Here is a 144,179-nt window from a genome sequence, read left to right as displayed (position 1 = left end):
AAAGATCCCTTGCTATTAATGCAAAAATGTACAGGGTTTCCTGTCTAAGATTATATGTAAAAATTACCAAATGGTTGACATTCAATAGCCGATGATTACCAAATGGTTGACATTCAATAGCCGATGATTACCAAATGGTTGACATTCAATAGCCGATGATTACCAAATGGTTGACATTCAGTAGCCGATGATTACCAAATGGTTGACATTCAATAGCCGATGATTAACAAATCAGTGTGCTCTAGAGGTGTCGCTGAACAAAGCAAACTTTAACTCTGACTATAATTCAAAATTACCAATTGTTTGACATCGTTCTAGCCAGTGCACCACGACAGCTATCCTGTCTGTGAGATGGTGCATATAAAAGACCCCTTGCTACTAATGTAAAAATGTAGCGGGTTTCCTCTAAGATTATATGTCAAAAAACCCAAATGATTGACATCCAATAGCTGATGATTAACAAATCAATGTGCTCTAAAGATGTCGTTATACAAAATAAACTTTAACTCTGACTATATTTAAAAATGACCAAATGTTTGACATCCAATAGCGGATGATTATTAAATCAATGTGCTCTAATGGTGTCGTTAAACATTTTTTTTTTAACCCTTAGTTGACGTATATATTTCTGTGCCCCGTTCCACGAAGCAATCTTAGCCCTAAAATCACCTTAAGTGCATAGCTACCTAATGCGTTTAAGGTGATCTTAGCGCTAAGATCGCTTTGTGGAACGGGGCCCTGGTCACTGGCAGTGTGACCTTGCAGTAGATAGTCAATCATGCCCTCTCTAGTTGTCATGAAAACTGATGTCATGACCTTGCTAATGGAGTCCACCTGCTTTAAAAACTAATTTTGGCGAGAGTCATCCAACATGTTTCCACTACTTAAGTTTCGACTCCGGCTTAAAGTTATGCACATGAATGCCTTATTATACTGAGGCCGTTTGGTCTGGTGTGTCAGCCTTCTGGGTATCCGTCTTGCTGGTAGTTTTCTCGTGCGCAGTGAATCAGTTAAGATCAGTCTGGAAAGAATCAAAGCAGATCCCAAAAGTGTACAAGCTATAGCAATATGCCGCATAGTTATTAAGGAAGGAAGGAAATGTTTTATTTAACGACACTCAATACACATTTTATTTATACGGTTATATGGCGTGAGATATATGATTAAGGATCACACAGATATTGAGAGAGGAAAACCGCTGTCGCCACTTCACAGGGTACTCTTTTCGATTAGCAGCAAGGGATCTTTTATATGCACCATCCCACAGACAGGATAGAACATACCACGGCCTTTGTTACACCAGTTGTGAAGCACTGGCTGGAACGAAAAATAGCCCAATGGGTCCACCGATGGGGATCGATCCTAGACCAACCGCTCATCAAGCGAACGCATTCCCACTGGCGTAGTTATAACTACGCAGCAGACCACCTCAGTTTGAGTTTTAGATGTGGAATCTTTAGAATCTTTCCTTAACGAAAACAAGAGAGCCTCAAGTGTTATCATAAAACAAAGAATCCCTTTTTTAACCCATGTTTCCGTGAGAGCCTGTTAAAGATGATTTATGTAACTGGAACATAAATGAACAAATTAATAACTGGAGTAAAAAACCCAAAAAAAACCCACCCAAAAACCACACACATACACACATACACGTTATACAGACAGCAGACAGATAGACAGCTTATCTACCTGTCTGTATATAGGCCTATTCAAGTTCAGTTCTTTATTGCTTTAATTCCACACACAAATATATATATATATATATATATATATATATATATATATATATATATATATATATATGAATCGCCTAGCAGGTAGCGCCATACGGTAACTCCTGATATTATCTCACACATTAAATATGGTGACCTCTCGTTTAACGTAACAGCCATCAACACGTGAGAAATAATGAGTGAGCGCAGTGGAGACGTCAGGTAGAGATACACTACACATATCACCAAGACAAATATCCCTGTCAGATCCACCTTCTCGCAAAGGTAGACAATGAGAGCGCTGTTGTTCGGCGTAGCCACTTGAAACCTTAGCGTCTTCACCTGGAGGGACGCGCTGTCACATGGTGTGGACGAAAATGAACAATGTTTATTTTATAATAAGTTTGCTTTTGTTCACCTGTGGTCTAGCCGAGGAAAGTTTAAAGAATTTAACGATTTCTGGTAAGTAGAGTTCAAGAATGTATACTTACGTATATCTTAAGTCTAATTATCTGCTGTTTTTGTTTTCTTTGATTATTTTTATCTAACTGCCCGCATGTTTCTTCTTTGATTATTTTTATTATTTAAAAATGATTATTACTTTTTTAAAAACAAAAACTATACTCTATTACAATGTCTAGTACATATACATAGCCATGTATTTTGTGCATTTCATGTTTCGACGGGTTATAAAAGAGTACATCTTTTTCATTGAAAACAAATATACAAATGACAGATACTATAACTTATTGTAATTACCATTGTATATAATTTTAAATATTTTAGCCTATATAATTTCATTCTGTTTGCGTAACGTGTATAATGTTCGTTCCTGTATGCATCAACTCGCCGATGTATTCCTCTATGCATATGAATCAGAATATCTGACTAATCTGGTTAAATAAAAACAAAGGAATAACGGTTTTGTTGTGTTTTGTTCCACATTCAACAGATGGCACTATATAACAGTAGACAAACAGTATCAGTTGTACCTATATAGCGAGGGCATGGGACGGTTGCCCCCCCCCCTCCACCCCCACCCCCGAAAAATACAAAAAGGGTTTTTTGTTTGGTTTAAAAGTGCCAAATATTTCTAGGCTAGAGTAAACCCTATATTATGGTTCCATCCCCCCGAGTTATGTTAGGCCAAGTACCGCCCTGCATATTAAATAAAAAAGAGTCTTATTTACTTGCAGAATTCGAGAGACCAGGCGCTGAATCCGTGTTAGTATTACAAAACCCCTCTATAACCGTTTGACTGACATGCCTGACGTATATTCGCCGTGTACGGCAATGTGACACGAAACACAGGCCCATCAATCACAGTCGGAGGAGGTCACAGCCGAAATGTGGTGCGACGGACTTAATAAATCAGTCACGCGCCTCCGGTTCACGACGACATTTTCTGCTACAGTTACAGTTTGTTTTGTTTAACGACACCACTAGAGCACATTGATTTATTAATCATCGGCTATAGGAAAAGAAAGTTTGCTTCGTTTAACGACGCCACTAGAGCACATTGATTTATTAATCATCGGCTATTGGATGTCAGATATTTGGTAATTTTTACATATAGTCTTAGAATGGAAACCCGCAACATTTTTTCATTAATAGCAAGGGATCTTTTATATTATGCACCATCCCACAGACAGGATAGCACATACCAAGGCCTTTGATATACCTAGAACAAGAAACAGACCAATGGGCCCACCGAGGTTTTTTGCTACAGTGCATAGCAGTTACTATTTGACGTTTTAAATTAAGAAAAATAGTAAAATAGTAAATTAATCCCGACAAGACTTTGTAGTGCATTTCTGAGGGTATATACAAACGCTAGTGAAGGGGGTGTGGGGGTGGGTGGGGGGGGGGTGGAAGTCGAACATCCCTCCTGTTGCATGCAAATGGTGTTTTAAAATATATTTTATGGGGAACATGACCGAACCCCCTAAAAACGTTTCTCGCCACAGTCTAGCCACTCCCTCACCCTCAGCACAATTTCTTGCACATGGGCCTGATACTGTGTTTTATTTGTGTGAGGTTTTTTTTTTAAACATTTAGTTAATAATTCAAAAGTCATTTAATTTCGCAATAATGCAAATGTGACAGAGCGACCTATAAAAAAATTCCATACATATATTACGTTCGTAGATCTATTCATAACTCTTTATAGCGAATGCTCTGAAATTTTGCTGAATGTTCCTGTACCAACGAAACAGCACTAAACCGTAACTATCATTTTACCCTTTCCTTTGTTGAAATGGTAAATAGTAATATGACTTCCCCCCAAAAAGATATAATTTACGGAAGATGACATGCATTGCAAAGCCGGATCTAGGGGGCAGGGGCCCGCCCCGCCCCTATATTTTGCGATAGTTATAATTTTATTATATATTAATTTTCATTTTTTTACTATCCCCCTCCAAACCTCCTCCAAAGTTTCCTAAATGGATTTTCTGGATCCGCCACTGCATTGTTACAAGGAAACAAAGCAAATCAGTAATGAATAAATAAATGTAATTATCTGCGATAATATAATTCAGGTACAAGCATGGTGCCTATGGCATGCAGCTCAACACATTGGGCTGCCTGTTCAGGAGATAGTAATCAGCATTAAAGTTTTTAATAATCAAGAGCACGTATATAGCAGGATATCAGTGGAGTAATTGCCTTTCATAACATATCATGATATCAGGGGTGTAATTGCCTTGTTTAATATTAGAATACCAGAATATCAATTTAAAAATACCTTCTTCATCATCACCACCCCAAATTCAAAACAAAATAAAACAAATAACTGAGGCGGTCCAAACCCAGCCCACATGGAACTCTCTCTCTCTCTCTCTCTCTCTCTCTCTCTCTCTCTCTCTCTCTCTCTCTCTCTCTCTCTCTCTCTCTCTCTCTCTCTCTCTCTCTCTCTTAATCTCTCTCACTGCTTGTACGTCATGTTTATCCCAACTAGGCCCCTATGTTTCTTCCTACTTTAAACAATAAAACTGTTTTTTACAACATACTTTGTTCTCAAACTACACCATTGTTTTATTTTCATGTTATTCTCAGCAAGTGTTTACAAAAAACGCATTAGCTAGATGTTTGTGCGTGGTTATTAAGGAACATGCCTACAGGCTAGTCAGAGAAAGTTGACAGCCGGATTTACATGTTGATCAGCGAGGCGAAACAAACACATTACACACCACCCGGAAACATGCCTTATAAATCCTTTATTCTTGTACACTGCATGTACTTTATTGCATGTTGTTATGAATATAGTGAAGAGAAAACAATACACGTAATATATGTGTTTTGATTAGTTTTTTCTTGGGAACAACAGAAGGATGTAAGCTTGTGAATATATGGTCATAGTATAAAACCTTTTTCTTTTTTTTCAATCTTGCTTCATTTGATTGGCGAGTTTAGTGTCAAGGCTATAGCTCATTTCATGATTATGTCTTCTTCTTTTTTTTTTTTTTTTTTTTTTTTTTTTTTTTTTTTTTTTAGATATTCTAACCCGTTCTTTGAGAACATCACTCGTCATTTGTAATATCACACGGCAAAAACACATATGTATGCTATCATTTTAGACATACGATTGGCCTCTCCTATATATATGACCCGGTCAACACAGCTATATCATCCATTGAAATAAACACGATCGACATTTATTGCTCTGTGACGTATAAGTTAGGCGCGTGTGCAGAGGAGGGTTTTGGGTTCGACCCTCCAACCTTAACCCCGCTCACGCAAATTTTCTCTTTTTTTAAAATACATTTTCCAGTTGCGCATGTATGCACCCTCTATAAACTTCGCTCGCCAGTTTAGTTAACCTAAAGCCAGTTGCTTTGTGATGCATAAGTTATCTGCATGTGCAACAATCGTAAAATGTAATACGTTTTAGTTGAAAAAAGACGTTTAAAGTTTTGAGGATATGTAACAAATATTTTCTATTAGAACTTTGGGGCTTTTTTTCAGTATATGTAAGAAATATAATACAATATTCGTATCCGTTGGATACCATTTATCTTACAACTCGTTTAAAACCGTATCAACTCTTGCTATTACTCGTACCTTTTGATAGAACCTGTAAGATGGGTTGTATCTATCGGCCACTCGTGAAGTATTCTCTATAATTATATCTTTCTTCAATTTGAGTTAAGGAAGGTATTAATACTCTCGCATCCTATGCTATATATATATATATATATATATATATATATATATATATATATATATATATATATATATATAATATATATATATAAATAGAAGAGTATACTATTTTGTTTTTAACATATAGCTGTGTTGATATATCAATTACTATATAGACCAAATGTTAAAAACAAAATAGTATACTCTTCTATATCATTGTATAACAGTTAAAAATGCCAAACTTTTCTTTCATTTGGTCCCCCTTCGAAAACACCTTTTTTCTGGACCTTCTTTGCTGATGTGTTGCAGGCGTGTGTGCAGACATTTGAGCAGGGAGGGGATTGTTAGGTCGTGGAGAGCGATATTCATAAGGGGTCGAGTCATCCTCTCTTGGAAACTATATTGGAAAAAAAAGAGAAGGTAGGGGTTCGACACAAAAACATCCTCACCCCCACCCCTGCACACGCGTCTGTAACCATTCCTTTTTTTTTTTTAACCTTGTTTCAGAAGTCGATGACCATCCATATCTGCGGCTAGTCGGCGGCACCAACACCTCTGGACGCGTGGAGATATTTCATTTCGGCAAATGGGGGACGGTGTGCGACGATCGATGGGGAAACAGCGACGCCAAAGTCGTCTGCCGAATGCTGGGTTTACCCTTGTGAGTCTCATTCATGACGGTTAAAAAACAATTGTTTTGTTTAACGATACTACCAGAGCACATTGCCTCATCAATTATTGGTCATTTGATGTCAAACAAATGACAATTCTGACACAATATTGGAGGAAACCCGCTACAGTTTGTTTATTAGTAGCAAGGATCTTTTATTTATACTTTCTCAGAAATAGGACAGCACATGCCAGTCGCGGGGCAATAGTTGAAACGGGGGTGGGGGTGGGGGAGAGAAACAATCGGATAATAGGTCTACCGAGGGTGAATGCTCAACCGGCTGAGATAGATCCTTCCAATTCACGACGGTGTATGGCACTAGCAGACGCGTTTTTAACTTGATAAACTGTTTGACTAATGCCTGATGCCCAAATTGGTATATCTAAGGTTTTATATTGGAGGGAGGGCAATCAAACAAACCTTTTCCTTAGTAAGTCCTTGTAGGACTGTAAAACAAGCCAATAAATAAGGTGAATGATGTGACGGGTCAGGGCCATGGCCCCCATGCCCTCATTTCTTCTCACTCACGTACGTACACACGCACACGTGCAAGAACAACCCTTATCTGGCTAATATATAAATTGTGCCAGTTAACATATGCTATGTACCAACTTTTGAAGAAAAAAGAAAAAGATGAGATAGTACATTTTGATTCTAGTATGGATATTAAATTATATAAAATGTTTTTAAAAATCCATAAAATATGTCACTATGATTTTATTATTTATTGTTGTCTTGCCGTCTGATACATTTTAAACATGAAATATCAAGCAATAGCCAGACACCTGGACGAGTCGTATCTGCTTTTAATAGCGCATGGACATACAATATAAACAAAAAATATTATTTGTAAATATATTTGCTTGTTACATCTTAAACATGAAGTATATAAACGACCATTCCTGAGTATGCTTGCATTGTAAGATAATATATATATATATAGATATATAGAGATATATAATAGAGTTACTATTTTGGTTTTTAACAAGATGGCCCTATAGAGTAAATTGATATATAATATAAATAATATCTCTATCTATTATATATATATATATATATGTCTATGTAGGTATGTCTTAAGAATGCTGACGTGAATGTTTTAATCCAACTGGCTCAGGAAATTTTAAACACTAAAAACTGTTTTTTACACATACTTTGTTCTCAAACACACCATTGTTTTATTTTCATGTTATTCTCAGCAATTGTTTACAAAAACCGCATAGCTAGATGTTTGTGCGTGGTTATTAAGGAACATGCCTACAGGCTATCACTGTTTTTCCAGCCGGATTTAAATTGTTGATTTGCTAGGCTAAACAAACACATTACACACCACCCGGAAACATGCCTTATAAATCCTATTATTCTTTTTACACTGCAACTTTATTGCATGTTGTTTATGAGTGAGAGAAAACATATACACGTAATAATGTGTTTTGAATTAGTTTTTTCTTGGGACAACAGAAGATGTAAGCTTTGTTAATATATGGTCATAGTATAAAACCTTTTTCTTCCTTTTTTTTCAATCTTGCTTCATTTGATTGGCGAGTTTAGTGTCAAGGCTATAGCTCATTTCGATGATATGTCTCTGTCTTTCTTTTTTTTTTTTTTTTTCTTTTTTTTTTTCTTTTTTTTTTAGATATTCTAACGGACGTTCGTTGAGAACATCACTCGTCCATTTGTATCACACGCACAAACATCATATGTATCTATCATTTTAGACTACGCTTGGCCTCTCCTATATATATGAACCCGGTCAACACAGCTATTCATCCCATTGAAATAAAAAACGAATCGACATTATTGCTCTTTGACGTATAAGGTTGGCTGTGCAATAGGGTTTTGGGTTCGACCCTATCAACCTTAACCCGCTCACGCAAATTTTTCCCTCTTTTTTTTTTAAAATACCCTTTTCCAGTTGCTCACCCTCTATAAACTTATGCTCGCCAGTTTATTAACCTAAGCCAGTTGCTTTGTGATTGGCATACGTTCTGCAATGTGCAACAATCGTAAAATGTAAATAACGTTTTAGTTGAAAAAGGACGTTTAAAGGTTTTGAGGTATTACCAAATTTTTTTCTATTAGAACTTTGGGGCTTTTGTTCTGTAATATGTACGATAATACAATATTCGGATCCGTTGGCCATTTATCTCAACGTTTAAAAACCGTATCAACTCTTGTATTACTCCGTACCTTTTGATAGAACCTGTAAGATGGGTGATCTATCGAACTAAGTATTCTCCTATAATTTGTATCTTTCTTCAATTTGAGTTAGGAAGGTATTATATACTATCGCATCCTATGCTATATATATATATATATATATATTATATATATATATGCTAGGCCATATCTATATATAATCCTCTAACAAAATAGAATAGTATACTCTTTTTTTTTTTAACATATAGCTGTGTTGATAATCAATTACTATATAGACCAAATGTTAAAACAAAATAGTATACTCTTCTATATCATTGTATAACAGTGTAAAAATGCCAAACTTTCATTTGGTCCCCCTTCGAAACACCTTTTTTTCTGGATCTTCTTTGCTGATGTGTTGCAGGCGTGTGTGCAGACATTTTAGCAGGAAGGGGATTGTTAGACCGTGGTGAGCGATATTCATAAGGGGTCGAGTCATCCTCTCTTGGAAACTATATTGGAAAAAAAAAGAGTAGGTAGGGGTTCGACACAAAAACATCCTCACCCCCACCCCCGCACACGCGCCTGTAACCATTTCTTTCTTTTTTTTAAACCTTGTTTCAGAAGTCGATGACCATCCATATCTGCGGCTAGTCGGCGGCACCAACACCTCTGGACGCGTGGAGATATTTCATTTCGGCAAATGGGGGACGGTGTGCGACGATCGATGGGGAAACAGCGACGCCAAAGTCGTCTGCCGAATGCTGGGTTTACCCTTGTGAGTCTCATTCATGACGGTTAAAAAACAATTGTTTTGTTTAACGATACTACCAGAGCACATTGCCTCATCAATTATTGGTCATTTGATGTCAAACAAATGACAATTCTGACACAATATTGGAGGAAACCCGCTACAGTTTGTTTATTAGTAGCAAGGATCTTTTATTTATACTTTCTCAGAAATAGGACAGCACATGCCAGTCGCGGGGCAATGGTTGAAACGGGGGTGGGGGTGGGGGAGAGAAACAATCGGATAATAGGTCTACCGAGGGTGAATGCTCAACCGGCTGAGATAGATCCTTCCAATTCACGACGGTGTATGGCACTAGCAAACACGTTTTTAACTTGATAAACTGTTTGACTAATGCCTGATGCCCAAATTGGTATATCTAAGGTTTTATATTGGAGGGAGGGCAATCAAACAAACCTTTTCCTTAGTAAGTCCTTTTAGGACTGTAAAACAAGCCAATAAATAAGGTGAATGATGTGACGGGTCAGGGCCATGGCCCCCATGCCCTCATTTCTTCTCACTCACGTACGTACACACGCACACATGTAAGAACAACCCTTATCTGGCTAATATATAAATTGTGCCAGTTAACATATGCTATGTACCAACTTTTGAAGAAAAAAGAAAAAGATGAGATAGTACATTTTGATTCTAGTATGGATATTAAATTATGTAAAATGCTTTTAAAAATCCATAAAATATGTCACTATGATTTTATTATTTATTGTTGTCTTGCCGTCTGATACATTTTAAACATGAAATATCAAGCAATAGCCAGACACCTGGACGAGTCGTATCTGCTTTTAATAGCGCATGGACATACAATATAAAACAAAAAATATTATTTGTAAATATTATTTGCTTGTTACATCTTAAACATGAAGTATGTTAAACGGACATTCCTGAGTATGCTGCATTGTAAGATGTTTCCGACTAATAAAATATTTCTACAATATTTAAACTTACATATTAAATATATTTTTTTGCTTAGAATATCAATGTGTTTCTGGTCGTCTTAATATTTGTAAGAAGCCCAAACTGGATTTTGTCTTCATATAATTTCGTACGTACAAAAAAACAATATTTTAGGAAATAAAATAAATTTAGCCTAGTATAAATATTAAAACGATCATTAACACTTTTAATATATAGCTACTAATATTTTACGCAGAAAAATATATGTGATATATCATTACAACCGTTAAAAAGTCTCTGTTAGTCGATAACATCTTAAAAATTGCAGCAAACTCAGGAATGTCCCTTTAACACTGGGTAATTGTAAACCGTCAAAATAGCTCAAAACAAGCGATACATATTGCTCGAAAGGAATCTGCTGTATTATCAATTATAAACATGTATTTGGCAGCGAAGGCGCGGAACCAAGGAATGGAGCACATTTCGGACCTGGTTTCTACCCCATTATTCTCGATGAGGTCAAGTGCAATGGCGACGAATTAAACATCACACAGTGCAAACATTCGGGATGGGGTATACACAATTGTCGGCATGGTGAAGATGCTGGGGTCACGTGCAAGTCAGGTATTTAAAATAAAAAGTTGGATCGTAGCCATATTTAATTATTTGCCTAATCGCTCCTTTAATTAGAGTTAATGTCTGTTGACGTTATTAAATAATGGAATTTAATAAGCAGTGACAAATGTACATAATGGCTTCTGTTTGTAATAAAATGTCCAACTATTAGTATATTTTCTTAGAAATGAACATATTTGCGCATGCACGCACGCATTTTCCTTCATAATTTTATAATTGTTCCTTTTATTTGACAAACCACTGATATTAATCCCATAATGTTTTGTACTTTTGACTATACTTATGTAATAATGATTTTAAGAATTGTTTTATATGTTATGCATATAATAATGATTTTTAACATGGACATTTTAGCAATGTTTATAATAATGATTTTTGAAATGGTTATATTAGTAATATATAAAATAATGATTTTTTTAAAAACTGGTTATATTAGTAATGTAAATAATAATAATTTTTTAAAATGGTTATACTAGTAATGTTTATAATAATGATTTTAAAAATGGTTTTATTAGTGATGTATATAATAATGATATAATGATTTAAAAAAAAGTTATATTAGTAATGTATATAATAATGATTTTAAAAATTGTTTAGTTTAGTAATGTATATAATAATGATTTTAAAATGGTTATATCAGTAATGTATATAATAATAATTTTTAAAATGGTTATATTAGTAATGTATATAATAATGATTCTTGTTTTTAATGGTTATATTAGTAATGTATATAATAATGTATTTTTTTAAATAGTTATATTAGTAATGTATATAATAATGATTTTTTTAAAATGGTTATATCAGTAATGTATATAATAATGATTTTAAAAAAGTTATATTAGTCATGTTTAATTTTCACCCCCAGCGAGTGACGGCAACATCACGATACGTCTGGTCGGTGGGCCCGACAACACGTCAGGACGGCTGGAGGTGTTTCACAACGGCGAGTGGGGCAACGTGTGCGACGACGGCTGGGACACACGGGAGGCGCAGGTCATCTGCAGAATGATGGGATTGCCGTCGTATGTATTTCAAACAGACATAAATTGCCAGTGACTCAAAATGTAATTAAACCATGCGAGATTATCCAGCATCACCATCTTCATTACTGGCGAAAGGCCCGTAGGAACGATATTTGAAGTGTGGGGGGGGGGTGGGGGGTGGGGGGGGGGGTGGGAAGAGAGTTTAGTGGGAGGGGCACAAGCCAGATTTTTATGTTCATTTATTAGTGTATAGATTAGGACCAAAAATGTACATTTTCAACCTCAAGTGGTGGGGGCACAGGCTCCCCACCCCTTCCCTCGGTACATGCGAACCTTTGAATAGGTCTGTAACATCACTACCATCATCACCAACAACACCATCTTTATCACCAACATCATCATCATCATCATCATCATCATCATTGTCTTATTCAGTATTTTATTATCATCGCTGTCATTATTATCATCATCATGGTTGCTTAGACTTAGATACGGTTTTAAAGTGCTCGTATACCTCTATGGTTTCGAACACGCCTACCCCGAGTCCGGCCTCCGATAAGATCGGTGGTCTGACTCGGGGCAGGAAAAACCTAACTACTATAACAATTTTGAAATTTTGAAATATAATGCCAAAATAATAAATAAAAATATACCAAGATTAATAATTTTTGACTGCGTCCTTAATACACCGGCCTCGGTGGCGTCGTGGCAGGCCATCGGTCTACAGGCTGGTAGGTACTGGGTTCGGATCCCAGTCGAGGCATGGGATTTTTAATCCAGATACCGACTCCAAACCTTGAGTGAGTGCTCCGCAAGGCTCAATGGGTAGGTGTAAACCACTTGCACCGACCAGTGATCCATAACTGGTTCAACAAAGGCCATGGTTTGTGCTATCCTGCCTGTGGGAAGCGCAAATAAAAGATCCCTTGCTGCTAATCGGAAGAGTAGCCCATGTAGTGGCGACAGCGGGTTTCCTCTCAAAATCTGTGTGGTCCTTAACCATATGTCTGACGCCATATAACCGTAAATAAAATGTGTTGAGTGCGTCGTTAAATAAATCATTTCTTTCTTTCTTTGCGTCCTTAATACATATATAACCCTATTCTATAATTTTTTATTTTTTTTTTAATTTGACGCAATTTTAGATGGGGAAGTCTAAAAATATATAATTTACCTATATAATAAAATTATTTAGTCCCCAGAGGTAAGGAGGAAGGGTAGAGGGGTAAGCCCGACCCACAGAAAAGTTATATTAAGTTTAATATTAATTATCATGGTTGCACTGGCGTAATCAGGAGGCATGGAAACCATGTCCCACAACACGACTCGTAGACAGTGTAGATGTCCCCGCACACACAAAATCCTGGCTACGTCACAGGCATCGTTGTCCTTATCATTAATAGCACTGTATACTGTTGCAGCAACATTAGTAATATCATTATAATCATTATTATTTATGAAATCGTCATCAGCATTAATTGTATAATTATAACATCAATATGATGGCATGGTTAATGAATATCATCGTAATCATCACCATCATCGTCATTATCATCATAATAATAATAATCATCATCATCATCATCATCATAATTATGATACATGTATATGTATACAGTATTTATACTGCCTTGTGTTTGTGTCCATTCATAGCTGTTGCAGATTTTTTTCCAAAGCAAAAAGCACAGTCGACGTTCTGAAAGTGTTATTCATTATTTTGATAGATTGATTTTATTATCCCAAACAACTTTATTGACATTCTTGTGAACAGAATTGATGTAACTCCGAGATACGAAACGCGACACTGCATATCTAGCTGTACATAGTATGCCCTAGGAAAGGGAAATTAATATTTGTTTAACGACATCTCAGCATGTATCTATTTGGTTTCGTATATACAGCTATTTCGACGTTGGGGGAAGAGAGAGAGAGAGAGAGAGAGAGAGAGAGAGAGAGAGAGAGAGAGAGAGAGAGAGAGAGAGAGAGAGAGAGAGAGAGAGAAAGGGAGAGTGGCGAGGAGAGAGAGACACAAAGAGAGAGAGAGACACAGAAAGACAAAGAGAGAGACAGACAGAGAGACAGAAAGAAAGGACGACACACACACACACATAGAGAGAGAGAGAGAGAGAGAGAGAGAGAGAGAGAGAGAGAGAGAGAGAGAGAGAGAGAACGAGACAGAGACATAGAGAGAGAGAAAGAAAGAAAGAAAGAAAGAACGACAGAGAGACAGAGAGAGAGAGAGACAGAAAGAAAGAAAGAACGACAGAGAGAGAGAGAGAGAGAGAGAGAGAGAGAGAGAGAGAGAGAGAGAGAGAGAGAGAGACAGAGAGACAGAGAGAGACCTATGGTGATAGTTGCTTCTCATCATTTCAGAAGTGGATCCGAGTCGAAGAAGCAGGCGTATTTCGGGAAGGGCAACCAGACGATCATCCTGGACGACATCAAGTGTAACGGCACGGAGACCAGTCTGGCGCAGTGTCGACACTCCGGCTGGGGCAGCCACGACTGCACTCATAGTGAAGACGTCGGCGTCATCTGTAGACCAGGTTAGCTAAACTTTGTTTTGTTTAACGACACCTCTAGAGCACATTCATTTATTAATGATCAGCTACTGGATGTCAATATATGACGGTTTGACATACATGTTTGACATACATGTATAGTCTTAGAGAGAAACCAGCTACATTATTCCATTAGTAGCAAAGTTAAAGTTTGTTTTTGTTTAACGATACCACTAAAGCACTTTGATTTATTAATCATCGGCTACTGGATGTAAAACATTTCTTAATTTTGACATATAGTCTTAGACAGGAAAACTGTACATTACTAGTAGCAAGAAATCTTTTTAAATGCACTATCCCACAGAGAGGATAGCACTTACCATGGTATTTGATATACCGGTCGTAGTGCACTGGCTGGGACTAGACCAGGTTAGACACATACATAATGTCTACTGGCCCGTAGGAATGTTATGTGAAGTGGGCCCATTTCATTAACCCATTCCTTACGTTGTTCTAGTTAATAGTTATAGTTCGTAAATGGGTGTCCTGTTGCTTGTAATATAAAGGAAAGAAAGAAAGAAAGAAATGTTTTATTTAACGACGCACTCAACACATTTTATTTACGGTTATATTGGCGTCAGACATATGGTTAAGGACCACACAGATTTTGAGAGGAAACCCGCTGTCGCCACTACATGGGCTACTCTTTCCGATTAGCAGCAAGGAAGCTTTTATTTGCGCTTCCCACAGGCAGGATAGTAATATAAAGGATGTCTTGCCGTTAATTCGATGGTGTGACAAAGAGTTACTATTACCAATTTCGACATGCAGTAGACGAAGTGTCATTAATTAAGAACCAAAACCAACGAAACCGGTAGTTGATCAAAAATCGTATTTTTTAAGTGCAACAGACTTCAAAAATGACCAGCAAGCATACTGATGGAGAGTCTGTAGTTGCAACAACGAAACAAGGTTAACCAATGAAATGAGAAAATAATACATGTTTTATTTTAAAAGTGCCCCTTTTCCAGCTGCAGAAATTCTTACATTCCTGTACTCTGGTTTTTTTTGTACCACCCCCCCCCCCCCCCCCCCCCCCCCACCCCCCCCCCCCCCCCCCCCCCTACACACACCCTCACCTAGTTATTTCAGGCTAGGTACATATTATATTTATCCCAAACCATTTCAACCAGGCTGCCAGCTGAACTTCTGTATACATATTTGTCTTGTATAAAACGCTGTCTTGCAGACGGGATGAGCAACATATCGGTACGACTGGTGAATGGCCTACTGAATTCTGGTCGGGTGGAAGTCTTCTACAACGGCTCCTGGGGCACCGTCTGTGACGACAGCTGGGACACTGCCGCAGCAAAAGTCGTCTGCAGGATGCTCGGTCTTCCATAGTCAGTTGCTCTTTATTAGTAAATATTCTATTTCAATCTAAAATACGATTATAATCTTCCATTATATTACGATTTCCAGTAGGCCCAAATACCTCCATCCTTAATAACAGAATCATCATCTTTATGATCCGCATCACCATTATTATTATTAGCAGCAGTAGTAATAGTAGTAGTAGTAACAGCAGTATCAGTGGTAGTAGAAGTAGCTTCAGTATAAACTGTAGACGTAGTAGCAGCATCAGCAGTCGTGGTAGTCGTAGTCGTAGTAGTATAGTAGTAGAAGCAGCAACAGCAGCAGCAATAGCAGTAGTAAAGATATTATAAGGTATAACATGCTACGACAAAGTCACTTTATGTATGCATTTGATAATACATATACAGTGCTAATTAACTTCCTGTATCTCTCCAACGCAGTGAAGCGGCCGAGGCCCAGTCAGAGGCTCACTTTAACGACGAAAGTCTTCCCATCGTTCTGGACGACGTCCACTGCTATGGGTGGGAAACAGGTTTGAGTGACTGCGGCCATTCTGGATGGGGAGTCCACAACTGCAAACACAATGAGGATGCCAGTGTTATCTGTCAGTCAGGTATTATTATATCTGACGTGTTAACACGAAGTAAAATAACTCGTTTGCGATGGTTTACAGGTGTTTCAAACTCTGTAGTTTATTAAATTATATTCCCTTGTTTTGTTAGTCATATCCTTCGTTGGAGTTATACTAATCAAATACATTTTGTCTGCACGTGTTTGTGTGAATATGTTTGTACAAGTATTTTGTTTTGTTTTGTTTTGTTTTTGTTTGTTTGTTAGTTAGTTAGTTTTGTTTTTGTTTTGTTTTTGTTGTTTTGTTTTGTAGGTTTGTTTTACTGATTTGTTTTGGGGTTGTTGTTGTTGTTGTTTGGTTTTTTTTTTTTTTTTGGGGGGGGGGGGTTGTTTTCGCTTTTTGTCTTTTTTTGTTTTGTTTTGGTTTTTTTGCTTTGTTTTGTGTGTTTTGGAGGTGGGGTTTTTTAGCTTTTGTTTTGTTTGTTTTGGTATTTGTCTTTGTTTTTGTTTTTTGTTTTTTGTTTTCTTGTTTAATTTAATTTAATTTAATTTAATTTAATTTAATTTTTTATATTCATATTTTCTATGTGTATCCAGGTACCTGTATATACTTTAGGCTTTGATGAAAAATATGTATGTGTGTCATAATTTCTAATTTCGTGACCGTGTTACTTGTAGAAAGAACCTACAACCTCACTGTTCGTCTGGTGGGTGACAGTAAAGAGTACGGGCGGGTGGAGGTCTACCACGACGGCCAGTGGGGCACGATCTGTGACGACGAGTGGGACACACGAGATGCACGGGTCGTCTGCAAGATGCTGGGATTGCCACAGTTAGTAGTTTGCTTGTTTCTATACCATAGTTGTGAATATACAGTGTAGCAGTTGGTATAATATGGTTGTGAATATACAGTATAGCAGTTGGTATAATATGGAATATGGTTGTGTTTGTATACCGTGGTTGTGTTTGTATTCTAATCAGGTGGTTTTGGTGATAGTCTGTGGATGCTTTAAAGTGACACTGGTCAACGCTGTATGACAAAAGGGATGACTTCAACTTGCCAATAGATAATTTTACCTGTATCTTGATCAATATACCTTCTGATCCAGCTTTTGGTGTCTACATATCAACACTTTTAAGATACTTTAGGTCATGTTCTTTGTATGCATATTTCAAACAACGGCATGTCATTCTAGCACAGTTGTTCCATCATGGTTATGATGTCCAGGGACTCATGAGGACATTCAAAATGTTTTATGGTAGACATTTGGAGGCTATATCTACTAAATACGATGCACCACTGACCAAATTGATGGCTGATGCTATTCCATATTTTTTCATCTGTTTGGTTAAACTATTGGACATTCATTTGTTCATTGTTTTAGATGAAGTGATACTTGATAGCTGTGGTAGCAGTACTTATAACGGGTGCCACCGTTGAGGCAGGATATGCGCATCTTTTGCGAACACCTGATGACATCATTGTTTTGATAGTGATTCATGAGTGCATAACTCTTTAATTTCTGGCAGTGCTAGGATTAAAACTGTGATAAAGGATCTTCTCGGGAGTGGCTGTCCTCCTATATACGAGGCACTAGATACAGATTCATGGAATCAACCACTATTTTGTAATATAACGTGTTTGTAGTTTTATGTTTGTATGATGTATTTGCATAAAGTTTTATTGTGTTTAGGGTTTTGTGTTTATATTTAAATGTGGGTTTCTTTTTTTTCTTTTTTTTTGTTATTGTTGTTTTTTTGTAGTATGTTTTTATAGTTTTTATGTTTGTATATGTGGGTTTTTTTTAATAATGTGTTACAAATAGTTTTTATATTTGTATAGTGTGTTTATAGGTTTTATGTTTGTATAATTATTGTTTGTGGTGTTTGTATAGTGTTTTTGTTTAGTTTATATAATGTGTTTATAGTTTCATGTTTATACATTGTGTTTGTACCGGTATAAAGTGTCTGTATTTATAGTGTGTGATTCTATTTTGACAGTGAAGGGGCCCAGCCACGCCGTAAAGCTTACTTCGGTGTAGGGAACAAGAAGATCCTTCTTGACGACATGGGGTGTAATGGCACGGAGACGTCGCTGTTGTCGTGTCGCCACTCCGGCTGGGGCATCCACGATTGCGACAGCCACGAAGATGCTGGGGTTATATGCGAATCAGGTGACACATTTAGTATTGATCTATCAAATTGACAAAGCTGGTTTCTTCTGAACAAGAATTATAAAGAAGCTGGTATTAATAAGTATAATTTGTGTGCTCCTCATATTTTACATATTTTTGTGTAGTGCTGTATCACTAATAATCAAAATATCCTGCTGGGCATGCCTCCGGACCCTTTAGTGTCTTGTATGCTCGTTCGTTCCAAGTATTCATCCCCCCCCCCCCACACACACACACACATTCACACACAAATCCTAGCTATACATTGATGTAAAAAAAAAAAAAAAAAAAAAAGAGGAAAAAGGATCTTCAAGTGTTTTTCTCCATTTTGGTTTTAGGCTTAAACGAGACGCTACAGGTGCGGTTAGTGAATGGGACAAAAACTTCGGGCCGTGTTGAAATATTTCACAACGGGACGTGGGGAACTGTTTGTGACGATGACTGGGACAACAGGGCAGCACAGGTGGTGTGCAGAATGCTGGGCTTACCAACGTATGTTTGAAAACTCGCTAAAATTTAACAAAGTTGCATAACGGTCATTTCATAAAAGAATCTCCTTTTGTCTCGTTCGGAATACAACGTTTAAGAGCAAATGTTTAAGGATTCAACTAATTTCTAGTACTTGGCCTAGTAATAATCACTAAATTAAACAAGCTTGAATGATTGTTTTAGTTTTAATATTATTTGTAAGGAGCTTCATATAAATATGAAATGGCCCATAAAGGAAATGTTCTATTGTAACAAACACAATGTAGTAGTTTTTGTGTGCATACGCGCGCGCGCGTGAGTGTGTACATATACACCTTCACCACTTCCCATTTATTTGTGAGTCATTATTATTAAATCATTAAAGTACAAAGAGGATAAAAAAAAATAGAGATACTTATTAGTAATTACATATTTAATGAAATGTTTTATTATAAAAAGTGCTTTAATTAAAACAATCTGAGTATAAGTTTACAAGATATTATATTTGTGAACAGTACAGGCGCGCAGGCAGCCAGTGGCACTAAGTTTGGGTTTGGGGACGACAGTACGCCTATTCTGGTGAATTACGTCAACTGCTATGGGGACGAGACTAACCTGGACCAGTGTGGACACGGAGGGTGGGGAACACACGACTGTCTGCACGAAGAGGACGCTGGGGTGGTCTGTCAAAAGGGTAAGATTTAGTTTAAATATATTCCTCACAAAAAGGTTAAATAACAACCAAAGAAGCATGAAACTGATGTATCACTTGCAAATATTCTTAATGATTTGATGTGATATTAAACGTTCACCATTCAGTAAACACAACCATACGTGATATTGGTCGTACTACGAGTTGTATTAGAGTAATCGTCTCTTCAAATAAATTCCCATAGAAATTCACGTGCAAAATACAATGTTCGTGGATACCATGCATGTTTTTGCAAACAACACGCTTGAATTAGCTTTATAAAGTGGAAGCCGACGTGGTCTAAACGTCTTTAGCAATGGTTAGGTGTCATTTAACGCCCATTGAAGTGGTACAAGCCATTGGAATGCTTCAAGGAGGGATGTCACAGACTGCAGCTACCAACCTGTACAAGGTCCATAGCAATGCAATTTCCATGACCTTTGCAAGGTTTCAACAGACTGACCTATTCATAGAGCGACCTTGTCCTGGTCGTTCAGGGTTAATAACCTTTTGTGAAGACTGATATCTGGCATAAGTAGCAAGAAAAAAAACCCAATTCTACCGAACGAACTTTCCAACATGATTTATCAAGAGTACATATTAATCAAATATCCAGTCAGACGGCTAGGAACAGACTTTCAAGATTGTGACCATCACTCCAGAAGACCACTACAAGGCGAGACACTCCCACTCCCGAGCAGAAAAACGTCCGCTAGATTGGTTTATGCGCTTCATGGTAAACCGAATGACCACGTCGGGAACCAATAAAATAGTTCGCGAACGTTAGAGAAACGTTCGCTGGTTGAACATGGGGCAGATGTGAATGCAGCGAGCAAAGCAGCACATCAACTGGAAGGTAACCGTTGGCGACGTATTCTTTTTCCAGACGAGTCACAATTCTATATGAACTTTAATGATGGACGACGTAGAGTGTCGAGAGAAGATGGAGAATGTTTCGCAAATCGTACCACTACCGAACACGAACGTTTATGGTGGTGGTAGCATTATGGTTTTAGCTGTAATTTAGGCATTGATATCTACAGGCATTTTTCCAGAGTGGTGGGGGAAGCAAGACACGTTGACAAATAATAACAATAGGAATCTGGACTATACATACACAGCGAAAGGAAGCGAACATTTTTGTTTGGGTTGATTTTTAGCGGGTTGGGAGGCATGTTCTCTCGGAAATGTTTTAAAACTAGATGTAAAAGTCATTTTTATATATGATGATAAATGCAATACTTTTAAAAACAATTTCACGATGTACAACATTTACTATACATGTGTATAGGCCTACGCTTCAAATATATGCACCGCAGTCATGCACCAAATTGTCAGATCAAATGAAATATTTACATACAAAGAGCAATGAAATAAAAAATGTTACTATTACAATTGCAAACATCATGAATACAAACAATCGTTAGCTGAATTGGTTTGACTTCCTTGGTAAAGTGTTCAGTGACATCCTATTTGGAAAGGCTGATGTTCTAAAATGCAATTTCCTACATTTGACAAGTAAAGTTCATATGGTAAATTTTGGTAAATGCCAATATTTTAAATATGTCACGCTAACATATTTTGACTGATGAATGTATACGGCAAACAAATTTCAGGTGCAGATCCAGGGGTGGGTGGGGTAGGAACCAGTTTTAAAATGCCTTTTTTTTTGGTCATTAAACTGAAGCATGATTTTTATGTTTAAACTGTTAGCAGACTGCAGATTTATAAAATTTTCTTCTTCGACCCGATAGAGTCCACTGAGAATTTGACTGTTCGTTTGGTGAACGGGACGACGACGTCCGGAAGAGTGGAGGTGTTGCACAACGGAGAATGGGGGACAGTCTGCGATGATAAGTGGGACACACGGGAAGCACGTGTAATCTGTAGGATGCTGGGATTGCCCTTGTTAGTATTGACCTCATATTTACTGATTTTGGTGATTTCGTATGTCAGACATACAATCTGTTTATTTAATTACTATATATGTAAAATGGATAACGTACGTTTTGCTAAACTTGTAAATGCAATGCTCAAACGTATAGTCTGGATTCAAACTGCATTTTAATGGATATGACACTAAAGCCAATGTGAGACTAAACTTGTCTTTAAAATCTTAAATTCTCAACTGTAATAAGGTGTAAAAATGTGTTTCCGGGAAAACAACCCTACCTACAAAACATAACCGATTTATTCCCTAGTGTATTTTTTTTTTTTTTGGAGGGGGGGGGGGGGGGGTGATTTTATTATATTTATGTAGATGAAAAAAAGAGAATATATATATATATATATATATATATATATATATATATACATTGTATATACAAATAACAAAGATTAAGAAGGAAAATTATTGTTCAAGATATGTTTTAAATTTATTGAAATGAATTTATATCTTGGAACCAGCCTCGGTGGCGTAGTGGTTAGGCCATCGGTCTACAGGCTGGTAGGTACTGGGTTCGGATCCCAGTCGAGGCATGGGATTTTTAATCCAGATACCGACTCCAAACCCTGAGTGAGTGCTCCGCAAGGCTCAATGTGTAGGTGTCAACCACTTGCACCGACCAGTGATCCATAACTGGTTCAACAAAGGCCAGGGTTTGTGCTATCATGCCTGTGGGAAGCGCAAATAAAAGATCCCTTGCTGCCCTTCGTAAAAGAGTAGCCTATGTGGCGACAGCGGGTTTCCTCTCAAAATCTGTGTGGTCCTTAACCATATGTCTGACGCCATATAACCGTAAATAAAATGTGTTGAGTGCGTCGTTAAATAAAACATTTCTTTCTTTATATCTTGGAGTTAGACATATGTTGTAATAGATATTCGATTGCTGTTGGAACCGATATTATAATCCGATATTATAAACCGATATTATAATGTGCAAACGTCACTAACCCAAACGTATTTCAGCGAGGGTGCGGAACCAAAACACAAGGCTTATTTCGGCCAGGGAAACAACTCCGTACACCTGGACGACGTCGAGTGTTACGGTGCGGAGGAGTCCCTTGTGCAGTGTAACCACGCGGGCTGGCAACACCATGACTGTGAACACGACGAGGACGCTGGGGTGTTGTGCCTGCCAGGTATTTAAATTTCTATTTTACCTGCTCATTAACAACAGGTTTTAAACGCTGCTCTCGTGTTTTTATGTTTTGTTTTCTCCTGATGATGTCAACATTTAGTTGACGAAACGTTGAAACGTTGTACCTTGTAGTTTTAAACAGACTTATTCTTATCATTAACAACAGGGGCCATATTGCAGTTAAATTTGTATCTCTGCACAAGACAAAAGTCAACGCGACGTTTTGACAATGTCTTGATTGTTCATATGTAAATGGTATATATATATATATATATATATATATATATATATATATATATATATATATATATATATATATAAACGTTTTTGTGATACTCAAATCAGTTAGGCCCCTATCACTGTATTTTAATGCATAGCCTTTCATTTTTCAAAATACGATAATAATTATGACATCAGACCAAAAGCTGCTCTATTACAACTGAGCTGCGATTCTCTACCCTTGAGGAAGACGGCTATATTAGTATGTGCATTTTCTCTTTCATTACAGCAGAGGTGGATCAAGGGGCCAAAGTTCGTCTGCTGAACAAAGGCAACTACTCTGGAAGAGTGGAGATCAAATACAATGGAACGTGGGGTACAGTTTGCGATGACTCATGGGACACTAAAGATGCCAAAGTCATCTGCCGAATGCTTAACTTACCATAGTACGATCTATTGCATTTTATTATTTAAGTAGCGTACGTTAATATGGTCTAGTCATTTTCGTCACATGCTGCACAGTGTAACGTGTTGTAGATGTTACCGTCACGCATTGGCCGCAGAGCCGGTGTATCCTAGTAGCACATGTAGCACGTGCTACAGGTCCCGCACTTCAGGGGAGGGAGGGGGGGGGGGGGGGCGGTGATGTGTACTTTTATTTCCCCCAAGAGGGTTGCAAAATATATATCCTGGGAAGGCGGTCCCGCTGTTATTTGTGCTACAGGCCCCGCGGATCCTTAAACCGGATCTAGTTGGGCGCTAAAAATTAGCAACGTTTCGTGTAGAAAATTAGACTAATTGCCACTTACACTAAACCTAAGAAAATTACGAAATTATGGCTTTTTAAAGCCTTATATAGTTTTCTTTTTCTACAGTTATTGATTAAACAGCTATCAGAAAAATATTTTCTCAGTGCTCAGCTGGAGATAAGCTTTTATTCTGACATACAGTAAAGTGGATGGGCATAGAATAGTTTGTTGCAGAACCAAAAACACACTCTCTAAACTGTTTTGGGGTTTTCAGTACCAGTAATAAACCAGACTCTTACTGGATCCAGAGTTTAAAGGGACATTCCTGAGTTTGCTGCATTGTAAGATGTTTCCAACTAATAAAATATTTCTACGATTAAACTTACATATTAAACATATTTTCTTGTTTAGAATATCAGTGTCTGTATATTCAATGTGTTTCTGGTTGTCTTAATATTTGTAAGAAGCCCAAACTGGATTTAGGAAATAAAATGAAATTTAACCTAGTACAAATATTAGAACGATCAGAAACACGTTTAAAATACAGCTACTAATATTTTTTTGCAGAATTACAATCGTTAAAAAGTCTCTGTTAGTCGATAACATCATTACAATTGCAGCAAAGTCAGGAATGTCCCTTTAATCGTTGAATATGACAAACCTTAATTGATATGACCATGATGACATAATTACTTGGCGATTGCGATAATCACCAATAATTTAATGTAAATACTGCGTTTCGTAGACTTTTGTGCTGCTACACATTAACAACTTTTGCATGGATGGATAATGACATTTTGCAGCGAAGGCGCAGAAGCAAGAAGCCAGGCTCATTTTGGTGAAGGTGTTGATCTCATCTATCTAGACAACGTCGACTGCTATGGCTGGGAACCCACTATTGCCATGTGTGGCCATTCTGGCTGGGGAACACACAACTGCAAACACAGAGAAGATGCAGGCGTCATTTGTGGTGAAAGTAAGTCTACCATGCACGGCGGAGCAGTGTGTGTGTGTGTGTGTGTGTGTGTGTGTGAGAGAGAGAGAGAGAGAGAGAGAGAGAGAGAGAGAGAGAGAGAGAGAGAGAGAGAGAGAGGAATACAATAATTTTTAATCAAAATATTATTGGTAGTAAATCTTAAAGCATAGATGAATTTTACTTGTGGAATGCAGGAAATTGCATTTCAGGACATCTAGTTTTCACAATTTTACGGAGGAGAGTACCCCTCGAACCACCTAGAAACTTTGCTTTGCGCCCTTGATCTGTTAGCCCCCCCCCCCCCCCCCCCCGTTCCTGTCTACCGACTACGGGAATTTCATCATTTCGTAATTATACACCTATTATAGAATCAGAAGCATGTATGGTTACTACATGCATTTAGAGGGTTATTTCATTTCACTGAATAAAATGAGAAAATGAGGATTTGTCGCAATATTCTGCTGTTTGAGCAAATTGGAACCTTTTATTATTTTGTTGAAAGTTCAATTATTAAGAGATATTACTTATAATCTTTGTTCACATTATTTGTGCTTTGTGTATTTTGTGCTCGATGTTTGAAAGATTATCATTGTTGTTTCACTTTAATAGTTTTATATAAGTTTAATATAACATCAAATCGTTTGTCGTGTTGTCCATGGCTATAATATACAAGTGTGTGTATGGTGGGGGGGGGGGGGGGGGGGGGGTAGCGGGATTTAGCTCAGTCGGTTAAGTGCTCGCTTGAGGTGCTTGTTTCGCAGGATCGAACCACCTCGGTGGCTCCATTCAACTGATTTGGGGTTTTTTTTCGCCCCAACCTGTACACCACAACTGGTCAAAGGCCGTGATATTGGTTTTCCTGTCTGTGAGAAAATGCATATAAAAGATCCCTTGCTGCATTAGACAAAATTAAGCGGGTTTCCTCTAATGGCTATTTATCAGTATTACAAAATGTTTGACATCCAATAGCCAATGATTAATTAATCAATGTGCTCTAGTGGTGTCGTTAAACAAAACAAACTTTTTTTTATAATATGCAATTAGACTGTGACTGTTGCCATGTATATTTTCCGAAAGAAAGTGGTGAAAACGTGACCGTGCGTCTGGTCGGAGGGACGAACTCGTCTGGCAGGGTGGAGGTCTTCAGACACAATGTATGGGGCACAGTCTGTGACGACAGGTGGGACTCCAAGGATGCACGAGTTGTCTGCAGAATGCTTGGATTACCTTTGTAAGCGAACGTCTTCGTATAATATTTAGCGTCTGTATATTGTTTGACATATTTGAGAACAGTCTAAGGCTGGAAGATGTCAATATATATATATATATATATATATATATATATATATATATATATATATATATATATATATATATAAAACTTAGTATATTTATTGCAAGTAAATGATATCATGTAAGACTTAAACTAACTGATTATATACATAGTGCTCTTTAATGTATTTATTTTAACATCACTGTGACACTCTCAGCTTCTTCCTACAGGTCCCTCCAGGTCCTCACTACACGTCCCTCCAGCTCCTAACTACACGCCCCTCCAGCACCTCACTACACGTCCCTCCAGCTCCTACTACACGCCCCTCCAGCTCCTACTACATGCCCCTCAGCTCCTAACTACACGCCCCTCCAGCACCTCATTACACGTCCCTCCAGCTCCTACCACACGACCCTCCAGCTCCTAACCTCACGCCCCTTCAGGTCCTAACTACACGCCCCTCCAGCTCCTAACTACACACCCCTCCAGGTCCTCACTAAACGTCCCTCCAGTTCCTAAGTACACGTCCCTCCAGCTACTAACTACACATCCCTCCGGGTCCTCACTACACGTCCCTCCAGGTCCTCACTACACGCCCCTCCAGCTCCTAACTACACGTCTCTCCAGGTCCTAACTACACGCCCCTCCAGCTCCTAACTACACGTCCCTCCAGCTCCTCACTACACGTCCCTCCAGCACCTCACATCACTGTGGCCCTCTCAGCTTCTTCCTACAGGTCCCTACAGGTCCTCACTACACGTCCCTCCAGCTACTAACTACACATCCCTCCGGGTCCTCACTACACGTCCCTCCAGGTCCTCACTACACGCCCCTCCAGCTCCTAACTACACGTCTCTCCAGGTCCTAACTACACGCCCCTCCAGCTCCTAACTACACGTCCCTCCAGCTCCTCACTACACGTCCCTCCAGCACCTCACATCACTGTGGCCCTCTCAGCTTCTTCCTACAGGTCCCTACAGGTCCTCACTACACGTCCCTCCAGCTCCTAACTACACGTCCCTTCAGCTCCTAACTACACGCCCCTCCAGCTCCTGACTACACGTCCCTCCAGCTCCTCACCACGCCCCTCCAGCTCCTGACTACACGTCCCTCCAGCTCCTCACCACGCCCCTCCAGCTCCTAACTACATGTCCCTCCAACTCCTCACTACACGCCCCTCCAGCTCCTCACTACACGTCCATCCAGGCCCTCACTACACGCCTCTCCAAGTCCTCACTACACACCCCTCCAGGTCCTCACTACATGTCACTCCAGCTCCTCACAACACGCCCCTCCAGGTTCTCACTACACGCCCCTCTCGCTCATTCAGTCACTTTCCTAAGAGTAGTTGTTTTTCATTGACAAAGGAGTGGGATCTAGCTCAGTGGACCCATTTTCTGACTGTTTTTTGTCTACTATCCCAGCCAGTGCCACACAACTGGTATATCAAAGGCCATGGTATATGGTGTCCTGTCAGTAGTAAAGTACATATAAACGATCTCTTGCTGCTAATGGAAAAAGTTAACAGGATTTCTTTCATGACTACGTGCCAGAATTACCAAATGTTTGACATCCAATGGCCGATGATTAATTAAATCAGTATGTTCTATGGCGTCGTTGAACAAAACCAACTGTTTAACATCATCATTAAAGAAGTGCATTTATGTTCCCTTTTGCACGTTTCTCACCAAGGAGAGGGATGTAGCTGGCTGGTGGAACGTTCACATAAGCTACAGTGGGTCGTAGGATCGAGCCGCCTGGGTAGACCAATTCATATGTTCTTGTCTAACGGTTGATCCACGTCTGTTACGTTTAATGTTACATTATGAATAGTCTGTAAAAAAGTGCCCATATGCAAGCGGGTTTCTTATCTCAAAATAAAACTATACTATAAAAGTGATTTTAATACAGAAACCTGATTGTTAAAGGTAAATATTTTTTAAATTGAGTATTATTATTATTATTTTTTTTATCAAGAGTTTCTTTTTAATTTAACAGCGAAGGTGCCGAACCAAGACGTCGGGCGCATTACGGGCGCGGTAAAGTTCCGATCACGTTAGACAGCGTGGACTGTGAGGGAACCGAGACGAATCTCGGCATGTGTCGTCACATGGGCTGGGGTAACCATGACTGTCACCACGGAGAGGATGCCGGCGTTTTCTGCAAAGGAGGTACTGGTCACTAAGCCTTGAAAACATGACAATCCTGTTTAACAGTTTGCTATAAATCACAAAAGCTATCCTGTTTAACAACAGTTTGCTATAAATAACAGAAGCTATCCTGTTTAACAACAGTTTGCTATAAATAACAGAAGCGCCGCCTGTTAGAGGCGACGCAGTACGATACGAGAGCCTCGTACGATAATAGCAACCGATGGTAAAGTTTGTTTTATTTAACGACGCCTCTAGAGCACATTGATTTTTATCTTATCGTCGGCTATTGGACGTTAAACATATGGTCATTCTGACATATTTCTTTTAGAGGAAACCCGCTGCCGCCACATAGGCTACTCTTTCCGATAAGCAGCAAGGGGTCTTTTATATGCACTTTCCCGCAGACAGGACAGCACATACCACGGCCTTTGATGCACCTGTTGTGGACCACTGGTTGCAACCGATGGAATCATAATGTTTTGTCACAATCGGCAATTTTCGTGATACGTACTCGTGTCGTGTGGCGTCGCCTTAAGAGTGGAAACCGGTTTTCGGTCGCAAGTCGTATCTGATTTATAAACTGAATCAGAAACTCGAGATATTAAAAGGCTTCTTGGAAAGAGAGTAACAAATCGTTCGGGGTTTTTTTTTTGTGTCCTTTGAATTTGGAAAGAATAACTAGATTATCGGATGTTATTTACAAGTCTTAATGCGCATCATGTAATACATGCCTAGTTATGAACGCGTAGTCCTATATGGCACCACATTTGCTGAGTTACCGAGGCATCTATTAAACCTTTTCATCACAAGGTTTCTGCACTGTATTATTCATTTTGCTGAGGTTGTCTGGTCAAAACTGGCAGAGTTGAAAGGGTTAAGAAGCTGTCTTGTCATCCTTATCTACATTATGCGGGGTGTTTTAATGTCACGGTAAAATGGTAAGGACTAGATTTTGCTTCTAGTTCATTTCTTTGCCATATTCAACAAAATAATAATTCTTTTCTGTAAAACATTTCACTGATTTGTAACTACAATAATGTACTATTTCTTTGCATTATTCCAACGTAACTGTAATTACTACCTTCATACAATAGTATATTCATTTTATAGCATAAAAGTAAAATTAAGTATTTCAAATACTAATCGTATGGTGAAATTACATCTTCTCTTTCTCACTTTCAGAAAATGGTAACCGAACTGTTCGAGTGCGGCTGGCAAATGGTACGTCATCTTCCGGCCGCGTAGAAATACAGTACCAGGGAGAGTGGGGTACTGTGTGTGACGACGAATGGGGAAGAAATGATGCAAAGGTCGTTTGCAGGATGCTGGGATTACCCGTGTAAGTAGTTCCACTTTAACGAGATTGCATAATACAAGGATGTGACGGAACATGCTCTTAATTCTGTTTTCGCATGTGGCGATATTAATTGTTTTAGAAGGCCGTGTGCAGTTCCAAATTGCACTTAGCCAGTGGGCAACTTGTTACGTAATACTTCTGCGCGACGGTCCTCGATCGGTACGCCTAATACACACCCAGAGCAGGTGTGGAGGCCATGTGGCTAGTAGTTACGTAATATCTCCGGTAGTGCGGTTTATGGCCAGGGGATTGCTCGCGGAATGGCGACAGCCAGTCTGACGATCAGAGAAAATATACCGACTCTGGGAGAGGTGGAATATCAGATGATAGGGGGAGGACCGCCTTGTACCCCCAGGCGATTTTCTGATTTTATAATAAATAGCTAGGGTTTAGAGATATCTGGGAGAACGAGGAAGGCTCCAGGGGATCACGGACGTCGTCCACTGAACGATCTATATTAGTTCAGACGGGACTTTGGTAAATATGTATTTTCTGCTCTGTGTATAACCTTGATGTGATTGATGTGACTTTAAATATCTTAATACTGTATTATACCAATATTCTTTAGACAGTGTCTTCGGTCATCTGACGAAGTAAATCGTAGACTTTTTGTTCTAACATTATACGAGTATTTGGTAATATAAAGATTAGCCAGTCATCCTAGAAGACCTAGGTAAACTGTAGGTTATTGTCTTTATTGTGATAGGTACCAGTATTAATTCTGTGTTACAAGGTTACTGAATGAGTAGTTAGGGTTAATTAAAAATTAACCAGTTAGGAATAGTGTTGTAATTCCTTTATTAATTAAGTTCCCCTAGAAGCGTTTCTCAATTATCACACGTGTGGGTGTTGTGTCACGGTGAAGTGATTAGCATATTGTGTAAACTAGACACCTAGAGATTAACTAATTAAGTGATCAGTTCTGGGTTGTTATTATTGTTGTTATTAATTAACTACTGCGGCTGTACATTTGTCAGCGTAGGTTAATACAGATTCCAAAGTGTATTGTGTTTTTGTTGTGTTTTCTAGTGAACTAAACGTGCTATAATAATATATACTTTATATAAGATCGTATCTCTGATCATACCTAGACGAGCCAACGCGGGTATATAACTGCCTGTTACAGAGAGATCTAATAGATATACAGTTAGGAGAGATATTTGGATAATCGTGTTTTATTCATTTACGGGTATTATAGAATCCCCGTGACAAAGGAAAATTCATATATATGTTTTAGAATACCGTGGTACCAATGGTGCGAGCTACTCTCGGCCTACTAAAATCCAAACCTATACGTAGTTCCCTACCTTTTATTCTTTAGAACGACTATCAAAATTGCGCCAAACAATTTCCCATTCCCCATTCCCACCAATGGTGCACAACAATGGAGTTGAAAGGAAGAGGAGGCAACAATGGGATCACACTGCATTTGCCTGCACCTGGAATAATGGAGGATACCAAATTTCCCTTAAGATTCTTGATAGATTGTTTTCTCAGCTTGTCTGATATGGTTAATGTTATTTGATAATGTGTTTTTAAAAGAAAAACCTCCAGAATAAAAACTATTCCATCGGATTGCTATGAATTTGTGTTCAATTTCTAAAAATATGTAGGTCTCTCTCTCTCTCTCTCTCTCTCTCTCTTTCTCTCTCTCTCTCTCTTACTTTTCTAGAAAAGAGTCTTGTACATATAAAACATATAGATACAACGTAAATAAAATTACTGTTGATTTGTGTTATCACCTTGTTCTGCAATTCTGTTTGTTGGGTAAGGGTATGGAGAATTTTGGCATGCTTCCATCAGAAAACTGTTCAAGCATGACTGTCTTGGGCACAACCTCAGACTTAGCTAGAGCGTTCTGCCCATGATAAGAGTGTTGTTTGTGCTATTTAAACAAGTACTGAAGGTGTTGAACATTCCACGATAATCATAATCTGTTTTATTATTTGTTTTGACACACTAATCATACTCTTTCCTCATTTACACAGCGATGGGGCGATTGCCAAATCACGCGCCTTCTTTGGTCGAGGAAGGGTGCCAGTTCTAATGGACGGGGTTAACTGTGATGGTTCCGAGGTCAACATCGCTGACTGCAACCACGCCGGCTGGGGACTACACAATTGCCAACACGAAGAAGACGCCAGCGTTATTTGTGCTACGAGTATGCAAATTAACTTGTCTTACCTCTATTACGGATGCACAGCAATGTTTGTTATAATATTATAAATATTAGACATTTATGATATTTTCAAATTGGTTTTCCATGTAGATTCCATCAGTTTTGAAGGAAAAGGTAAATTTATGCACAAAAAAGGTGTGATGTCCATACATCACAATCAAAGTAGCATATTGAGGATCGTGTGGGATGATATGAAGTGCTGTGTTCATGTTAAAATGTTAAAAAGAGCATTTTATTCATTGTAAAAACTATTGACTCAAATGAAATTAAAACAATAATTGCTTGATTATTTGAAATCATTTTAATAACTGACAAAAGGTAGCCCGTCACTATTTAAGTACAAAACAAAACCGAATACAAATACAAAAACAAATAACAAAACAACAAAACAACCCCCAAACACACAAATTCAACATGGACAAGCATTTAAACTTCATCTTCTATTATTACAGGTACAAATGAACGTCCAAAAATTAGGAAATCTTCAACAACAGTGCCTACGCCGATCACTGCAACCACGGAAGCTACAATTACCATCGTTACGACGCCAAGACCAACCACCACGACGTCTACTACTACACAATCACCTAAAAACACGTCATCTTCGAATGCAGCACCGTCTGCCCATCACCGTAATCAATCCGCCACCTCCCCGCATTTCCCATACAGCAGCTCAAACACAACGCACATGATGCCAGTCCTACAAAATGGCGGACCAAGTCTCGACCTAAACGACGTTATCATTGGCGTGTCTGTACCGATAACATTTTTACTGCTGATCATTGTGATAATGAGTGTGGTTATCTGGCGACTGTGGCGCCAGCGAAAGTTTGGACTTTTCACAAATGGAATTAGCGAACGAGGTGACAATAACAACACAGCGATGACAAACCCAATGTACGATTTGACTGTAACGTCAGGCTGTGCAAACCCTGGCGCAGATATTTACAGTACTGTTGATGAATCAACAGATATAGGATTCTGCAACCCAGTGTATACCAACGAGAACGAGAGTTCCACGGACCCCGTTTAGGATTTAATATTCTATTCAGCTTGTTTAACCTTTTTAATGTCCAAACGTTACTTTTTTTAATGGTAAAAGTTAAATATGAGAATGTAAAATATATTCAAATTCTGTGCATTTTTTAAATGCAAAATTATTTGAATTTAGAATTATGATGAAAAACTGCTTTTATAGGGTTATCAGTGAAAACCCTTTAAGACTCAAATTAAAACAAATATAATAATGCTAAATTTATAGAATACGTTCTAATTTAAACTAATTGCACTGGTGTTATGTTTTTGAAAGTGGAGTTTGGTGATAATGTAAATTTATATATAATACCAAAGATACATGTTTTAAAAAGTTGTTTCCTGTCAACGACCTGTTAAAAATTAGCGGTAATGGTAATAAACCTTTTTTTCTTTTTAATAGTTTTAGACGTTCTGTAGACGAACACAAAGTGTTTTTACTTTAGTATTTTAACATATTAAACGTCATAGGCGTACGAGTTCCCATTTTTGTAGGGGGCAGGCTGGCTTTTGTCCGAATTTGAATAACAACATTTAATCATATTAGCATCACTACCAAACAGTTTATATAGCAAACGAATCACTGCGCATTTTTACATGAACTACAACTAATTTTGATGACAGAATGATGGAAATACATGGTAAAAAGGTTAGCGCATATTGCCCAAATATCTCTAACATTTTTGCCCAAAGCTGAGGTTTTTCTCCAGCACTAGTGGGCAGTTGCCCCCACACACACACCCGCCCCGTCTCGTACGCTTATGCTAAACGTCTATATTACTTTATCGATTTTAAAGATATAAAAAAAATACACGTCTGTTTTCAGAGGCTCAGATAGGCCAAGGCTCATTCTAGCTATTACAGCCTTTGGCTATATAATGTTCCACGTGCCACCCTTCTCCAATTGGCTCTGACGATGATCATGTAGTGAAGCATTTTATATCCTCTTTCGACTGGAATATTTTAAAGCTTCAGAATTGTTTATGGTAGACATTCAAAGCAAACACCATGTCATGATATAATGAATCACCAACTAAGATTATGTCAGATGTAATACGTTATTGTCAACGTTTGTGTGTTATGTATCCATCAACAAACCTGGACCGCCACAGGCACGGCGGAAATAGGTAGACATGGGGGGGGGGGGGGATTACTGAGATTGAGGGTACAAAGCAACATTTCTAGGGGTTTCGGGGATATGTTCCTCCGTAAAAGTTTGAAAACTTGCTGTCTTGAAATGCAATTTCCTGCATTGTACAAGTACAATTCATCTCTACTTTAAGATTTACTACCAGTAATATTTTTTATTCAGAATTAATGGCTAGAGCCCCTAGTCCTCCTGTTCCATCGTGCCTGCTCTAAGAGTGTTTATATGATTGAACACACGGGTTAGCAGCATACTGCAAGCTTCATTTTATACTGATTATATATGCACGGTCAACTACAATTAAAGTCCGACTGTTGTACTGAAATTTCTTTCAAATGTTTCGGTGACCTTTCACCTAATACACTGAAGGAAACAGGATCTTGAATATCCATTTGAATGTCATGTTGTGGTATCCCCTCCCACCCCCACCCCCCACCGCTTTATTTTGTGTTTCTGCGGAAAGCCACCGTCTGATCTGCTATACAAGTACCGTTAGTTAGTTACGTAAAATTATAAATAGTGTATAGAAAATTGGCTTTAAAATTAGATCAGCATAAGGAATAATACTCCCCGAAATGTGCCACTGAAATGGGCTGTATATTTTGTATTAAATGCGAGGGTCGTGTCAAAACGACGGATTGCCTGCTCATCTGGAGATGTTCGACTAGGTGCAGGACAGCTGGCGTCGTGACAGCCCTGGTGTCGCAGATCGTTTACTCTCACAGTCGCGGGGACTTCTCTCTTCCATTTTGTTCTGAAAGTCCAAACACTGATATTGTAATTGGCGAACAGTTTAAAACTTATATAAATACATAATTCTGAAATGTAATGAACAGTGGTTACTGATGTCCATCTCTGCTAGCGGTAACCTACCCCCCTCCCCTACACCCCCCCTCTCCCCCCTTTTTTCTGTTTATCTTTCCCTCTGACTGATTTCTCTTTTTGTACACACACGCAGAGAGAGAGAGAGAGAGAGAGAGAGAGAGAGAGAGAGAGGGGGGGGGGGGGGGGGGAGAGGCACGGTGAAGGAAGAGGTTGATAGTAAATCTTAAAGCAGAGATGAATTTTATTTCTAGAAAGAAAGAAATGTTTAATTTAACGACGCACTCAACACATTTTATTTACGGTTATATGGCGTCAGACATATGGTTAAGGAAAGGAAACCCGCTGTCGCCACTACATGGGCTACTCTTTCCGATTAGCAGCAAGGGATCTTTTATTTGCTCTTCCCACAGGCAGGATAGCACAAACCATGGCCTTTGTTGAACCACTTATGGATCACTGGTCGGTGCAAGTGATTTACACCTACCCATTGAGCCTTGCGGAGCACTCACTCGGGTTTTAAGTCGGTATCTGGATTTAAAATCCCATGCCTCGACTGGGATCTGAACCCAGTACCTACCAGCCTGTAGACCGATGGCCTAACCACGACGCCACCGAGGCCGGTTTTATTTCTAGAATGCAGGAAACTGCATTTCATGACATGACATTCTACTTGCTTCCGCCGTGCCTAGAGAGAGAGAGAGAGAGAGAGAGAGAGAGAGAGAGAGAGAGAGAGAGAGAGAGAGAGAGAGAGAGATCGTCCAACTGGTTGCGTTTAATTTTTATACACACACTACACGCCAGTTTCCATGTCCTGCTGGTATCAAATAGTCGTTTTTGGTGTTTATTAATAAGTGCTAAATTGGATGATCAACAGCAAATCAATCAGTTTTCACGGGTGAATACATAAAATACGAAATTTTATTTTACAGAATGGGTAAATAATAGAATTTGAAAGAAAATTAATTTCGACGTGAGCATGCTAGAAACATCCAATAATGTCTCTTAGAACAAATGCATATGAAAAATAGAAATCACTTTCATAGCTGTCTTTCATGGGATAGCGCTGTCCAATAAGGCTATATACCCAAGGGGTAAAAGATAAAGAACTATTCGGTGATCTCCCATACCTTCTGTTCTGGTACCAAGTCTTTACTTGGGTGTCATTCAGGTGAAGGGCTCGTGCAAGGTGGCACCTCTCAGATACGCTGAGGTACTTCTGACATCTGAATCTCTGTTCTAGAAACTCCAGCTGCACACTCGTGAACGCCGTGCGTCGTCTGCGTGCAGATCGTCCAACTGGGTCTCCACCGGGGCGAACTGGTGCGCATGCGTAATCGTTTGACAAAACGGAAGTGATGTTTTTGTCTTTTGGCGTGCCTTTGTCTGAAAGTACAGAATAAAAGCACGTCTGTTTGAAATCAGATCTCGTGCTTATAAAACTTCAGTCTAGACTCAAGACTGTAGTAAAGTATTCAGACTCTTTGTATGGGCAAGTGTTTACTGAGTCTAGACTTAATGAATTAAAGGTTTAAAAAGCACTGGGCCATGGAGGTTTTTTGTTAGTGGATGTGAACAAAGCCAACGTTATCGTGCGACCAGAGACCTTTCGCTTGTAAACAGAACACGTCCTGCCAGAAGCCTATAACTCATCATTTCGAAATGACTATTCGCGATTACCTAGACATGAAATATGGCACTGATTCATGTCAGATACACTGGTGAAGAAATCCAGGTCTTAAATCAGTGTATAAGTAAGATCGGATATATTGAGTAAATAACCACTAAAGTGTTGTGTTCTCCATTCCTGAAATAAACATTTGTTAGTTGGGTGTTTTGTGTGTTTATAAAAGTTACTGTTTTAACGAGTCTGGGTCCTACTCGGGGTTGGATCTAGGAAATATTTTTCGGGGACGGGGAGACTAACGAACAAAGGACACATGGACTAACTTGTTAAATGGGCATCTCAGTGGAAAACAATAATAATTAATGAGGTTAAAAAATGGAGCACTTGAATAATTTACAGGGGGACGAGTCCCCGAGTCTCCCCCGCCCTTGGACCTACCTCTGCTTAACTAGCCCAATATATATATATATATATATATATATGAGGCAATAAATAAAAGAACCAGCTAGGGCAGTGATATATAATGTATTCTCCAGCCGTATAAAATGAAATTATTGATACTTGCACTAGGTACGGTCCTGTTGGTACTTAAGTTAAAACCTGTTTTTAGAACGCACATTGGTTAATTGCAGAGACGGATTCGAGGAGGGATGCAGGGGGACCTCCCTTAATATATTCAAGTGTCTTTTATTCGGGTGTTGTTTTGGGGTTGTTCTTTTTTTAATATTCATTGGTGCCCCTCACTTTTCTTTCCTTAGTCTCCGCCAATCTGATTAATATCGTCTCTACTGGTATACCACAAGTAATAGTTATATACCAGTGGAGCAGTTTTTAATCAGATTGCCTTCCCGCATAAAAATCTTAAACATATTTTCTGGATCCGCCCCTGAATTAATAATTGGCTCTTGGACTTAAAAACATTTGGTAATTCTGACACGCAATCTTCAGAGGGAAAAAATGTGTTTTTTTAACTATATCACTAGAGCACATTGATTTATTAATCATCGGCTATTGGAAATAAAACATTTTGTAAATTTGACATATAGTCTTAGAGAGGAAACTCACTACATTTTTCCATGTTTTTATATGCACTCTTTTCCTACAAACATGATGTATGAAGTGGCTTCATCAATTTACAATAGCGTTAATTTATATAAATATATTTAATTATTAACAAAGTTACCTGTTTTGAAGAAGAAATTTGTCACGCCAGTGCTATTCACATCAATTTCCGTATGTTGAGCTTTCAGACAAATCTCTTTAGTATGTTCATATATCCAGGTCTCACTATTTCTAGTTATAGCATTCACAGTATCTTCGTTCTCTTGCATTTCATATTTACCTGTTTTGCGAGGTATTTTGACTCCAGCATTGGTACTGAAAACGGTAGTATCTGCGCTTAGTATATTTTCAATGAGAAAAGGACACTTGTTTTTCTTCATATTTCTGTATGGTTAAACGTATACCAGTGAAGACGTACACATCTGGCCTGAACACTGTACACATTTGAAGCTGCTACAATAATCATCACTGGTTATTCAAAATCCAAATCTGTTCACAATTATATAGGTTTAACTATGACTATCCAACATTCCGTCATTTTAAATTCAGTTCTTGGTTGTCGGTGTTTTTTCAAATAATATTTTCTTCTTTTTTTAAAACTGTGTAGTCACTTTCTTAAATTATTTCTCGACAAATGCTCCAAAAACCATTTCTAGTTTTTGCATAATCTAGGCTATTATTAAACATGGCTTGATATACATTTATCTGGCCTGATCTGTAATGACTACAACAAGACGTAGTCTTCAGTCTTAGTGTATGGTCTTCAGTTAAGCTTAAGAAAATACAATGATGTCCAATGACCATCGGCCGTCTCGGAAAAACAAAGATGACTCGCCAACAAGCTAACTTTATATTAACTATGGTGATTGCATTTGAGACTGGTTATCTTCAAAATGATGTTTCCAGATCAATGGACAAGGGGATAACTGCTTCGATATTTCCGTTTAGAAATAATTATACAGATTTTTGTCATAAGCTGAACAATTTCCAACAGAATGGTAAATAAGTGGCCGCGCGCAACGTTTGATACTAGTAATTGTATATTATTAGAATATAAATGAACATAGGTTTGGTAGATGCTTTTAAAATCGACGATTAATATATATATATATATATACACACGTAAAATTCCCTTTTACTAGCATAGTTTAATGGTACTCTTTTATGTACCTGAAGAAAATCCTACACCGTTGTTTCGATTTTTATGTTTGTATTGTCACCCCAAGTCGTTATATTTGGCAAACTTTTGCCGTTGTCCACCGCATGGTAAACAACTTTTGTTAAATCAAGAAGAAAAAGTTTAGTTTAACCACACCACTAGAGCACATTGATTAATTAATCATCGGCTACTGGATGTCAAACATTTGGTAATTCTGACACAGTCATCAGAGGACATCTGCTACATTTGCTCTAATGCAGCAAGGGATCTTTTATAATGCACTTTCCAAAAGACAGGAAAGCACATACCACGGTATTTCACCAGTTGTGGTGCACTGGCTGGAACGAGTAAAAACCAAATCAGTTGAATGGATCCACCGAGGTGGTTCGATCCTGCGACGCTTGCACCTCAAACGAGCACTCAACCGACTGAGCTAAATCAAGTCAAATCATATAGATTAACGTGCGCGTTCAAAGTCAGCTAGCGAACGCCTATCTTGGGCGCAGGTTCTGGCGTATGCCAACCCTTCTGTTGGAAGACGGTAAGAACTTTGGGGAGACAAAAGAGGGGACCAGCACTCTCAAACCGACAAGAGTAAGGGAGCACGGGCAGCCAGATCCGGGAACTAGAAGAGCTTTTATTATGAAGCTCTATTGAAAATAGGCTTCGAGTGTCCAGTGATCCCAGGCGTGTGTGCAGGGGGTGGGTTTCGGGGACGATCCCCACCATGCTCGAGCAAATTTTCTCTCTTTTTTCTCCAATACATTTTTCGGTTGAACATGTCTCGACCCCCTATAAACTTCGCTCGCCAAGGCTAGACCCCACCCCGATAAACGTTCTACACACGCGCCTGGATTCAGTCTACCAACATCTTAAATAATGTCCCAGATCTCGCAAAATTGCTAATGGGAAACAAATGACGGGAACATTTAGAACATAAGTTGTTTATCATAGCACGTAATTGTTTTTTTCACAGCTGATTTGCACACTTATTGGTCATACTAAAAGTAAGAGCTTGTGTCTGATGTCGTTAAAAATCGCGACAATGTCAGACAGTGTTTATTAAAGAGACAGTCTGAATTTGCTGCAATTGTCAAGATGTTTCCTTCTAACATATATAGCCTTTTTTAGACTTCAACCTAATGTTTATAGTGTCTTAAAGTTTATTATTTTGTAATATATATTTTGTTCGAACATACTAAATTGTTGTGAGGGGAAATCTACTTTGAGCTACGATATTCTTTAGGAAGGAAGGAAGGAAATGTTTTATATAACGACATGTTATTTACGGTTATATGGCCTCAGACATATGGTTAAGGACCACACAGATATTGAGAGAGGAAACCTGCTGTCGCCATTTCATGGGCTATTCTTTTCGATTAGCAGCAAGAGATATTTTATATGCACCATCCCACAGACAGGGTAGCACATACCACGGCCTTTGTTATGTCAGTCGTGGTGCACTGGTTGGAACGAGAAATAGCCCAATGGCTCACCGACGGGGGGGGGGGGGGGGGGGATCGATCCCGGATAAACTTTAGGAAGACCAAAAGCATATGGAAATTCTAATTTAGAAACCCAAAGTTTGACACCCAATAACAGATATATTTTTCGTGCTATGTTGTAGTTGATTTATTCTAATTTAGAAACCCAAAGTTTGATACCCAATAACCGATATATTTTTCGTGCTATGTTGTAGTTAAATATTGATTTATTCTAATTTAGAAACCCAAAGTTTGATACCCAATAACCGATATATTTTTCGTGCTATGGTGTTAGTCCAAGAGCCAGGGGTAATTTATTTGCATAAAATGACCACGTGTTTGCTTGGTATTTTTGGATAGATCATACTAAGACGCATTCAGAAAAGTGAGTCTTGCGTTCCACAGCTTCTGGATAAGCTCGGAGGTCAAGGTCAAAGGTCAAATAAGTGCAAATTTATGAATTTGACTTAAATGTTTTATTTCTTCTATAGTTGTCAGTAAACATTATTATTAGTATTTATTTTCATCCTGTAATGAAAATTTAGTTATTAGAAATTCAAAATAACTGGAAAATGTGAAGAAAACTTTGAAGAAAAATGCTTATATCTCCTTAACGGTTGGACTTATTAGAAATTTATACACATTTTGGCACTTTTCACTTGTGCTCATATATTTATTTAAATAAAGGGTTCTGGTTACATTTTCTCATATCAGACTATGTATTCGTGTCCACTGAAGTTTTTTAATCTCCGACCTTGGTTATAGACCAAACATTAAGGTCAAGGTCAAAGGTCAAATGATGGCTAATTCTGACAAAAATCTCACATTTCGCCCTGTTGCATCTTTTGTTTATTCGATATGTATGAGTTTTATTATGTAAAATCTTAACACATGTGCTCTGTGCCCTTCTTGTGTGGTTTCTTGATATGGGATGCAGATGTTGTATTAATTACGCAATGCATTTTTCCAGCACCAGTAGCTGAAATAAGATGGCTAGGGTTATTTAAATGAAAGGTAACTTGAGTAGTGGATGACACAGTCTATGTTTTTCATCTTTTAAATTATTTAAAATGTAGTCTCACTGTTACTACCCCATGAATTGCAAAACTTAACACTATGCTTTAAATTTACATATATCAATTGGAATGAAGTACCATGCTCACTGGCGTGAACATTAATTTTACAACCTCTAAATGGTCAACCTCTAAATGGTCACCTGCTTCTTTGGGATACATTGTGGAGTCATCCGGTGGCCCTGAAATGCTCTGTAACTTCGATGTCCTAGCCTCTGGTTCAATGCGTGGCTTCTTGGCGGGAAAGCATTTCAATCCTCTCCTTGCAACCGCGTTAGAGATTCTACATTTCCGTGGTTTTATCGAAAAACATGGAGGGATGTCAGATGAGATACTGGAGTTGTTACATGGGCTTGGAGCAAATGTCAACCCGGAGTCATTGTTGGCTATCCTACAATCTGATGCTTGCACAGGTTTATTAGAAAGATATTGTGGTAGTACTAGGCAGGGTGAACATGGCAAAACTGCGATGTTTTGGATGACATAGATATGACGCCTTTTGTGGTAGTACTAGGCAGGATGAACATGGCAAAACTGCGATGTTTTGGATGACATACATTGACCTTAAATATTGATTTATTCTAATTTAGAAATGGAATTACACTGTGTAGTATGTAATTACAGTCGTTAAAAAGAATATATAAGAAAAATGTCACAATAGCAAGGAACATGGGACGACCCTTTAAGGACGTGGGGGTTATAGAGATGAGAGAAAGCGTTGTAAACATCCCTCATGTCAGATAAATAAACAACAAACGAATACGAATATATTTATTAGGGTTGCCAATAATTTCACAGAGTATTCCACATGTAATGCATTATAATGCAATGCAACACAATACAATACCATACAACACACTACATTACACTACACTACAATACAATACAATACAAGACAACATAAATACACAATACACAATGCAATACAATATACAACACATAATACAATACAATACAATACAATACAATACACAATACAATGCAAAGCAGTACAATGCAAAGCAATACAATGCAATGCAATGCAATGCAATGCAATACAATACAATACAATACAAACAATAAACATAAAACGAATATACAGGCCTGTATGAACTAGGGTGGACTGCGTATATGCGTAAATATGGCTTGTAACACGCACACACACACACACACAAACACACACCACCAATTTCGACATTGCCCCCTCAGCCCCTCCAGATATCGTTCCTACGGGCCTGATACCTGTAACGTATGTGCTAATATAGCAATAAGCCTGCCAATGTAATTGAAATGAAATCTTACTGGCCATTCCGACTTTAGCTCTCTGTCATGGGTTTTTTGTTCGTTTAACGACACCACTAGAGCACATTGATTAATTAATTATCGTCTATCGGATGTTAAACATTTGGTAAATCTGACTAGTAGTCATCAGAAAAACCCGCAATTTTTTCAGTTAGTAGCAAGGGATCTTTTATATGCACTTACCCACAGACAGGAAAGCACATACCACGGTCTTTGCCTAGTTGTGGTACACTGGTTGAAACGACAAAAAAAAACCCCACCAATCAGTTGAATGGATCCACCGAAGTGGTTCGATCCTGCGACGCAAGAACCTCAAGCGAACAGTAACCGACTGAGCTAAATCCCGCCCCTTTCTGTCAGTACTACTTAAAGCCATTTTTATTGCGTGTTCAGGTTATTGCGTCTTACACGACCAATCAAAAGATCATTGGTATATCAAAGACAGTGGTATGTGCTGTTCTCTGTGGGGAATAAAAGTGTCTTCAAAACACTCCTTATTGCTAATTAGTAAGAGAAATCTAGGTGTTGACAGCGGGTTTCTTATTTTACTCTACAGCCCAAGGTGGCAGGTAACATGGGCACACTAGCGTATACGCAGCCAGAGGGGAGAAGCGTGGGGCAATGCATCTTGTTTCCACTCACCACGTTATATATTTTTATACCCCCCCCCCCCCCCCCCCACACACCCATACACACAACAGGACTTTATACATTGTTGTTGCCCTCTGCCCCAATGTGGGTGCCCCCGCGCCCAATATAAAATCCAGTGCTTGGGCATGAAATGGATTTGGCTCATGGCATGAAACGTTTTGACCCTAACTATGATGGAGTGCTGCTAGAACGGTGAAACTTGGTAGGCACATAATTAGCTATTTTGTTTCACGTTTACAACATCTTCGGTGACTGCAGCAGGACTTTGAAGTTCAGAGGTATCAACTTTTTTGTGAAAATTGAGAAAACCGAGTACCGAGCCGTCATCAAGTATCTCAGTTTGAAAGGGTTAACTCCCACGCAAATCCATGCCGATATGGTCGGTACATTAGGAGATAGTGCTCCCTCGTTTGCCACTGAAAAGATGGGCAGCGGAATTCAAAAGGGAGAGAACAAGCGTTGAAGATGAACCAAGGTCTGGCAGGACTTCAACTGCCTCCACACAGGAAAACATTGATCATGTGCACCAAATGGTGATGGATGATAGACGATTGACTTTTCGCTCCATAGCTGCTGCAGTTGGCATCTGTCATGAGCGAGTCGAGAAGAGTCTAACCAAAGAACTTGGATTGTCAAAGGTTTCTGCTCGATGGGTACCACGCCTTTTGAACCCTGATCAAAAGCGCACCAGACTGACCATATCTATGGAAAACTTGGCACTTTTTTAAAGCAGATCCGGCTGATTTCATTGAACGTTATTTGATTGAGGATGAGTGTTGGGTCCATCACTTCGAACCAGAGACCAAGAAACAGTCCATGCAGTGGAAACACCCGGTGTCACCTCCTCCGAAGAAGGTAAAGGTCGTTTCATCTGCTGGAAAAATTATGGCCTCAGTTTGTGTAAGGCCACTACACCCTCTTCTTTCTCATTAGCCACTAACCAACTAACAACTAACCCACTGCCCAGACAGCCCAGATGTGTGCCAAGGACAGCGTGCTTGAACCTTAATAAGCATGAAAATAACTTGAAATGAAATGTCTATAACTGTGGCTTCAGCCTCATTCAACATCCGCCATACTCCTTGATCTGGCACGCTCGGACTTCCATCTCTTTCCACACATGAAGAAACGCTTAGCTGGCAAAGCGTTTTCATGTTGAGGGTGAGGTCAAAACCGCCGTTCAAGACTTTTTGAGAAGCAAGATGAAACCTTTTACAAAGCAGGGATCCAGGCGCTGCAACACCGCTGACAGAAATGTGTGGACCGTCAAGGGGACTATGTTGAAAAATAACTAGTAAAGAAAATCATTCCAAAAGTGCAGCATAGTTAAGCTCAAAACGTTTCATCGAACCCTCGTATGTCAACGAATATTAGGGTGCTGTCATAATTTAAAAATGGATTCACGTTGTTTTAAAAACCCATATACAGCCAATGTTATCGACATACTCTGCTTATATTTCAGGATGACCACACAGAAGACACTTTTATGGCTGTAAAAAAAAAGGCACTGTAGGATCTAAGAGCACTAGCAGACCCATTACTCTAAATATCATTATAATATCGTTTTTGTGGTCTATGTAGGCAGGACTATAGTAAATTATTTAACATCCCGCCTCACCCTCTAACAAAAATGTTTTGAGTGCGTTGTTAAATTAAAGGGACATACCCTAGTTTTTAAACACTAAGGCATATTTTTTACTATCATAGTCGTTTCTGATAACTGAAATCACACTTTACTTAGATTTTATTATTTAGATTATCAATTTCCGTACATTCGATGTGTTTTTGGTCATCATGGTGTTTTTAATATCACAAAATGCATTTCTCATATTTTTATAAAAGCACGTGTGTCTGAGAAGTAACAGTTATGGAGTCGAGTTTTAGTCTATTTTTAGAGGGTATTTTACCACTTCAAAGTCACAGACTCATGTTTCACTCAGTTGTAACTTTATCCAAATGTGTTACATGTTTGTAGATTAACTAAAGTTAGTGTTAATTTTCACGGGTTGAAACTAGGGTCTGTCCCTTTAAACATTCCTTTCCTACTTTTTTATTCTATTTGCGTGCTCAGCAGTGAAGAGGATGTTAAAACTTTGACTCTGCAAACATGTATTTGTTATTGTTGTTTCTGCTGTGTCATTTCCACAACAGTACACGTGCCATTACCACAACTACCGTGTCATTACCACAACGGAGGTGTTTTTGTCTTCTTTAAACAAAAATGTTTATATTATTTATCTACTTTACTGACACTAACACATTGTCATGTTACTCATGTAAACATTTTCCACTGTAATTTGGGTTTTTAAGATAAAGATATGCATAAGTAATAGTTTTAAAAATCAATTTTAAATTCAGATTACTAATATCATGAGTCATATCCGAGTATGAATAACGTTTTTACCAGTAAACTTATTTACGTGTACAGTAACACTGTTCTTATATCCGTTGAAAAACACTTAACAAAATAAAAATTTGTTTTTGTTACTTTGTTCAAGCCGTTGTGGTAATTACGTTTGTGTATTTTGTCTGTAACTTTACTTCCTCATATGGAAATAAACAGAAACACTTCTTTATTGGTATTATTTTTACACACACACACACACACACACACAGAGAGAGAGAGAGAGAGAGAGAGAGAGAGAGAGAGAGAGAGAGAGAGAGAGAGAGAGAGAGAGAGAGAGAGATCCCTTGCTGCCCGTCGTAAAAGAGTAGCCTATGTGGCGACAGCGGGTTTCCTCTCAAAATCTGTGTGGTCCTTAACCATATGTCTGACGCCATATAACCGTAAATAAAATGTGTTGAGTGCGTCGTTAAATAAAACATTTCTTTCTTTATATCTTGGAGTTAGACATATGTTGTAATAGATATTCGATTGCTGTTGGAACATTATTATTAAACCGATATTATAATGTGCAAACGTCACTAACCCAAACGTATTTCAGCGAGGGTGCGGAACCAAAACACAAGGCTTATTTCGGCCAGGGAAACAACTCCGTACACCTGGACGACGTCGAGTGTTACGGTGCGGAGGAGTCCCTTGTGCAGTGTAACCACGCGGGCTGGCAACACCATGACTGTGAACACGACGAGGACGCTGGGGTGTTGTGCCTGCCAGGTATTTAAATTTCTATTTTACCTGCTCATTAACAACAGGTTTTAAACGCTGCTCTCGTGTTTTTATGTTTTGTTTTCTCCTGATGATGTCAACATTTAGTTGACGAAACGTTGAAACGTTGTACCTTGTAGTTTTAAACAGACTTATTCTTATCATTAACAACAGGGGCCATATTGCAGTTAAACTTGTATCTCTGCACAAGACAAAAGTCAACGCGACGTTTTGACAATGTCTTGATTGTTCATATGTAAATGGTATATATATATATATATATATATATATATATATATATATATATATATATATATATATATATATAAACGTTTTTGTGATACTCAAATCAGTTAGGCCCCTATCACTGTATTTTAATGCATAGCCTTTCATTTTTCAAAATACGATAATAATTATGACATCAGACCAAAAGCTGCTCTATTACAACTGAGCTGCGATTCTCTACCCTTGAGGAAGACGGCTATATTAGTATGTGCATTTTCTCTTTCATTACAGCAGAGGTGGATCAAGGGGCCAAAGTTCGTCTGCTGAACAAAGGCAACTACTCTGGAAGAGTGGAGATCAAATACAATGGAACGTGGGGTACAGTTTGCGATGACTCATGGGACACTAAAGATGCCAAAGTCATCTGCCGAATGCTTAACTTACCATAGTACGATCTATTGCATTTTATTATTTAAGTAGCGTACGTTAATATGGTCTAGTCATTTTCGTCACATGCTGCACAGTGTAACGTGTTGTCGACGTTACCGTCACGCATTGGCCGCAGAGCTGGTGTATCCTAGTAGCACATGTAGCACGTGCTACAGGTCCCGCACTTCAGGGGGGGGGGGGGGGGGGGCGGTGATGTGATACTTTTATTTCCCCCAAGAGGGTTGCAAAATATATATCCTGGGAAGGGGGTGCCCGCTGTTATTTGTGCTACAGGCCCCGCGGATCCTTAAACCGGATCAAGTTGGGCGCTAAAAATTAGCAACGTTTCGTGTAGAAAATTAGACTAATTGCCACTTACACTAAACCTAAGAAAATTACGAAATTATGGCTGTTTAAAGCCTTATATAGTTTTCCTTTTCTACAGTTATTGATTAAACAGCTATCAGAAAAATATTTTCTCAGTGCTCAGCTGGAGATAAGTTTTTATTCTGACATACAATAAAGTGGATGGGCATAGAATAGTTTGTTTGCAGAACCAAAAACACACTCTCTAAACTGTTTTTGGGGTTTTCAGTACCAGTAATAAAACCAGACTCTTACTGGATCCAGAGTTTAAAGGGACATTCCTGAGTTTGCTGCATTGTAAGATGTTTCCAACTAATAAAATATTTCTACGATTAAACTTACATATTAAACATATTTTCTTGTTTAGAATATCAGTGTCTGTATATTCAATGTGTTTCTGGTTGTCTTAATATTTGTAAGAAGCCCAAACTGGATTTAGGAAATAAAATGAAATTTAACCTAGTACAAATATTAGAACGATCAGAAACACGTTTAACATACAGCTACTAATATTTTTTTGCAGAATTACAATCGTTAAAAAGTCTCTGTTAGTCGATAACATCATTAAAATTGCAGCAAACTCAGGAATGTCCCTTTAATCGTTGAATATGACAAACCTTAATTGATATGACCATGATGACATAATTACTTGGCGATTGCGATAATCACCAATAATTTAATGTAAATACTGCGTTTCGTAGACTTTTGTGCTGCTACATATTAACAACTTTTGCATGGATGGATAATGACATTTTGCAGCGAAGGCGCAGAAGCAAGAAGCCAGGCTCATTTTGGTGAAGGTGTTGATCTCATCTATCTAGACAACGTCGACTGCTATGGCTGGGAATCCACTATTGCCATGTGTGGCCATTCTGGCTGGGGAACACACAACTGCAAACACAGAGAAGATGCAGGCGTCATTTGTGGTGAAAGTAAGTCTACCATGCACGGCGGAGTAGTGTGTGTGTGTGTGTGTGTGAGAGAGAGAGAGAGAGAGAGAGAGAGAGAGAGAGAGAGAGAGAGAGAGAGAGAGAGAGAGAGAGAGAGAGAGAGAGAGAGAGAGAGAGAGAGAGAGAGACTGATCTAGATATTCTAAAATCCTTTTAAAATATTAAACATAAACCAAAATTAAAAGCATTAAAATTCTATAATATGTTTTACATATATGTAAAATACAAACAAAATACAACAGTACAGTCAATGAATACCGAAAGACGGTGCCCGATGGTTAAAAAAAAAATATATATATATACTCTTCAAAAAAAGAAACGCAAAAGGGTACAAATGGGTTATAACTCCGATTTTATGTTTCCTACCGGTTCATGCTTTGTGAATATAAGGTCATTGCATGTCCCAAACACATTCCCACGGTTACATTCGATAAAACGCAGCTACTGTACAATAAAGTTCCAAAATGTGAATATTCGCAAAAACGCAGCCACGTGCAAACCATGTCACCACTGCACGTGCGTTGTCTGCACGTTCAACATGAACACCGACAGTATAAAAGTGCAGGGTGTTCGCTTGCCTGGCCTCTGTATCTGGCCGACAGTTGACAATCCAGGACATGCCACGTCTCAGTGAACCGCAGAGAAACAATGCCATCGGCCGACTCGACGCAGGCGAATCCAGAACAGCCGTTGCCAGGGCATTCCATGTGTCCCCAAGCATCATCTCCAGACTGTGGGACCGTTACCAGCAACATGGATCAACACGTGACCTCCCTAGATCCGGTCGACCACGGGTCACTACCCCCGGGCAGGACCGCTACATCCGGGTACACCACCTTCGGGAACGATTGACTACTGCCACCTCCACAGCCGCAGCAATACCAGGTTTGCGCAGGATATCCGACCAGACCGTACGGAACCGCCTACGTGAGGTAGGAATTCGTGCCAGACGTCCAGTTCGAGGTGTCATCTTAACACCACAACACCGTCGACTCCGACTGCAGTGGTGCCAGATTCATCGACAATGGCCTCAACTGCGATGGAGACAGGTGTGGTTCAGTGACGAGTCCCGATTTCTGCTCCGACGTCATGATGGAAGATGTCGCGTGTATAGGCGTCGTGGTGAACGTTATGTGGCAAACTGCGTGCAGGAAGTGGACAGATTCGTCGGGGGTAGTGTCATGGTGTGGGCAGCCATCTCACACACTGGCAGAACTGACCTGGTCCACGTGCAGGGCAACCTGAATGCACAGGGCTACATTGACCAGATCCTCCGGCCACACATCGTTCCAGTTATGGCCAACGCCAACGCAGTGTTCCAACATGACAACGCCAGGCCTCACACATCACGTCTCACAACGGCTTTCCTACAGAACAACAACATTAATGTCCTTCCTTGGCCATCGATATCACCGGATTTGAACCCAATTGAGCATCTATGGGACGAGTTGGACCGACGCCTCCGACAGCGACAACCACAGCCCCAGACCCTGCCCGAGCTGGCAGCAGCCTTGCAGGCCGAGTGGGCCACCATCCCCCGGGACGTCATCCGTACTCTGGTTGCTTCAATGGGCAGGCGGTGCCAGGCAGTTGTCAACACACGCGGAGGCCACACCCGGTATTGACTCCAGATGACCTTGACCTTGGTGGTGTGTCCTATCACTTACTCACAATGGACTAGAGTGAATTGTGAACAATCCTGCAACATTTGGTAATTATCGGACTCACCATTCAATAATTAAATCAATTCTCCAAATGTTACGACAATGTGGTTTTGCGTTTCTTCTTTTGAAGAGTATATATATATATATAGGCCTATTTGATTCTAAATGGCCAAGCATTAAGGTCTCACTACACAGATGTCATCTGCCATTGAAACCCATGTTAAATTGCCCAACTTTAAACGAAGATTGCCAATAGAACGGGTTCTCGTTGGCACTAACAACATACACCATTGCGAACATACATTATATAAGCATTTATTTTCACTCCAAAATTGAGAACATTTCCGTCTCAGTTTTTTGCTATATAACCGCATCTGGCTGTAGTACCGGTCCGAACGAATCCGGGTCGTTTCGCCCTTATTCCTATTCGACCCCGAGTCGTTTCGCCCTTATTCCCGTTCGCCCCGCGTCATTTCGCCCTTAGAATGAGTCATTTCGTCCTCTATTATGAGTCGTTTCGCCCCTATGTATTGGGGTGGTACTAGTATGCAAAATTTGGTATATAAAAATAATTTTACCCATAATTTTGTCGTAATAGTCACCTAACAGGCAACAAGGTTGTAGACGTAAAGTCCGAAACAAAATGTGGACAACTACAATAAATTGCTCCTACCTTTATTTTTCGTTAGATTTTACCCACATTTTGTCCAGACAGAAATCTTGAAAAAACTATTACAATGGCATGGATTCCACATACTAGATGATAACCATGTCACCTGTATCGACTTCGCCGAGATCGCATAGGGCAAAAAGCATGTAATTTTGTGCCGGCTGCCATTTTGACTTTTTATGGAATATTCTACAAGAGGGGTGAAAGGATATGACTTAATCTAACAACCGTTGAATGTAATAACATGTTATGATATAAATACAAATGTGATGACGTCATATTATTTTATTATTATTAATATTATTTGATTGTTTAAAATGTTTAAAGATACCACAAGAGATCATTGATTTTCACCCCACTTGTAGAGTATTCCATAAAAAAACCCAAAATGGCAGACAGCAGAAAACTGCATGTATTTAAATGTAAACTGAAGCAAATGGTCCTTTTTAATATTTTATCATAAATCTTCTTCAGCATAGATGTAAAGATGACACGTCAATGGATATTACAGAGGCCAATTTTGCAAATTTGCAGAAAAGCGCCCCCCCCCCCCCCACACACACACACACACACCCACACCAAAACACTTTATAACTAATATGTCCTATCGACAATATCATTGTGTAGGCTAGTCTTTGTACTTATTAATATAAAATACATCAGGCCCGTAGGAACTGGGATGGTGTGAGGGGAGGGGTTCTTTAAAATATTGCACATAATAACATATACATATAAATGGTGTTTATGGTTGATAAAGGGTTACAAATTGATAACCTATATCTGATTTGTAACTAGAGTCACGTAAACAAATTTATTCATCATTCACAAACATAAACATGAGAGCGTAACGACCCTGTATAGAGGGCGAAACGAACCGGTATGGGGGCGAAACGACCTGATACCGTCCGGACAAGTGGTTCATTAACCGATTCACTCCGGCTGTCTCTTGCGCTATACACCCATGTTCCAAAAGGTCGATGCTCAATATTACAAAATGACATGGGCAAAATACAGCCAGAAGGCGTACCATTAAGCATACATATTGTTTTAATTCTTCACCATTTCCTAGAAGTGAATATGTGAACCATAACGTGTCACAATTAGGAACGTGATGAATAAACTCTCACCCGGAAGTGATCTGTGTAGTGAGACTTAAATATATACACGCGATGGTTGCGTCCCTTGTACGAAGCTCTTTCGTGCACAAGTTAAAAAAAAAGAAACATTGCGTTGTCGCCATGGAAACCAACACCATTAGTGTATACAGGTTTTAAATATATACTTAAGTAGACGATTACTCGGCGACAAAACACTTGACATCGCTATTTCAGATAATATAATACTAAAACAAGAACAATGAAGTGCTCTAAAAAAGACAAAAAGTTTGTATATACTGCTACCGGTTATTTGGGCGAAAAACGAGACACTATGCTTGAGAATGAACTTCTGCTCAGGGTAAGGTTCAAAATAGCTTGTTTTAATTTGTTTTTAAAGGAATAATCTTATTTACAAATACATTTTTTGCAAACTACTTTAGTTGCCATGAATTTTGACAAACAATCAGAATTTCACAAAGGTATAATTAACTTTGTGGCCAAACCCAAAACTGTTTATTTTTACTGCAATAAATATCATACGGTCATACAATTTCGATCGACATATGTTTTCGATACTTTGTTTATAACTGCATGTATCGCGAGATATTACGTCACTATCAGCCTGAACATAAACAACGAAGTGTCTTTTTTCCTCACAATATTAAAAATGCTTCAAGTCAAGCTTGAAGCTGCCAACTTTATGTTTTAATTATAATACCATAAATAGAGTGCATGTTATCGGTTTTTCGTAATGCAATATTTTGGTACTAATGAAATGCCTCACAGAGCGAAATCCAGGTATTACAAATCCCTGCAAAGTTATCGTCTGCAACACTGACATCTGACCTGCCAAAGTTAGAGGATATATTACGTGATCATTATGATTACACTGAACAATAAAATTTATGGAAGGCTGGTTGGGTTACCTCTTATGTCATTCACAGCAAAGTTCTTTTAGATAATTTTTGCTGGGGCATGTTTACATGTACATTTACATTTACTACAAACAAAGGTGGTTTAGTGGAATTAGATTTTTTGAAAATATATAGTTCTGTATCTCCGTTAGATACTTAAGTTGACAATCTAAATTTTGGTGTCGTTGATACGTATAACAAGAGGATTAGACATTAGCCTATGACGAAAACATAATGTAAATATGTTTTAAGTGAATGCTGTCTATTGGTCTGAAGATTATTCAATATTTTTTACAAGTTACAAACATTTTATGATTTTATTTTCAAATGAAGATTTTGATGTAAATTATTGTACGGAGTATAGACCCTTCACTGCCATAACAAGGACAAATATAAACAGCCAATGAAAGTATCGAAAACATATGACGTTTGTAAAAAATATAGTGGTAACACCTGTATGACTTAGCATCTAGTGTTTATGGAGGAAAACTTGGCGTTCATGGGAAATTATCACTTTTTTTCACAATAAACTAATGTGACTTGAGAAAGGTAAAATATTATTGTATGTACGAAGTATTGTTTTTATTATATTTTAATTTTTTGCTTATCGTGTCGAAAACATATGACACCAGGATATGTTAAAACCATAATTTGACAAAGAACAAAACTATACACTGTACCCTTGTGTCTTGTAATTTCGAGGTCAAATATCGTAATCGACAATTGGTGAAAAAAGGTAAAATCTACATAAGGCTTCTGATAAGCAAGAAATTTATGCTGGATTTCCGTGTTTAGGTGAGTTTGTGAATTTCATAAAAGTTTACAAATATCGGACCAATGACAGGGAATATTTTGTTTGCAAAATTTTGATTGGCAATATTTCTATTCAGTTAAAAATTGATTAGCAACTACTTTTTTTATGTTTTAAAATTGTGTAGTGATCTCTTTAACTTGCGTAGTGAATCGCAATGTGATACTGAACAAAATGTTCCCTGAATGATACTCATAATTTTACAATACTCCACAGAACATTTTGTTCAGTATCGCATCGCAGTTCGCTACACAAGTCCCAGAGATCCCTACACAATGTTAAAACATTAAACAGTAATTGCTAATGAATTTTCAGTGTACCAAAAATATTGCTAATCAAGATTTTGAAAACAAATTGTTCACTGTACTCGACCATATATCGCTAACATCCCTAAGTCCAAACCACATTGTTAAGAACTATGATAAATTACTCTCCTACCTTTAATTACAATTAGATTTTCCCACATTTTGTCTAGACAAATTGTGAAGAAGAAAACAACATTACAGTGACAGAGATTCTACATACATGTACTAGATTGTAACTGTGTCACCTATATTGACTTCACTGAGATCTTCTAGGACGAAAATGCACTCAAGTTTTTGCCAACTGTCAATTTCCTTTTTTATAGAATATTCTTCAAGAATATTCATAAACTGATCCTACTCAATTCTATCAATCATCCTCTAAAGATTCTGCAATATATATAGGCCTATATATATATATTTGTATTTATTTTTTCTATTAGTAAATTAAATTGCATGGTTGTAATTTTAATAGGCATATAGTTGTAGGTATAATATTTACATTTCAACAAAAATTATTACAAAATTTTGGCAAGAAGCTGCCATTACATGCATGTTTAAGAAATGGTTGTGTTAATTGTAAACTAATGAATGTTTTGTTTTCCAGCCAAAGTTAGGAATACCTAGGAGCAGAGGTCTGAAATATCCCGGAGAAGGTTTCATATTTGGTGTATCCACAGACTCAGGAACCAATACAGCTGCAGAAGGTAATGGGTACCATAAATAAATATTCACAAGCCACAAGCATGGTGTCTCATAACCCATACAGTACTGGACCAACACTTTCAAAGCTATCTTAGCACTACGAAATCTTAAAACCATCGTACGCTATGACATCACTATGGCGTATGCTGTGGTGACGTCAGAAACTACGATGGTTTTACGATTTCGAGACGCTGAGATCGTTTCAGAAATCCCTAGCCAGGTTAGCACAAAATACAGGCCTGGTAACCTATGGGTTACAACACATTTATCACGTTTACATCATTATTACTATAAAATTTCATATGAGACACACTGATACTTTGTTATTCATTCATAGTACTTTTCTCATTGTACTGATACTTGAATACATATTTGATAAAAACTACAACTGATGGAATGTATGAGGATGTAGGTTTTGCTTAAATAAGATTTTGTGGAGAATGAAGTACCATTCTTGACTTTCCTGACATGTGGTAACCTAGCTTCCTTTAACGTGAACAGCCGTTGTCGACTTATTTCGATGCCTGCAGTCACACGTACATGTATGTTACTATATAACCAAAAGAAAACTCCAGAAGTTTGATTCTGTTATTCACATAAAGGAATTTTTACACAACGGCATGTGTATGTAAAACATGCTCAGATGATTAATTCATTTGAATTAAAGGAAGGAAGATTTATATGTTTTATTTAATGACACACTCAGCATATTTTAATGACTGTATAGCATCACAGATAATTAGAGAGAAAACCCACTGCTGACACTTTATGTTTTCTTATAAGCAGCACTTAAGAGATCTAGATTTAAGTAGGACTTTCATACCAATATTTACCCATTTTTGACAGAGTTATGGCCCTTGAAGTTGGGAAATAACAGACATTAATTTTGTTGGGCCCGGGTAGGGGACATGTTTTACTTTAGCAGTACTCTCAGAATGCTTGTTTCCATTTTAAAGTACCGGTATTGTATAACTATAGAATTTATATCACTATTCATATTCTAGAACTGCTTCTCAATTCTCACTTTTGCTTCAAGATTAACATTAGAAAAACATCAAGATTGCTTCCAATTCCACAAAATTAACTTCCAAGCTTGTGTTGAGTGGATGGGAGTGGGGGAGGGTTTGTCTTTTAGTGCTGTAACTTTTTTACCTGTAACTGAAGATTGGATCTCATTAAGAACAGAAATAATAAAAGGAAATTCACATTGTAACAGTAGACCTATGTAACACAGCACAACCCATTACTGTAAACTATTATTATTATTATTACATGTGTTATTGTTTTTGTTTTTTTCATTATACCTTTCTTTTTTTCTTCTACTATTACAGCATTGAGGGGATGGCCTGGTTTGCCACCACTGGGAGTACCTCAGAATCTCCGACCAAAGACACCTGAACGAGATTTCATGGCACTGAACTGTCAGGCAGTTCACAATGGTCTTGTCAAAGCACCAGAATACAATCTGTACCGGGCTACTCACGACATAAGAGTTCAGGATGCAGAAGTTTCTCAAAAAGAGAAAGAGTCCGTGCCTCTTTACACAAAAGTTTATGGAATGCCTACCAGGTGACCATTATTAAATAGAGGCATACACTCTTCATTAAGCACTGAATGCTGAGCTGTTTGGCAAACCCAACTCCCCATTTTTAAAATGATACGAAAAAACATTTCAATGAAAAATTTGTTCTATTAGCCATCATGATTTAAAGATTGATTCTAATTCATCCCATTTGTAAGAACGAATCTTATTGGATTTCTTCTAAAGTTTGAGGTGGTAACTTGCATTTTACCAGCCATTGATTTTTAATGTCAAAGTATGTCATAACTTTATAAAAAAACAGGGTGTTTTATAATGATGTCATGAAGATAATTTCTCTAGATATGGATGTATCTACATGTGGAATTTGTTAAATATTAATTCATTTTAAAGTAAGACATGAAAACATTCTTTAATTAGCTATACAGTATATGACCATTTGTGGACATTAATGCTGGTTTTACTGTTGCAAATTGAGTTTACCAATGGCGTGAAGCGGAGACCATAAAACAGATATTTGTGACTGTAAAACCAGCATTAATGTCCGCAAATGGTCAAATACACATAGTTATCCTCATTCTAATTCATTTTCAAAAGTTTGTTTGTGTAAATAATAATTTTTGAGAAAGAACAATTTAAAAGAACTATAAAAGTTAATTATAGTGTAGCAAATTAAAAGATACTGTATTCACTCATTTCAATGGCAGATAGCATCTGTTGAGTGAGACCTTGACCTACCATCTGTTTTGTTTTGTTGTAATTTGCTTATTTTTGTGCTTATATCCAATTACAGTTCTGAAAGTGTGCTATTCTGGTCAGGCCATAGGGTTTTACGTGCACATTCAGAAGAAGCTGTTGTAGCGCACGCCTGTGCTATTCTGGGCACACACCTCAGTTATATCTGAGCTGTTTGTCCAGGACAGTGGGTTAGTGGTTAGCAGGGCTCGAAATTCGCCCAAAAATATGGTGGCCCAAAAAATAATAATGGATGTTGGCAAATTAAGGTAAGCGAACCATGAACCATAACCAAGATTTTAATGTGGAATAAATATATACAATACAAATATTAATAGTGGCTCATATGTTATAGCTCTAAAGAAGATCGCCAAATAATATTATTTGGGCAACTAACGCCATTATTTTTTAATATTTAAGTTGCCCAAACAGGACATTGGGCGCATTTGGTGACCTGGCCATAGGCCGTTTCGAGCCCTGGGTTAGTGAGAGATAAGTCGGTGAAGTGGCCTTACACCTACCCATTGAGGTGTTAAACACACTCTGGGATGGAGCCGGTAACTGGATGTGAACCCAGTACCTACTAGTCTTAACCACTATACCAGCGAGACCGATTTTAGGGTTACCATCAACTTATTGCAGGAGGACATTTGCATGTATTGGTTTTTACAATAACATATGTTCTTGTTGTAGACCATCCACGCCAATTTTTGACGTTCTTGAACACAAGTTCCAAGAACGCTGGCTTCAGAGACGGCGTCTACAAGATCTTGCAGCAAGAAGATCAGCAGTTAAGGTAATTTAACAGCAGTAATATAAGACTTACAAAATAATTTTAAAATTGACAATGTGTGTTGTTATTGTTTTTACTATACATACCATGGTAGGTAGGTATCAGTTGGTTTAACAAGCTTACATTCAATTAGGGTTCAGACACACTGTGTTCATGGGTACCAAATGTATCTTTCCCTTTTTTTTTCTATCAGAATCATGGCACCTGGTGGGACAGTTTGCAATGATAATAAGATAGCTATCTCCCTTGTGTACACTATCATGAAAAGAGTTTGTTTTTTGTTTATACATAAATTCACATTTGAAGGCTAATTATAAGGAACATGAAATAAATTCTAACGTTTACTGATAGCCACGAAGTTCTTTTTTAAAATTACATTCACAAAAATTTATTAATCTGGCATTCATAAATCTTAATTTGAAGATTCACAATATGTTAATTGAGAAGCTGAAATGCATGTAACTCTGTGAACTTAAATCTTTGAAGAAGCTTGGATTGGATCTTAACGTAGCTAGATCTGTCATGGTTAAACATGACAATAGGTGCATGATTCTAATAATTCTGACAAATCATGTAACCGGTTGAATAGTCAAAAGTTGATGGTTGGTGCAAAATGATTATACTCGTTGATCGAAGATGAAATTCCAACTGATTCCCAACACTACTGTATAATATCTTTAAGGTCAAAGGTTAGGGTTGAGTTAGAGATTGAAGAGACTGTCCTGAGTTTGCAGTCATTGTAAGATGTTTGCGATAAAAGAGCCTTGTTGGCGACTAGCCTACTATTTCATACTAAATATATTTTCTTGTTTAGAATATCAGTGTCTGTATATCGAATTTGCAGCCGTATACTAATGTTTGTAGCACTCAGTTTTTACTTTAATTTGTGATATATATTTTTTCGTACGTATAAAATTATTGGGAGGTAAAATCCGATTTGGGCTACTACAAGCATTAGAACAACAACAAACACCTTGTAAATACAGACACTGATATTTTAAATAAGAAAATGTATTTAATTTGTATGTTATATCATCGAAAAGGCTCTACTGGTCGGAAATATTTTACAATGGTTGTAAACTCAGGACTGTCCCTTTAATATTGCTTTCAGAATAGGTTGGGTTTTGTTTTCTGTATTGTTTGTAAATATTTTACTGTTTTTGTGCATTAATAGTAAACAATTTTCAACAGAAAAGGCCACAAACTGAGGGAAGTCACAGAGTAAGTGTGTAGATCTGCAAACGTATCTATATACGTAGTTTATTCTGTAGTTTCATCACAGTTGCTTCTTCAGTTCTTGTAGCTCAACTAATATTGCAGTCTTGTACTGTCTAGCTTCTTTTTGAAAAATACCCCGTAAATGATAAAAACCAACTATTCAGTTAACCTGAGGTGTAAAGGGTTGTAGGATCAATCCTCCAGTCAATGCTGCACAACTGGTTTATTAGGGTTTTAGTTGGATACCAAAAAGTAATATCAGTTTGGTGAATTTGATCAGAAAAAGTTTATTTGCGTAAATAATCTATAGTGTTTCAAGTCATTCAAATGACACATGATTTCCAAATTAGCTTTTTGGTAAATTGATAATGATATAGATTCGCCAAATTAAACTTTAAATTGCATTTGGCGATTTGGTGAATGACGGCTTAAACCCTGGGTTTATCAAAGGTTGTTGTATATGTCATGTCCTGACTGGGGAAATGTATATAAAGGATGCCTTGCTGCTACTTCGTAAGAATACCTTGTGTCGTCAACTGATTTCTTTTGTCACTCTATAGACTAAAAGGCACAACTAACAAGCATTAGACACCTTACAGACATAAATTTTTATACACCCATCTATGATGGGTCGTATTATGGTATGGCATTGTCCGTCTGTTAACGTTTTCTTGTCCGGACCATATCTTGCATACAGGACTATCAATCAAACCATACTTGTAGGAACAACTTGGGATGGTGGTGTGTCGCGTACTGTTACTAGGTCTCTGTGACCTACGTTTCACTGTCTACTGCACATAACAGTAAATCCTTGTCCGGACCATATCTTGCATACAGATGCACTATCAAACCACTTGTAGGAACAACTTGGATGGTGGTTGATCCAAAACAAACTGTTCATCCATCCCATTGCAAAAATGTCACATAATTAGACTTGAATCATACCCGTAACATTCATTATTATAGATGAATGGTTTTCCATCAAACTCCTGATGTGCGTATCATGTACCTCACCGGTACTCTTGTTAAAATGTGCTGGAATGTTATTAAACATTTGTTTTGCTTTTTATTCTGTATATTACTAGGCTTTAACTGTGGATATGGTGTTTCACTTCTGGGTGAAAGGTTACATAGTACATTTAATAATAATAATTAGTGTTATTTATAGACAGTAATAAATATCCTGGCACCTCCATGACAGGCGAGGTATGGCTTGCGATTGCCTCATATTGCCTAGAGATGGAAAATGGTGAGTGTTTCTGGACTCGCCTTTCATCAGTTTGTTTTATTATTTGTTGTTACCTGTACGATGCTTGAGGTTTTTTTTAGATGTGTGAAACTGCTCTCTCTGTTTGAAATTTCTCATTTGGAATAATTATCACAAGAGTAATGGATTGCTCTCCTACTATTTTTAAATGGAGAAAAATTGTAAAAACTTCTTTTTTCTCTAGAAATACATATTTATAGTCCTCCTACAAAAAATTTGTAAAAATAATTTCAGTTTTATTTGATGTAAGAAAAAAAGTAAGTATTTTGGAAATAAGAAAAAGTACTATTTTTGTGTCCAATTTAGAAAACAATTGGCTCAGAAATAAATAACTTGTAGTAAGTTCCATAGCATGAAAAAAGGTGTTCCCCCGTGGGATAGACTATAAATATACTACATTAAAACATATACAGTTTATATATATAGTATAGAAGTGTAAACTAAGCCTTTACATTTACATTTAATGTTGTTTTGTAACTACTAATATTAGCAGTAAAGCTTACTAACATTTTTTTTTTTTTTTTATAAAATGTGACGTGAGCTCCCAATAGCATATATTGAATAGATGTACATGTATACTTGATACAAAAAAAATATCACTAAAATATACTAATATACTGATGGAAAGAAATAAAGGAACACATAATTAATAAAGCAAATATTGCCTGCCATCAGAACCTTTTATTATGAAGTAAACTGTGTGACTGACATTCAGTGCCACAGTCTCACATTATGCCCTACTTTCCATCATTATATACTTAGTATGACTTTTTTGATTCTAGCTTGCGTATTAATTTTTTTTTTTAATATCTCAAATGCCAGGGTCATCATACTTAGAATTTTTAGTTACTGGTGAGGAGAATGGGTTGCTTTTAGTAAAAAAACTAAGCAAAATGTATTCATAATTTTTTTCATGATTTATCTCGTGAAATTTTAAAGTCCATGTATACAGAAAATGTTTTTATAGTGAAGTAAAGTTTCCTGTTCAACAATTCTTGGACAGAAACATATTTATAAATGTTATTTACTGCAAATGGTGGTTGTTCTACCTTTTTCTTTTTTCTAGTGTGTCAGCCACTCCTTATTTTTCTATTTATTGCCATTCTATTGTATGCTACCATAGTTTGACACCCAATAGCTGATGTATTTTTCGTGCTGGGGTGTTGTTAAACATCTATTCCATTCTATTCTATTGTACACATCATTCCTTGTTTCTCCATCTGTGACAAGAGCTTATCTCTGGTGACATCGTGCCGTGAGCATATAGTTGTTGCTTCCATAACATTTGACCTATCATAGTCACTAAACTCCTAGTTCCATTTACTGAATGTCATTAGCTGAATTGTTATATAGGATGTGGAGGCAAGTGGGTAGAGCTGTTGTACAACATATGAAATATCCAAAATCAGAACAGAACATTTTTTGGAATACAATCATGAATAAAGTTCTGGTTGTCCTAAAGTATAAAAGTTTTAATTTTGAGAACGTGTAAAGCTTCTGGTTCTATTCACCATATAATCCACTGGAGATTCGCAAGAAACTTAAGTTGCATAACCAACACATAAACAGAACAACAATTTACTTGAATTAAATATTGTGCTCTGTAAATGTATTATTATTATTATTATTTATATGGAATCACTAAGTATGCTGGGTTTTTTTTTTTTATCAGTGTGATGACCATCATAGTGAAGATTACTTAAACCGATATTAGGAGTGCTTGCATTATGCGAAACTGAAGCTCATTTTGGCCAGACATATTATTTATAAAACTCCAAAGTAAATTACTAAATATTTTCGTGTTACAGCAAAAAGAATGCCGAGGCTACGTAACAAGATCCGCCATGTTGAGAACATTCCAGAACCCAGTTGAACCACCTCCTCTCTGGCAGATGCCAAGATTTGCAGAAACTGTAAGTTGAATTTGTGCCTTAAATTCAGTGCTACATGGAAATGGTCATTGACTAGTCCATTGTCATACGTTTATGGTTATAGTTTCATTTGCTGCAGAGAGTATATATCAAGAAACATAAATGTTTTTGGTACAATATTTTTTAGCAATATATGAATATCGGGCTAGGTGACCCAGGTGGCATCATCACATTGGCCCAGCATTGATTTTGGGTGGAGAGGTCACAATTAGAATTCATTGTGGCGCCAACACCAGTGACTAAGCAGCAGACAGTAGATAGCCAGCACCAATGATTAAGCGACAGACAGTAGATAGCCAGCACTAATTATTAAGCAATAGACAGTAAATAGCCAGCACAATTATTAAGCGAAAGACAGTAGATAGCCAACACCAGTGACTATGCGGCCGACAGTAGATAGCCAACACCTGCAGTGTTTAAGAGACAGATAGTGACAGACAGTAGATGGACAACACCAGTGATTAAGTGACAGACACTTGATAGCAAACACCAGTGACTAGTCACCCAGTAGGCCAAGATGGGCTACCAAGCCAAAATGAAGCCATCTGGAGAATTGCTCAGAATGGGTTATATAAATGATTTCAGTCTTAATAAAACATATTGTGTTATGTTTATTTTCAGGCAAAACCACACTTACAGACATTCCGAACAACCAAGGCTAAAAAGGATGCATTTGACCATTTCTGTCATGACAAAATAGGCCGGCAAGGAACCTTTGGTGAGGGCGTCTACAAATCTGCCGTTTACTGAAGAAACCATAATTTGAATGTGTACTGACTGAAAGAAATAAGGGATCACAGAAATAGTAAAAGCAAGTAATGACTGCATCCAAAACGTTCAATGCATACATAGTGTCAGAAGTGGACTGTGTTACTGGCAGTCAGTTTGACACTACTGACATTCAATACCACTGTACAGGGCTAGCTCAGGGTGAGGATTCATTTTCACCAAATTATCTATAAAACTTCAAAAATAGCAGAAACTGAGTTATCTTCTAACAAAATATCAATTATTACATGTAATTTTTTTGCCAAATTATAATAAAATTCGCCAGTTGTCTTTAAAATTCGCAGTTAGCGAATTTGGTGAGTGGCAGAGCTAGCCCTGCCACATTACAACTTGGTATGAAAAACGGACAATACTGTACTAGTAGTAAGTTAAATTTGGTTTGCAATTCTATGTGTTCCCTTATTTCTTTCCGTCAGTATATATTGTTTCATAAAATTTTCAACAGTATTCTTTTTTTCCCCAACTGCTGGAACTTTTTTGTTTGTTTACAGCTGTGATATTTTATCAAGTTCTAGAAGTATTTTAATTACCGGTACATTTTCCTGAACTTTTAAAATAATATGTTGTTGTTAATTGTAAATGACTCAGTATTATAACTTAAACAGCATTTCGTCTTGTGTCTACCAGACTGTTTTATATGTCTTTTTACTTCATTGTTTGTATTCAAGTAGTGAATTTGCATATTTTAACTGGGGTTAACTTCAGGAATGATAACACAAAAGTAGGGAATGTGTCACAAATATTGTTTTCATTTTGTTTGATTTTGATTGTTTAAAAACAATGTTTCATGTGAACAGTCGAAATGGAAATGTGCATACTGGATTGTTTTTTTATAATTGCTCTGCATCTTACCAGTATTTTTCCATTCTTTGTGGATATTATTTAAGTGCATTTTGTGAGTGGTTGTAAAGTATTTATTATTGTTCTGTGTATTATAAACATCTGCCTCTATCACCCTCCTCCATGTGACGTTTTTTTGGACAGCTGTTATGAAATGAAATCCATTGCTAAAACCAAAACAGAAAGAACTTTCTGAAGAAAAATAAACAAGACAATTTTTTTTTTATTTAGTCCATGTTTCTGAAATTCCTTATTAATGTAAACTAAACCTTCCTTTAGTCTTAAGAGTATTTTAAATTACCAGTAGTGGGAGTTTTATGTTGTAAAGATTACTTGAATTACTTTGTTTGCAGTATGCATTCTTCCATCTACAGATATATATTTGTGTGAAACCTGTATGTAATGGCCATATTTGTATCCAGTAAAGATTAGAGAATCTCTCATATTAAAACATTTTTAATTATTTATAAAAATCTAGTCTTACACATATTTTGCTTAAAATTGAAATGTAGGTGCTAGATTCTTTTTTTTTACATGCAGGCACTGACTGACACAAGTAAAGATTTGTGAACAAGTGTAAATATTTTGTTTTGAAAATGGAACAGTTTTTTAGAGGATCAAATGTCTCAGAACAGTTGTATACTGTACAGATGCTGATCTTTTGTACATGGATATGATTATTATTAGGGATGTGCGGTATCATCAGTATATGTTGTGATTCATGGGGTAAATAATATGCAGGGTTTAAGCTGTCTCACCAAATTGCCAAATGCAGTTTAAAGTTAAATTTGGCAAAGCTATGTTATTACCAATTGGTCAAGAAGCTAATTCTAAAACTGTGTTGTTTGTAAGTGTATAGCTATTCTAAAAAAGAATTCCATTTAGCAAAAAGTCAGTTGAATTTGGCTACAGATTTTCTGATCAAATTCGCCAAATTGCTATTTATAAAACATCCAGCTTAAAATCTAAATACGTATTACGATATATCTTATATGTACCGATATACTCAGTAATTTCTGAAATTTAGGTTCATTGCTAGTCGAAAACTGATTTCATAGATTCAACTGGTTTTCTTAACTGTATTCATAGATGTGAAAAAGAGGAGCTAAGATTATTAATTAAGCTTCAATTAGTCTGCTGAAGTGATTTAATATTTCATGTTTTATATAATAAAACTTCAACTTCTATCATGTATTTTTTGTTAGGTCATTACAAAACTCTTTAAAATCAGTTGACCTTGCTGTAAATAATAATAATAATATATATATATATATATATATATATTAGTGATTAGTGATATTATGCCTCTTTTGATTGAGTATCGAGCTGGGGAGCTGGGCATCGATCTTTTATGAAATACCTTTTCATTGGCTTATCTATACAAAGGCATGGGATGAGCTTATGTTAAATGACTGAATGCTACAAAGAACATTGTTAATGCACTTTTTTAGAGTTTTATCCAAACTTTTACATCACCATAGTGTAGAATGTGTAATAGTAAAATTCCATTTAGATAGTTCTATTGGGAGATTGACATGGTGCCATTGAAACATTCTATATTCAGTCAGATATACAGATTATGTAAATGATTACAAGTTTTGTATAGTGTAGTCTGTGAAATGGATAAGATATGTATTTTATTATGGCTGTGATAATTACTCTTGTTTTGTGTTACGTTTATATGCAAGATGCTAACAACAAACATTGTGCCAAGGATGTTACATTAAAGATTAGTGAGATAGAGTTTTTTGTTTTTTTAAATTGCATTCAGATTTTCTAAGGTCTATTCCAGAAATGAAGGCAAAGTGGGAGGGACTATAATAATATGAGGTGGACCCACCAGACTACAGTACCACCATATGATTATATTCTGGAACCCTACAGTTTCGTACTGGTATTTGTATCATAAAATTGTATTAAAATATCTTTGGAAGTTTTACAATTTTACAATCTTGCCATATAGGCCTAATGTTAATCCTTTTATGTAGAAAACAGATTTTTTTTTTTAGCAAAAATTAAAATTGGAAGTATTAGTGGTTATATTGAAATATAAATATTGCTGTACTGTTTTATTGAGGCTGAGTAGCACTTCAATTCTTTTGTACCGATTGGTATACACCTACATAATTATATTTACATTGTCACACATTTGTTTTATTCATTGGCGTGAATAAATGTTATTTGTACCATAAACTGAGTTTTGTTATATATTTATAATTACACTATTGTCTAGTATACATGTGGATTATATGAAACTTATTATACAATCCAGTATGTACATAAGCATACGGGCTCCGATTTGTGTAGGGTGGAGAGGCCAATTTTTGCACAAACTAAAAACAAATGCCCGAAACTGGATAAAATTTATTCATATTAGCATTACTGCTAAACAGCTATATAGGGTTGCACTATGGGTATGTTTAATTCTATTTATAAATTATTCAGTGTCTAAAAAGTAAAATCGCTGCATTGTTTAGTATAGGCATGCTGGGGTGGGGGTGGGGGGTTTTCATTTGAAGGGCTCACCGTAAGAAATTCGCATCTCTAGAATTCTTAGGTCCATTAATGCATTATATATAAATATTTTTTTAGAGATGACGCTCTTTTCCAGAAATTAATAGTGGATTGTTTTGGCACTTTATGTTCGGGGATATAGTGTGCACCAGTTTTATCAGTTTCTAAGTCATAGTGCTAACCTGTATTTCAAAGTAGCAAGGTATGTGTTTATCCCACAGTATGTTCAAAAAGATATGTTCTTGTTATCAGATAACACATGTTCAAGTTTAAACAGCAAACCACCGAAGAATATTTTGTATGTATTGATGGGCATTTAGTGTCCCAATAAAAAGAAATGCTTTATTTAACAACACACTCAACACATTTTATTTACGGTTATATGGCGTCAGACATATGGTTGAGGACCACACAGATTTTGAGAGGAAACCCGCTGTTGCAACTACATGGGCTACTCTTTCTGATTAGCAGCAAGGGATCTTTTATTTGCGCTTCCCACAGGCAGGATAGCACAAACCATGGCCTTTGTTGAACCAGTTATGCATCACTGGTCGGTGCAAGTGGTTTACACCTACCCATTGAACCTTGCAGAGCACTCACTCAGGGTTTGGAGTCGGTATCTGGATTAAAAATCCCATGCCTCGACTGGGATCCGAACCCAGTACCTACCAGCCTGTAGACCGATGGCCTAAACACGACGCCACCAAGGCCGGTAACCTAACCATCAAAGACCATGGTATGTAGGCCTACTTTCCTGCCTATGGCTAAGTGAATATAATAATAATAGATTACTTGCTCAATGTGTGTGTGGGGGGGGGGGGGGGGGGGGGCAGAGACGTAACCCAGTAGCAAAGCGCTTGCTTGATGCACAGTCAGTGTGGGATCGATCCCCATCAGTGGGCCCATTGAGCTATTTCTCATTCCAGCCAGTGCACCATAACTGGTACATCAAAGGCCGTGGTATGTGCTATCCTTTCTGATGGTGCATATAAAAGATCCCTCTCTAAGACTACATATAAAAGTTATCAAATGTTTGACATCCACTAGCCAATGATTAATAAATCAATGTGCTCTAGTGGTGTCGTAAAACAAAACAAACTTTTCCTCAATGAGGTGTTATAAATATTACCTTCATTTATCAAATGTTTATAGATGGAGCCTCTTTTGATACATTTCTTACACATCCGTTGGTGACAACACCATGCGTTATTTTTTATAACACATCTATGTGTTAGTTGGTTACACACGTACGTGTGTTAACAATTTCAAGACATACGACTGGCTACTCCTAGGTGATGACCACGTCACCAATGTCATACGTCCAATAAAAAAAACCCCAACACGGTGGAAATCGATTACACTGTGACTATAGTTAATCTGACACTCATTTATCTGTGACGCTTAAGTTTGCTAAAAGTGCAAAGGTTGTAAATAACTTTGAGATGAAAGAGATGTTAAATTTGCTTAAAACCTGGTGTGTTTTTTTAGGATATGTAAGAAATATAATATACATTCGTGTCCGTTTGATACCATTTATCTTACAACTCGTTGTTTAAAAAAACGTATCCAACTCACTTTCGCTCGATAGATACATTTTAAAACAACTCGTGAGATAAATGGCATCTAACGGACACTCATTCTCAGTTTACACATCGACTAAATCTACTTTGCGATGATGGCCAATAAAATAACTCGTTACAAATATAGTCGGCATGCATCCGGGAACCGATTCGGCGAAAGAACGAAAGTTGACACTGATCGCCACGGCTTTTTCCCCCACCAGAAAGCAAGTGACCGCTGCTTGCTTGGTACTGGTAATTAACAACGACTGCCTTAGTGAACATGATCATCTAATTGTTAGAGATAAAACGAACACACAGCTATTAGCACTGCCACGTCACTGTATTATTGGATTTTATAATCTTTGGGGAGTTTGTGTGTGTGTGTGTGTGTTTGGGGGGGGGGGGGGTCCCCACCAAACCTTGAATGACTATTATATGACCACAAATTTAAATATGGCGTGCACATATCTTCAGTTTAAAATAACTTCCTGAAGACATTTAATTTTGCACAAGAAAAAACCTGACCGTGACATACAACACGGAACAGTTAGATTTCAGTGTGCTGCCTGGCCTAGCAGAGGGTGTTCTAGCTCGAGTCACCTTCATTGTAATAAATAATAATCAAGATAACATTATTATTGGTTTGTACAACTTGCCCCACATATCAGTATCAATAAGGGGTAGGGCTGGAGGTGACCTAGCTATGGGGCGGGGGGGGGGGGTCAAGACTGGCAATTAGGAGGGCCTCGGAAGTTGGTTAACTTGTGCCCAATTCTTTTGTATATTATATGCAATAAAATATGTTTCAGACTGGCAATTGATTATTTAGGGGGTCAAGCCATTCCCCTCCCCCACCCCCCGGAGAAAAAAATGCATGAGTGAGAGGGGTTTGGACTCCCGAAACCAACCCCCTGCACATGGGCCTGTATACTAATATAACAATCATATAGCACTATCAGGGTTGTTGTTTTGGGGGTACCTGTGTCCAGGTGCAGATCCAGGGGGAGGATCTTTAGTCAGGACATCATCTAATATCTTCTTTGGATTGATGTTTTGTGGGAGTCTTGTCATATATAATGCACCCCTCTCAATAGCTCGAGTCACCTCCAGCCCTCCTCTTATTGATATTGATATGTAGGGAAAGGCTAGAGGAAACTCGATGTAATGCTTTGCCAATCGTCGACAACCAAATGATCACAATCTACTGCATCTAAAATACACATTGTTTCCTAAAACTGATGCCACAGAACTTTAGTTTGATTATTCTCGAGTCCAGTCATGACATTAAACTTCATGGTGTTAACCAGTACCGATGTTACACAAAGAAACACGATGCTCTTATGCAGAACAAACCTGTGGTGTACTGTTTTTGTGGTGATGTATAGGGGCATCGGGTTTGTTCGTGTTTACATTACATAGTTTCCTCTAACCTTCCCCTACATAGCAATATCAATAAGGGGAGGGCTGGAAGTGACACAAACTACCCTCGCTACTGTAGACTGTGCATTTGTTAAATGTTGCACCCTCTCTGGAAAAATCCTGCATTCACCCTATTGTTGGTATGTGTGTATTAAAATTTCAATATTTTCTCTAGCAACACAGCTAGGCAGTTTACATGAAGAGAACTTTCAGGATAATAATTTTTTTTTAAATATAAATATGGGAAAAGACTTTTTATTAATTAGAGCAAATGGATGTCATCTGCAATGCTTTGTGAAGTGCAGATTGCACTTTCATGATCTGAACCAATGTTTTATCTTAAGACCTTACTGGTGCATGTGCAGGAATTTTAGCAGTGGGAGGGTTTTGGAGGTTGAACCCCTCCCTGTTCAAAGCACTATTTTTCTCAATATATTTTCGAGGGTGGGGGGTGCATGACTTGACCCCCTAATAAACTTTGATTGGCACAGTCCAGACCTCCTCCACCCCACCCCCCTCCATGCTAAAATTCCTGCGCATATGCCTGCTAGACTGTGAAGGGCAAAGTTTATAGGGAGGTCGACTGATATAATAATTCTGTTCAAGCTTATAGTAATTCTTTTCAACTTGACATTTGTGTCTATATATATTTTAGCTTCTTTTTTTTTAGCTCCTAATCTGCAGTTACTTCATGCCAGTGTTTTTGTCACTTGTTCGTCGAACATTATCTACAATCATGGGCGACTCGTATGTTCCAGGAACACATTCCATGGCATTTGTCACAGTCCCAGATATGGATGTTGCCAGAAAGTTGTCACAGTAGGTGCTAAATGTGATCCATCATAGTTATAAATGCCATTCTTAGCTAAAAAAAATTACATCTATTTGTAATACATGTAAATAACTACGAATGAATAAATCCAATGCAAAATCTTTGCAAAACTCAGAAATATAAAAATTGCAATATGATTGTATCACATGTGATCAGTGTCATATTTAGTACAATTAGATTTCTGTGGGTTTTTTTTATCACATTGTAACAAATCACTAGCATAGGAAGTGGTGGGGGGCAAGAGGGTCATGTGCCCCCCAATTTTCAGATATTTTGCTTTATATTTGCTTTATAATAGTGTAAAAGTGTGTAAATATAAAAGTGTGCCCCCCCCCCCCCCCCCACCACACACACACACACTTTTTGGCACCTTCCTATGCCAGTGCAAATCTTATGAAATGGGAGAATCCACAAAATGAGACAAATAGACTGGATAAGGCCATCAAAGACCATTAAGTTGCACAAAGACAGCCTGCCATAATGTTGGGGGCCATTCAACAATTGCATAATATAAAATTAGCCCCTCCCCCTCCCCAGTGTATGATTTTGTAAATCCCAGTCACTTGATCCTGTCTTAATGATGTAATTTGATGAATATTATTATATATTTTGTTTTTATTGTTTGCTAGCAAATGCATTTACCAGATATAAAATAATCTGTTAAAGAAAATTTAATAACAATAACTGGCTGCATTTGACTTTGTAATTAAAAATTGTTTTGAAAATGTTACACATCTCTTGACAAACACCCCCTCACCCCCATGTTTTATGTCATATCCCATGATACCCGTTCCCCGTTGCCCATTCCCTAGAGATGTACATAATAGTTAAACGGAAAACACCTAATTTTATTGGTCATTCATTGAAGATTTTCTTTTCTTTTTTCCTACTAGTAAATTATTTAGTTGTAATTTTTATAAATTTACTTCAGAGCAAAGTTAATAATTGTGGTGTGAATCTAACAACTTTGAGATAGCACCTCTAATCCTGAGTATGCCGGCATGATTTCTTTTTGTAGTAACCTAGTAATTAAACCCCCTTTTTGTACATTTTATTTTCCTATTATCTTCAGAAATAAAGCAACAAATTATGATTTGTTCGACTTGGACATTTGAAAACAGAATGCCATTACTGAAATTTGAGAGAGAATGTATTTTGTGTGTCTGGAAGAAAAATGAAGAATTTCTTGCATTGATCAATATAGGCAAAACCTTTTATTTATTGTTTGTTTGTTTCAGTGAAATTGTCAAACAGAAACTGGCAGCTTGTGTTAACATTATACCTGGGTTGACATCAGTGTATGTATATTTATTATATTACATTTTTCTTTGCATTGACTGAAACATGAATACAACGTCAGGCCAACCTTTAAGCACATGTCAGAGAGGGAGAAAAAAAAAAAAACTAAATTAAAATTTCTTCTACTAAAATAGTTAGAGAGCCACCACATTTTTAAAATGCGCTTGACAGCTTTTTACATCCAGTTTTTGGCATTATCTGCCCCACATTTTTTTTTTTAAGTTTTAGAATTAAATTTGTCCTGAAGTATCCAACTGCTAAATTTAAAACTGATATTTGTAATAGTTTACACAGTTCAGTAATGGCACATGTTCTTGTCCATGTTATCATTTGAAAGTGTATGACAGACCATGTTATCATTTGAAAGTCTATGACAGACTATGTTATCATTTGAAAGTCTATGACAGACCATGTTATCATTTGAAAGTCTATGACAGACCATGTTATCATTTGAAAGTCTATGACAGACCATGTTATCATTTCAAAGTCTATGACAGACCAGTTTATCATTTCAAAGTCTATGACAGACCAGTGTATCATTTCAAAGTCTATGACAGACCATGTTATCATTTCATCAAAGTCTATGACAGATCATGTTATCATTTCAAAGTCTATGACAGATCATGTTATCATTTGAAAGTCTATGACAGACCATGTTATCATTTGAAAATTTATGACAGACCAGTTTATCATTTGAAAGTCTATGACAGACCACGTTATCATTTGAAGGTCTATGACAGAACACATTATCATTTGAAAATCTATGACAGACCATGTTATCATTTGAAAGTCTATGAGAGATCATGTTATCATTTGAAAGTTTATGAAAACCATGTTATCATTTGAAAGTCTTTGACAGATCATGTTATCATTTGAAAGTCTATGACAGACCATGTTATCATTTGAAAGTTTATGATAGACCATGTTATCATTTGAAAGTCTATGACAGACCATGTTATCATTTGAAAGTCTATGACAGACCATTTTATCATTTGAAAGTCTATGACAGACCATGTTATCATTTGAAAGTCTATGACAGACCATGTTATCATTTGAAAGTCTATGACAGACCATGTTATCATTTGAAAGTTTAACCAGTGTTAATTAAAAAAATTTCAAAAAATGTTTTTACAGTTTGTATAAAAACAAATGAAAAAAAAAAGAAGACAACCCTGATTAGGTGCTATTATTGGTACTGTTTGTTTCTAATACTGATAAAAACTTATTTAAATTGCTTCATGTTTATGACTTAAAATAGCAATATATATATATTTTTTTTTTTAAATTTAGGATTTGTTAGGACTGTTTGTTTTTCTTTATATAAATGAAACAAAATTAATAGAGATTGGGGTTTTATTTTTCCAGGTATGAGTGGGAGGACAAAATAAATGAAGATTCAGAATTACTCTTGGTATGACTTTTGTGATTGTTTAGGCCTATTCTGACTCAGCAGTGTTTATTTACTGAATGATGTGGTTTTCATGTCAACTAAAAACAAGAATGAATATTTGCAATATATACTACTCAAAAGAATTTAAGGGTCAGACGATATTTTCGACATTATTTTCTGAACGTCAATTATATTAGCTAGACCATAATGTCACGCATGGTATTGTTTCATTTTGACGAAAGTGGGTCTAAGCAACCCATAAATGAATTAAAATCCACTGTCATTAACACTGTCGACTAGTTCTAATGGCGAAAACATGCTTACATTTGCACGTAAATTAGGGCGAAAGCGAAAGGTGTGCTAAGTGCCCATAACTTGCTTTTTCACAAAGCGCTTCATTTGCACGCTTTGCACGTGTATTCCATGTTCCCAATGCTGAATTTCCGTATAATTGGAGCTTGCATTCGTGTACGGTGCACACTCCAAATTCGACAATGGTACGACTTCAACTGACTATCAAAGATCGAGGAAGGGCTGTTGCTTGGCTTCAGGATGGCAATACGCAAAGAAATGTTGCTCTGAGACTTGGTGTCAGTCAGAGTGTTGTTGGCCGACTGTGGCAACGGTACCAAGCAACGAATTCTGTTCGAAATCGTCCACGTTCGGGAAGACCCCGAAGCACTACAAATAGAGAGGACTGCTACATCACCAATATGGCTCTACGTCAACGCACAACCACTGCACGCCGATTATGTGACAATCTGCGGACTGCGACTGGAACTCGAGTGTCTGATCAAACCATACGCAATCGTCTGAGAGCCAATAATCTACGCTGCCGTCGCCAGGCTGTTCGACCACCACTCCTACCACGTCACAGAACGGCCAGACGTCACTGGTACACGCTTCATCTGCGGTGGCAACGTGTTCAGTGGGGTCGAGTGATGTTCACTGATGAGTCCAGGTTTAGTCTCCAGTTCAACGACGGTCGGGTTCGTGTCTACAGACGTCCTGGGGAGCGCTTCGCTGACGTTAACGTTAGACAACGTCACCGGTTCGGTGGTGGCAGCGTCATGGTGTGGGGCGGCATCTCTATCCACCACAGGACCCCCCTCTATGTGGTGGATGGCAATCTGAATGGAATCCGCTATCTGAATGAGATTATCCGGCCGTTGGTTCTCCCAGGCCTTCAGCAGATTGGTGGCGGGGCAGTTCTGCAGGATGACAATGCCAGACCCCACCGCGCCAGGGTGGTAACGGACTTTCTCAGACAACAAGGTATCGCCAGGATGGATTGGCCAGCATATTCGCCTGACTTGGCCCCAGTAGAGAACGGCTGGGACGAATTAGGCAGGAGAGTTCGGGATAACCATGCCCCTCCGGCCATCCTTCAAGATCTGGGTCAACTTCTTATGGCAGAGTGGCAGGCCATTCCCCAAGAGTTCTTCAGACGTCTGATCAACAGCATGAGGCAACGATGTGTCAAGTGTATTCGTGCCAGGGGTGGATTCACACACTATTAAACGAATGTTCTACTGTGTAAAATCCATGTTTGACAACCTTCAACTTTGACAGCATGTCATGTGACTTTCTTGTATACAGTGACGTTTATTTGTGTTTTTTGGTAAATATGGAACAATAAATAAAATGTTTGGTGTAGTTTACAACATCAATCTAATACACTCTGAAACTTATTTGGTTATAAATTTTTGACCCTTAAATTCTTTTGAGTAGTATATATCAAGGAATGTCCAATATCATATTTTTAATAAACCACAGTTTTAGATGACTGGTAAACTCACCTGAATTTCATTCTACGGTTTGTTTTTTTAAATTTAATTGAATAATTACCTGTTTTTGCTTTTCACTGCAGATGATTAAAACACATACTTCAAAAGTTGATGAACTGTCAGAGTTTGTCAGGTAGGTAGCATATTTCATTTATTGGTACGAGTATTTTAAATACAATTTAATGTTCAAATTTGATTCTGTATAAAACTAGAATAGAATTATGCTCAATTTATGTAAGATGTATGTGTTATTTCTGGTGATATCAATGTTTGCATTTAGCATTGTGTCAATATTTTTCTCTTTGGCTCTATTCTCACTGTAGTGCTGTAGCAATGAAACTTGGTTTATGGATGTTCATCACATTTGTAAAATTAAAAATTAATTTCATTTTAGGCCAAACAAAATAAATTTCTGGTCTCGGGTCAGTATGCGCATCAACATTTTTTCAATTTATTTTATATCCCGCGGTATGACATCAATTTTTGCCGGGCTTTTCTTGCTATGATGTAAAACCGTATTTTGAGCCAAAATTCCACCGCGCATGAACTAGGACGTGCATTTTGATTTCAGTTTAAATAGGCCCCTTATTTCGTTATCAAATATACCAACCTTTTCTGTGCAATCCATGCTTTAAAAAAAGAAATTTGAAAACAAAGAAGCTGCATCAATTCTGGAACTTTAGTCTGTCATAATGCAAATGTGAATGTCATTGTATGTGAAGAACATTTTTCATTAAATTTGATATTTTCTTTTGTAAAATAAAACAAAAATAAAAATCGCTGAATTAATTCTGATTTTTTTTTCATTACAAATGTTAACAAATAATTTTTTCCCCCACAGGAAAAATCATCCCTATGATGTCGCTGAAGTAATCTCTGCAAAGGTAATAATTGTTGCGATTAATAAATTTTTTGAAAACCACCGTAGACAGTTTAGTTTGATTCTGTTCACTTGTTTAGCTTTGTGCATTAATATAGGTCCACATTTCTGTATTTAAAAATATTATACCATTATACTGACATTATATCTTAAGAAGAAGAACCTCAAATGATTTACCATGGATGCAGTTTTAAAACAAAACAGCTAAAATGAAACATGTTGAATGGACAGTAAATAATTTACTATATTATTTGATAATTTTAGTTATTGTAGTTTATTATTAGTAGCTTTTAGGTTTATCAAATTCAAATAATTTGATTTCAGATTGACAATGGTAATCCACCCTATCTCCAGTGGATTTCAGACGTGGTTTTATCATCACAAGCAAAGAAGTCTAAGACAGACAGTTGAGCCTAGTACTTTATTTCTGAACTTTGATGAAGCAGAAAAAGAAAAGAAAACAAAAAGTGGTGTTCCAAGCTGCATGGAGATGAATATTTCAGTGACCGTGACACTAAAAAATTTCTTTGCTATTAAAGATTGTGCTATGTTCATATTAAAGGCAGACTAAAAAGCCAACAAAAACCTGCCTATTTTCCAACCATGTTTTTCCTTGCTTTTTTTAAGTATGCTAGTAATTTTGTTTTTTAAAAACCATGAAATTATGAACCGTCTTCTAAATGACAAGCACAGGTTAAAGGATTAAAAAAATATTTTTTAAGTAGATGGCTTCAATATATAAACAATAACTTACGAGTTACGAGGAATTATGGATTATCTGTCCTGAGTGAAATTAATGTTGTCAATCACGAGCTTTAATAAGTGACTGACAACATTAATTTCACGAGGGACAGATAATCCGTAAATTCTGAGTATCGAGTGGATTATTGTATTTATTACCCATAGTGTAAATAGTTTAGAAACTTAAACTTTAAACTTCTTACACTGTACAAACTATATAATATACAAGACGTGAAAGTCTGAGGAAACTGATGACATCACGAAAGAAAAGCAATGATGTCAAAAGCTATCTTTAGGTACACGAATTAAATGTAAGCAAGAGAGGTCATATTTATAATGAACTGATGTTTCTGGTGGGAAGTGAATGAGCTACAAAGAAATTAGTTTAGAGCATGTTTAATTGTTATTTTAAATTTATTTATCTAAACATTCACTGTTGTTTGTAAAATCTCGTCAACGAGAGACTTGACAGTTGAGGAAACTGATGAGGTCACCAGACTAACGTCATGACATCAGCGGTGAAAGAGAAAACATATATTCACCCACATCTCAATGCCCATATGAGTAATAAAATGAAAAGATTATAGTCCTACTTCACAATTATACGTTTGTGGGTTTTGGTAAACATGACACTGTACTCTTTTGGGTACACGTAGTAATGTTTTTAAGGGTAGAGTAGGGCAGTGGTGTAGCGTGGGTGGGGCCAGGGCGATTGCTCTGAGCGCAAAATTCTGGACTGGTGAAAGGGACTCTGGGAGTGCCAACGGTCCACTGGTTAGGGGGCGCAATACTTGCTTTGCCCCGGGCGCTGCAACCCACGCTACGCCACTGGAGTAGGATGTAGGCCTATCATGGGTTGCATTACAGGATATTATGGAGAAGGAAGGGGATGTTTATCAAGAGCTGTGTAACATTTTCAAAAGAATGTTTCGTTTTTATTCATAAAGTAAAATACTGTCTATTTTGTACCCTAACATGATTTTTTAAATTTAGTATTTAATTTTATTACCAAAGCAGACAACCATATAAATACACAGAAAATATAGTATTGGTCAAATTGCATGACACAGAATGTGTGGGAGGGGGTATTGAAGAGTTACATTGTTGTAGAGGGGTCTTCAGAGTTACAATTGGGGTAGATGTGGGGGTGGGGTATAAAAATGGCAAATTTTGTGTTGCAATTGTTGATTGGCTCCTTCGTATTATTTTCATTTGCAGTATACTGTTTGACCAATCAGTTATTGCTTTGCTTTATGTTACCAGACACTGAATTTGGGGATTTCGTTTTAGCATTCCCCCAGAATTATAAATATTTTATACAAGATATTTTGGGATTCCATCCCGTAATCTGGGATTCGCAAATGCCTGTTTAGGCCTACTCATTATAAAACATGAGTTGTCCAAAAATAAAGAATGAGAGGAAATAAATTTCTTAATATATTTTAACTACACCTGTTTGGTGTCCAACATGGTCATTTTGAAACTGGTCAAAGTAGAGAGGAAACCCACTGCTGCTACATACACTACTACTACTAAATAGCGATTTCCAGAGACAAAACCTTTTTTCCAGAAGACCCTCACAGAAAATTTTCAGGTAGAGAAAAACTGGTGTCCAATCCATTTGTTTTTTCTAAAGAAATAAAATATATTTGTCAAAACAAAACAATCACTCGCACCTGTGGGCAAGAATAAAGAATGAAAGGATATAAATGTTTTTTTAAGCTACAGCTACTTTTGTGTCCAACATCACTATTTTGACATTTGGTCTGGTTAAGGTAATTAGAGGGAACACCCGCTTCCCACAACATACACAACATGTATAGAAATGCACATTGTATTCTGGAAAACTCTACCTTTCACATTTTGAACGACCATCAAAATTGTGCCAAATTTTCTTCACTGAAATGCACACCATTGTATCTTTGGCTTAATCCTACGGGACATTCCAAATTACATAGCACCATACCACCCTCCGCCTGTTACCAAACTTGATTGGACTGCTGGTGCTCCCTTGCACCTGCCAGTGCAGACAGTCCCTCCTTCACCCCCCCCCCCCCCCCCCCCCCCCCACCCCCCTTTCCTGTCCTGGACGGAGGAGCCGGCTCTTGTGCCCAAGATAGGTGTGCACTACAACAGCTTGCTCTGAATGTTCACGTTAACTCTTGCCGTTGCCATTGGAAAACTTGTTTATAAAAACTGTCAAATTCTCAACTTTATAAAACATACGTAAATGTGTGTAGTCAAACCTGTCCTGGCGGTCACCTGTAATCAGCGGTCACATGCATTAAGCGGCCACCTGTCTAACGCAGCCAGCGGCCACCTGTCTAACGCAGCCAGCGGCCACCTAAATTGGATCCCAAATTGCTAAAATATCTGTATTAAGCTGCCAAAGTAAATGTTTACTATTATTGTAACAGGAGGTGTAATATATTGATCCTAATAGCTTACCTCACACCATCTTGTTAGATCAACCCAACTTTTTATAATATTAATAGCCGACTATGAACAGTACAAATCAACAAGATAATCTAAACTTAATCATTTATTTATAAAATAATGCACCACGACTGGTATATTAAAGGATGTGGTATGTGCTATCCTGTTTGTGGGATGGTGCATATCAATCTGATTAAAATTAACTCTACTGGTCAACTAGTAGATCTAACAGCATTGCGTGGACTCCGATGTCCAGGTGACATTTCACCTATAAATAACAATTCAAATATCGACCAATTACACTTCGCCTTTTATAGCGTTATTCGGGAGTATACAAATTCTAAAAATATCGGGCGAGACTATTTATGCAATAGGCGAACTTGTTGGTCTATTTCAACATTTAAAAAAACTGGGGGGAAAAGTGCAGTAATAAACTCTGGATTGTATACTAGTATAAACAGATTTTATGGTTATATCACCACAGGTTTATTTTCGTCTTGAAACAAATTTTATATAAAATTTTATATTGAAATTAGTTTCCGGCATACTTTGTAATTCACCTGAATCATTTCGTATACCCTTGGTATAATCCCGAATGTTTTCAAATTCTTTTCAAATCACTGGCATGATTTTGCAAGTAAGGTTTTGATCGGCCGAATGAAAGGTCATGAGCTCCAATGGGGTGCTGTTAGATCCACAGGTAATAGTAATTAACCAGTGGAGATAATTTTAATTAGATTGGGTGCATATAAAAGATCCTTTGCTACTAATGAAAAAATGTAGCAGGTTTCCTCTCTGACTGTGTCAAAATGACCATATGTTTGACATTCAATAGTCGATGATTAATAGGACAATGATCAGAGTTATCAGGAAATTTGTCCGTGCATGTAGTCTGCGGACAGCTTTAAAGTGGAAACTATTTGACTGAAGTTGACAGGGGAGAGCATGCAGTTTGTAAACGTGTAATTTGTTGACATTGAAGATGTTTGTGGTAATTCCGGTCCATGCAAAAGTAGTACTTTTTGTGTAAAATGGGTGTACTCCGGCCAGGTTTAGTGGGCGAGTTTGTTTAAACCAATATCCTGGGAGAAAGAGCTGGACAACAGGGGTTGTCCTTTTCAGGGTATGTTTGCCCCAGGTAGGCAAAGGTACATACAAAAATCCATGGGCCTGCTGATATTAATAAAAATGTTATAGAAACATAGCATAATTAATTGTGGTCTGTGGCCAATAAATCAATGTGCTCTAGTGGTGTCGTTAAACAAAACAAACGATCTAATTTTTATTTATAAAATAGTCATTATTTTAAAATGGTTAATCAAAATAAACGAATGTTCTTACTATTAGGGCCCCTTTTAAAACTACACTAAAGTGAAAATAAAAGGTGCATGGAATAACCAATCTTCACACCTTCAGGAATACTAGTACCCATTCACCACAGTGTATCAATTAAGAAAGTATAACTGGAATAACCAATCTTCACACCTTCAGGAATACTAGTACCCATTCACCACTGTGTATCAATTAAGAAAGTATAACTGGAATAACCAATCTTCACACCTTCAGGAATACTAGTACCCATTCACCACTGTGTATCAATTAAGAAAGTATAACTGGAATAACCAATCTTCACACCTTCAGGAATACTAGTACCCATTCAGTCCTGACATCACCACTGTGTATCAATTAAGAAAGTATAACTGGAATAACCAATCTTCACACCTTCAGGAATACTAGTACCCATTCACCACTGTGTATCAATTAAGAAAGTATAACTGGAATAACCAATCTTCACACCTTCAGGAATACTAGTACCCATTCAGTCCTGACATCACCACTGTGTATCAATTAAGAAAGTATAACTGGAATAACCAATCTTCACACCTTCAGGAATACTAGTACCCATTCACCACTGTGTATCAATTAAGAAAGTATAACTGGAATAACCAATCTTCACACCTTCAGGAATACTAGTACCCATTCACCACTGTGTATCAATTAAGAAAGTATAACTGGAATAACCAATCTTCACACCTTCAGGAATACTAGTACCCATTCACCACTGTGTATCAATTAAGAAAGTATAACTGGAATAACCAATCTTCACACCTTCAGGAATACTAGTACCCATTCAGTCCTGACATCACCACTGTGTATCAATTAAGAAAGTATAACTGGAATAACCAATCTTCACACCTTCAGGAATACTAGTACCCATTCACCACTGTGTATCAATTAAGAAAGTATAACTGGAATAACCAATCTTCACACCTTCAGGAATACTAATACCCATTCAGTCCTGACATCACCACTGTGTATCAATTAAGAAAGTATAACTGGAATAACCATCTTCACACCTTCAGGAATACTAGTACCCATTCACCACTGTGTATCAATTAAGAAAGTATAACTGGAATAACCAATCTTCACACCTTCAGGAATACTAGTACCCATTCACCACTGTGTATCAATTAAGAAAGTATAACTGGAATAACCAATCTTCACACCTTCAGGAATACTAGTACCCATTCAGTCCTGACATCACCACTGTGTATCAATTAAGAAAGTATAACTGGAATAACCAATCTTCACACCTTCAGGAATACTAGTACCCATTCACCACTGTGTATCAATTAAGAAAGTATAACTGGAATAACCAATCTTCACACCTTCAGGAATACTAGTACCCATTCAGTCCTGACATCACCACTGTGTATCAATTAAGAAAGTATAACTGGAATAACCAATCTTCACACCTTCAGGAATACTAGTACCCATTCACCACTGTGTATCAATTAAGAAAGTATAACTGGAATAACCAATCTTCACACCTTCAGGAATACTAGTACCCATTCACCACTGTGTATCAATTAAGAAAGTATAACTGGAATAACCAATCTTCACACCTTCAGGAATACTAGTACCCATTCACCACTGTGTATCAATTAAGAAAGTATAACTGGAATAACCAATCTTCACACCTTCAGGAATACTAGTACCCATTCACCACTGTGTATCAATTAAGAAAGTATAACTGGAATAACCAATCTTCACACCTTCAGGAATACTAGTACCCATTCAGTCCTGACATCACCACTGTGTATCAATTAAGAAAGTATAACTGGAATAACCAATCTTCACACCTTCAGGAATACTAGTACCCATTCACCACTGTGTATCAATTAAGAAAGTATAACTGGAATAACCAATCTTCACACCTTCAGGAATACTAGTACCCATTCAGTCCTGACATCACCACTGTGTATCAATTAAGAAAGTATAACTGGAATAACCAATCTTCACACCTTCAGGAATACTAGTACCCATTCACCACTGTGTATCAATTAAGAAAGTATAACTGGAATAACCAATCTTCACACCTTCAGGAATACTAGTACCCATTCACCACTGTGTATCAATTAAGAAAGTATAACTGGAATAACCAATCTTCACACCTTCAGGAATACTAGTACCCATTCACCACTGTGTATCAATTAAGAAAGTATAACTGGAATAACCAATCTTCACACCTTCAGGAATACTAGTACCCATTCACCACTGTGTATCAATTAAGAAAGTATAACTGGAATAACCAATCTTCACACCTTCAGGAATACTAGTACCCATTCACCACTGTGTATCAATTAAGAAAGTATAACTGGAATAACCAATCTTCACACCTTCAGGAATACTAATACCCATTCAGTCCTGACATCACCACTGTGTATCAATTAAGAAGTATAACTGGAATAACCAATCTTCACACCTTCAGGAATACTAGTACCCATTCACCACTGTGTATCAATTAAGAAAGTATAACTGGAATAACCAATCTTCACACCTTCAGGAATACTAGTACCCATTCACCACTGTGTATCAATTAAGAAGTATAACTGGAATAACCAATCTTCACACCTTCAGGAATACTAGTACCCATTCACCACTGTGTATCAATTAAGAAAGTATAACTGGAATAACCAATCTTCACACCTTCAGGAATACTAATACCCATTCAGTCCTGACATCACCACTGTGTATCAATTAAGAAAGTATAACTGGAATAACCAATCTTCACACCTTCAGGAATACTAGTACCCATTCACCACTGTGTATCAATTAAGAAAGTATAACTGGAATAACCAATCTTCACACCTTCAGGAATACTAGTACCCATTCACCACTGTGTATCAATTAAGAAAGTATAACTGGAATAACCAATCTTCACACCTTCAGGAATACTAGTACCCATTCACCACTGTGTATCAATTAAGAAAGTATAACTGGAATAACCAATCTTCACACCTTCAGGAATACTAATACCCATTCAGTCCTGACATCACCACTGTGTATCAATTAAGAAAGTATAACTGGAATAACCAATCTTCACACCTTCAGGAATACTAGTACCCATTCACCACTGTGTATCAATTAAGAAAGTATAACTGGAATAACCAATCTTCACACCTTCAGGAATACTAGTACCCATTCACCACTGTGTATCAATTAAGAAAGTATAACTGGAATAACCAATCTTCACACCTTCAGGAATACTAGTACCCATTCACCACTGTGTATCAATTAAGAAAGTATAACTGGAATAACCAATCTTCACACCTTCAGGAATACTAATACCCATTCAGTCCTGACATCACCACTGTGTATCAATTAAGAAAGTATAACTGGAATGCATCTAATTGCCTTTGGACTGGCGTCGTGGTTAGGCCATCGGTCTTCAGGCTGGTAGGTACTGGGTTCGGATCTCAGTCGAGGCACGGGATTTTTAATCCAGATACCGACTCCAAACCCTGAGTGAGTGCTCCGCAAAGCTCAATGGGTAGGTGTAAACCACTTGCACTGACCAGTGATCTATAACTGGTTCAACAAAGGCCATGGTTTGTGCGGTCCTGCCTGTGGGAAGTGCAAATAAAAGATCCCTTGCTGCTAATCGGAAAGAGTAGCCCATGTAGTGGTGACAGCGGGTTTCCTCTCAAAATCTGTGTGGTCCTTAACCATATTATGTCTGACGCCATATAACCGTAAATAAAATGTGTTGAGTGCATCGTTAAATAAAACATTTCTTTCTTTCTAATTGCCTTTGGTTAGACTAAGCTTGACATTTGTAAATCCACTATGACAATACACTGCATGGAGTAGGAAACAAACATATTGAGAACGGTGAAATTAATACATTCTAATCACCTTATTTCTGGAGGCGACATGTCAAAAGTTAATTTATTGTCAGTACAGCATAGACGGCAAAAAAAACCCCACCCAAACACAAGTTTTAAAGACTGTATATGTGACTACTCCCTTGTGTGACCGCTTAAGACAGGTTTTACTGTATTGGATCAAGACGATTCATTTGAAAATGGGCAATTAACCTCCCAAAATACTCCCCAACAACAGAATACCTGTGAGGTACATATGCCCATCAAAAGTAGGTTGCTGTGACCTAATTATGGCACCATCTGAAGTTGTACTTGCATGCAAGGTTTCATGATCCTATATGAATTGATAACGAAGATATATTCAGAACAAGGATTTTCTTTAATGTGCAGTAATGTGTGAAAAGTAGGTCACAATGACCTAGTTATGGTATACGACACCACTATCTGAAGTTGTACTTGCATGCAAGGTTTGATGATCATATATGCTCTGGAAACTAATAGTTTACCAATGGACAGACTTGACATACATATACCATACAATAATAGGACCCGTCACATTAATTTGTTTTAACACACCACTAGAGCACATAGGATCCATCAAAGACGGGTGTATAAAAATCATTAAATCACATTAAATTCAATGACCCATTTACCATGTACTTGAATGGCAGCTAGATTGCTCTGTAGATCAATATATCCCAAGAAAGATATGTGTGATTACAACAAACCATGTTCAATATTATACATTTTATTTGACAAAACTAGCAATATGAACAAAACTAAAAATGTTATGTACTATGTAACAGGAATGCATAAACAAATGAAGGTGAATCATGCACAGCTAATTTAATGTAGTCTGGGCTGTTTAAATACAATATAATGAAAATTTTGTATTATTGGGACACTCTAAATGCCTATCAAATACATATAAAATATTCTTCGGTGGTTTGCTGTTTAAACTTTAACATGTGTTATGTGATAACAAGAACATACCTTTTTGAACATACTGTGGGATAAACACATACCTTGCTACTTTGAAATACAGGTTAGCACTATGGCTTAGAAACTGATAATACTTTTCACAAATATCACAATGCACTGTGGTCCATGAACAACAAATTATGTTCAATACAAATAAATTGCATTGTCGTTTGTTTAACAGAATGTCAGATAAAGGTAAATACAAGAGATTGAACACTGAAAATGTCACATGTCGGTTATTTAAACAGTAAATGAACACTAAAAATGTGAAAGAAATCAAGGTAACGCAGGATTCGAAGTTAAAAATTTGTTACCTATAGCAATTTTGAAATGTTTTTGCCGTAGTCAAAATGCTTATCTTTGGCAATTTTAAGCCTTCCATTTCAACTTATTTCTGTGTTTATACCCAATTAAGGTTCAAGCACACTGTCCTGGGCACACACCTCTGCTATCTGTCCAGGACAGTGGGTTAGTTGTTAGTTGGTTAGTGAGAGAGAAGAGGGTGTAGTGGTCTTACACCTCTACCCATTGAGCCCTCAAGAACTCGCTCTGGGTTGGAGCCGATGCCGGGCTGCGAACCCTGTACCTACCAGCCTGTAGACCGATGGCTTAACCACTGTACCACTGAAGCCTCCCAACAGCAATTTTAACCCAGTAACTTTTGCAACAAATATTAAAACCACAAATTATCCCTTCGACTGATGGCCATAATTCAGGGCCATTAGTTAAAAGCCTTGTAATGTGTGTAATATCTCTAAATACCATGAAAATATTTCAGCATGGACACTGCAACTCTTTACAAAAAACAACAACAAAAGAAGCTAAAAATATGCAATCGATTATGAAGATGATCTGCAAACTTGAATGACTTAAATATTTGTGATTCACATAATATGTACAAGTTTACATTGTCAAAAATGAAATGATTAAATAATGATAATTTTTGTCAGGGCTTTTCCAAATATTGTACATGAGGTAGTGAGATTGAGTATGCACTCACTGTTTTTATGGTGGTAGGACTTCTTAAAATTATTCCAATGCTAATAATACCAACATATTTCAATTTAAGGTGGTGGTGCCATTAAATTTGAATGATTTATTTTCATATATATATACACACATGTTAAATATTTGTTTTTTATGGTGGTAGGACTTCTAAAAATGATTCCAATGCTAATAATACCAACATATTTCAATTTAAGGTGGTGGTGCCATTAAATTTGAATGATTTATTTTCATATATATATACACATGTTAAATATTTGTTTTTATGGTGGTAGGACTTCTAAAAATGATTCCAATGCTAATAATACCAACATATTTCAATTTAAGGTGGTGGTGCCATTACATTTGCATGATTTATTTTCCTATATATATACACATTAAATATTTGTTCAGATTGCTAAAACCTGCTGAATTATTTTGTGGCCTGCACATTAGATTAAATAAATAACATTATTAGTGATTTTGATTGACAATGTTGTTTTCGAAAACAATTATGTACAATGTTTGTGTTAAATATTCTTCTGCCATTAACATAAGGCCACATATTGGTCTTCCAGTAAACCTAATAACAAAAGCACAGTTATTATCTGCTTTATGTGATGATTCTGACACACAAATGTCTTTCATCTCTAATATGCATGTCCGATTACATGGCTAACCTATATACAACACATTACTTAAAAATGGTTACAAAAAAACTTCTCAACTTTCATAGCACAAATATAGCTCCAATTATACAATGAAAATTGTAATGTTTGTAATCAAAGAATCACTTTAAAAACGTACGCAAGTGAAATTGTCAACATGATCCAAATGTGAATCGGATAAACAAATCAGCATCCAGATGAGCCAGGTTTGGTAGGGGAGACAACTGCTGCCGATGACTGTGGTTTCAACTCTTCCTCCATGGTTTCAGCAGTGTGGTTAGTTTCACCATTTTCTTGTTTGACATCAACCGTCGTTTCTTCTTTGACTTTGGTTTCAGTCTTGGTCTCATTTGTTTTCCATACTAAACACTTCTTGATCTCCAGACCAATCTGTCTGGCCATTGGAGGAGGAACAGCATTTCCCACCTGTAATACAATGTAGCACATTCATGACCAAGAACCAGATGTATGTAAAACTTAAGACAAGATGTAAGACTATCTTTAACGTATATGGGCACTGGGACCCAAAAATGAACTATGCAGCAATCTATAAAAAAACAATATTTTTAAAAAGAAATATGACTAGTGAAATGTTTTATAAAAAATTGGACCTACAGCTGTTACGGTTTATAAAATAATCAGTGATATGATTACATGCACAGCATAAAACATATGAGGACACATAGGTACAGCATAATCATAAGCTTTTATGTGATACATTTCTAAAGATAAACTGAGGTGTGTTTTTTAAATAGGAAACTGTTTTCATTAATAAGGCCAAGGATTTGAAGTTTTCTGAAAAATTTTGGTAATATTTTAGCAATATTCTTCTATTTAAAAATGATTTATGTTAAACAGAAACCATTAAATACTAATCTTCAAACAGAATGTCTATAACTGAATTAGAAAAGACATTTCAATGTTTTTTAGAATACTAGTTAAAAATAATGTTGATTGCATTAGTATTAGCAGTTATATAAGCTTTCAAACAATGCAGTGTGAAAATGGCAATTTCGTTTAGGAGGGGACATTTTTTTTAACATTTAGATTTCAGTTAAATAAACTGAGACTGCTCTTAATCTTTTTAAAAATTTTAATTCATAATTGTATTAGGAAATAATATTTGATATGAATCTGCATGTAATGGTGTAATTAGATAATTAACATTGAAAGATTACCTGTCATTCATATGCACACTGCTGCATACAAGACACACAATCTACTTAGCTTGTAATGTCCTTATTTGCCAGCTTTATTTTGTAATATTTGGATTTTACGTCCTGCAACTGTGGCAGAATAAAAGGCTCATATCCTTCAACCGTTAAAGGCCCAAGAAAGATGAAACAACTTTCTAAGCACTCCACTCCGACAGTCTGGGAGGACCTTGTCCGTGGCCATTTAAATGTTGATGTCACTTTACACTCATGAAGGAATTTCATACAAATATGATCACCTTCAAGCACTTTACACTTGCATTGTCAGGGCTTCTAGATTATGGTAGCCCCACTCCCATGGCTAGTGATATTCAATGTTGGGCTAGTAAATAACTACTATTGCCATGCCCGACGGCTAGTCAATTATTTCTGGTCAAATGTTGCAGTTAAGTCTATTTTGTAAATATGAATATCCTACCCCCATCCCATCTCCCAATGTTAGTGTTCTTGAGCTCTATCTCCCTCTTTAGGTGTTATATCCGATTATTACTATTATTTAGTAAAATTATATTAACTTAAAGTAAAGTAGGGCTAGTAAATTTTTAATTGTGGCTAATACATTTTAAAAAATCACTGATCCCATGGCTAGATTTAAAAAATCTATCAAACAAACTTCATATATATTATGAAATTGGTATAGAATTGTATTTTGTATCCATTCAAGTAAATATATTGATAATGTAATGAAAGCACTTTGCAAAAAGATGTTTAAATATACATGTTAAAATTGTGTTTAGGAGGGGACATTTTGTTTAACATGCAAAATCTTGTGTATTTACAGAACTACAATTCACACAAACACAATAATTATACAAATTAGTTTTTGTAGGCTATTATGCATGTGCTATATGATTAAAGTTTTGTAACCTGCCTATATATATTTATTTGACCCATGTTTAGGAGGGGACATTTTTTAACGGACATTTTTAGGCTTATGTTACAATAAATATCGATTTTTGTTCTTGTCACAACTGTAGGTGTCTGTTGTGATTATAGTAATACAAAAATAATTGTTGTAAAATGTTATTTGAATTATTTATAGGTCAATGTTCATAACAGGACATCGTCAAAAGAAATTTAACGGAAAACAGGGTTAGTTCTTTAAAATACTGTAAATTTATAACACAACATCCAGTTTTGATATGGTTGGTAAAAAAATGTTTACTAGTAGTCTAGTATTCAAATAAATAAAAATAAAAGTATCTATTTCACATTACATTATTATTAAAATATTGATGGAATAATGCAAAAATGCAAATGAGACTCGTAAATGTGTTATTTTGATATATAAATATTCACTACTTGATGAAAAATCAAGTTATTGCAATAAAATTTGGTTTGTAGGTTGCTATACCATTCACACAGGTACCTATAAAATGTCAGTAGAATAGAGCTTTAAATTTTAAAGTTATGAAAATTTTATTCCAATCAATGAGCAGTGCAACCTTTCCCGTGAAACTGCCCATATACACGTGTAAAGCCACAAATTTTTCCTTTTCGTTTTTTTTGGTGTGCCAAATTCAGCTTTAGACCCCTAAAAACAACTTATAAACACAATATTTGGCAAGAGTGATTTTTTTTCTTTTACTTTTACTTGTTTGCCATGTACTTTATTTATTTTAAAATAAAAATACTACAATAATAAACAACTATAATATTAAAGGTCCCCCCCCATTAACAAACTGTGGGTAATTTTTTCAATGAACATGGCAGTTTAAAAATTTTAACAATCGAAAATTAAGAAAATTTTCCTAAACATTACAGTAGTGGTGTACAAACCTGTCTATGCTTGTCGAGGATATTTCCAAAGAATCTGTACGTATCTGGGAAACCTTGAGACCGCGCACATTCCCTGACACTGACCACTCGGTCCTGCTCTGGGTGCAGAACACGGCCCTGTCAAAGACAGAAATAAAGATGTTAATACTTATCTCTGCAAAATGAAGAATGTGAAATAATGTGGTTTCAAAAATTGTCCACCATGCACAGGAATTGACAGATGTATTCATATGAAAAAGTGGGAGCTTTCCTATTTTACTTTGTAAACCAGAACACATTAATATAGCAGTTATTATAAAAATAAATGGCTTCTGTGAAAAGAAATTACTGGCTTCGTAAGTAATTTAATTTGTACCTACATTCAGCTTAAAGGGACATTCCTGAGTTTGCTGCAATTTTTAAGATGTTATCGACTAACAGAGACTTTTTTACAATTGTAATTACATATAAAATATATTTTTCTGAAAAAAATATTAGTGGCTGCATATTAAACGTGTTTCTGATCGTTCTAATATTTGTACTAGGTTAAATTTCATTTTATTTCCTAAAATATTTTTTTTTCATACGTACGAAATCATTTGAAAACAAAATCCAGTTTGGTCTTCTTACAAATATTAAGACGACCAGAAACACATTGAATATACAGACACTGATATTCTAAACAAGAAAATATATTTAATATGTAAGTTTGATTGTAGAAATATTTTATTAGTTGGAAACATCTTACAATGCAGCAAACACAGAAATGTCCCTTTAAGATATAAAATTATATGAAAACTATAAGCTAACTAAAACCCAGTCAAGTCAACTAAACTTAAAACTGTCCCCAAACCTTTAAATTTGAAACATGGTGTCCCCAAACCAATGTGAAACACTATTTTAAAATAATCTGGCCAGAATCCTCTGAACTTCTCAAACTGTTCTGTGAGGCCAGCAGTAAGAATAAAACAATTGTGAATTCATACTGAAGGAAGGAAGGAAATGTTTTATTTAATGACACACTCGACACATTTTATTGGCGTCGGACAAAGGACCACACAGATATTGAGAGAGAAAACCCGCTGTCGCCACTTCATGGGCTACTTTTTACGATCAGCAGCAAGGGATCTTTTATATGCATCATCCCACAGACAGGATTATACATACCACGGCCTTTTTATAACAGTTGTGGAACACTGGCTGGAGTAAGAAATCGACCAATGGACCCACCAAGTCCCACCCCGAATTCATACTGAAATAAATAAAACGTATCTACTGGGATACATCTGACTGGACATAACTCATTTGATTTTGTGCTACATGTATCTATTTAACACTACCGGCCTTGGTGGTGCAGTGGTTAAGCCATTGGACTACAGGCTGGTAGGTACTGGGTTCGGATCCCAGTCGAGGCATGGGATTTTTAATCCCGATACAGACTCCAAACCTCGAGTGATTGCTCTGCAAGGCTCAGTGGGTAGGTGTAAACCACTTGCACCGACCAGTGATCCATAACTGGTTCAACAAAGGCCATGATTTGTGCTATCCTGCCTGTGGGAAGTGCAAATAAAAGATCCCTTGCTGCCTCTCGTAAAAGAGTAGCGTATGTGGCGACAGCGGGTTTCCTCTAAAAAAAAACAGTGTCAGAATGACCGTATGTTTGATGTCCAATAGCCGATGATAAGATTAAAAATCAATGTGCTCTAGTGGCGTCATTAAATAAAACAAACTTTACTTCTTTTTAACTATCTAAAACATCAGAATAACCTGTTTTCCCATTGGTTCCGGGTTGGTGACGGTCGTGCTGAAGAAACCATCCCACTCCAGTCTTCCGTAGAGTCCGGCCCAGTTGTTATGGCGGTTGCCTGTGTGTGGCAGACACCATGGGACCAGTGTGTTGAATTGTCGGTCCATCGTATCACACGATTTGCCTTCTGCACACGAGCACACACCACGGAGGAAACCTTTCTTACTTTTACCATTCCGTTTGTCATGGTGAGTGTAACGGCTGAAATAAAGCAACATGGTCAATAAACAGTTTAAATACTGATTTATTCTAAATATTGATAGTAATGCATTTAATTATCAGTGTTTGTATTATATATGTATGAAGAGTTTCATCGCAAAACGCGGTAAACGCCACTATACACACCCAATCCAAAAAACTTTTTATTCCAAACCACCGTAAACACTACGCCAGCTTCTGCAATCTGTGATATATCCTCAGATAACCGTATCGCGTTTTACTGAAAACTGAAAACTGAATTTGAACTGGTGTTTCTCTACGTGTGAACAGTGTCTGAGTGGTGTTCGCACAATGGTTTTTAATATGGGGGGGAGAGAGAGAACCATTCTACTTTCAAATGGCCTAAAAAAAAAAAAAATTGGTCTAAACATTTTCCAGCATAATTTGCTAAATGGTAATCAACATTTCTTGCTGAGCTTAAAATTACAGTGCAGAAATAATAGAAGAATCATAAATCTTTATAGATGTCTGAAAAGTAAATAGTTTTGACAGAATATAATGTATAATATAGATGAAATAATTATTTTAAAATACAATTATCTTAAAAAGCAGAAAACTTTATATTGATTATATAAAAGTGATTTTTCAACATCTCAGATAAAATTCAATTGAATTCCTTAAAGTTAATTTTACACCTTTCTTTAATGAAAAGAACTGAAATTGGATTTAAAAAAAAACAAAACTTTAAAAATCATACCTAAAAAGCATGAAACTGCAAGCCACACTTTTTGTCAAGCTTAATTATTGCAGTAGACTAACATATAAATGTGTTGTTAAACGTACAGTTTCTTTGCCTTTGTTCCGTCCGAAAGTCTGACTTCAATGTTGGGTAAATCTCTCCAGTCTGATCCTGGAGCTAGTGGGATGTGGTGCATGCGAGCGTGAACCAGGCAACTCATTTCTTTACAGATGTGGTCACGCAGAATGGGCTGGTGCTGCTGGCCACGGATCTGTCAATCAAGAACAGAATTTTCTTTTTTTAAATGAAAGCCCAGTATATTTTAACTGTGATTATAGCTATTTACATCTTTAAAAATTAACAAAGCAGTCATACTGTGATACATATTATCACATGATCATGTGTGCTGTACAGAATTTATCAAACCAATACTTATCCTGACCTCTCACCATAGTGCAATTCTCTCACCTCAAATATCCTAACAGCCTATCAGCAAGTTATGATCTTCCCAAAGTGTCATGGGTACCCTCTTCTTCAAGTTAAAAAAATACAATTTTTAAATTAGTTTTTTTAAACTGCTGTATCATGTTATAATATGTATTTATTATTAGAACAGGGCAGATTGTCAATGCTATTGAAACTAGATTTTTGGAATTCTTTTCAAATATCCCAACTGCAATTTCTAGAGATTGTTTAAACCCTGGTTTTACATCTGATCTCAGAAAGAAGAAAAATCCTTACCAGCCGCTGAAAGTGAGTCTGAGCATCTCCCTTGTACGATATTTCTTCTTTTTTGGCCCCATTCCTGATTTCTGGCAGATCGGACATCGCATCCCTCACAGTGATGGTGCGGAATGGCGTGGACGTTGTGCGTGTGATGTTTGAATTGAACTGGGTAAAAGTAAACAAACAAATGAAGACTTAAACCATCTGCAACATGGAACAAAACTAAACTTTGAAATGAATCTACCCTAGCAATTGTTCAATGAAATTGGACCTTACAGCCACACTACATTCATCTCCATCAGAAGATCAGTCACATACAAGGTACATTTGGGCTGTTCCAAAGTTTGTACCACTAACTGGTTATTGTCATAATTATCATAATTTTGTGTGTATGAAAAAATATATACTCTTCAAAAAAAGTGGGGGAACTCTAATAAGAATTTACAATTGCCAAAATTGTAAAGTATATTAGCTGTGGAGAATGGTTATAAGATAATAGTGAATTAATTGGGCAAACATTACAACCCGTAGTTTATTATTACAGTAGCTTTTATGACCACCAAAGATCTTGAAGGACGATTGGGGTTAGAAGTGAAATTTGAAAGTCAACATTTTTTTATCAGTAAATTGCAAATTCAAAGAATAAAAATGATTTTTAAAAAACATTAACAACTGTATGATCAACAGAATGAAAAAGATTGACAGAAACAATATTCCAGTGATTAATGGACCTTCCTGGAAATTGTCAAAATCGACAATAACACCCCACACACGTGTACGGGCCAACTGCGTGATGCATGTGCAAACTATGGAATGTGTTTCAGTGTGTTGATAAACAGACCTGAACGTTCTTTACTAGGATGTCTGTGGTCAAAACGTATGTTTGGTCTAATAGTTGATATTAACATTAATATTTCAGGTTCTCCTACTTTTTTTGAAGAGTATATATTAGGAGAAAAAAACAAACATTTAAGTTACAACAAACATTAGGATAACCAGAACACATTGGATATACACACACTGATACTGTAAACAAGAAATTGTGTTTAATATGCAAATTTAATTAAATCTGAAACACCTTACAATGGCAGCAAACTCAGTTTTAGAAACAAAGAAAGAAATGTTTTATTTAACGACGCACTCAACACATTTTATTTACGGTTATATGGCGTCAGACATATGGTTAAGGACCACACAGATATTGAAGGAGGAAACCCGCTGTCGCCACTTCATGGGCTACTCTTTTCGATTGACAGCAAGGGATCTTTTATATGCACCATCCCATAGACAGGATAGCACATGCCATGGCCTTTGATGTACCAGTAGTTTTAGAAACATGCAGCAATTGTTTTTTATGAATTGGTATTAATGGTGTAACTTTACAGATGGAAATGTGAATTTTGAAACACAATAAGTCAACTGAATTAATAATAACAAGCCTCAAAGAAAACAGCATCTGCTAAGTTTAACTATATACCTTCTTCTCATCCACCATCACTGTTATCTGCATGGCTCTTGGTGAGAACGTGTGCAGGGGTTCGGGGTAAAAGGGTAACTTCTCTCCCGGGGCCGCGGCTAGGATGATGGCTCTATCAAGGAAGGAAATGTTTTATTTTAACGACACTCCACACATTTTATTTATGGTTCTGTGGCGTAGGACATATGGTTAAGGACCACACAGATATTGAGAGAGGAAACCCATTGTCGCCACTTCATGGGCTACTCTTTTTTGATTAGCAGCAAGGGATCTTTTATATGCACCATCCCACAGACAGGATAACACATACCATGGCCTTTGATATACCAGTCATGATGCACTGGCTGGAGCGAGAAATGGCCCAATGGGCCCACCAACGGGGATCGATCCCAGACCGACCGTGCACTGAGCAGGCGCTTTACCACTGGGCTACGTTCTGGCCTGGCTCTATCAACACAAAAACATAAATATGAACTCTACACCACTATGAGAAGTTTTTATTAAAGTATTCTGTTCTCGACACATATTAACAGACTAAATATCATTATTAAATATCTACATGCATAAATACTGATCAACAAAAGAAATAGCCCTGAAAGGTTTGGCACATGAATGTAATTTAAAAGTATAACTTACTTTTATACAGAAAATTGTGAATACCATTCATATTATCTTTTGCTTTTCTTCATTAATAAAACATATACCAGTCCCAACAAATGTTACCTTACATTTAAAAAAACCCCCAACCCAAATCAGGGACGATGACAGGTAATGAAAAGTAGGTTGCATACTTAAAGAAAGCATTTCAGATTGTATGTACATGAGCCTTTTACTCACTGCTCGTCTGGTTACTGGTAGAAAGCTATGGCAAATACATTAAAAAACAAATCAAGATTGTTTGACTTTTTAAAACTTGTTTGACTTTTAAAAACTTTTTCTGACTAAGCAGGCACCTGCCTGAAAACTGCATGATGCATGTGAAACTCCTTTTTCATGTTAAAATGTTTACGTTTGATTAGGGTTGGCAGGGTATAAATTTCTTTGCAATCTGACTTCAGACAATCATGCCACCAAAATTTAAACTGGGCATTCTGGACTGTGATCGAGCCCTGCCATGTTTCAATGATAGCATATCCATGAGACAAATAGTGAGATGCCTGTAAGCGAGCCATTCCATCATCCATTAACTGCAAGAGCGTTTCCATACCACTGACAGTGAATGGACTATCCCTCAAGACGCAGTGTCCACATGGCACTTAATTTCTTGTGACTAGTATATTCGGTATCATCATATTAAAAATTGGCACTAAATTATAACATAAAAGTTTTCTTTCTTTTTAGATGTAAAATAAATTGTAATAACTCTAATAGTATGTTATATGAATAATATTAAAAAGTGTTTAACAATAAATATTGTTTTTTTCTAAGACAAATAATTCTTGCAATGATATATTAAGTTCATTAATATAGCACTATATGTTTTTCCAAATCTAAACTAAATATTATGATTAAATTCCAAATGTAAACTAGATATAAATTATCTTCCAGGAAAGAACATGTTCAATGCTTAATGTATTTATACTTATTAAATAAGAAACCAACCTCCTCCTTGTTTGTGAAACTCCGTAACTTCCCGCTTGCAGAATACCAAATGTACACTGATAGCCCATCTGGACGAGACACCGAAGAGTTAGCTTCAGCACCATGCTGCGCTTGAAAGACACAAAATTTCTCACATTCTCCAGGAGGAAGAACCGAGGTCGGTAATAGTCGCAGTAGCTCAAGTACGAGGAAATAAGAGAATTCTGGAATAAATAAACAACATCTATATAGTGGAAATTCAAGTAGGAGGAAATAAGAGAATTCGGGAATAAACAACATCTACATAATGGAAATTCACTGCATAATGTAACTAAAATAATATAAGAACATACATTTTTGTTCAAAAGATAAAAATTATTTGTTTTGATTTTATGTTTAAAACCAACTTAAAGATTATCTTCTGCCATTTTCTTTATATACAAAGATAAACATTTAAATGATGAAACTTTTAAAACCCTAAAGTTATTTCATGTGGGGGATTTTACATGGAAATAATACAGACAGTAATTTTTGCAACATAATCAAGCTTTTTTTTAATGACACTGTCAATGTAAACAGTTCAAAATGTTAAAATTCAGGGAATTTTTTTTTTTTTAAATCTTAATTAGCGATATTTCTAGTCAATTAAAAATTTATTAGCAACTACTGTTTAATGTTGTAAAATTGTGTTGCGATGTCTAAAACTTGCGTAACAAATCTCGACGCGATACTGAAATAAAATGTAACCTGAAATGATTTTAAATGTCTAAAGAATGTTTAAAGCAGTGAGAGGTGTAACGCGTTACAGACACTCACCTTGAACATGGAATACTCTCTGGAGTTAAAGCGGTTCATTCCACTGAAGCCCTGACACGGTGGCCCTCCACACAACAGTTCTACTTCTCCCTTCTGAGGAAGCCTCTGTCCCAGGGAGTCTGTTGTTTCTCCCTAGAATATGTAATTAATTACTTAACCAAACATAATTTACAAAAATATTTATCAAAATACATCCCTAAATCAAAGGCATAACAGAAAAGATGGTTACCTACAATGTGTAACAGGATATATATAGAATCATTTAGGAATATATAGAGGCTATTTCATGGGTTTTTTCGAATACAATTTTTATGTCAACGAGTGGTGTGTGAAAACCATATTTTCACGAATTGCGAAGCAATGAGTGAAAATATGGTTTTCACACATCACGAGTTGACATAAAAATCGTATTCGGAAAAACACCGTGAAATGATCTATTTATTATATACATATTTCCTAATTTTTGACAATATCTTTCGCTTTTTGGTAATATCTTTCGCTTATCCTATCGAAAACACGTAACGTCATGATATATTTCTTCCTATGGAACTTTGCCAGAAAATTTACTTTACCATAGACTTTTAAAAAGAAATCTGATTAAAATTTATCTTTATTAACATTTATTTAACAATACTGCGGTGCAAACATACCTGACAAAGCGATCCTCTAAAAACTCCCACAAAAACAAAACGAGTCAAATGCCGTTAAATTCTTACACTTACACTCGATGACACTACATTGTGTCATCATTATTTAGCTTCGTATTCAATTCGTTTTAGATATTTTATCGTTATTGCACTTCGTATCCCTTTTTTTTATAGGTACAGTTGTTTAAATTACATTTTTTATTTTTCAAACACGATTAGATGCATTTAAATACGAAGAACCGAGACAAAGGGAGATAATTTATTCATGCACTTTTACAAAAAAGTAAATACGACTTCTATATTTTCACTGTAGCTAAAATACAGTGAAAATATGACTTTTCACCGGATATGACTTTTATGGTTTCCGTAGAGCTATATATTTCATTGCTATGTATATAATAAAAAAAATTATTAAAAGAAATCATCTCTTAAATGGCTCCTCAATAAAAAAAAATTCACAGCGAGGTCTAGTTATTTATTGAACCATTCATTCATTTCATTTATTATTATTTTCATGAATATATATCCAATTAAGGTTCAAGCATGCTGTTCTTGGTACACATCTCAGCTGTCTGGACTGTTTATCCAGAACAGAGTCTGTGTAGTTACCGTACACACACACATCGAGTCTTTAAAATTGCTCTGGGTGGGAGTCGGTATCAGGAGACGAACCCAGCATCTACCAGCCTCAAGTCCAATGGCTTAACCACTACACAAATGATGCTGGTTTATTGAACCATATCAGCTCTCTACTTTTATACTAGTTAAAAATATTTCCTCACGCTTCAGCCCAGAATTATTTCCACCAGCTACTTACATCCATGACCCTCTTGAGAAGGTTGTTACAGTCTTCTGTGAATACGATACAACCCGGATTATTCAGTCGGAAGGCCTGAGCTGCCGGTTCTTCCTTCTCAATAGCCCAGCGAGATTCTGCCACACCAGCCTGATGAAAACCTTCGGATAATCCTGAAATTGTTTTTGTTTAAAGATATGTACATGTTAATTGTAACATCAAACATTAGTTTTCAATTACAAAATCAGTTAAAATTATCAGCCCCTATTGCCATGTTTACCAGAATAGACCCTACAAATCGCCCAATTTCCCCCAAATTATCTTTAAAAAAAAGAGATAAATTAAATAAAATATACATCACTAGGACTTCTTATTCAGAGAATTTTACAGGAATGGTAAATCTGTTATACCGTATATTGCAGTGTATTAGCCGACTTTTGAAGTCTAGGAATACTTTCCAAAAGAAGAGAGTCGGCTTATACACGGATGCAACAAACTTGTTCATAAAATTCCGAATGAAAAAACTCCCAGCCCCAACTTACAAATGTTGATCAGACCCTTACAGCCTTTCACAGCTTATGTAACAATAATTTGTGCACAGTATAAATAAAACACCCCATCATGCAGTATAATGTCATTTTTTTTTCCTGAATGCATTAATAGTTTGATGAATAATAATAAAAATTACTTGTTCTATTGTCATTTCAATGGTAAAAATGTGTTCTGCCATCTTTGACACCTCTGTTTATATAATTTTGTAAGCTCTTATTTGATTGGATCACATGATTTTGTGAAAACAACACCCATGGACCACAGAATCGTTTGCTTTTCTGTGGAGGGGAAAACAGGGATTAAACATGTCTTAATGAGTTTATTATTTGCTGTCCAGTGAATAATTAAATTAGTTATGTGCAGTGATATGTTGTTAAAGCTTGAATTGTTTATTTTCTTGTTATAATTTATCGGTGCTAAATTATTTTTGTATATCATGAAAGACGTTAGCATTGCAATAACAATTACCGTGTCTGTAATAATGAAAGGGGAAACAATATAATGAAACAGAAAAGCACAAGTCTATTTGTTGACAGTATTAATGAAATCAATACAATATACAACTGGACAAAAGATGACTTCGGCTTATACAAGGAGTTGGCTAATACACGGCAATGTACAGTACATAATAAAATTGAATAATTCATGCATGACCACTTCAGCTATCTGTAGACGCCCTCGAAGCAAATTTATTTTGGTTATTTATCATATGTAATTTTTATGTAAATGAGTAATATGCACTGCTTACCTCCACAACCAGCAAACACATCTAGCGTCCGAAGACGTTGAATGGGAGTAACTGTCTCATTCATTTGATCGTTTTCAACAGTAGATGATTTTCCTTTGCCTTTACCCTTGCCTTTGCCCTGTAACAATTATAAAATCTACATAAAAACTTGGCAAAACTGAATATGAATAATATCTTACCTCAAATTAATAAAAAATGTTTTACTCATTGTGTTTTGTTCTTTTAATGAATGAAGGGGAAATGATAAAATTTGTTTTATGACACTACTAGAGCACATTGATTTACTAATCATCAGCTATTGGATGTCAAACATTTGGTAATTCTGGCATGTACTCATCCGAGGAAACCTACTACTTTTTTCCATTAGCATCAAGGGATCTTTTATATGCACTTTCCCACAGACAAGAAAGCACATACCATGGCCTTTGCCCAGTTGTGATGCACCAGTTGGAATGTGAAAAAATCAGTTGAGGTGGTTCAATCCTGCGACACAACTCTTATGTTGTAGTGCATAAATAGGAGACCACTGCTTTACACTTGTTCTAAACCAAAAATACTCATGCAGAAACTACCCTAGGCCCATAAAAAAAAGACACCCAGCCAAAATAAAATGCCCCAAAACCCCAACAACAATAAATGGTTGGTACAGATGATACAAGGAGAGAATACCTTTCCTTTGGTTCCCATCAGTTTAACCTTTGACGGAGGTTCTTCAAATGTCCTTGATTTGCTGATATACTCCTAAAATAAAATATTTAAAATTAAAGTTTCTTTTGTTTAACGACACCACTAGAGCACATTGATTAATTAATTAATCATCGGCTAGTGGATGTCAAACATTTGATAACACAAGATTGCTCAGCATGAATAATCCTTCAATGACGTCCTATGTCTGGTCCAATAAGAATCACGAGGGTTCAATAACAAATAAATCTGTATGCTATATTTGTTCATCCTTTCTTTTTTTTAACCTAAAATAACATGCAACAATCTATAATATGATATACTCATGAAAAAAAATAAGGGAACACATAAATAATAACAGCAAATATTGCTTGTCAGCAGAATCCTCATCCGTTTTAACATGAAGTTAACTGTTATTAATGTTCAATCCCACAGTACTGACATTGAATCCCACATTACATTTCTGTATTGTATACAGGTACATCTTCTCTAATAGTGAATTATATAAGGTCTTAAATACCATGTGTTCCCATATTTATTTCCATCAGTATATGCAAGGCCTTTTTAAAGTTTCTGAATGTTCTGATTGCTTCTCCTCAATTGATCTGCACTACCAAGTGCCTTCTCAGATCCAAACAACTACAATACACACATCGTGCTAAATATTGAGTACAAAGATGAATTCCATAAATGCATCCTAAATGGATGACTCTATCTTTGTCACTTAGTACAGAGTTGGCTATATACGCAGTGGCCATATATATAGCTTTGGCTAATGAGAGTTGGCTATCAACAAGCATGTCATATTTATATATATAAAGCCCAGTAAAGGTCACCACTCATCTAACATTTTCCATGACAAGCATGGGTTATATCTAGTAATTATTAGTATACAACTAGATGCATAACATCATACAGACAAAGACTCAGTTTACTTACCTCGTTGAAGTAGAACCTGTCAGGTGCTTTGAGAAAGTATTCATCTCGATCTTCCGCTATGTTTTCCCCATACACCACACTGCATTTCCCCTCCACCAACCTCAAGTCGACTATCGCCTCTACAAATAAGTACAGAAAACAAATTATACGTTGAATTAGATGTATTATGATAAAAGAATGGGAACCAAAGGAGTATCAAACAGAGAATAATACATGAGTGGCCGTTAGATACCATTTAATTCACAACCAGTTCTTTTAAAATGTATCTCACAAGCGAAATCAAGTTCGATACGTGTTTAAACAACAAGGTTTTAAAAAAAATTTAACATCTGTTTCAACTCAGTTATTTACAGCCATTGCACTTGTAGCTGACTTACGTGTCACAGACACATAATTGTCAGGTTAACTATACGTCACAGTGTAATCGATTTCCATTGCGTTGTTTTTTATTGGACGTATGACATTGGTCACCTGGTCATCACCTAGGAGCAGCCAGTCATATGCCTTGAAATTGTTAACACTTACGCAGGGCTATGCAAAAATATGGTAGTCCAAAAAATAATAATGGATGTTGTCAAATTAAGGTAAGTGAACCATGAACCAAGAGCAAGATTTTAATGTGGAATAAATATACGCAATACAAATATTAATAGTCGTTCATATGTTATAGCTCTAAAGAAGATCGCCCAAATAATATTATTTGGGCGCCATTATTTTTTAATATTTAAGTCACTTTTACAGGACATTGGTCGCATTTGGCGACCTGGCCACAGGCTGTTTTGAGCCCTGTTATGTTCCAATGGGTGTGTAAGAAAATAAAATAATTTTGTACAAGAAAGTTACTTTAGAATACTCTACTCATTAAACAAGATTGACATAAAACTTTCCTTTGGCAATAATGACACAATAAAAACAAAATGACAGTGTAGCTCACTTTTCCTGAAAAGCAAAACTCTTAATTCAAATTGCTTAAATTTCATATAAATTTAATGATTTCTTTACTAACCTTCCTCAGTCCAATATAGCATGTTAAAGTCCGAGAAATAGCTACCCTGAATTCCCTTGTGTGTGTTCTCAGGCCTGTATAAATGAAATCAAAACGTACAAGACAAAACACAGAACAGAGAATCAGTTGGCTGCAACAAACAGAATGAATCAAAAAACAAACCCAAAGCTGCTTATTTTTAGACTAACAAAAAAATAATTAAAACTAAAACCTAGATCATTTACAAAATATATCAAGTAAAACACCTTTTTTCAAGTATGTATGGTGTTAAATCGGATCTTGCAATTTTATAAGTAAGCTAAAATAAACTCAATCTCATTAAAATTAGCTCCACTATTACATGTGGATCTAACAGCAGCCAGTTGGAGCTCATGTCCACCAATCGAAACCTTACTTGCAGAATCAAGGCATTCGTAATTCACAAGAAACATGCCGTATACCCTCAGGATAATTCGGAATGTTTCAAAATTATTTTTAAATCACTGGCATGATTCTGCAAGTAAGGTTTTGATTGGTGGACATGAGCTCCAACTGGCTGCTGTTAGATCCACATGTAATAGTGGAGCTAATTTTAATTAGATTGAAATACTCTCCAATATCCTACTTTTTTCACTTTATTTTAATACCTTTCTAAATATATATATATATTTTTTTTATCCCACTGCCCCCTTTCGTTTCCCTCCTTTGAATTCCATCTCATTTCTTCCCGATTTGGCAACTCCTCCTATCTTTCAACTTCTTTCGCTGTCCACCTCCACATCCCAGTCCTTGTCTCTCCAACCGCGACAGGTGCTTGTCTCTTGTGGCTATCTGCGCCACACACCTGCCATTCCCCATCAGATTTTAGCTATGGGCTTAGTCTGACCACTTTGGGGAGTGTTCAGTAGTTACTTCTGGCATTGTTATTATACCTTTCTAAATATAATAATATGGAGGAATATGCAAAATTGCTGATAAAAAATACATAAGGATGAATATAAGTTAAAACAAACCTGTAGAATTTGTTAACTTTGAGTCTGATGTCTGAAAGATTGACAAACTTGGATGATGAGTGAGCCTTTCGACAATAGATTTCTTTAATGCGAGCGATACGAAATGGTTCAGGACACGCTTCATTTGATCCCTTGATGTAATCAGACTTCCTGTAGGCTTCGGGGTAAACTTCCTCATCCACCTTTAATATGATAAATAAAACGGAGAGAAATAAAATTAGGACTTGGTGATACAATGGACATATCACAGGCTTCTGGGTAAACTTCCTCATCCACCTTTAATATGATAAATAAAAAGGAGAGAAATAAAATTAGGTCTTGGTGATACAATAGACATATCACAGGTTTCTGGGTAAACTTCCTCATCCACCTTTAATATGATAAATAAAAAGGAGAGAAATAAATTAGGACTTAGTGATACAATAGACATATCACAGGCTTCTGGGTAAACTTCCTCATCCACCTTTAATATGATAAATAAAGGAGAGAAATAACATTAGGACTTGGTGATACAATAGACATATCACAGGCTTCTGGGTAAACTTCATCCACCTTTAATGTTAAAAAAAAAAGGAGAATAACAAGCATTATGAGTACTACTAAAGCAACACATGTTCCTTACCGGGCCCAAACATTTCCATATCTCGAAAGTCAAAGGGCCATAACTCTGAGTAAATCACTATGAAACTTAAACTTTATCTGTAACAATACATAATAAAGCTATATACAAAATTTCATCTCAATTTAGGAATTCTGAAGAAAAAAAACCCCATCCCTAAAACTATATGTGGGACAGATGGACGGACAGATGGAAATGAAACCTAGTCTCATCCAGATGGAACAATAAATAAAGGACTAATAAGGACTGCTGTTTGTAAAATCTTCAGGAGCTGAAAAAAGCTCGAGTCATTGCTCCCCTTAGAAATTAGCATAACTTAACCTTCTGACTACTGCAGGTGAGATATCTCGCCCGACGTCACGCCAGTCGACATACTGTACAGTGCATTCCCCAATTAATATTTCCTGCCGTTTTGCACACGACACTCACCGGAAACCATTTATTAACAGGAAGCCGAGTTGTCTTCTGTGGAAAACAGCTTGGAATTTTTAGTTGAAAAGTGGTTTTCGGCAAGTATTTTCGGTTGAAAACAATGGCAGCACATCACGGTCATTTTCAGGGATAAATAGCTGATTGTGACAGCTATTTTGATAATAAATTTGATCCTTTTACCAACAACAAAAATATCCAAATATTGGGATATGAATCATAGTTCATTTTAAAAAAAATATTCTGGTCAGAAAGCCACTGATATTGGGAATAATGGACATAAATACTGGACAGCTGGCCACAAATGCCCATAAGTAAATGCGACTTTTTAGATTTTTTGCCTAATTTTAATCAACATTAACTGATCTAAAATATCATAAAAATGAGGAAAATACACTAAAATAATACTTAACAATTCAAATATGAACTTTATTTTATGTATTTATAAAACATTCAAGTGAATATATGCAAGTAAAAATTATAAACTTATACCCACTCAACGTGGTTTTGTGTCAAAATTAATCCAGTACTCTAAAGGTTAATTGTTAAAATGTAAATGTCACCAAACTGATAATATATACAACAATAAAATTAATATCTGTTCATGTTTCACCGTCATTTATAATTATACTAACCATCCTTACTTTTCATTTCAGTCCTGTTAACAAGTTTACCATAAATTTATGATCATCAAACAAATATTAATTTAATCACTGTCATTTATAAGTTTTAACTGCTCATTAATAATTAATTACTAACCATTCTCACTGACTAACTTTATGACTATCACTATATAACCACCACTGTCAAATAATTATTTATTAATCATTGTTCTTTTGAAGTTTTTAAATTGTCATTAAATTTAATTAATAATCTTCCTCACTTCATGTCATTCAGACAAATTAATCCGTGTCAGTGTATGCGACAAATTCAGCAAAACCTAATTTCCACCCTCTGACAACATGCGAACATTTTGAAAGTAAAACCAATAATTAAATATAACAGGGAGTTATTAGTAAGTAAACAAGTAAATAAACATAGCAATATCGTTTTATTTTGACATTGGTTACAATTAATTTGCCAGATTGCTACAAAATCTAACACACCTTACCTGCCCATTCTGCAAATTTCTAATAATTCCAGACACCTCGGCTAATTACGAATATGATTGGAATATTCCGATAGACAGTATGACTTCCGCTTACATACATCCAATAAAAACAGTTGATACATGTTATATTGAGGAAGACACCACTGTTTTCTTTTTTTGAACAAAAACTTTTGGTTTCAGTTTTAATTTCTCAAAAGTTATTTAAGTTTAACAGTATACAATTTTCACCTTGCAAATTTGTTAAGGGGAGCGTTTTTTCACGCCATGAGATATGTTTTACAGGCGCTATACAGCCGTGGAGCGCGATCGCGGCTGTCAAACGGCAGTCACTGCCTTGGTGATACAATGGACATATCACAAGTTTCTGGAACCATACTACCATAGTAAGGGGATTCAGGGGAGAAGTCTAGTTTGGACCTTTTCGTCTTCATTATCACTGGTAACCTATATGAATAATCTAAGATTTCACTGTAAAAATTGTTTTAGCGTCAGTTCGAACCCAACCCACCATCCCCAAGCCTACATCCTTGGGTTTGAATCAATGTTTATTTTTGCTGTCCAAGTAATGTTCATTTCTTAAAATGTGGCAAAACTGTCCATGAAGACATATATAGACGCAGGGTTCGAACTTAAGAATTTGTTACCTACGGCAATTTTAAACCAGAGACTTTGGTAACAAGGGGCGGGATGTAGCCCAGTGGTAAAGCGCTCGCTCGATGCGTGGTCGGTCTAGGATCAATACCCATCGATGGGCCCAATGGGCTATTTCTCGTTCCAGCCAGTGCACTACGACTGGCATATCAAAAGGCTGTGATATGTACTACCCTGTCTGTGGGATAATGCATATAAAAGATCCCTTGCTGCTAATCGAAAAGAGTAGCCCATGAAGCGGCGACAGTGGGTTTCGTCTTTCAATATCTGTGTGGTCCTTAACCATATGTCTGACACCATATAACCGTAAATAAAATGTGTTGGGGGCATCGTTAAATAAAACATTTCCTTCCTTATTCCTTTGGCAACAAATATAAAAATCAAGAAACAGTCCCTTCAACTGACAGCAATCCATTGGCAGAGTTCGACAAATCCGCTAGCCCGATGCCCGTGGCTAGTGGTTTTAAGTTCGGGCTAGTGAGAAACGCAAAACCACTAGCCCTGCGGGTTTCCCCCCTCCTCTCGTTATCGCTCGATGGTGGGTTTTTTCTTTTTCTCTCGGCTGAATTTCGTTTAATAAATTTGATTGTGATGTTTGTCATCGAATAATATCAACAACGCTATCAGTATATAATAATAATCTACTTGAGCTAGGTCTGCAAAATGCAGTAACATGCTATCTCTACATCGTCACAGTTACAGCATGAATTGTTTACTTTTCCCTTTGAAGTTTCTGGCACAGGAAATAAGTCTAATGACATGCGTGTTTTGATTGGCTGGACACGTCACGTGGTAGTTAATCTCACACATATGTTTTAGGCTAAGAACTTGGAAATCACCAATCACGATGACAGGTTAATCTCAATCAAGTAAACCCCAGCCATGCTTTGAATTTCAGTGTTTGTTTTATTTACCTATTGTTTTCTAATTTAACACTTCGCTAACATGTGGTTATCAGCAATTAGGAAAACAATTCACTTTAATGGTAACCGCATATGCAATGACTCGGCTTGGCCTATTACGTGTAGCGGTTTGGATAATACGTCACAACTGCCGATACAAAATAATACCTTTTTTGTTCATCAATTAACAACGGATTAGATGTCATCGTTATATTCTTTTGATATCGGTCTGACACGGGATAATGCCCTGTATTTGGCATCACCGTTCCTGGCGACATAAATAGTAGGACCTAAATATATAACCAACTACCAAATACACTGAACCATCTATTACCGTGTGTCACACTGTCGTACCCTCATTTAAATTTAATTAGTTTGATAGTGGGTTTAGATACCAACCATGAGTTTGCTCAATTATTTTTCCCGGGGGGGGGAGGGAGAGGGCAAAAGCGAAAATGGGACAATGACGATGAATCACACTTGACAAAAGACCAAACGTACGACACGACAAAAAACTGAAAGTTACAACATGATTTAAGAGTTTGTATTATTTTACTGTTATACTCGTAAATGTGTAATGTTACAAAAATTATATAAAAATCCAGTTATAATTTATCAGGAATTTGGGCTAGTGCTTTATCTTGGTGGGCTAGTGGCTTTGACAAACCCACTAGCCTAGTGACTTTTCAAAATATTTGTCACATACTCTGATTGGGAAAAACCTGCTACTGTTGAAGCCCCTGACCGATTGCAATTCATATTGCAATTACAGCAATTGCTGTCTGTGCCGTCATTAAGTTCAGACCTGCAGAGACGTATCTGTTACCTTTGAATCATTTTTATTCTTCTTGTTTGTGGCAGCAGCATGCTTGATGGCAAAGTCAAATGCCTCTGGTAGAATGTAGCAACACTCCCCAATCTTATACTCTTCACCATTTTTGCGTACACTGATGTAGTAAGTCTTTGTGTCATTGCTGGACTGGTCAATCTCATCACCAACTGCGATTGTGTCTCTCTGCAATAAATTACATTCAAAATTCATTTTATTTTCCGGAACAAAGAACAATTTAATCCTGTTAGTCACTAAGACATTAAAATAACCATTGAATGTTTTCAGCCACTGTTTCAAGTGCACCATTATTTTTAAGCTTTTAAAATTGTAAATCACTGGCATAGTTGTTCAAATATTGTTTCACTTAGTTGAGGATATTTGAAAATCAGATTATAAATCGGTGTAAACAGTGATTAAAGAAATATGGGCCATATGTATATTTACGAACTATGTTGCACAATGTCAATAAAATATGCAAGAACTACAATAATGTAACTTGGCCAATTGAAGTTAAAAAACCCAAGAATTTCAACTAACATCTGAATGCATTCTAGAAAATTTTTAAAATTAATTATATAAAATGTTTAATTAATTTTATTAAAAACTGTTATATAAAATTCTCGAACATTGTATTAATCTAGATTTATAGTTTGTGAGCATTGGAGATAAATGAAAAAATGGTAAAGTGTTAGCTTGATGCGCAGTCAGTCTAGGATCGATCCCCGTCAGCGGTACCATGGGTTATTTCTCGTTCCAGCCAATGCTCCACAATTGGTGTAACAAAGGCCGTGGTATGTGCTATCCTGTCTGTGGGATGGTGCATATAAAAGATCTGTTGCTGTTAATCGGAAAGAGTAGCCTATGAAGTGGCGACAGTGGGTTTCCTCTCTCAATATCTGTTTGGTTCTTAACCATATGTCTGACGCCATATAACCATAAATAAAATGTATTGAGTGCGTCGTTAAATAAAATATTTCCTTCCTTCCTTTCCTATTAAAACAAAATTTAATGTCTGTTTTCCCTAACGTACCTTTCTAATGACTTCAAGTCTGTGACAACTGAGACAATATTTGTGCTCCACGTTTTCTTCAGGAACAATATCTTCCGGCACATCTTCATACCGACCCAAAATAGGATCATACCTACAACATAAGACCATTAGAACTTTAAAACAATATATCAACAAAGTTCCCAAAAAGTACCAAAGATCATACCTACAACATAAGACCATTAGAACTTTAAAACAATATATCAACAAAGTACCTACAAAGTACCAAAGATCATACCTACAACATAAGACCATTAGAACTTTAAAACAATATATCAACAAAGTACCTACAAAGTACCAAAGATCATACCTACAACATAAGACCATTTAAAACAATATATCAACCAAGTACCTACAAAGTACCAAAGATCATACCTACAACATAAGACCATTAGAACTTTAAAACAATATATCAACAAAGTACCTACAAAGTACCAAAGATCATACCTACAACATAAGACCATTAGAACTTTAAAACAATATATCAACAAAGTACCTACAAAGTACCAAAGATCATACCTACAACATAAGACCATTAATTAGAAATTAAAAAAAGAAAAAAAGAAACCCATGTTCATCATATTTATTTTTTAAATACACCAACCAAAAAACAAACAATCAGGATCCCAAACGAGCCGTGCAGAATTCAGATCAGACTGGATTCCGCCATTTCTTGTACCTGGAGGAGTTGTGAGCAGAATTAAAGATAATGGATGTTAGAGTATGCAAATGTACCCAGTCCTGCAATTTGTGCAATGCTTTAAAAATTGTGGATATATTTTCACCGGGCTTTTGTTCTAATTATGTTTGAATTTTAAGAATAATTCTTAATGAATTCAGACTGCCCAATCAAGCACTCCTAATGTTTTAAAATAGCATAATAAAGAGACTACAGCTTTAACAACTAAATACAAGATGTTCAGTAACCCAAGATGAACCGCATTCAATGGAAACGACTGTTTTACTTAACAACACCTCTAGAGCACATTGATTTACTAATCATTAGCTGTTGGTTGTCAAACATTTGGCAATTCTGACATATAGTCTTAAAGCCACACACCCTAGTTCCATCCAGCGAAAATAAATTATAATTTGGTTAATCTACAAACCTGTAACACACTTAGATCACGTTTTTATCAAATGGAGTGAAAAAGCAGGTTTTATATCGATAAATACCATGGGAATCCCCATGTCCCAATTGCTTGAAATAATTTTGAAAGTTAGTATTCTGATGTCACCGGTAGAAGCACAACAATGCCTATGTCACGACAAATTTCACAGACTTGGGGTGCGTTCGTTTCACCTCTCCTGGACATGTTCCAACTGTTCTGTCCTGGTTGTATCCCCTCTCCAGATATCATAAGACTTAGCAAAATTATTTGTTTTAAGGGTTTGTAACGTTTTGTATTGAGACACTTACTTGTCTGAACTTTATTGTTACTGAAAATGTTCACGAACTGTGAAGAAAAATCTCACAAATGAACAACAACAAATCGGATGTTGATTGCGCGAATCGTGCACGAGAAAACAAACCGAACCAAAATGATAACGGTCACGTGATATACCAACGTCTGTGACATTAAAAATAGATTGGACCTCGCTTGCTTAACGTTTTTTTCTCGACAACACATTTTGTGAAAAAATGCATTTCCAGGTTTTACAAACATCAGGATTACCAAAATGCACTTCAGGTGAATGGAAATGTGTATTCTAAATAATAAAATGTAAGTAAAGTGCAATTTTATTTGTGAAAAATGGGGTTTAATAGCGAAAAACAACGCCGTAATGGTTAACAAATAAACGTAACTAGGGTGTGTCCCTTTAAGAGTAAACCAACCCCATTTTTTCCAGTAGCAGAAAGGAATGTTTTTATATGCATGTTCCTACTAGCAGGACAACACATACCATGGCTGTTGATATAACAATCATGGGGAACTGGTTAGGTGGGAAAGAAGCCCAGTCAGAGAAGGTCCACCAAGGGGGTTCAACCTTCAGGCAGGTGCTCTATTACTGAGGTAGGTGCCAAGGGATACACAAGAAAACAGATCATATTAAAACAGGAACACAACTGTTCACAGCTGTAACACAATATGGGACATACCATTTCTGACAGAAATATGGGACATACCATTTCTGATAGACTGATCATGGCTATAACACAATATGGGACATACCATTTCTGACAGAAATATGGGACATACCATTTCTGATAGAAATGAGACACAAATTTCTACTAGAAATACGACAATATGGGACATACCATTTCTGATAGAAATACAAAAATATGGGACATACCATTTCGACTAGAAATATGACAATATGGGATATACCATTTCTGATAGAAATATGACAATATGGGACATACCATGTTTGAATCAAATGACAATATGAGACATACCATTTTTGGTAGAAATACAACAATATGGGACACACCATTTCTAATAAAAATACCACAATATGGGACATACCATTTCCAATACAAATATGACAATATGGGACATACCATTTCTACTAGAAATAACACAATATGGGACATACCATTTCTGATAGAAATATGACAATATGGGACATACCATTTCTGATAGAAATACAATATGGGACATACCATTTCTGATAGAAATACGACAATATGGGACATACCATTTCTGATAGAAATATGTCTTCCCGTCATCCTCTTTAACCACAGTGTCATTATGCAGGTCCACACCTCCACGTTCATACCAATCAGCAGGAGTCTCTTTCAAAATCACCTGAAATCAATATAATTAAAGAAATCAAATTAATTAAAGAACTAAAAAACATCCCTGTGCAATTTATTTTGTAAGACATCTGTCACTTTCTCCATGTGGCTACGACAGATACAAGTATAAATGGGTTCAGTGAATAAATGTTTTTAGAATTTTAAGATCTATAAAATTTATACGTACATTTGTATGAGGTAGTCAACAAGTCTCAAATACTACAATCATAATAATAGACAAGATTTTTATTGCTGGGAAATAGAAGGTGGAATGTGGCTCACTAGAGGTATGATGATCTATTGGAATGACCGGCCTCGGTGGCGTCGTGGTTAGCCATCGGTCTACAGGCTGCTAGGTACTGGGTTCGGATCCCAGTCGAGGCATGGGATTTTTAATCCAGATACCGACTCCAAACCCTGAGTGAGTGCTCCACAAGACTCAATGGGTAGGTGTAAACCACTTGCACCGACCAGTGATCCATAACTGGTTCAACAAAGGCCATGGTTTGTGCTGTCCTGCCTGTGGGAAGCGCAAATAAAAGATCCCTTGCTGCCTGTCGTAAAAGAGTAGCCTATGTGGTGACAGCGGGTTTCCTCTAAAAAGTGTCAGAATGACCATATGTTTGACGTCCAATAGCCGATGATAAGATAAAAAAATCAATGTGCTCTAGTGGTGTCGTTAAATAAAACAAACTTTACTTTACTACTGGAATGATGGTGGATAGACTCATCAAGAGTTGTGTGTCAACTACATATATAAACGATCACTTGCTGCTAAACATAAAGAATAACTTATGGGAAGGCAGCAGATTGTTCTCTACTGACCAAGAGTTGCAAATGTCATATATTATACACATAAAAGATATAATTTAAAAGGTGTTGTTAAAAAAAAATCCTTTCATTTTTTTTTAAACTATGTAATATTATACAAGTTGGGAGTTACCTTCACTTTCTGAATAACTCCTTCAAAGTCTGTGTCATCGCATTCATCCACCATGAATAACTCAAGCGGGTCAGCAGCCTCTCCAAGGACAGTCTCACTACCACGACTGAAATAAATAGAGGATAATAAACAAGCTACCAGTTATTACCAAATTTATATCCCGAGTGAAATAATTTTCAATTGTCACGAGCTTTAGCGAGTGACAAATGAAAATTATTTCATGAGGGACATAAAGTTGATAATAACTGGTACCAAGTTTGTTATTCTATTTATTACCTCAGCTATTTTTTCTTTAAAAGCCTTTATTTTCGACGCACATGCACGAAGGCCAATCTGTATAGAAACGATGAAAACCACTTTACGTACTGTTCTGAGAATTGCTATAACTTTGTAATTTAATTATGTTCAAAGATAATTTTTCAAAACAAAAGTTCTGTTTATTCTGTTGCAAAATCTATAAGGAATTGCATTAAAATGACATTTTGTTATGAATTTAACACCAAAAACAGAGAGTCATAAACATAAACTCTTTAAATTTCATGACGTCATTGTGTGTGTTTGCCAAATCGTGATGACATCATATTTAGTACTGTTCGTTAGACCAATGCAGAATACTTCTCACTGAGAAAATATGGAAAATATTTTCCCCGTTATGAGTGACCACTGGGGTAATAATATTAATAATATTTATTTTGATGAACTGCAGTTTTACATCAAACAATAACTACGGCTATTCCACTATTGGTTATATGACGGACTGAGGCAGGGTGCATGTTTCATATACACATTACTTATAAAATAAGATTTATTAAAACCAATTAGACCTAAATACAAATATGTGTTTTCAGTTTCATCCTTGAAAACAATAGGATAGATATGTTAGATTTTACTCTTTTTTTTAAATATCATTAGGTAATTCCACTTTTATTTGTTGGATTGCAGGCCCACCAACCTATTTGTTTCGAATATGACAATGGGAATAAAAATTAAATTTCCCTTTTTTTTTCTTTTTGTTTGCCGCCAATGTCAAGACTGCTCACTTTTCTCCATTGTTTTTTTTTGTCAAGGTCGCAGCATTAAATTAGGGTAGGTCAGTAAACCCATTCTTTTAGGCCTTATATTTTTTCCCTGTATCATATACACACACATACACTATTAAATGACAAACCAAAAGAGCAATTACACATACACCATATTAATTAAGTTTATTATTAACAAACCAAAAGAATAATTAATTATTCTCTGGAAGTCTTTTTCTTTTTTAAAGGTAATCTTTGAATTTTGTACGAGGCCCTAATGATATAAACAAAATTTAAAGGAGTATTTGGGCCTATGAAAGCCTGATGTCACTGACTTTGTGCTAAGATTAAATGAGTTATTCAGCTATTGGCACCACCTTACCTGAACCAGTGTGCATGGTATTTCTTCCGTCCATCTGCGTTTTGCCACATGTAGCAGACCTTGGCCACGTACAGTGGGCATGTAGAATCTTCTGGCTTCACAGACACAAAGTCTCCTACTTCAATCTACAAATATTACAAACATATATCAGACATTCAGTTTACACTTTTATTTATTAAAAACAAATTTTTAATGAAGTAACTAGGTCTTTTCCAACATTTAACCAAATAGTGGATAAAATTATTTAAGTTTATCTAAATTATGTTTCCAGTTTTTTCATTATGATTTTAAAAGCACGGAATAAAACAAAAAACAAAAAAACTTATATTTTGTTATTATAAATTTATTAATGGAAATATTAATGTATACACAGTAATTTAGATTAACAATGACATTCTTTTTCAATTGCAAATCGTGGATTTATATCTATGCAAACATTAATAATATAACTATGACTTTTATTAAAAAAACATCAATATTAAAATGTCACTTTCAATTATTCAATCATAAGTAAGCAAATAAAACCATAAATTGCATAAGTACAAGTGTACATACCCAACAAAAAAAAGTAAAGTTTGTTTTATTTAACGACGCCGCTAGAGCACATTGATTTTTTATCTTATCATCGGCTATTGGACGTCAAACATATGGTCATTCTGACACTGTTTTTTTTTAGGAAACCCGCTGTTGCCACATAGGCTACTCTTTTTACGACAGGCAGCAAGGGATCTTTTATTTGCACTTCCCACAGGCAGGATAGCACAAACCATGGCCGTTGTTGAACCAGTTATGGATCACTGGTCGGTGCAAGTGGTTTACACCTACCCATTGAGCCTTGCGGAGCACTCACTCAGGGTTTGGAGTCGGTATCTCGATTAAAAATCCCATGCCTTGACTGGGATCCGAACCCAGTACCTACCAGCCTGTAGACCGATGGCCTGCCACGACGCCACCGAGGCCGGTATACCCAACAAAGTCCAATAAATGTTTGCATCAGAAGTAAATTGTCATTTACACATTATATAACTCTATTATATTGTTCTCTTTTATTTTGAAACAGAACAAACTAAACAGAACAAAACACTGCTTGATTCAGAATTGTTTATTTAAAAACAATTAGCTCCACAGATATATTAATTAAATACAAATAAATTTACAATTTCTTTCTTTCTTCCGTTTTACACAGGTCTGTATAAACAATTTGAAATATTTTTAAAAGTTTTTAATCTCAATACATTGTATGAAGTATAATAATTAAAACGTTAACACAAATAACCAAAGAGTTTGATTTTACACAATTTTAAGTGATACATAACTGAACATATTACACAAGAGAAAATTTGTGAAAACAAGAGGTATCTTTGGGGGGTTCAGAAGAAATACCATTTTGCATAAATAATATATACTTTACAACTAAGTACATATGTGCATGGTTCAATCACTGTTACTAATGAGCCTGTAATTTAATGCTTATGTCTTTGGCTACATGTATTCAATGTGCTCATCACTGCAGCTACACTGACACATAAACCAAAAATACTGGATTTAATTAACATCTCAGTTGAACAAAAGTCGAGTAGTCAAATTAAAAACAATAATTCTGCAGAATTAATCATCTCACCTACTATGTTTCGGTATACTGTGATGAATATACATTGGTGCAACTACAAACCAAGTTTTATTGCCCTAGGGCTTATAACTTGTGAGAAACTGATCTAAACACGAAACTTTAAAATAAAAGTTGACACCACTGCCGTTGTTGCCATTGGAAAAGTAAAACCTATACCTCGCCTTTTTACTCTGTAAAGGCGAGACAAAAAAATGACATGTTGTAGCAATTGATCAGTAGAATAAAAAGATGTTGTAATTCTGACTTCAGAATCTTAGCATGATTTCAAAGTTGTTGTTTGTATTTGAAATACCGTCAGTTTGTTTTCAATGTTAACGTTTCTTCCTCATCACTACTTAAGATCAAGTGGATTTCGTCACATGTGTGGTTGTTCATTTGGCTACTTACAATTTCATTGTTGATATTCACAGCCCCGTAGAATGTTCTTGTAGCCGTTTCCTTAAGTGGTGCTCCATTCCATTTTATTTTATTCTAGAAGTAAACAAAAAGAAACTGTAGATTCCTGGTAACTTAGAAACAAAATAATAGGGATGGTGGGGGAGGGGGCGGGTTGGTAGCTGGGAAGTTGTTGTACTAAGTAAAACAAGAAAAAGTAGAGCAAAAAGAAAAGTGGTGATTAGATTGCATGTTCAACAAACAGCAATAATAGTTTCTGACACTTGTCCTTTTGTAAATGTTTATTTTGTTTTTTTGACAAGCCTCAAGAAAATCAATACATGGAGTAAGCTTTAGTGAGCTTCAAGGTTCTATTTTCTTAAAACTAGTGTCAGAAAAAAACATCTACAAAACGACGAAGGAAGGAAATGTTTTATTTAATGACACACTAAGCACATTTTATTTACAGTTATATGGCGTCAGACATATGGTTAGGGACCATACAGATATAGAGAGAGGAAACCCACTGTCACCACTTCATGGGCTACTCTTTTTGATTAACAGCAAGGGATCTTTTATATGCACCATCCCACAGACAGGATAGTACATACCACGGCCTTTGTTACACCAGTTGTGACAGCACTGGCTGGAATGAGAAATACAAAAGGACGAGTGAAAGAAATAATTTTAGAATAATTAATATAAAATCCATTGTTTTATTTTTATACCATGGCATTACTCCACTCAGCTGAAAGAATGCCTGCAGTGTTTTATACTGTGTGTTATATAACAATTTTTTGTCATTTTTTTGTGAATTTATCTTTGTATAACAGACACAAATTGTATAAAATTGTGCATCGTAGCAAAGCGCTTTTATACTAAATTTGAGACGGCTATACATTGATAAATTCACAAAAAATGACAAACAATTTTTATAATTACAAAGAACACTTCTATTTAGTTAAAAACACAAAAATCAGGGTTAGGGTCCTTTCCATGACCTGTTTTACTTAATGACGTCCCATTTGACATAATGACGTCATCTTCTGAGGTTTATCGCAGGATAACATTCAGTTTTTAGTGACGTCGTCCAATCAGAGCAGAATAAATTGTATAATGGTGGAAAGTTTGTAATTATATAATTATAGTTATTTAGTTTTTCCATTTATAAATCCTTAAAGTACAATTCAATAGCTATAACTTGCCGTATGGATATATTAACACAAAACCGTAAATGTTATACATAATGTAATTAAATGTATAATTCCTATACATATTTGTAACAAAATGTGGAGTGTTCAATATTTGGCATTCAAAAAAGCTGTTTTCTACCATTTTTGGTACTTCTCAGGCACCATTTGCGTCAGGCAGCAAAATGACCGGGTTCGCATCGCAAAAAGCGATGCAAAATCTTGCGATCGCGATGCAATATTGTAACAATGACTAGCAGTTTGCGATGCATGTTTTTTGTAACCAAATCGATCTTTGAATTGAGATCGCGTGAGAAGAACACACTTAGGGGTGTCGATTTTCCGTGATCGCAGCCAAGGTACATGTAACTGATTCGTCAATGATAAACTTTTATAAAATTTATCTCAGTGTACAACCTTCTCGAGTGTGTTAGTATTTCAAATAGAAAATACTGTCGGAATACGCGGAGGATGTTTGAAGTTTTAAGAAGAACAGTGACGTAACGTACTAGTTGCTACGTCATCGTGGTAACCTAATTTGCAAACAGCTATGACCGTGTACACTGAACTTGTAGCCTACCGTGCATGCAAATATATTATGTTCACAAATTAAATATACCTCGAAAATTGCGAACATGCTGATAGCTCCACGAATTTAATTACGCGTTAACTTATTTCCGATTTAGCTTTGAATAATGCCTATAGATACAAAACACATAGCGCATCGCATGCAATTTATTTTTATCGTCAAATGACCTGCCACGTGGTTTTATACTACAAATGACACTCGGTGCTATGTATGATCTGCGTTCAGCGATAGCCAGTAGTCGTAATGTCTGATAATTATTTTGACCGGTTGTCGGAGTGGTCGTTCGGTTTAACTTGTTCGTAAAAAACAGTCTAGCAAACATTAGCGACAAACGGCTGGCTGAACTCACATCTGATATCTCGTTTGTTGTTTTTACACTGATTATTCTTATATTCGATACATACTTGTGGCTTTCGTTATTTGTAAACCTAAATGCAACCTATGAATACTACTAATAAATAGTATTTGGTCTAGTTTGTGATTTTTCAAGTTTTCTGCATCATGTATTATGAGACATACATGCGGACAAGACTAACGGCACACGGACCGCATGACAAGAATGTCTCGAGTATAATTATATCGTCATTGAAAGGAGTTCAGTTGATATTGGTCGTTTTTATTTTATTATTGGCAAAAACTATCGTAAAAATGTAATACGAAAGCTTGATCGCGAATTATTTTAGCCGCGAAAATGTTTGCGTATACATACGGTATTATCGACTAATTAATAGCTTGGCATTTTTAATTTCGAATTGCCTCGGCAAATAATGTTCCGGTAAAATACGTATATATATCGTTTAAGAATTGTCAATTTTCATAACAAAAATTAACACCGAATACGTTGGAATGATCAGCCAAATGAGGAATTTTTCTCGGGCTTCAATTGCACTTTGGATCAGACATACAAATCAACTCAGGAAAGACTAAAAAATCACTTTGAACAAGTTAGATGACCAAGCTGCTTAGCATAACCATTGACAAATATTATTCAGAAATATGTTGTACCAGGGTGCAATTTGTTTTTAAAATTTTGATTAGCAGTTTTTCCTACTGGATGGAGAATTGATTAGCAACTATTGGAATTTGATTAGCACTTTAATAAAATGAGTAAACATGAATAAAACACATTCTTTTCAATAAAATTGCATATTTCTTATACACGTATCTGTATTGTGGGCTGCTTACCCCAAAATAAAACAAGTACAGAACAGTACATGTGAAGGGTCATCACTGTCACTTGTTTACAAGGCCGTATCCTCCGGAGGTCAAGGGGGGCAGTTGCCTCCCCCCCCACCCTCCCCCTCCACACACCCAGAGAATCTCACTTTGGGTTTTTGGCTATATGGAAAATATCATAGAAATGTCAGGGTTTAATTTTTATAGTACAACATATTTCTGAATAATATTTGTCAATGGTTATGCTAAGCAGCTTGGTCATCTAACTTGTTCAAAGTGATTTTTCAGTCTTTCCTGAGTTGATTTGTATGTCTGATCCAAAGTGCGATTGAAGCCCGAGATAAAATACCCCCTGTGATAGTCCCCCTTAACGAAGATAGTGATGAAGAAATGAGTTCGTCGATTGATTAAGTTATTTCTCCATACCCATCAGGAGTATTACTTTAATGTATGCATGAACTCTTTAACACCAAAAACAATTTATTTCCATATCATTCACTATCAAACAACCTAACAACCTATAAACTAATCGACTAGAAATGCATATAGACTACACATACATACGAGAGAAATGTTTATTTAACGACACACTCAACGCATTTGATATACGTTTATGTGGCATCAGACAAAACGGTTAAGGAGCATTATGACAGTGAGAAAGAAACTCGCTACCGCCACATGGGCCACTGTTTCCGATAAGCAATTTTGATAAGCAACAAGGGACGTTTTATATGCACCATCCCATAGACAGGATAGCACATACCACAGCCTTTATACATGGTGCACAGGCTGGAACTAGACACAACCCAATGGGTCCACCATGTGGGATCGATCTGTCGACCTACCATGAGCGAACGTTTTACCTCCGAGCTACGTCCCGCTCCATATACAAAAGAAGCCTTAAGTGGGGTTGGGGTTGTGCAGAGGGTCACACCTCCACCAATCGCATGCATACCATATTCTTCTCTCTCTCTCTCCCTATAACCATATAACCATAGATTAAAATATGTTGAGTGTGTCGTTACATAAATGACGTCTCTCTCGCTCTCTCTCTCTGTGTCTGTCTCTCCCTTCAGCGCGCGCTTGTGTATTCCACAATATAATTATAATATTTGATACATATTTTTTTTTCAAACTGAGGTTTTGTCACTTGAACTCCCCACCTGAATCCGCGCCTGCTTCATGTTTACAGATATTTTCTTAAATATAGGTCATACTACGATTTGTGCGGATAGGACGATAGAACCGAACATTAGTTTGAAACGCACTATAGAATGATGCTTTTGATATGCAAATGACCTTAGTTATTTATAGCAGAAATAACGTGCATTCAAAAGACACAGAGATTTTTATAAAGTGGAATTAAGTCAACTTCGTGCATTTTATATGATGATTTGTATATAAAACCTGTCGGGGTTTGGGTTTGTTTTCATGTAAATGCAAAGAAAACAAATATCGAATAGGAAATAAACATAACATTTGCAAAAAACTTTGGGTCTAAATAATTGAACAGGATAATAGTACGTTACTCACTGTTCTTGTTAAAACGTCAAACATCCTCTGCGTATTCCGACAGTATTTTCTATTTGAAATACTAACACACGCGAGAAGGTTGTACACTGAGAAAAATTTTAAAAATGTTTATCATTGGCGAATCAGTTACATGTACCTTAGCTGCGATCACGGAAAATCAACACCCCTAAGTGCGTTCTTCTCCCGCGATCTCAATTCAAAGATCAATTTGGTTACAAAAAACATGCATCGCAAACTGCTAGTCATTGTTACAATATTGCATCGCGATTGCAAGATTTTGCATCGCTTTTTGCGATGTGAACCCGGTAATTTTGCAGCCTGTGTACTATAAAAATTAAACCCTGACATTTCTATGCTATTTTCTATATAGCCAAAAAACAACAAAGTGAGATTCTCTGGGTGTGTGGAAGGGGGGGGGGGGGGGGGGGGGGGGGGAGAGGAGGCAACTGCCCCCCTTGACCTCCGGAGGATACGGCCTTGTAAACAAGTGACAGTGATGACCCTTCACATGTACTGTTCTGTACTTGTTTTATTTTGGGGTAAGCAGCCCACAATACAGATACGTGTATAAGAAATATGCAATTTTATTGAAAAGAATGTGTTTTATTCATGTTTACTCATTTTATTAAAGTGCTAATCAAATTCCAATAGTTGCTAATCAATTCTCCATCCAGTAGGAAAAACTGCTAATCAAAATTTTTAAAACAAATTGCACCCTGTGTGTACTTCAATCACATTTACGATAGAATTATGGGGATGAGATTTTTTACCCTAGTTGCTACATAACGACCAACAGTAAATAATAAACAAGTTATTACCTTTATACTGACGACAGTCCTGTGTTTCTTAGATGGAGTCGGTGGTGATTCCTGTTAAAATTAACAATGGAGGTATCATATTAATACCGACATAAATAAATTTTATTGACAACTTAAATGTTAATCAAATAATCTTTTTACTGATGATAAAATGCTCTGGAGGTTGAACTTTATATTTCTTTTCCTGGAACTGACCTTCGACATTGAAGTGCCAATTTATTTCCTTTTATGTTCTGTACCAAATAACTGACGTTATTCCTGTTAAAAAATACAATATGATCATAAGATTCATAACCTTTCTCCCATATATTTATCGCAGATCTACTGAATTATCTAAGACTATCATTATGCAAATTGGCTGCCATCAAATTTGGACAAAATTCATTATACATAGTGACACATTCTATATTTGCCATGACCATATAGAGCTCACTTGCTATTCATACCTTATCCTCAGCATCTACGTCAACATCATCGTCAAGCGCATCATCTTCTTCAGCCTCTCGTACTGCCATATTTGGACATCTAGTTGGAGAAACTCTGTTAGTGTCATTTTATATATACTCTTCAAAAAAAGTAGGGAAACTCGAATAAGAATTTACAATTGTCAAAATTGTAAAGTATATTAGCTGTGGGGAATGGTTATTTGATAATAGTGAATTAATTGGGCAAACATTACAACCGGTAGTTTAGTATTACAGCAGGTTTTATGACCACTAAAGATCTTGAAGGACGACTGGGGTCAGAAGTGAAATTTGAAAGTTGACGTTTTTTTATCAGTAAATCTCAAATTCAAACAATAAAAATGACTTAAAACAAAACAATAACAACTGTATGATCAACAGAATGAAAAAGATTGACAGAAATAATGTTCCACAGTGATTAATCGACCTTCCTGGAAAAGTCAAAATCGAGAATGACACCCTATGTACATGTACGGGGCAACTGCGTGATGCACGTGCAAACTATGGAATGTGTTTCGGTGTGTTGATAAATAGACCTGAACGTTCTATACTAAGATGTCTGTGGTCAAAATGTATGTTCTGTCTAATAGTTGATATTAACATTAATATTTCAGGTTCCCCTATTTTTTTTAAAGAGTATATATTACAATAAATACCAAATTTTATATAATAAAAACACCACCACTAATGTGGTGATTTTAAAACGTAAATATGTTTTTTTAGTTTCCATAGACATGGAAAATAAGTGAACATTTTTCTTTCCTTGTATTAATACCATGACATATTCGATTCTGTTATAGCGAAGAAAGAAAGAAATGTTTTTTTAACGATGCACTCGAACACATTTTATTTATAGTTGTATGGCATCACACATATTGAGAGAGGAAACTTGCTGTCGCCACATCATGGGCTACTCTTTTCAATTAGCAGCAAGGGATCTTTCATATGCACCATCCCACAGACAGGGTAGTATATACCACAGCCGTTGATATACCAGTCGTGGTGCATTGGCTGAAACGAGAAATAGCCCAATGGGCCTACCAATTCCAGACCAACCGCACATCGAGCGAGCGCTGTACCACTGGGCTACGTCCCGCCCTCTGTTATAGGAATACAGTGAAAAGATTTTAACTGCAACTTTTAATGTCTTTTTACTGATTCATGTAATGGGTATATTAGAGAATGTAATTTACATTCGTAAAACTGGGGGTCGATATTCTTTAATCTGTGGGAGAACTTCACATCATTTGTCTGAAAATTATAACAAGACTGCAAGGAAAAACTTTTTTTTAAATGTGATTCAATAATAACTGGAAATGGAATTTACCAAAATATCGCAGAGCTTTCTCTGCATTTATTTTCAAACCCCTAAACAAGCTGTAATTAACAAAAAAAACAGTCCTATATTAATGCCATATAACCATAAATAAAATGTGTTGAGTGCGTCGTTAAATAAAACATTTCCTTCCAGTCCTATATTATACCTTCGTTCCTGACAAGCCTGCTTGGACCGCCCACTGCCTCCAAACTTGACCATGTCCTTGCACGACGTACACTTGCCACAGTCGGGCTGTTGACAAATCTCACAGATTCCGCAGCGACGCTTCCGCCCAGAACCATGGCCCTTTTCACCGATCTGGTCTTGAAACATGCTGTCAAAAATCCCACGCACGAGTGGTGTCGTGGTGGCCAGTGTAAATGCTGGTTTCTTTACCTTCACTTGTTTCATTTGTTTTTGGAGAGCGCGTCTATAATCAATGGTTGTAAAAACAATTTCATTCAAATTTTATAAATAATTTCATTCAATTTTTTTTTTTTTTAATCACTTCATCTTAATTTTGGAAAAAAAATTCAAATTGGTTTTTTTTTTTTTTTTTTAAAGCGCACCTATAATCAACAGTAGTGAAAAACCCACAACTTCATTCAAATTGTATAAATAATTGCATTCAATTTTGGTTTTTAAATTACTTCAATTGAATTTCGAAAAAAAAACATTCAAATTTTTGTTTCATTTGTATTTGTAAAATTAGTCTAGAATCAATGGTAGTAAAAAACCCACCACAATTTCATTCAAATTTTTATAGATAATGTCATTCAATTTTTTTTCTTCAATTTCATTCAAAGTTTGGAGAAAAACACATTTCAATTAAATTGTTAAAACGGTTGCTATTTGTACAAAAATAGTACATATCAAGAGGCTATTGGCAACAACAGACACAAAAGAAGAAGAGAATAAACAATTCAGCTATATGATGATCATATTAAATATTAACTGTAAAACCAGATGATCACTATAATTATTAATTGTAAAGTGAAAGAGGAAAAACATAAATAAAGGTTCCAACTATAGGGTTGTCATATAACATTTCATTTTGGGAAAACATATATACCACGAGACCGCTTAGCAGTCAAGTGGTATGTTCTTGCGCAAAATAAACAAGTGCAATAAATAGGAAGCAAAAACCACATAGGTGAAGTTCTGTATTAATCATATACCTTCTTTTATTTTTGTTACAAAAACATTTTTCAATTTAACATCATAATTACATTTTCTTAAATCTCTGATCAATAGTTAACGTTAAGAATCATACTCTGAGGCAATCTTGAGTAATGTGACATAATTTGTCAATTATACGATGTAACTAACAAAAAACCACTAACTCCAGTTATACACACGGTTTGAAAATGTCTTTATCAGTACAGAAAGATTGACTCGGTATGTAATATATGGTGTTATATGATACATACCGCTTGCCTAGAGTAACTCCAGCAAGTTTGATGAGAGCTCGCACACAAGGTGTTGTTATAAGAAGACATTCATCACTATCAGCAGCTTCATCGTAACTCTGAACCTGTTGCAGAAAATATCAGATAGCAATAAGACAGCAACATTTTTAACAGTTACATATTATATAATGTTGTGTTTATAATTAATGTAAAAATCAACAATCACTGTATGAGTTACTTAATCACTACTAACAGTAATATGAAAATAATAGGGACATGTAAAATAACTTATTTTATTATCCACATAGTTCAAGATATTCACGGAAATATAACTAGTGTGACCCACATGTGTCATAATGATTTCACGTGCACAACGAATGACGTAATTTTGTGAAGCAACGTCGTAACTTAATGCGGCTTCCCCAGTGTAAACGCTTATCACAATGACATCAATTCGGAAAATGACGTCATTTTGTCATATCTTTTTAGTTACATTTTGACATGGTCCTAGCTTATTCGTGAAAATAATATTTTGCATAATGTGAATAATAAAGATATTATTACACTCGCGTGTGAATCGTACTGATTTTACGAAACCGTGTCAGGATTCATATATCACCCTCGCTCTCACAATACAATAATATATATATGACACTCATTTCGTAAAATCAGTACGACACACAAGCTCATATAATAATCTCTATATAAGCATTAATAAACAATTTTTTTTTAGTTTTTATATACAGTGAAACCCCTTTAAACTAGACATTCACAGGACCAAATAAATAAAAAGGGGTATCCGATTTAAACAGTAACATTTAAAATAGGACTATGAAAAATGTCCAGTTTACTGAGGGTCCGGTCTAGAGGAGGTTCATTGAATTACCTGTATCTTAATATTTTAAGTTACTGCCTATATGCAAAATAAAAACCCCAAACGACTGGTTTACAGCAGAGGGAGGTAAACATCAAAATGTAAATGTTGATAGGTAAAGCTGACGTTACCTGATCCACTACAAACTGAGCATGTCGTAGGAGTGAGTCTTCAGAAAAACTGGTCAGCCCTGCAGGAGGAACAGTCGTCTGAAAGTAACAGTAACACTTAGCACTGAAGGGTTTACGTGTCAGTGTGAATCCAATTCTCATAAATGAAGATCACAAAATTGCAATTAAGATTATCATAACATCAATCTTAAACACAAGAATTCCGCAGAATTAAATGTCACATAAACTTTTTCGGTACCCTGTAACAGGGCTGCAGAAAGTACTCGCCTGCTTGCTAAATGCGAGTAAAAATTCTGATGGACAAGTTAAAAAATGCAAGTACCAGTCCGACGGGCGATCTGTCTTTTTCAGTTTGTTTGTCACGTGATGTTTATCACTTGCCAGGGTGTTCTTAACGTTTTGTCAATATATACTCTTCAAAAGAAGAAACGCAAAACCACATTGTCGTAACATTTGGAGAATTGATTTAATTATTGAATGGGGAGTCCGATAATTACCAAATGTTGCAGGATTGTTCACAATTCACTCTAGTCCATTGTGAGTAAGTGATAGGACACACCACCAAGGTCAAGGTCATCTGGAGTCAATACCGGGTGTGGCCTCCGCGTGTGTTGACAACTGCCTGGCACCGCCTGCCCATTGAAGCAACCAGAGTACGGATGACGTCCCGGGGGATGGTGGCCCACTCAGCCTGCAAGGCTGCTGCCAGCTCGGGCAGGGTCTGGGGCTGTGGTTGTTGCTGTCGGAGGCGTCGGTCCAACTCGTCCCATAGATGCTCAATTGGGTTCAAATCCGGTGATATCGATGGCCAAGGAAGGACATTAATGTTGTTGTTCTGTAGGAAAGCCGTTGTGAGACGTGCTGTGTGAGGCCTGGCGTTGTCATGTTGGAACACTGCGTTGGCGTTTGCCATAACTGGAACGATGTGTGGCCGGAGGATCTGGTCAATGTAGCCCTGTGCATTCAGGTTGCCCTGCACGTGGACCAGGTCAGTTCTGCCAGTGTGTGAGATGGCTGCCCACACCATGACACTACCCCCGCCGAATCTGTCCACTTCCTGCACGCAGTTTGCCGCATAACGTTCACCACGACGCCGCGACATCTTCCATCATGACGTCGGAGCAGAAATCGGGACTCGTCACTGAACCACACCTGTCTCCATCGCAGTTGAGGCCATTGTCGATGAATCTGGCACCACTGCAGTCGGAGTCGACGGTGTTGTGGTGTTAAGATGACACCTCGAACTGGACGTCTGGCACGAATTCCTACCTCACGTAGGCGGTTCCGTACGGTCTGGTCGGATATCCTGCGCAAACCTGGTATTGCTGCGGCTGTGGAGGTGGCAGTAGTCAATCGTTCCCGAAGGTGGCGTACCCGGATGTAGCGGTCCTGCCCGGGGGTAGTGACCCGTGGTCGACCGGATCTAGGGAGGTCACGTGTTGATCCATGTTGCTGGTAACGGTCCCACAGTCTGGAGATGGTGCTTGGGGACACATGGAATGCCCTGGCAATGGCCGTTCTGGATTCGCCTGCGTCTAGTCGGCCGATGGCATTGTTTCTCTGCGGTTCACTGAGACGTGGCATGTCCTGGATTGTCAACTGTCGGCCAGATACAGAGGCCAGGCAAGCGAACACCCTGCACTTTTATACTGTCGGTGTTCATGTTGCACGTGCAGACAACGCACGTGCAGTGGTGACATGGTTTGCACGTGGCTGCGTTTTTGCGAATATTCACATTTTGGAACTTTATTGTACAGTAGCTGCGTTTTATCGAATGTAACCGTGGGAATGTGTTTGGGACATGCAATGACCTTATATTCACAAAGCATGAACCGGTAGGAAACATAAAATCGGAGTTATAACCCATTTGTACCCTTTTGCGTTTCTTTTTTTTGAAGAGTATATATGCATATATATCATTTGAAGTGAAGACGCTGTATATTATAATATTATTAATAATATATTATTTTAAAGACTGGCAGACATAAACTGTTGCAGACTAGTACATTTTAGTTGGTTCTGGTCTGGCGGGCTAGTGAAATATATTCCATTTCTGCACCCCTGCTGTAATGAACATCTATAGGTGTAACTATAAACCAAGTTTTATTGACCTAGGACTTACAGTTTGTGAGAGAGGATCGAACCCAGACAGAAAGCTGCTAATGGTAAAATGTAGCAGGTTTCCAATGACTATGTGTCACAATGACCAAATATCTGACATCCAATAGCCGGAAATTTATAAATTAATGTTCTTTAGCAGTGTTGTTACATAAAACAAATTTCATATTTCAAAAGTTAGAATTGTAAATAAGTTATAAATCTAAGTTCTGAAACGAATTACTACCTTTATCTTGTTAGCAACTACTTTACCTTGTTAATTACTACCTGTATTTTGTTAATAACTAACTGTATCTTGTTAATTACTACCTGTATCTTGTTAATAACTACCTGTATCTTGTTAATAACTACTTTATCTCGTTAATTACTACCTGTATTTTGTTAATTACTACCTGTATCTTGTTAATCACTACCTGTATCTTGTTAATTACTACCTGTATCTTGTTAATTACTACCTGTAACTTGTTAATAACTACCTGTATCCTGTTAAGAACTACCTGTATCTTGTTAAGAACTACTTGTATCCTGTTAATTACTACCTGTATCTTGTTAATAACTACCTGTATTTTGTTAATAACTACCTGTATCCTGTTAATTACTACCTGTATCTTGTTAATTACTGTATTTTGTTAACTACTACCTGTATCTTGTTAATTACTGTATTTTGTTAATATCTACCTGTATCTTGTTAATTACTGTATTTTGTTAATATCTACCTGTATCTTGTTGAGCAGATCTTCATAAGTTGCATCTTGATTATTCTGCAGAAATTCGATCAACACTTTGGCCATGTGTATTTTTTCCTTCACCACAGCTATGAACGGTGCGTAAGCTTCACTGGGAGCCATTAAGAAATAGTCAGCATAGGCGGTGCTAAATCCAACCAAGGCGTTCTCCCCACCATCAAAACCAGCCGTCCACCACTCATTAATTGGACCCATGCTACGACAAGGAATCCCACCTAAAATAGATGGATTGACGTTTTATAAAGTTATAAATCAAGAGAAGAATGTGGCTCTGTGACAGAATCCTCACTTTTAAGTTATGATCACTCCTTGGTAGACAGGCCCATCTGCAGTTTTCTCCCATTCCATACTATTTCATGCCTGGAATTTATCAAAGGTTATTTCTCGTTCCCGCCAGTGCTCCATGACCTGTATATCAAAGGCTGTGTGTGGTATGTGCTATCCTGTCTGTGGGATTCTGCATATAAAAGATCCCTTGCTACTAATGGAAAAACGTAGTGGTTTTCCTCTCTAAGACTATATGTCAAGATTTTCAAATGTTCTGACATCCATTAGCCGATTAATTAATCAATGTGCTCTAGTGGTGTCATTAAACAAAACAAACTTTAACTTTATCCAAAGTTGTACTGTACTGGGCAGAGTATATAAAAGACTAATAAAGAGTAACCTTTGTGGTGGCAGTGGATTTCTTCTTCTCACTCAATATGTGGCAGTATTATCATATGTTAAACACATATGTTAAGATACATTTAAAAAAGAACTGGAGTGTCATTTACAGCGTTTGAAATAAGCACTTATCCATTTGTCCTGACAAGTGAAAATCTGTTTGGACAAGCAAAATGTACCTTGGTGGTTATCCGGTGGAGAAATAAAAATGTTCAGTGCAGTTTCATTTTGAGCAACCAAGAATATTGTCCTTGCACTTGAATAAAACAAATCATTTATTTGGACAAATAAAATTATACGTGGACAAGTAGATTTCCAGATGTATTTGTCCGGTGGACTAGTAAAATATTCTGCTTATTTCCATCACTGATTAACAAACATTCCTTTCCTTTATAACAGCAGGTTATATAAATTCAATGTGAACATAATGCACCAGTGTAGAATGTAATAAGCCAAAGAAAACCTTAGACAGACTATTAAAAAGATTTGTTCATTATTATAATTAGAAAAATAAATAAGAGGATATTCCCCAAGTGTCTTGTGATATCATAATTTATCAGCACAAGTTGATAAAAGTATGCAATCCGAGGATTTTATACTTTATCAACGAGTGCTGATAAATTATATATCACAAGAAACGAGAGCGGAATTCTTTTATCATCCATTATCATTCTCTTCGTTTGCGACAGTTGTAAACAATGTCAGTAATGTGGGTTGAATGTCAGCGGTAGACTCGTTAACTAGCAGAATACCAGTGGCGTGACGTCACTAATGGTAGGTTTAGCGCTGAAACAAACATAGTGATGTAACAAAACGTCTTGTTATTAAAATTTGACCAATCAAGATTATATAAGAAGCAGGAGATATTGCAAATTATAGTGCCAGCGATATCTCCTACAAAAGCCTTTAATGGATGATAAAATGGGAAATACATTTAAGGTTGCAGACCCTAGGTTCATCCCGTGAAAATGGACACTAGGTTTCGCTAATTTACAAACCTCTAACACATCTGGATAAAGTTACAATAAATCGGAACAAGAGTTTGTGATGATGAAAAGGGGAAATATCTTCTAAAAATAGATGAGAGCTTGTTTCCATAACCATTACTTCTCAGGGGTACGAGTGCTTTTAGAATTATGGAAAATGCATTTCGGGGTATTAAAAACACCAGAATGACCAGAAACACTAGGATGTATGGAAATGTTAATCTAAACAGTCTGCTTTAAATGATCAAAAATGTATCTTATAGTGAAAAATATGCAGTATTGTTTAAAGCTTGGGTTCATCACTTTAATAAATTTGTACAGAGATGCCAACCCTAGTTGGAGTGACATAGGAATCCAGGCCTTCAAAAATAGGAATCCCAACCCCCCAAAATAGGAATGTTATCAGTGATGGCTCAGGAGCGCTTTTTCGACATTTTGGTAAAGTCAAGTTCAAGGCCGTACCCAATCGACAAACATCAGGCTGTTTGGAAGACTGATTGCTAGACTGGTTTATTCTATATCCCCACACTTGCTATTTGGAATCCATAAGTTTTGAAGGCAGGAAGCCAATCTACGATTGTTGACGGTGAAGAGGGAAAAAGTTCCATTTCTCTGGTGTTAACATTTGTGCCGTCCAAAATACGATCCGATACCAAATACACGAAATTACAATTTTCTTTCTAAAAATCGGGATTTTGAACAAGACAATCGTAATAGAATAATCTATGCTTTAAATTTGTAATGAATCTGCCAAATACGTAATGGCTGGCATCTCTCTGTTTGTATATAAACTATCTGTATGCCAACAATATTACCTTCAGGTGATGGGTTTTCCTCGTAGATGGGTTTGATGATACCACTAATATAGAGGTACACATTCTTCTCAATCAAACCTGTATCAAATGGACACAAGTGTGTATTCTTGTCGTAAACACTGCAAAATAAAATTTAATACATTTCTACAAATACATTCCAGATAAAGCTTAATTTTATTTAACTGGTTCACACACTTTGTTATGCACCAAATTCCATGCTTTTTAAAGGTTTTTTCCTGGTTTTGAAAAATATTTTCAAAGATTCTTTCAACAGCCATCAATATGGTCTCTTGTATCATTTTAAATGGGTAAAAATTAATTGTAACTTTTCAAGACTCAACTAAAAAGTGATCATTATCACAGAATTGCAGGCTAGAATTATCAAAAAACAAACGAAGCAAAGTAAAATTTTTTAGCAAACGAACATGTATTACCTAAAATTTGTCACTTTGTGTTGAGGTCTTTCGTCACATGAATTAATTTCCTCCTCCTCTCCAGTGAAAAGCTGTAGCTTTGGATCAGTCAAAGCAATAAATTCCTCAACCTGAATTTAAAAGATATTTTATATATATAAAATATATATATAATAATATATAATACAACTTTTATTCCTAATATATGATATTGACGATATGTACAGAGAGAGAGGGAGAGAGAGAGGGAGAGGGAGAGGGAGAGGGAGAGGGAGAGGGAGAGGGAGAGGGAGAGATAGAGTTAAGAAGCAAATTTGTTTTGTCCATCAGAACTTTATCAGCAAACATTTTGAACATTTAAAATGTACCTTCCAACAAACACTACATTTTAAAACCATACCATCTCAATAAAATTCTAAGCCAAAGCGAGGTTTAGTAGGACCATCACATGTGACGGTTAATAAGTGCATGTTTTGTGACATTTGAGGTAGCCATTTTATAAACTAATATTATGTTACATTTGGTTAGTAACCAATGGTTATAAAAAATGTTGTTTTATTTGTGCTTAAAATATTTATCAGTATTTAGTGTTTTTGAAAGAAATGCTTAGAAAAGTATTTCAATACTGTTAGTTTAAAATGAACAGTTTGGAAACTAATATTATGTAGTAGTTGGTTAGGAACCATTGGTTATTAAAAATGTGGATTTATTTTTGTTTAAAATATTTATCAGTATTTAGTGTTTTTGAAAGAAATGCTTAGAACATTATTTGAATACTGTCCGTTTAAAATGAACTTGAATGATGTCAGTGAGTTGATGTATAATTTACTGCTTGATGACAACTTTATAAACAAGCTCACAGCTTCGTCAGGATCTCCAGGGAAAAGCCTGAGATCAGGATCATCCAACAACTGCTTGCATTCATGACACTTCGACGGCACAATCGGCTTAGAACTCTGCCGACATCTCCTCAACTGGCTCGGGTTTCTGACGCAACACTCTAAATGAAACAAAAAATTATTAAGATATATCTTTTGATACAAATGTTCACAACCATAGAACTACATTGTGTACATTTACAAGATTGAGAAGGACTGACTGGAATCAGGAGGGATAATCTGATGGGTCAACCAACAACAATAAAAAAAGTTTTAAAGTTTGTTTTGTTTAACGACACCACTAGAACACACTTGATTTACTAATCATTGGCTTCTGGATGTCAAACATTTGATTATGACTCTTAGTATTCAGAGGAAACTAGCTAAATTTTTCCATTAACAGTAAGGGATCTTTCATGTGCACTTCCCCAGACAGGACAGCACATACCATGGTCTTTGATATAGCAGTTGTGGGGCACTGGTTTGGACAGGGAAAAACCCAATCAGAGAATGGAAAAAGAAAGAAATGTTTTATTTAACGACGCACTCAACACATTTTATTTACGGTTATATGGCGTCAGACATATGGTTAAGGACCACACAGATTTTGACTACATGGGCTACTCTTCTGATTAGCAGCAAGGGATCTTTTATTTGCGGTTCCCACAGGCAAGATAGCACAAACCATGGCCTTTGTTGAACCAGTTATGGATCACTGGTCGGTGCAAGTGGTTTACACCTACCCACTGAGCCTTGCGGAGTACTCACTCAGGGTTTGGAGTCGGTATCTGGATTAAAAATCCCATGCCTCGGCTGGGATCCGAACCCAGTACCTACCAGCCTGTAGACTGATGGCCTACCACGACGCCATCGAGGCCGGTCAATCAGAGAATGGGTTCACTGAGGTGTTTCTATCCTACAAGGCAACAACCTCAGGGGGGAGCCCTCTACCGATCCTCTAGATCCCACCACTTAATCATTCATAAGATTTGTAATGGTATACTTCTCACCAGTGCTCTGCCGCTAAGCTACATCCCACTCCCAACACTATTTGGGGATTAAAACACAAATACATATATTTATTATATAAAATTAAGTGAAATATCTTAAAATATCAGTGAAACAAAAATGTTATCAGTCACTCAGTGACGATAACACATTTTAGAGTGAATATTTCACTATTTTACTCTAAAATGTTTTATCGTCACTGTAGAAAGTGTTATCTTCACTGTAAGAAAGCTGGAACTATTTTGCTGCTGGTATTTTAAAAATAAAGGTAAATTGCCAAAAGTTATATAATAAATAGAAAATTTCATTTTTTTTGTCAAATATGATTTATATCTCATCGAGTGAAGTTTGTAATCATATCTCAAGAGTCGCACTTGCGCGACGAGTGTGATATGATTTCAAATTTCATGAGAACATGAAATACATATACACATACAAATACACATATATAATATTGCTGTTTCAATTTTAAATTGTTCTAAAACCATATTTTTATGAATCATGTATGCTTTAGAAGTAATTATAAACATTAATTTTGTTATTTATAATGATGTCAATAACTCAGAAAGCACTAAGATCAGGGGACAATATTTTAAAATCTTAAGTAACCGGAAGTCGGTTCATGTAATTTTTAACATAGGTTACTGATTGTTCAGTTAAGCGATTTATATTTGTGTAACGTAATCAAGTACTATAAAGTTTAGCACTGGAATTAGTTATTTTCAGAAGTTTGTAAACTTGTAAATCACCAGGCAACTGATTGGCAGTTCCCATCCATTTAAAGTAGTGTAACCAGTACGGAAAGAGAATGACAGTTCACATCAAGTATTGTATCTCATAAGTCATGTTTCTTTTTAAAGCTAGACTTTGTAAATGTAAATGTTTACCTTTCATCATTTTCTTTCTCAACATCCTTATCTTCAGTCCGTATTCGTTTCAGTTCAGAATCAGCTTCGTTGTTCGTTTCTGGAGCGGGCTCGGTGGCTACCGACTTTCGTTTCAAAGGCCTGGCAAAATTACATAATTATGTTATTTAATCCCACATGTGGTGTGTGTTTGATGTGTCTTGTGTGTGTGCGTACAATGCAATTAAAGCTGCAATTCCACTACTCACTAGTTTTAATGTGTCTTTTGTGTGTGTACATGTATCCAATTAAAGCTGCAATTTCACTACTCACTAGTTTTAATATGTATCTGGTGTGTGTGTGTGTGTGTATACATGCATACAATTAAAGCTGCAATTCCACTACTCACTAGTATCAATATGTATCTGGTGTGTGTGTGTGTGTACATGCATACAATTAAAGCTGCAATTCCACTACTCACTAGTTTTAATATGTCTTATGTGTGTGTGTGTGTGTGTGTGTGTACATGCATACAATTAAAGCTGCAATTTCACTACTCACTAGTTTTAATATGTATCTGGTGTGTGTGTGTGTGTGTGCATGCAATTAAAGCTGCAATTCCACTACTCACTAGTTTTAATATGTGTCTTGTGTGTGTGCGCGTGCATGCAATTAAAGCTGCAATTCCACTACTCACTAGTTTTAATATGTATCTGGTGTGTGTGTGTATGTGTGTGTGTGTATGTGTGTGTGTGCATGCATGCAATTAAAGCTGCATTCCACTACTCACTAGTTTTAATAAATTACTGTGTTGATTGAAAGTGGATGTTTGTTTGGATAACAAACACAGCTATATCTACCGACCATTCAATATTGTCTCATTTAACTGTGGAAAAGACATCCTGCATTTTGAATATTAATAGTAATTAAAAATAATGTAGATAATATATTCTAAATAGCTAAATAATAAAAATATACCAATAGTGCACTTTTCTGCTGGATATTTTGCTATAGAAAATACAGCATACAAAATACAATTGTAAATATTGAGAGTGCCACTTTATTATATATATATATTTATCATCCATTAAAGGCTTTTGTAGGAGATATCGCTGGCAATATAATTTGCAATATCTCCTGCGATATACTCCGCAGGAGATATCACTTTTTATAATCTTGATTGGTCAAATTTTAATTTTAATTTTAAGACAATATTTTGTTACGTCAGTGTTTGTTTCAGAGATAAACCTATCATTAGTGACGTCACGCCACTGCCGTTCTGCCAGTTAACGAGTCTACCACTATCCATCAATAGCTGCTTAATATAAGTTTTGATGTTGCCATGTTTAGATAAATCTTGTACCTGAAAATTATTTTCAAATAGTCAGACCTCGTTACAACGACCATGTTCGTCCCTGGGTCACTTTGTCATTATATTGAAATTGCCGGTGTATTGAATTGTCATGAGTTATCTCCATTGCCAAAATAACGTAACAAAAAATACTAATTAATATTACCTGATGACTGAATAGCATTTAAATAATTAATGCATTGCAATTATTATTAAAAACAACAAATACACGTACAGACATTAAATATGTTTTTAAAAACATCATTTAATATATTAAACAAGGCGCATTCACCTTCAGTCTAATCATTGCTTGGTTAAAGATATCTCTGATTGGTACCAGTTTCGATTACAAAATATCATGAAAATAGAAATTGTTCAAAGTTAATCCTTTAATTGGTTAACTAAAGGCTTATTTGCAAAAGCAATGCATGTCTACAGATTTCGCAGACATCGGTATCTCGGACAGCATATGACACAGTCGGCTCACTACAAGATCAAGGATTCTAAGTGACTGTGTGTGTACTGCCAACGTGCTACGGTATCTGTGATTATGTAATGTTGTTGTAAAGAGGTGTTTTTAGATGTCGGATGCACGTTTGTTCCTAATTTGGTCTGTCGGTGTCGGAGGGTGTGAATTCCGGTTTAATGAACAGAATAACACTGATGTACGTTTGTTCCCGACAATTTGTGGTTGGATGGTGTAAATGTTGTAGTAACGACAGTCATTGTAACGAGGTCTGACTGTATATGCTTTAAATGAAATTGATAAAATCTGTAAAACTTACCCTTTATTAAACATTGACAAAATTGAAGGTTGATTGCTGATACCATTGGCTACTTTCTTTGATTTCTTTTCATTTGACTTTCCTGAAATAATTTAACAAAATAATTTATGTAATGAGCATATCATAGAAACATTAACACAGCCAATAATGGTAGATTTCTTACAGCTTTCTCAAATATTACCTCAAATTCACAATTCATAATAATATATGTTTTTATTACCCATATGGGCTGAAATATACGGGGTAATATTTTTTTTTCGATCTCTGCACAATGTGCAGATTGCTTCTACAGCCACTGATTTGCTGGCTTAAAAATCACGACATTTGGTTGGTTGCTTGCCATGGCCCGAACTTCACTTTCATTTATATAATGTTTCTATTCATGAGTCAGATTACACATACATTATACGATCTACAAAGATTTTCAGAAAACTCATTTGCTTTGTAAACATGAAATGGTATATTTTCATAAGCAGCGGCATTAGTAATATATAAAAAAATTTATTTTCTAATGCAAATACAGTTGTATTATTTTGTACTGTAAACATTCATGTGAATGAATGTTGTAAAACACTCACCAAAGGCCCGGGTTTAAAACATTCATTCACTCGGGAGAGATAATTCATAATTCCTTGTAGCTCACTAGTTATTCTCTAAATAGTGATTAAAATATTTTGTTTAAAATTAAACTCTGTACAAGACACTATCAAAATTTTCTAACATTGGCTAAAATAAATACAATATGTACAGACAGAAAGAAATAATGAATCACATGAAGACTGACAACAGTCACTGCAAACGATACTCTCATCAATATTGCCAGGAAGTTAACCATGTTGCTTACACCCAATCCCCAGGCATTCAGATTTCTCGTAAATGATAGTTTCCGACACCATGTCGGTAAACACATGGAGCCAAAATTTAGTTTCCAGTGATTATTATATCGAGTATGACTATTCAACAGAACCTAAAAACAGTTTCCAACGGGTTCCCACGGCACGGAACCGAAAACGTGTTTCCCATGAAATTTAAAATCCTATGGTCTGAATCCCATATTACTGGCATCCAGTCAACAATTCAGATTTTTGTATTAACACACACACACACACATTACTACTCTAGATTACATTCGGTTGATGATATCAAGCGTTCCCGTATTTTTTTATATCGGTATATATTCAGTGAGCCTAATGACATGACAAGTTATAATAAACTAAGTTGTTTAAATAAAAGCAAGCTATTTTTACTTACTTTTTGCTTTTACTTCCTTCTTATCATTTTGTTCCAAGCCGTTGGTACACGTATCCTCTCCATTTTTCTTCAAAGAATCGCTATCAACTTCCATAACATCATCGCTGTCACTTTCAATCACAGGCACCTGGAACGACAATAAATTATTTTAGAGCTTGAATTTAACAGCAGAACTACTGACAGCAACTGCTTCAATGTGAATTGTCACTGACTTGTCAGGGGCTTTTCCGATTAAAGGGATAATTTTTTTGTTTTTAATTTTGTGTTTATTTGTTGCAATGTCAGTTACTGGTTTAAAATACAGTAGGCAGCCTCAAAATTGACTGCACTACAAACGTATTCTTATGTTTGAGCTCTGTAAGTTAGATTGAAATAAACTAAAGGTAAAATCTAACATGATTTATACTCATATGTACATACCTTTTTATCTTTTTGATGTTTCAATTCAACACTAAAAAAGAGAAGATACAATCATATATGGTAATGATACAAAACCTGCACATAAAAATTATTTCAGAATAGATTTTCCTACAATAAAAAATATTTTAGAAATAGACAGAAAAATTGAGAACACAGGTTTAGTCTTGAAAGAACAACAAAATAATTAATTTGTAATGTTCGTCAGAGATTTATCCAGGATTTTTTGGCAGGGTCCAATGTATGATGGGACTGGGAAAAGCTGTGCAATTTAAATTATAATCAAAATTCGGATTTTTTTTAAAGGCCATTGAATAATGCAGGGGCAGGACGTACCCAGTGGTAAAGCGCTTGATGCGTGATCGGTTTCGGATCGATCCAAGTCAGTGGGCCAATTGAGCTATTTCTCATTTTAGCCAGTTCACGACGGTACATATAAAATATAGCAGGTTTCGTCTCTAAGACAGTCAAAATTACCAAATGTTTGACATCCAAATAGTGGTGCTGTTAAACAAAACACATTTTTGTTAATGATGTAATGCACCATTGTTCAATTAATTTATTACAATAGTGAATAGACATAATTTCAAAGTTATTTACTCATCAAATTGGGAAGTTTCAGTGCCACATGCTAAAAATTGGGATGGGGCCCCATGTTCAGTACCACAAAATGTCTGCATAAATCCTTGAACATATATTAATTAATACAGAAAAGTACAAGTGTCAATATGCAGCCGAATAATAGTAATGCCAGATGGGAGAAAATGAAAATGTTCATACATTTACATTACTTATTATAACCAGTTTTTTAGAATTCAAAAAAATAAATAATGAAATATTAGATATGGCCTTTTAAAAAAAATACATTTCCGTTGATGTCACAGGTTCCATTTGAAAGTAAATGGAGCAGACATGTCTCAATGTTGACTGGATTTTTAGCTTAAAAAGTTGTTGTTTTTATAAAATGAAAACGTGAAATTTGGGATTAGTGAAAACTGGTAAATATTAAATTATATAATCATAATTTGTATTATGATGTTTGAAACATATTTTCAACAAGGATATGGGTACCAAACATTTTGCCCCTAGCTTGAACAGTTCCCACCCCCCACCACATCATGTTTTGTACACATTAAGACAACCAAGTCCTATAAAACAGCGATCTAATACAAAACCTTTTATGTGACGTATTTTATTGTCAGACAGTACATATTACATTTTACAGTGGCTATTAATTCCAAACCTGCTGGCTGCCGTTTTATTGGAACATACATAGAACTCTATTTACAAAACACAGATGAAATCAGGGCAACCACATTTTTGGAGGGGCAACCTCAATGTGAACCCATACTTGCCCTCCGGGCAAGAAACCAAAATCCTCAACATTGAGCACTGTTTACAAAAGGGGTGGGATTTAGCTCAGTTGGTTGAGTGCTGGCTTAAAGTGCTTGCTTGAAATCAGGGCAACCAAATTTTTGGAGGGGCAACCTCAATGTGAACCCATACTTGCCCTCTGGGCAAGCAACCGAAATCTTTAACATTGAGCATTGTTAAAGGAGTGGGATTTAGCTCAGTCGGTTGAGTGATCGCTTTAAGTGCTTGCGTTGCAGGATCTAAACACCTCAGTGGATCCATTCAACTGATTGGGTTTTTGTCATTCCAACTAGTGCACCAAACTGGTCAAAGGCTGTGGTATGTGCTTTCCTGTCTGTGGGAAAGTGCATATATATAAAAGATCCCTTGCTGCATTAGAATGCAGCAGATTTTCTCTGATGACTAGGAACCAGAAATACCAAATGTGTGACATAGCCGATGATTAATTAATCAATGTTCTCTAGTGGTGTCGTTAAACAAAACAAACTGTCTTATAAAAAATGATGCAATGCTTAAGACTAATTCTGGGTGACTGACAACATAAGAGTATTAAGACCCTTATTTACATTGTAGTGCAGACAAATAGAACAAAACTTATTTCGAAACTCTCAAAAGATAGTAAACTCGCTGCTGTCACAGGTTAATACTGGTAATATAGCAGCAAGGGTTCTTTTATAGCCATGATGATGATCATGATCATCAGTTTCATGGATTGGTTGTGGTTTCAAAGTGTTTGTTGGCAATCATCAATTATAATTACTGAATTTTGGCACAATTTCAAAGATAATACCATCATTCTGTTAACAATTTTACAATATACCATACAAGTAAGCATATCATCTTAGTACTGTGCTTTAAATTTTATTTTGTAAACTCATAGTCTTATTCCTTATTCAAGGGCAGGACGCACTCGTGATAAAGTGCTCGCTTGATGCAGTCAATGTGGGATGGATCCCCGTTTGGTGGGCCCATCCGGCTATTTCTCGTTCCAGCCAGTGCACCACGACTGGTATATCAAAGGTCTTGATACATAATGTGCTATTCTCAGTTCTGACTGTGGGATGGTGCATTAAAAGATGATTTTAAGATCCCTTGCTATTAATGCAGTAATGGAAAAATGTAGATTTCCTTTGTGAGACGAAACGTCAAAATTACCTATTCAGGCTATTGGCATCCAATAGCCGATGATTAATAAATACATTTGCTCTAGTGGTGTCGTTAAACAAAACTTTAATCCTTATTCGTTACGATATGCATAATAATATGGCGGATATGACAGCCGTCCAATTCCATTTATTTTTTTAATTTATTATTATTAATAATAATCAACATTTTAGAGCAAATAGTTGTCTAGCTATGATACACACTGTTTGATGACAAGTTAATACTTACTTGGATTTTTCACATAATATTTCAGGCATGTTTATTTGTTAATAGTTTTCCTAATTCAGCTTACAAAAACATCAATCCCGCCAAATATTTCCCGCAAAGTTGGGTCATTTCCGGTTGTATTTGGTCTCACTAAAGGGTTTTATTAATATTTTATCAGATTACTGTTTGTAAAGTGGTTTGGGATATATGTACATTTTAAAATAAAAGTACAGTTAAAGCTGTAACGTTTCGACTTTTATAAATCTCATAATTTATAGTTCATCTGACATTTCGAGTTTTTAATCCAATGTTTATCGTCTACAATTTTTTTACAGTCAGTGTGATGCGTCAGATTTTAGGAAAGGAAAATAATAATAATAATAAAAATTATCAAGCGGGAAGTTTGACATAAGCAAGGACTAAGATATCGTTAATAATAACATGTAACAGATAAAACCAATGCGATTATATCTTAAAGCGTATGTTCTATAATTGATGTGTGTAATAATATATAAACTTTATAATTTAAAAGACCCATTGGCTCTCATGCAGATTGAAAACTTGAAAAGAGTATCCCATGTGGTTCTTATAATAAATCAGATGCCAAGATGGGTGGTAGGCCTCATAGCAAAATAGCCAACCGTTACCGTCTATCGGTTAGGGTTAGAGGCCATTCAAATATTACGTAACTTGAGGGAGTGGGTGGGTGTAGGTCCAAACATGGAGCTTTACAATATGTGGGTGGGTGTATTTAACTACATTAAGATCATATTACACCCATTGAATGATTTGTATTTTGGGGGTGTACAGGTTGGAGGGATAGTGTCTAATTTTAACAAAAATAAGTATAATATTTGAACAGCCCCTCCAGTTAAAGTTCCCTCTTTATGTCAATATTATTTGGGGTAACAGGTGGATATCTTTTCGCAAATTTTATTTTATTATAAAACTGGTGTTCCTGTAACCTGAAATAAAAATTTAGGGTGAACACAGTAAATTAATGTTTTATTTTGTTTTAATGCAGGTACCTGTATAATGTCACAGACAACTTTTCTGGAGAATGTTATCAGCTGGAGTAAAGGAAAATGTGAAGAAAACATAGATGAAGCACTTCCAAAACTGATTGTATCCTTACTGAAGTTTTATTATTTTTAGGAATAACCTATATGTAATTAATGTGTATATGATAATTAAGGTATTTGGCAAACTACAAAAACACATCCTGATAATTGGTAGAGTGCTTTGAGCACAGTGACCAAATTATGATACATGTATTGTAGTCACTGAATGTTTCAACAACAACAAAAGAGCTAGATTTTAATTGTTTTAATGCGAACACCAACATAATTATTAGTATCTCCAATTTCTTGAAATGCTGGTAATTTATTTTAGAGGATACCAGGGCACAATATTTCACTAGAACCGTTGTTCTGTTCTCATGTCAGTTTCGCAACTTTAAAATCATGAGAACCACCAATAGGTTGCGTGGTGAATAATTACATTCTATAATTAAAAGTATTGTATATCAGTAATGAAAGTGAAAATCAGTTTGTATCTAAATACATTTGAACCACCAATGTAGCACAGAACCATAGTTCCAAGTGTTTTAGGATTAGGTAGGCCTGACTCATCGGTTACAAGAACTATATTCACATAACCAAACAATCGGTTACCTAAGTAAAACTCACATGAACTGACTTTCGGTTACCTAAGATTTTGAAATATTGACCCTTGGGCTACTTTTGTTCAATGTGCTCCCCTTAGGTGCTAGTGTCGTGGGATCAAATAACCTCAGTGGACCCATTGTCTGATTGGGGTCCCTCCCCCCCCCCCCCCCCCCCCCCCATCAGGGCGTCTAGATTATGGTAGCCCTACTCTCATGGCTAGTGATATTCAATGATGGGCTAGTAAATAACTACTCTTGTCTTACCCATTGGCTAGTGAAAAAATAGTTGTCAACTGCTGCATTTAAGTCTATTTTTATAAATATGAATATTATGTCCCCCCCCCCCCCCTCCCCTTCAAATCTAAGGATTTTAAAGCTCTATCTTCTGTAGAAATTAGGTGACTTATCCAGTTATTCCAATAGTAAAATTGTATTTACTTGAAGTAGGGCTAGTGAATTTTTAATTATGGCTAGTAAATATTTTAAATCACTGATGCCATGGCTAGTGGATTTTTAATTATGGCTAGTAAATATTTTAAATCACTGATGCCATGGCTAGTGGATTTTTAATTATGGCTAGTAAATATTTTAAATCACTGATGCCATGGCTAGTGGATTTTTCTAACAATTCTAGAAGCCCTGCCCAATTCTAACCTGTGCTCCACAACTGGTATATGTCCTGTCTGGGAAAGCAGGGCTAGCTCTGGGTGTATAAAACATTTCTCCAATTATCTAATGAAAATTGCAGAAGCACGCCATTATTTTCAACATTCTATTGCCAAATTAAAATAAAATTTGCCAGTTGTGTTTAAAATTTGCAATTGGCGAGTAGCAGAGCTAGCCCTGGAAAGTGCATATAAATGATACCTTGCTGCTATATAATGGGGGGAAATGTAGCAGGTATCCTCTAAGACAATGTGTCAAAATTATCAAATGTTTGACATTCAGTAGCAGATGAGTAATAAATCAATGTACTCTAGTGGTGTCATTGAACAAAATAAATGTCCATCTTTTTTCTTTGACCATAATTTCAGATCTGCCTCGGTGATGCAAGCACTCTAGAAGAAAGCATTGGTAACATACTACATAGAAACCCCTATAAAGTGGTTGCCCACACGACCAAGTAAAAATGCCTGGTTTAGAGAGGTTATGTTCTGTACTGATATTTAAAAAGAGACTGAAAAATATCTGTATTTTAGGGAATTCCCATTTACAGACACGACATGCACCTCTTCAAAAAACTAAAAATACAAAAATAGAGTAAATACAAAATATTCATCTTCCACAATGACACTCGTTCCAGCCAGTGCACCACGACTGGTATATCAAAGGCCGTGGTATGTACTACCCTGTCTGTGGGATGGTGCATATAAAAGATCCCTTGCTGCTATTCAAAAAGAGTAGCCCATGAAGTGGCAACAACAGGTTTCCTCTCTCAATATCTGTGTGGTCCTTAACTATATGTCTGATGCCATATAACCATAAATAAAATGTGTTGAGTGCGTCGTTAAATAAAACATTTCCTTTCCTTTCCACAGTGACAAACATGAATGAGTAAGAACATTTGGAAATAGTCATTTGGTTTACAAATCTGTCTGTTCCATATACAAACGTAAACAGCAGTCCAGGTTAGGTGAATTTTTTCTGCTTTTTATGTCACACCACAGAAGAAGAATTTAACATCCAGCTAATCCATTCAGCTATTAAAATGTTAAAATAAGTAATCTGGTCAATAAACATTGGTTTAAATGTTATACATTAAAATGCAATTATATTATTTTTACTCTATTTCAGGAATCCTTAAAATTGTATGTCAGACATTTTTGCCACTAGTTAAACAACATGAAGCAGAGGAAAAGGTTTTCAGCAAAATATCAAGTCTGGTAAGACATGCAAGACAGAAGTGATACGAGCTGTAATATTTGTAAAACTTGCACAAAATATAGCTCCAGCTGTATCATAGCATTTATAAGTATTTAAGTTTTAATTTTATTAACTTCGAAGATAAAAACAAATATATTTGAGTTAAAATTAAAAGTTTAAGTTAATGTTTAGCAAATATTATAGTGATGTGTTATTATAATCACTAGTAACTTGTCTTGAATCAATTTTAACTATATAACTAGGTGTAGTTTTAAAACATGTATATTGCATTGTTGATTAATACTGAAATACTGTTATTTACAGACCTGTTCGAGATTTGATGACATTATTGAAAAGATTACTGAACAAACTTCCAGTAACGCCAGTGCTCCTCAGATTAGCTCTCTACTTGAGGTAAACCTCATCCCTAAAAAAAACCTTAATACAAATATATATATATATCCCTAGAAATTAATGTAATTTATGTGCTTGCTTTAATAAATGAATGGCAAAAGATATAAAAGGCATATTTTATTAATTAATAATACCTTTTTGGGTGTTTTATAAAGGCAATTTTATAATTAATTAGTGAAAAAGGCTTGTTTAATCTCAGGGCAACATGGTGCTGATTAAGGCAAGATGGTGCTAGACTTTTGAGGTATGGTGCTGCACCATGCTAAAACAAGCTAGGGA

General features: G+C 36.4%; 6 protein-coding genes across 10 annotated transcripts in view; 5 read left to right on the top strand and 1 right to left on the bottom strand.

Moving 5' to 3' along the window:
- The first annotated feature begins 1,976 nt into the window (after positions 1–1,976).
- LOC121382608 (deleted in malignant brain tumors 1 protein-like) lies at positions 1,977–33,182 on the top strand. Of its 3 annotated transcripts, none has more exons than XM_041512127.1 (20): positions 1,985–2,174; positions 6,363–6,516; positions 10,821–10,993; positions 11,871–12,027; positions 14,362–14,534; positions 15,739–15,892; positions 16,307–16,479; positions 17,115–17,268; positions 18,438–18,610; positions 18,949–19,102; positions 19,594–19,772; positions 21,524–21,677; positions 22,678–22,850; positions 23,361–23,514; positions 24,621–24,793; positions 25,871–26,024; positions 28,065–28,237; positions 29,402–29,558; positions 31,565–31,737; positions 32,208–33,182. In XM_041512127.1, exons 1-20 carry the CDS (start codon positions 2,075–2,077, stop codon positions 32,786–32,788), a joined length of 3,636 nt encoding a protein of 1,211 aa, XP_041368061.1. In that variant the 5' UTR covers positions 1,985–2,074; the 3' UTR covers positions 32,789–33,182. The 3 variants fall into 3 exon arrangements, with proteins under 3 accessions (XP_041368062.1, XP_041368061.1, XP_041368060.1); XM_041512126.1 differs by having other exon boundaries at positions 1,986–2,174; positions 23,358–23,514; XM_041512128.1 differs by lacking the exons at positions 31,565–31,737; positions 32,208–33,182 and adding an exon at positions 29,061–29,157 and having other exon boundaries at positions 1,977–2,174; positions 23,358–23,514; positions 29,402–29,543.
- A 10,680-nt stretch (positions 33,183–43,862) lies between these two features.
- Positions 43,863–50,985, top strand: LOC121383523 (putative DMBT1-like protein). Its single transcript, XM_041513593.1, has 5 exons — positions 43,863–43,948; positions 46,039–46,211; positions 46,722–46,875; positions 47,982–48,154; positions 50,981–50,985. Exons 1-5 carry the CDS (start codon positions 43,863–43,865, stop codon positions 50,983–50,985), a joined length of 591 nt encoding a protein of 196 aa, XP_041369527.1.
- Positions 50,986–51,725: 740 nt separating this feature from the next.
- On the top strand, positions 51,726–65,641 carry LOC121383136 (cilia- and flagella-associated protein 77-like). Of its 2 annotated transcripts, XM_041512949.1 has the most exons (7): positions 51,726–51,961; positions 54,238–54,337; positions 55,667–55,904; positions 57,304–57,406; positions 58,595–58,624; positions 61,697–61,801; positions 62,441–65,641. In XM_041512949.1, exons 1-7 carry the CDS (start codon positions 51,863–51,865, stop codon positions 62,567–62,569), a joined length of 804 nt encoding a protein of 267 aa, XP_041368883.1. In that variant the 5' UTR covers positions 51,726–51,862; the 3' UTR covers positions 62,570–65,641. The 2 variants fall into 2 exon arrangements, with proteins under 2 accessions (XP_041368883.1, XP_041368884.1); XM_041512950.1 differs by lacking the exon at positions 58,595–58,624 and having other exon boundaries at positions 51,727–51,961.
- A 2,007-nt stretch (positions 65,642–67,648) lies between these two features.
- On the top strand, positions 67,649–75,732 carry LOC121384621 (protein CutA homolog). 2 transcript variants are annotated; one of them, XM_041515083.1, is made up of 7 exons: positions 67,649–67,776; positions 69,614–69,762; positions 71,014–71,073; positions 72,440–72,485; positions 74,335–74,384; positions 75,093–75,135; positions 75,456–75,732. In XM_041515083.1, exons 1-7 carry the CDS (start codon positions 67,675–67,677, stop codon positions 75,540–75,542), a joined length of 537 nt encoding a protein of 178 aa, XP_041371017.1. In that variant the 5' UTR covers positions 67,649–67,674; the 3' UTR covers positions 75,543–75,732. The 2 variants fall into 2 exon arrangements, with proteins under 2 accessions (XP_041371017.1, XP_041371018.1); XM_041515084.1 differs by having other exon boundaries at positions 67,650–67,770.
- A 9,226-nt stretch (positions 75,733–84,958) lies between these two features.
- On the bottom strand, positions 84,959–135,626 carry LOC121383258 (DNA (cytosine-5)-methyltransferase PliMCI-like). Its single transcript, XM_041513163.1, has 31 exons — positions 135,545–135,626; positions 133,451–133,570; positions 131,538–131,677; positions 130,699–130,808; positions 130,265–130,383; positions 127,768–128,012; positions 124,934–125,011; positions 123,950–124,053; positions 122,686–122,949; positions 121,184–121,262; positions 120,738–120,788; positions 115,444–115,527; positions 113,427–113,551; positions 112,026–112,131; positions 110,983–111,092; positions 108,325–108,436; positions 107,289–107,477; positions 102,751–102,932; positions 101,759–101,832; positions 100,753–100,871; positions 99,799–99,870; positions 99,130–99,247; positions 97,851–98,002; positions 96,387–96,518; positions 95,592–95,794; positions 93,990–94,101; positions 92,528–92,677; positions 91,891–92,057; positions 90,849–91,089; positions 89,103–89,219; positions 84,959–86,535 (listed from the first exon to the last, which is right to left on the bottom strand). Exons 2-31 carry the CDS (start codon positions 133,473–133,475, stop codon positions 86,296–86,298), a joined length of 4,020 nt encoding a protein of 1,339 aa, XP_041369097.1. The 5' UTR covers positions 133,476–133,570; positions 135,545–135,626; the 3' UTR covers positions 84,959–86,295.
- A 4,726-nt stretch (positions 135,627–140,352) lies between these two features.
- LOC121383469 (uncharacterized protein C1orf112 homolog) overlaps positions 140,353–144,179 on the top strand; it is a 22,948-nt gene continuing 19,121 nt past the window's right edge. The window contains exons 1-5 of the mRNA XM_041513538.1: positions 140,353–140,436; positions 140,982–141,082; positions 142,658–142,697; positions 143,418–143,506; positions 143,811–143,900. Of these exons, the coding sequence (XP_041369472.1) occupies positions 140,993–141,082; positions 142,658–142,697; positions 143,418–143,506; positions 143,811–143,900 (309 nt within the window). The 5' untranslated portion in view covers positions 140,353–140,436; positions 140,982–140,992. The remainder of the gene's footprint in view (positions 140,437–140,981; positions 141,083–142,657; positions 142,698–143,417; positions 143,507–143,810; positions 143,901–144,179) is intronic.

This window comes from Gigantopelta aegis, chromosome 10, assembly GCF_016097555.1.
Source record: "Gigantopelta aegis isolate Gae_Host chromosome 10, Gae_host_genome, whole genome shotgun sequence".
In the NCBI taxonomy this organism is placed as follows: Eukaryota; Metazoa; Mollusca; class Gastropoda; order Neomphalida; family Peltospiridae; genus Gigantopelta; species Gigantopelta aegis.
Note: the sequence above shows the minus strand (reverse complement) of the source record. Positions and strands in the feature narration are given on the sequence as shown.

Bases quoted from the DNA above. Each gene is read 5' to 3' on its own strand.
- LOC121383523 (XM_041513593.1), top strand. From the start codon at position 43,863: ATGAGTGTTGGGTCCATCACTTCGAACCAGAGACCAAGAAACAGTCCA. The intron at 46,212-46,721 runs GTATTTAAATTT...TCATTACAGCAG, and splicing joins TGGGGTGTTGTGCCTGCCAG to AGGTGGATCAAGGGGCCAAA. The intron at 46,876-47,981 runs GTACGATCTATT...GACATTTTGCAG, and splicing joins CGAATGCTTAACTTACCATA to CGAAGGCGCAGAAGCAAGAA.
- LOC121382608 (XM_041512126.1), top strand. From the start codon at position 2,075: ATGGTGTGGACGAAAATGAACAATGTTTATTTTATAATAAGTTTGCTT. The intron at 6,517-10,820 runs GTGAGTCTCATT...TGTATTTGGCAG, and splicing joins CGAATGCTGGGTTTACCCTT to CGAAGGCGCGGAACCAAGGA. The intron at 16,480-17,114 runs GTATTATTATAT...TGTTACTTGTAG, and splicing joins CAGTGTTATCTGTCAGTCAG to AAAGAACCTACAACCTCACT.
- LOC121383136 (XM_041512949.1), top strand. From the start codon at position 51,863: ATGAAGTGCTCTAAAAAAGACAAAAAGTTTGTATATACTGCTACCGGT. The intron at 57,407-58,594 runs GTAATTTAACAG...AATTTTCAACAG, and splicing joins CAAGAAGATCAGCAGTTAAG to AAAAGGCCACAAACTGAGGG. The intron at 61,802-62,440 runs GTAAGTTGAATT...GTTTATTTTCAG, and splicing joins TGCCAAGATTTGCAGAAACT to GCAAAACCACACTTACAGAC.
- LOC121384621 (XM_041515083.1), top strand. From the start codon at position 67,675: ATGCATCCGGGAACCGATTCGGCGAAAGAACGAAAGTTGACACTGATC. The intron at 71,074-72,439 runs GTATGTATATTT...TTATTTTTCCAG, and splicing joins ATACCTGGGTTGACATCAGT to GTATGAGTGGGAGGACAAAA. The intron at 72,486-74,334 runs GTATGACTTTTG...TTTTCACTGCAG, and splicing joins AAGATTCAGAATTACTCTTG to ATGATTAAAACACATACTTC.
- LOC121383258 (XM_041513163.1), bottom strand. From the start codon at position 133,475: ATGTTGAGAAAGAAAATGATGAAAG. The intron at 100,872-101,758 runs GTTAGTAAAGAA...ACTTATTTGTAG, and splicing joins GCTATATTGGACTGAGGAAG to AGGCGATAGTCGACTTGAGG. The intron at 99,871-100,752 runs GTAAGTAAACTG...ATTTTATTTTAG, and splicing joins ACAGGTTCTACTTCAACGAG to GAGTATATCAGCAAATCAAG.